At 43.0% G+C, this 137,294-nt stretch overlaps 1 protein-coding gene and 1 pseudogene across 4 annotated transcripts; one reads left to right on the plus strand and one right to left on the minus strand.

Annotated features, from left to right (window-relative positions):
- Window positions 1-39,828: 39,828 nt before the first annotated feature.
- On the minus strand, window positions 39,829-105,167 carry LOC133754363 (zinc finger protein 260-like). 4 transcript variants are annotated; one of them, XR_009865225.1, is made up of 6 exons: window positions 104,959-105,167; window positions 78,661-78,787; window positions 78,326-78,418; window positions 75,368-77,116; window positions 46,542-46,747; window positions 39,829-46,452 (listed from the first exon to the last, which is right to left on the minus strand). XR_009865225.1 is itself a non-coding variant. In XM_062184850.1 (6 exons), exons 2-5 carry the CDS (start codon window positions 78,782-78,784, stop codon window positions 46,713-46,715), a joined length of 2,001 nt encoding a protein of 666 aa, XP_062040834.1. In that variant the 5' UTR covers window positions 78,785-78,787; window positions 104,959-105,167; the 3' UTR covers window positions 39,830-46,452; window positions 46,665-46,712. The 4 variants fall into 4 exon arrangements, 3 of the variants coding, with proteins under 3 accessions (XP_062040834.1, XP_062040832.1, XP_062040835.1); XM_062184850.1 differs by having other exon boundaries at window positions 39,830-46,452; window positions 46,665-46,747; XM_062184848.1 differs by lacking the exons at window positions 39,829-46,452; window positions 46,542-46,747 and adding an exon at window positions 58,745-59,384.
- Window positions 83,538-85,497, plus strand: LOC133754362 (vasculin-like protein 1; annotated as a pseudogene).
- Window positions 105,168-137,294: the final 32,127 nt, after the last annotated feature.

Consider the following 137,294-nt stretch of genomic DNA (forward strand, 5'->3'; position numbering starts at 1 on the left):
ACTACTGGGGCTGGGCACTCAATTGAGATCTGACACATGGGTGGCAGAGACCCAACTAGTTGAGCCATTGTGTGCTGTCACAAGAAGCTAGAATCAAAGTAGAGATAAGACTGGAATCTAAGCATCGCCACATGGGATGTGTGTATCCCCCACAGTGTCCGAACTCCTGCTTCAAATCCTAGCAATAGAAAGCTTTTAATGACTTAGAGATCCACTGCTGCTTCATCCTGACTTAAAGACACAGAAGCATCTGATTTTGTAGCCAGCCTCTTTCCAAGAGTGGGATGGGGAGCTCAGGAAATGAGTGAGTCAGAACTTTAAAACCAGGCCATAGGGCAGAGGTTCCACCTGTTGCTGTGTCTCCTGTCACTGAAACTCCTTTAATAGCTCATTTTGTGACTCTAGTGTCCCTCTATATCTCTCCAGCTTGTCCTCTTCTATCTCTAGGGTAGCCAGGGGCTCCACAAGGGATTTGGATTTTATCCAGAGGCCATCTGCAGAACCAGTAATCCATCAGTCTTCTTCTGTTGAGGGGAGCTGAGCCCTTCCATCTGGGGACACCTTGGCCACTCCTCACCAGTGTCCTTCCTGCTTGCTGTAGGCACATGGACGAGGCTCTAACTTATCTGCTAATGTATGGATGAGTGCTTTGTGGTTTCAGGGTCACCCACCTGTGTCAGTGTCCCTCATCCTCTTGAGTTCCCTGGAATAGACTGGAGAGCAGTGAGCAAGCCAGCATCCTGCCTCCACATCTTTCTGTTCCCATGCTGATGTTCTCAATGTTATGACTCACAAAACACAGAAAGCAGTGTCTACCAATAAAGAGGATTAGCCTCAGGACTGATAGTGTTTAGGTTGTCTGGACACTCTGAGATAGGAAGCAGCTGTTAGAACCACCTGACTTTCCTGGGCATCAGGGTCCCAGGAAGCCTGCTGTCTCACACACCCTCGTAGCCTCTTTGGGATGTAGAGTCCACTGTAGAGTAACGGGAGTCAGGTAGGGGATGGTTTAAGTCCAGATTCCAGCTTGAAAAAGATACTCCCCCCGGGCAGGTGCACAAAACTGGTGAAACATGAAAGCCTCTAGGGACTGGGGGAGCAAGGAGAACAAAATCCCAGATTTACATCAAGTGGTGGGAAGGCGAACCCAACATCAGAGTCATCCATTGTGAACCATGAGATTCCCTCTCAATTTCTACCTATAAAAGGCAGGGGTCTCTAACCCCGAATAAAGTGGCCCCATGCTGTGAAGCAGGGAAGGTCAGACCCAGCAACACAGAGACTAGGCTCAGGGGTTTCTCAGACCTCTCGCTTTGCACTCCTCTGTCTTCCAGAGGAGAACCTGACACCAGCATTCTGACATCCTGAGAAAGGCTGTCCGTTTCTCTTCCACAATTCTGATCTGATGCTGAACTTCCAGTCCTGACAATCATGTTTAGAATACTTAAGACACTTATCAGAGCTGCCTAAATGACTCAGCCCTGATTCCTGTGAGATGCTGAACAAACAGGAGTGCAGGTGACCATGCACCTCTCAGCTCTCTGCATCAGTAGCTCAGCATGGGCAGGTCCTAAGCCACACCTGAGTGGCACAGGGTGGGGTAAGTGTCCCCAAGAGTAAGTGCTCATCGATGTGCTGCTGCCACCATTGCTCAGATCTTGGTGATGAACATCTTGACCCAGGATGCAGCAAGTGTTACCCACAAGCTGCTTGGCACTCTTTAATCTGACACTTCCACTTGCTTAACTCCCAGTTCCCAGAAACCCCAACCCCAGGCTAGGAACCATCCCATGTAGGTCACCACCGTCATTGCTGGAGTGTTGGCTATAGCTCAGCCTCAAGCAGAAGCAGCATAAAGAAGAGCATTACAAACTTGTGAGGAGTAAGAGAGAAATGGGGGAGGCAAAATCATCTCCCTGGGGCCTGCATTATGGAACAGCAGGTTAAGCCACCACCTGCAACTCCGGCATCCCATATCTCAGTGTAGGTTTGAGCCCTGGTTGCCCCACTTCCAACTGAGCTCCCTGCTCATACAACTGGGAAAGCAGTGGAAAACCATCCCCATGCATTGGCTCCTGCTACCCTTGGGAGAGATCCAGATGGAGTTCTGCCTAGCTCACTTTGGAATGACAGCCTTTTATGGGGGAGGGGTGAACCAGCAGCTGTAACACAATGCTATGTCCCTCTCTCTCTCTCTCCCTCTCTCTTTCACTCTTTCAGATAAACTTGAGAGAGAGAGAGAGAGAGCGCAGAAAGGACAACCATGGCCATGATAATCAGATTTCCTGTTCCACTACAGCCAGACCTATGGGAGTGGCTAAGATGTGGCAGGAGAGGCCAGGGAAGCCCCTCCTTTTCCTAGAACTCTAAGCATGTCCCATTCATTGTCCAGCCCTCCTTGGGATCTTCCACATCTAGGTGTTTGCATCATACAGGTGATGCCAGGCCTAGGGGTTCCTTGGCACTACCGAACTGATGTCATCCCTTGCAAGCAGATGCTAGAATGATCCCCAGAGACAAGAAGAGAGACTAAGAATGTCCAGACAGGAACAATGATCTGTGCAGGGTCAAACTTGTACAAGGACGAGAGAGCAGGTCTGAGCCCAGGTGTGGCACTGTCTGCCCCCAGGCCAGCCCTGTGGCAGGTGTTGTCTGTGTTGGTGCAACAGTGGACAGTGGGCACATGGCATGGGGTAGTGGAATAGGTAGTGCCCACTGAGAATTTGGGGATATTTTGTGTGAGGAGGGGGCTCAACTTAGGAGCCACAGGAAGTGACCTCACTATGTTGGTGATGACCTAGAGAACTGGTTGCCCCGGCAACCACCCCAACATTCCAGAGTTGAGTCTGAGCCAGCTCATTTGGATAGAGTCTCGTAGGAATATGTTCCTCTGTTGTATCCCTTGACGCCGAAGCCCAGGCCCCAAGAAACCCCTCTGTGGGCGCCTTGCCCAGTGGTGGGGATGCTGGGCCAGCCCTCACCCCTGACACACCTGGTGCTTCAAACAGAAAAAGGCCAGGGTAAGTCTGGTAGCCAGGGCAGGTCTCTGCCAGCCAGGACACCACTGGGACCCCACTGGGAGCCCATAGATCTCTGGGTGAGGGGGATAGGGGCCTCTTCACCCTTGGAGGAAGGAGGCTGGAGTTCAGAGGTGGGGGCAGCCTGAGGCCCAGAGCTGCTGGCTATGGAGGGATCTCTGGGACTACCTCTTTCCTGCCATTCTCTGCTCTTGTCTCCTAGGTCCAGGACAGGTCAGCTTCACCCCTGGCACAGCACAGTGGGCTGGGGATTGCCAGCAGCCTGGACATGTGTCAGCTGCCTAAAAGCGATGACCTGTGTGTGGAGGGGCAGTGGTCAAACATACCCACTATTATGAAGCTACCATCACGGGCATTCCCCAGCACGCACAAACCACGTGAGGTCCCCCTTAGTCACTTACTGTTAGTAACAGCCCAGATAGAGCCTAGGGGGTCCATAAATGCCCGTCTCCCAGTGGGGGCAGTGGGGCCTGACAATGGCTCTGCCTATACCAGAAGTGAAGCAAGGCCAGGGCCTGGGCTGGCACCTGACCTCACGGCTGGGATGGAGCAGATCACTGACCTTCAAGCAACACCCCCGTTGGAGCAGTGCTGGCCCTCCAAGGAGGAGCACTGGCACAAGGATGTGTGGGGGACAGCCATGTCCCCCCTGGGCACTGAGCAGGGCTCACCAGACACAGCACTGGCTTCAGCTTCAGCCACAGCTCCTGAAGTCCGATCTGCTTCAGCCCCAGTGCCCCACCTGTCCTTCCCCACGCCCATGATCCTGTATTTCTCTCTGAAGGACCCTTATGGGGGAGAGGGACAAGAAACTAGGCCTGGGCAGATATCAGGGGCTTCTTAAGAGGTTAGATGTTCCCCAGAGTCCAGCGGGCAGGACGTTCTCTGGGAAGGAAAAGTCAATCCCCTTCAGAGAACCTCTAGGCATGCCCAGAGCAGAGCTGCCACTCCCCTTCGGAGAGTCCCTCAGCATGTTCCCTCAGCACTCTCCCTCAGCACTCTCCCTCAGCACGCTCCCTCAGCACTCTCCCTCAGCATGCTCCCTCAGCACTCTCCCTCAGCACTCTCCCTCAGCATTCTCCGGTATGCTAATGGTCCCTCTGAACTGACCAATCCTACGCATGCGCATTAGGAATATGCTAATTCGTTGCCTATATAACCTGTGTGAAACTGCCGCTCAGGGCTCCTCACTGCCTGAGGTGGGGGCCCGTTTGCGCAAACGTTCAATAAAAACCTCGTGCTTTTTGCATCAACTGGTCTGGAGTCTGGATCTTTGGGCGTCCTCCCAAGCAAGTGGGCATCTCTGCAACTGAGAGGTCCAACATTTGGTGGCCCGTACGGGGCTTTTAGGTCGCCCTCAGACCCATTCCCTGTGAACCAGTTGGAGGTATGATTAAGTGTTTTCTGTTTGTTGTTCTTCGTCTTGAGTGTTCTGACTGGCCAGTACCTGACTCTGTGAGACCAGTGGGGGAGGCAGGCGTGCCCAGCAACCCCTGGTCCGTTCCCCAGAGGACGCTCCGGTTTGTGAGACCAGTAGGGGAAACCCTCGGTCCGTTCCCCCGGAAGACGCTCCCGGGGTGGTCTGGAGGTGGGTCGGAGACCAAGTCTCCCTCCTTCCCGGGGAGGGCTGGTCAGGCAGCCGCTCCCAAAAATAGCGCAATAGCGTTCGATTTGTCGTAGGTCTGTTGCTGCGCGGTTTTTGTTGGCTGTTCTTTTTGCTTGGTTTGACGTGCCTGGAATGGTCTGGAGGAAGGTCAGGGACCAAGTCTCCCTCCTTCCCGGGAAAAGCCTGGCCAAGCGGCTCTTCCCATCTGAGGTAGCATTGTCGATTTGTCCTAGAGCTGGTGCCGCGCGGTTTGTCTTGTTTACTGTATGTGTCTGTGTATTGGCTGTTCTTTTTGTTTGGGCTGAAATCTTTGCACCCATGGGTCAACAAATAACCACCCCTTTAAGTCTCACTCTAGATCACTGGAAGGACATTCGAGAACGCGCGTGCCACCTCTCAGTGGAGGTTAAAAGGAAACGATGGGCAAAATTCTGTTCCTCAGAGTGGCCGGCCTTCGAGGTCGGCTGGCCAAGGAACGGCACTTTTAACCTCGATATTATTTTACAGATTAAGGCGCGAGTCTTTCAGCCAGGATCCAATGGACACCCTGATCAGGTGCCCTACATTACCATGTGGGAGGATCTTTCACGTAACCCCCCTCCTCCTATCCCGGTTGTGCCAACCTCCTCCCTATACCCTCTGAAGGAGATTCGAGATCCAAAACCTGACAAGCCACCGGTTCTTCCAGCTGATCAGGACTTTCTGCTCTTTGACTCTCCCCCACCCTATCTTCCCGGCCAGCCTGCTCCCCCGCAGGAACCCCCACAACAACCAGAGCGGGATGTGCAACCTTCTGCACCATCCCCTGATTCCACGAGGGCAGGGGAAGAAGTCTCAGCGCCTTCCCCGCCCTCCAGCCGCCTGCGCCTCCGTCGGGGGCAGGCAGGGGGCTCGGGAAGCGTCTGGACTTCACAGGCCTTTCCTCTTCGTTCGGTGGCTGGCCAGATGCAGTACTGGCCATTTTCTGCTTCCGATCTTTACAATTGGAAAACCCATAACCCCTCTTTCTCTCAGGACCCCCAGGCTCTGACTGGGCTGATCGAGTCAATTTTATTGACTCATCAGCCCACCTGGGATGATTGTAGGCAGCTTCTGCATACCCTCCTCACTACTGAGGAAAAGCAGCGTGTCTACCTTGAGGCACGGAAAAACGTCCCTGGAGCAGATGGCCGACCGACCCTACTGCCAAACGAAATCGAGGAGGCGTTTCCCTTAACCCATCCTGATTGGGACTACACCACCGTTGCTGGTAGGGAGCGACTTCGTCTTTACCGCCAGATTCTCCTTGCGGGTCTCAGAGGGGCTGGAAAGCGCCCCACCAATTTGGCCAAGGTACGTGCAGTAGTGCAGGGGGCTGAGGAAATGCCGGCAGGATTCCTAGAAAGATTAATGGAAGCCTACCGTATGTACACCCCGTTTGACCCCCTGGCAGAGGACCGGCAGGGAGATGTAATCATGTCCTTTATAGGACAGTCAGTGCCGGACATCTGCAATAAATTGCAGCAGCTAGAGGGGCTTCAGGGGTATACTATACAAGATTTAATGAAGGAGGCAGAAAAGATTTACAACAAAAGGGAGACCCGAGAGGAGAAGGAGGAAAGGATCCACAAGGAGCAGGAGGAAAGGGAAGACAAAAGAGACAAAAGATGTAATCGAGAGCTTAGTAGAATTTTGGCCACCGTAGTGCAGGATACAGAAAGGAGTAGGCCAGGACAGAATAGGGACTTGGGAGACAAACGAAAGCCTCGGGTGGAAAGAGATCAATGTGCCTATTGTAAAGAAAAAGGACACTGGGTCAAAGACGACTTGACTCTTTAGTCCAGCAGGTGACTGAATCCTGTGTTCCGTGTGCCAAGGTAAATGCCAGACACCTCAAGCTCCCGGAGGGAGCTAGGTTAAGAGGAGACCGACCAGGGATCAACTGGGAGGTCGATTTCACTGAGATAAGGCCAGGCAGTTATGGGAATAAGTATCTTCTAGTTTTTGTAGACACCTTCTCCGGATGGACTGAGGCATTCCCCACAAAACGGGAAACCGCCCGGGTGGTCGTCAAGAAGATCATAGAGGAGATCTTCCCCCGGTTCGGCTTGCCTAAGGTAATCGGGTCCGACAACGGCCCAGCGTTTGTCTCCCAGGTAAGTCAGTTGGTGGCCAAAGCATTAGGCATAAATTGGAAATTGCACTGTGCCTATAGACCCCAAAGTTCAGGACAGGTAGAAAGAATGAACAGAACAATTAAAGAGACCTTGACCAAATTAGCGTTGGAGACTGGCATTAAAGACTGGGTCCAACTCCTCCCTATGGTGTTGTTCCGGGACCGAAACACGCCCTCTCATTGCGGGCTGACGCCATACGAAATCCTTTATGGAGGGCCCCCACCAGTAGCCGGCTTGCTTGACCTTGCCAGTGACTCCGTTGCCGATGCCCCTAAATTCTAAGACTCTAGAGCCCTGGTGGAACGGCCCCTTCACTGTGCTGTTGACAACTCCCACCGCTCTCAAGGTCGACGGAATCGCTGCTTGGGTCCACGCCTCACATGTGAAGCGAGCACCCCCCCCCCAGGGCCCCGAGGATCCAGATAGACCAGCCAAATGGAAGCTCCAGCGCACTCAGAACCCACTCAAGCTAAGACTTTCAAAAACTGTTTAATATTTGTGATGTTCCTGGCCTTTCCCCATTGTTTTTCCAATCCCCATGCTCCACAATTGTTAACGTGGAACCCAACCCAGTCCAGCAAGAACAGAGTTCCCTCCCTCCAGTGAGGCAGGCTCTCCCCAGGCCGGTCCAATAGATTTTAGGATTAAAATCTTTGCAAAAAGAAAAGGAGGGAATGAAGGACCCTTATGGGGGAGAGGGACAAGAAACTAGGCCTGGGCAGATATCAGGGGCTTCTTAAGAGGTTAGATGTTCCCCAGAGTCCAGCGGGCAGGACGTTCTCTGGGAAGGAAAAGTCAATCCCCTTCAGAGAACCTCTAGGCATGCCCAGAGCAGAGCTGCCACTCCCCTTCGGAGAGTCCCTCAGCATGTTCCCTCAGCACTCTCCCTCAGCACTCTCCCTCAGCACGCTCCCTCAGCACTCTCCCTCAGCACGCTCCCTCAGCACTCTCCCTCAGCACTCTCCCTCAGCACGTTCCCTCAGCACTCTCCCTCAGCACTCTCCCTCAGCATTCTCCGGTATGCTAATGGTCCCTCTGAACTGACCAATCCTACGCATGCGTATTAGGAATATGCTAATTCGTTGCCTATATAACCTGTGTGAAACTGCCGCTCAGGGCTCCTCACTGCCTGAGGTGGGGGCCCGTTTGCGCAAACGTTCAATAAAAACCTCGTGCTTTTTGCATCAACTGGTCTGGAGTCTGGATCTTTGGGCGTCCTCCCAAGCAAGTGGGCATCTCTGCAACTGAGAGGTCCAACATCTCTACTCCTCCCCATTGTGTTCCTTTTCTCCACCTTATTGTCCCTATACTATAACAAAATTTAATTCCTTATCCATTGTCTTACATACAATTCGCACTATGCAAACTCCTCAGGCCTCCTCTCCCCACTCTCACTGCACAATGGCCCCAATGTCAAGGACCTGGATCCTCTGGAGACAACACTGACACCTCCCCAGGGACAGAGCCAGGGTTGCCTTTTTGAAAAAAGAGCACCAAATGCTGGGAAGGCCAAGGTTCCATATGGGTATCTTCAGCGCTGCAACCAGCTGGGGCTCGCACAAGGCCCATGTGGGGCAGAGCAGGTGAGTGGGAGTGGGTAAGTGTGCATGTTCACCTTTGAGAGGGGTGGGAAGGAGTGGAGGCCAATGTCATCAGCCCGCTGCAGTACCTGACCTCTCCTAAACTTGTGGCAGGAATGCCTAGGCCAGCCCAGGGAGTGGCCTGTGGGAAGGTGCAGCAGGGCGCATCCCTGCGTGCACACCCTACCGCAGGTCTGCACACTGGGTGAGAGCACACTAGGCAGGTAAACAGGCCTAGGCTAGGTGCTACCAGGGAATCATCGTCCACAAAGATGCATGGGCACCTCCCAGCCAAATCAGCTTCTCATATAGCCTGGGTCTCCGATTTTCCTGGGGAACACACGGGTAGGAGGCATGGCTGGAGGGTGTCTTATCTCCCTGGGATTCGAGTCCACACATTTCTTACTGCTGTCACTGTTTTGCAGAGGCGCGGGGTTTTCAAACCTTGGAGAGCATCCAGCTCTCCTGTCAACCGCAGTGCAGCCCGTCATGCCCAGATCTCAGCCCAGGCCCTGCACCGCTTCCCCAACCCCTGAGTCCTCTGCCCTGTCCTGCCTCCAACTCAGCCCCTGCCAGCATGGAGACGTGGGTGGGCCAGAGCTCTTTCCAACAGCTGCACCTCTCAAGGGACTTGGACATCCCCTGAAAAACACTGCAGGAGGCTCGTCCATGTCTGGTATATTTTTTTGTAAGGCTTTCCCACTTCTTCCCTTTCTCCATTTCATGGAAAGCACAGCCACAATGGCTCTGAGGTTTTTTGTGCACCTGATTGCCTGGTGGTTCACCACCACCCATGGAGATGCTCCTGCCCCGAGGGAACGCAGGCCAACACCAGGCCCTGGGGTTAGGGAAGGTGCAGAATCCCAGGGTCCAGGTCAGTGAAGTGGCAGGACCATGCCCAGAAGGTGGGAAGAATGCCCTGTGACCTGCTAGTTGCACCTCCACCTCGCCCATGGCCCAAAAGCCCAGGGCTGGCCCTGGTGAGCAAACCCTTCTGTCCCATCCCTGGGCCCAGAAACACTATACCCGGGGCACCCCCTCATGGCTCCCAAACCACTTCTGCACTAGCTCCCGACTGCCCATGCAAACTCCTTTCCATGGCTCATGGTTTCTGCTGCCACCTTTGCCAGCACCGCCTGGCAGCGTTCTTGCAGCAACCCGGAGGCTAAGGAAGCCCTGGGATCTGGTTCCTGGGTGCACTGTCCTCCCGCGTCCCCTCTGTCCCCCTTGTTCCTGGATCTCACCCCGGACCTTGCACCCTCCTCCCTGGTCAGCCCTGAGCACTCCACTCGCCCTTTGCTAGCAAGGCCTTGGGGCACTTGGGTGCACCTGCTCTGAGCTTACAACCTTGGCCCACACTGGTACCCCCTCCAGCACCTGGTACCCTAGTCTCTCCATCTCCACCTGCCATGCACACGGCCACCCAGCCCAGCCGCCTCACAACTGAAGAGCAGGGGGACATCAAGGCTGCACCAGCCAGGAGCCAGGCAGCCACCCAGAGTTTCAGGATTTGACTTTCAGGCCATGACCAGCGGGTGAGGGTTGTTGCAGAGGGCACAACCCAGTGCTGGGCAGCAGCGCCCCCACCGCTGGTAGAGAAGTCAGCGAGGCGGCTGCTTCCCCTGCTTTCCTCAACCATTTGTCAGCGACGAGGCATGCAGACAGTGGTCGTCCTCAGGTTCCCAGAGGCAGGGAGATCACAGCTCCACCTGCAGGCTCAGCCCCCATCAGGCGCGGGGCTCTGCGCTCCCCCATGGGCAGGTGCAGTGCAGGTCTTTCACTGCTCTAGATGTGGCCATAACCACTGGGCTCAGGCCTGGGAGGGAGAGGAGACCCGCATCTGAGGAGAGCAGGGCCCTGCCCTGGAGGGCAAGGAGGGGAGGAGGGCCAGGCCTGGAAAGTGAGGAGGGAAGTGGGGCCTAGTCCTGGACGATGGCTAGGGCCACAACCAAGGGGAGCAGGGGCAGGCTCTGGAGGGCGAGATGGGGAGCAGGTGCCTGACCCTGAACGATGAGGAGGGGAACAGGGCCCAGCCCTGGAGGGCAAGGGGGGAGCAAAGCCCAGTTTGGAGGACAGCAAGTGGAGCTGGGCCTGGCCCTAGAGGTTGAGGAGAGGAGCTGGGCTTGGCCCTGGAGGGAAGCGAGGCCTCTGCCTCAGGAGAGCAGGACCCGGCCCTGGAGGTTGGTGAGGGGAGTGGGGCCCAGCCGTGGAAGGTGAGGAGGGGAGCAGGGCTGGGCTCCTGAAGGCAAGAAGGGGCGCTGGGCCCAGCCCTAGAGGTTGCCAAGTGCCATGCCCAAGGGAAGCAGTGCTGGAGAGCAAGAAGGGGAGCTGGTCTTGCCCTGGAGGGCAGCAAGGGGGGCAGGGCACAGCCCTGGAGGGAGAGTAGGGGAGCTGGACCCAGCCTTGGAGGATGGCGAGGGGAGTGGGGCCTGGCCCTGGAGGGTGATGGGGGAAGTGGGGACCAGCCATGGAGGGTGGCAAGGGCTATGCCGTAGGGGAGTGGGCCAGGCTCTGGAGGGCAAAGAGGGGAGCAGGGGCCCGGCCCTGGAGTGGGAGGAGGGGAGCAGGGCCTGCCCTGGAGGGTGAGGTGGGGAGTGAGGCTTGACCCTGGAGGGTGGCAAGGGCTGCGCCCTAGGGGAGCGGGGCTGGGCTTGGGGGCAAGGAGGGGAGCAGGGGCTGGCACTGGAGGGCAGCAAGGCCTGTGTTTGAGGAGAGCAGGGCCTGGCCCTGAAGGCTGAGAAAGGGAACAGGGCCTGGCCCTGGAGGGTGAGGAGGGGAGAAGTGCCTGGCCCTGGAGGGCAGTGAGGGGAGCGGGACTCAGCCCTGGAGGGCTGTGAGGGAAGCAAGGTCCAGTCCTGGAGGGCAAGGAGGGGAGCAGGGCCGGCCCTGGAGGGCAAGGACGGGAGTGGGACCCAGCTCTGCAGAATGGCATGGGCCACATCTGAGGGGAGCTTTGCCTGGCCCTGGAGGAGAGCCTGGGGGTGTGGCTAGCCATGGAGGGCAAGGAGGGGAGCAGGGCCCGGACCTGGAGGGTGGCATGGCCTTGGAGGGCAAGGAGGGGAACGAGTTGGGGGGGAGGGCAGTGAGGCCAGCACTTTGGGAGAGCAGGGGCCGGGCCTTGGAGAAGGTGAGGGGAGTGGAGCTCAGGCCCTGGAGGGCAAGTTGGGGGGGGCGGGGGCCAGGCCCTGGATGGTAGCAAGGACTGAGCCCTAGGGGAGTGGGGCCAGCTTTGGAGTGCAAGGAGGGGAGCAGGGCCGGCCCTGGAGGGCGAGAAGGGGAGTGAAGCCCAGCTCTGGAGGACAGCAATGGGATCAGGGCCTGGCCTGCAGGGTAGAAGGAGAGTTGGGGTGGGGGGGCCCTGGAGGTCAAGGATGGAAGCTGGGCCTGACCCTGGAGGGCAGAAGGGGAGTTGGGGGGGTGGCCCTAGAGGTCAAGGATGGAAGCTGGGCCTGACCCTGGAGGGCTAGGAGGGGAGCAGGGGCCAGGCCCTGGAGTGTGGCAAGGGCTATGCCCTAGGGGAGTGGGGCTGGGCCCTGGAGGGCAAGAAGGGGAGTAGGGCAGCCCTGGAGAGGGTGGAGAGGAGGAGGAGGTCCGGGCCCTGGAAGGCAAGGAAGAGAGCTGGCCTTGCCCTGGAGGGCAGTGAGGGCCACGCTGGAGTGGAGCTGGGCCCGTGCCTGGCCCTGGAGGGCGAGTAGAGGAGCCTGGCAGATCAAAGGGGAGAGCATGGCCTTGCCCTGGAAGGTGGCAAGAGCATTGCCTGAGAGGAGCATGGTCAGGCCCTGGAGGGCTAGGAGGGGAGCAGGACAGACCCTGGAGGGCAAGGAGGGGAGGGGCCCAGCCCTGGATGATGGCAAGGGCTGAGTCCTATGGGAGCGGGGTCCAGCTTTGGAAGGCGACTAGGGGAGCTGGGCCCAGCCCTGGAGGGCAAGGAGGGAAGCAGGGCAGGGCCCAACCCTGGAGGACGGCAAGGACCATGCCTGAGAGGAGCAGGGGCCGGCCTTGGAGGGCAAGGAGTGGAGCAGGGCCCAGCCATGGAGGGCTAGGAGGGGAGCAGGGCCGGACACTGGAGGGCGAGCAGGGGAGCAGGGTCTGCTCTGGAGGGCTGTGAGTGCAGCAGGGCCTGCCCTGGAGGGCAAGGAGGGGAGTAGGGCCTGCACTGGAGGGTGAGTAGTGGAGCAGGGCCCAGCCCTGGGGGGTGAGGAGGGGAGTGGGGCTCAGCCCTGGAGGGTGGCAAGGGCTGCAAACTAGGGGAGTGGGGCCGGGCTCTGGGGGGCAAGGAGGGGAGCAGGCCTGGCCCTGGAGGGCAGTAAGGAAGGCTGTGAGGGCTGCACTTGAGGGGAGATGGGCCTGGCCCTGGAGGGCAAGTAGAGGAGCCTGAGGGGGGCAGCCATGGAGGGCAAGGAGGGGGTGGGGCCTGGCCTTGGAGGGCGAGGAGGGGAGGAGGGCCAGGCCCTGGAAGGCAGTGATGCCAGCACCTCAGGAGAGTGGGGCCAGGCCCTGGAAGAAGGTGAGTGGAGAGGGGCTCCCGCCATGGCGGGCAAAGAGAAGACTGGGGGCCAGGCCCTGGAGGTTGAGGATGGGAGCAGGGCCAGCCCTGGAGGGTCAGCCGGGGAGGAGGGCCCTGCCCTGGATGCCTGTGAGTATAGCAGGGCCTGGCTCTGGAGGGCAAGTAGGGGAGTGGGGCTTGCCCTGGAGGGCTGTGAGTGGAGCAGGGCCTGGCACTGGAGGGCAAGGTGGGGAGCTGGCCTTGTCCTGGAGGGCAGCGAGGGCTGCGCTTGAGTGGAGCTGGGTCTGGTCCTGGAGGGCGAGTAGGGGGGCCTAGCGGGGGCAGCCATGGAGGGCAAGGAGAGGAACAGGGCCTTGTCCTGGAGGGTGGCAAGGGCATGCTTGAGGGGAGCAGGGGCCAGCCCTGGAGGGTGAGGAGTGGAGCGGGGGCCAGGCCCTGGAGGTGTCAAAGGCTGAATCCTAAGGCAGCGAGGCCCGTGCCTCAGGAGAGCTGGGTCTGGCCCTGGAGGACAAGAATGGGAGTGGGGCCTAGCCCTGGAGGGCGAGGAAGGGAGCTGCCCTTGCTCTGGAGGACAGCAAGGGCCACATCTGATAGGGGCTGGGCCTGGCCTTTGAGGGCTAGAAGAGGAGCAGGTCCCGGCCCTGATGGGCTAAGAGGGGAACCGGGCCGCGCTCTGGAGGGCAAGGAAGGGAGGCGGCCTGCCCTGGAGGGTGAGCACAGGAGCAGGGCCAGCCATGGAGGGCAAGGAGGGGAGCAGGGCCTGGTCCTGGAGGATAAGGAGGGGAGCAGTGGACCAGCCCTGGAAGATGGCAAGGGCCATGCCTGAGGGGAGCAGGAGCCTGGCCCTGGAAGGCAAGGAGGGGAACAGGACTGGCCATGGAGGGCAGCAAGGCCTGGGCCTGAGGAGAGCGGGGCCTGGCACTGGAGGTCGGGGGGGGTGAGGGAGGGTGGGCAGCACTGGAGGGCCAGGAGGGGAACAGGGTGTTGGGCAGCCCTGGAGGGGAAGGAGGAAAGTGGGGCTCAGCCCTGGAGGGCAAGGAAGGGTGCAGGGCAGGCCATGGAGGGCAGTAAGGCCCATGCCTGAGGGGAGCAGGGCCTGGCTCTGGAGGGTGGTGAGCAGAGTGGGGGCCTAGGCCCTGGAGGTCAAAGAGAGGAGCAGGGCCTGGCCCTACAGGGTGGCCAGAGCTGAGCCTAAGGGGAAACAGGAGGCTCCTGGCCTAGGAGGGCAAGAAGGGGAGCGGGGCCTGGCCTTGGAGGGTTAAGAGGTGAGCAGGGCTGGGCTCTGGAGGATAAGCAGAGGAATAGGGCTGGCCATGGAGGGCATGGAGGAAGTGGGGTGGCCCTGGAGGGTGAGGAGGGGAGGAGGGCCCAGCCCTGGAGGGCTGTGAGTGGAGCAGTGCCTGGCTCTGGAGGTCAAGGAGGGGAACTGTCCTTGCCCTGGAGGGCAGAGAGGGCTTCCCCTGAGGGGAGCTGGGCCTGGCCCTGGAAGGGGATAGGGTCACCTTGTCGGGGTGGCACTGGAGGTCAAAGAGGGGATCAGGGCCTTGACCTGGAGGGTGGTGAGGGCCCCACTGGAGGACAACAGGGCCCAGCCCTGGAGGGCAAGGGGGGAAGCAGGCTCTGGAGTGTGAGGAGGGCTGAGCTTGAGGGGAGTGGGGACAGGCTCTGTAGTATGGCCAGGGCTCTCCCCAGGGGAGCGGGGCTGGGCTCTGGAGAGCAAGGAGAGGAGCAAGGGCCTGGCCCTGGAGTGCAAGGAGGGGAGCAGACCTGACCCTGGAGGGCAGTAAGGCCTGCACCTCAGGAGAGCAGGGCCCGGCCCTGGAGGACAGTGAGGGGAGCAGGGCTCAGCACTGGAGGGTGAGAAGGGGAGTGGTGGCCAGGCCCTGGATGGTGGCAAGGGCTGCACCCTAGGGGAGTGGGGCTGGGCTCTAGAGGGCAAAGAGGGTACCAGGGCCTGGCCCTGGGGGAGCAGGCCTGGCCCTGGAGGGCAGTGAGGTCTGTGCCTGAGGGAAGCTGAATCTGGCCCTGGAGGGCAAGTAGGGGAGCCTGGGGGGTTGGCCATGAAGGGCAGGGAGGTGACTGGGGCCTGTCCCTGGAGGGGCCCATGGCAAGGGCCATGCCTGAGGGCAAGGAGGGGCCTGCCCTGGAGGGCAAGGAGGGGAGCCTGGTGAGGGGCCGGCCCTGGAGGTCATGTAAGACCCCTTTTAGGTGTCCCACACTTCTATCGACCCCAGAAACACGAATTCCACTCCAATCGCTGCAAAGGGCATGAGGAAGTTTATTACATCTGCGCAGATGGGCCAACTCTAAGCACAACAACACCCTCTGGTGCAGTGCGAGAAGAGAGGCCCCGATCATTAACCGCACAGAGTATTTAAGATTTAAAACAACAACATTAGCATATCTCCACAGCATTACAGAGGATCACAAGATAAACCACAGCATGACACATTATCACAAGATAAAGGGTTTTTCCAGGGTAAGGGACAAAAACCTTGAGCAAGCACAAACACGGGGTCATCGTGACCAAAAACTTAACATAGCTCCTAAAATAATTATCACATGCTCAATTATCTCATAATCATCACATGCTACAAGTCCAGCTAAAGTTCAACTAGCTCATGAAAGCATTTTGCAAGCCCAGCTATTTTGTACAAAAGCAGAACAATATGCAGTTAGCCAAGCGACTCCATTTTAACCCCTTCCTGCCTTATTTTCTCTCATTCCCCCCTTTTCTTTTTGTCAAATTTTAATCTTAAAATTTTAGGAATTACTTTTTAAATTTTGTAAAGGCCTAAAATAAGATTTTTTCGGAAAGAAATTAAAATTTCACAATGGTAACAATTAGAATTAAGAGGTAATTAAGTATACGCTTCCACCCGGTCCTTTGTTTTATAGGGGAGTCTGATCATAAAACAGGCCGGAGATGTCCCAGGTGTTTTTTTTTTTTTTTCCACGTGATTATTATTGGAATATGTGGGCTGCCCATTACCGGCGCCCAACAAATCCGCTGCCAGACACAGGTTTACAAGCACATCTCTGTGCCTTGCAGCCGACTTTATGAGCACAGAAGCAAATCTGCAAGGTAGGGGAAGCATGTCCCGCAGGATAGAAAAAATTACAAAAAGGCATCAAAATTTACAAACAGAAAATACAACAGAGACAAAAACAGAAAACACATCCCTGAAGAAGTCATACAAATTTGGGTTAATACCTGGTGCCTGTTCAGCTGAATTGACCCAAATACTTTTTGTGACTTTCACACACCCTCTTCGACTTACTTTAAACATTTTTACCATTTCCATTTCAGTCTAGAGTAAACTAGCCATCCGGATAAAGTCATTCTTACAAACTATGTCCTTTTCTTATATAAAAAGCTCTTTTTTCCTTTAGCCCTTCTTACCAACAATATTCTTTTCTTTTATGTCCTTCATTTTTAAACTTTGGCACTGCTGGGTCAGGACCAAGGCGTGGGTGATCTAACAATTTTACTTTTTTAGCAATGACAATATTACACAAATCTGTTTGGTAACTTCCAGAAAAATCTTTTAACCAGAATTATGTATAAAGCAGAGCCTCTTCCACTTCTTGCTGGATGGAAAAGGTGACGTTCTGCAGCACCCTGGACGTCTTGCGCAATCCCTGTCCAGGCTGTGGCATCTTCAGGATATACAGCAAATAGTCCTAAGCCAGCATATGTACATAGGCAAACTCGCAGTCACTCATCTTCTGCTGCTCAGAGAGCAGAGCCAAGGACTGCTTCTTCAAAAAGCCTTTAAAGCCTTAAAAGGCAGACATTTAAGCAAAGCCTGGCAAAATAGGGAAATTCCAAAAATGCAGCAGCATATAAAAGATATGTAGCGTTATAAAAATGTGTAGCAGCAATTTGACCCAGTCTCCAGTGCCAGTCCCCACCATTAATTATACGTTTTACCTAACTATATCCCCAGTACCTTGGCTACCGCTACCACCATCTGACTTACCCTATAAACACAATGCAACTTTCTATTTTTAACACCTGTGCCACCATCTGACTTACCCTGGAGACGAAAGCCGGCCCGGTGTCTGACCCCAGTACCTTTGGTAGTCCAAATCAGGGAAACATTGGCGCAATTCTTCTTCCTGGTCGATAAAGCCTCTGTCCATTTTGAGTTCCCCGTGGGTAGTGGCGAGAGCGTATCTGCTGTTCTTGTGCATTGCCACCCGCTCCCTTTTTTTAGCTGTACGGAGTGCATGGTCCATAGCGATCAGCCCTGCCTGCCGAGCAGAGTCCTCGGGGGGTTGAAGGTGGAAACCCAGACGTGTCCCAATGAGGGAGGAGCCGAGGGGCCGCTGTCGCCCAGTCTCACCACTCCGCTGCTGTCATTTTTTTTATCTTGTCGTCTTGCAGGGGCCGTTTCAGTCAGTTCAGTCTCGTGTGGCAGTCGTACACCACTTGACTCCCGTTGTTAGTCGAATCTTAAGCAGACTTGTCCTTTTGGGCACTTCTCTGTGCTTTTGTCGGTCTCCCGGGGTCCCTGCCTATCCTAATTTTCCCTTACTTTTGCTTTCTTTTAACTGTGGTGGCCAGGATCCTAGTTAGTTCCTCTTTCTTAGCCCATCTTAAACTTCCCCTTTTTTAACTAAATAACTTTAACCCCTTCAGCTAAACTCCTCAGGGGAGTCTGGCAGTAGAGACTGAGTCTTTTACAGAGTTCCATTCAAGTGTAGTAAAATTAATGTTAGTAAAACAGGCCCTGCAAGTCCTGTCAGGGCTTGTTTTCCCAGTTATATGGAGGAGGAGGACGGCCAGTTAGAACGGGCCGGGGGTCCTCCCTCCTCTGCTTCATCCTCCTCTGTTTTATCGGATTTTTCCTTTTTCATTTCTCTTCTGATTTCCAAAAAGGGCACCAATGTCAGGAGCATAAAAAAACAGTACCATTTCAATAAAAAGACATGTTGAGGCGCACACAGTCCAATTAACAAATGCGCTAACATTTTGCATTAACTATTTAATTATTACATTTTTGTAGGTTTGTACAATATTAACTATTTGTTTCCCTTTTGGCTAGACCTCCCGTTTGATCCACATTTGAACTAGCAATACATTTGAACTAGCAACGCCTGGTTGTTTAGCGTTAGCTGGACAGAGACTTCATCGGTCCCTCTTTAAAGGATCTGGCTTCTGAGCCAGAGACTGGAGCAGCTAGAAAAAAACATGTTTATAGCTGAAGTTTAGCATCATTTTACATCTTGGCACCACTTTTAATTTAAACAGCCGATTGGTTATTATCTCTGCAAGATGAGAGATCTCTTTTTGACATCTCCAGGGGCCCTCTGGGGGTGTCAAAAGTTCGGATAATTTAGAACTTGGATTTTTAGAAAGTCTGTTAAAGGTGCCAAGAGAACTTAGAGTATCTGGTCAAAATAAAATTCCTTAACATCCTGAAATGATAGCCATTTATTAGACAGGGTGATTTTTACACTTTTAAACCAGATTTGATCATAATACTTAACAATGCTTTTTATTAATTTGAACTTAACAGAGACAGTAGAGTACACAATAGATCACTTTGGTAGAACATGAATTTTATGTCTGTTGTTGAATAAACCAGAAATAAAAACCTTGAACATAAGGGTTTACATAATTTAAAACTACCTAACAGAGTCAAAAAAAGAGCTTATAGGACCTAACTCTAAAAATGGCAGAGTAACTGATTCAGCAGACACTGTTAAAATAGACATTACAATTTTTGCAAAAACAGATTTTAAGACTTAGACCATTTTTAGGTATTTACTAACATTAGTGTACATTTTTTTTTTAAAAAACCTCATTGTTGTAACAGAAGATCAGACTTTAACTTTAGGTCAATGTAATTTTGGCATTAGCACTTAACTTAAAGAAAACTCTGTAAACAATTTTAAAGTTGTAAACCTTTTAAAACTTTTTATGACTTGCTCACATTTTCTGAAACTTTATACCTGTAGTTACTTTTACATAGTCTTGAATTGTTATGTATAGACAATCTATGAGAATACATGTTAACAAACTCAAACAGTCTCTCTTATCGAATTTAAGATGTGAAAAATACAATACATTTTTTTACATTTTGCTTAGCATTGATGCCTAGATGGCTTAAGACACTGAGTTATTAATAAATATTACACCATTATCTGAATTAAAAGTCAAAATTACATTTCCATGCTTTTAAGTAACATAAGAATAACTCCTCCTGGACAGCAAACATGGACACAACTTTGAAAAGATCTTCATCATTAAGAGAAACATGTCTAAAGCATATCTAAGACATGTAAAACCCGAGTAAGTGAGCTACCAAGCAAACCAAAGGGCTTTAGCATTAACTTAATTCTCTGAACCAATGTTAACAACATAAAGGCTTGTATACACAGAATTTACTCTTATTTTTATAAGACCACTCTAGCTGAAAAGCAAAAACATAAATACAGCATAGGTCTGACACCATTTACAACATTTTAATATATTTTACATAATCTGAATTGACTCAAGCAGCGGTTACTTTAACAAATTTTAGAGTCTCATCCTTTGAGAGTTCCAGGGATCCGACTGGAAGCCCAAAGTTGGAAGACTCAGTTTAGAATTTAAGCTGTCAGAGTCAAGCGGTTTGGCCAACAATTAGTACACTTCTGATCAGTTGGGTAATCACTCAAACACTAAAAACAGATAAACAACATAAACAACTTCGCGTTGCAGTTTTCCCAATTAAGACTCATAAAGTAAGACTCAAAGGTGTAGTTAATTATTAAAACACAAAAAAAAACAATCACAAGACTTCACAAAGACACTGCACACAACAATGGAACTAGACCTGCGCGCCCTAATAAGACGAGACCTGCGCGCAACAAAACTGAAGCCAAAACTTCCGACGGGAGCAGCTGCTGCCACCAGCCCTCTCCCGGGGAAGAAAAACTTACACCGAAACCAAAGCTTCCCCACAAAACTGAAACCACCGACGGGAGCGGCTGCTGCCACCAGCCCTCTCCCGGGGAAGAAGAAACCAAAACTTCCCCACAAAACTGAAACCACCGACGGGAGCGGCTGCTGCCACCAGCCCTCTCCCAGGGAAGAAGACTTTTACCTGGTGGGAGAGCTGCCTGGCCAGCCTCCCCCGAAACACCGCCACTGGAGCGTCCTCCAGGGCCTGAGCCAGGGGTCTTGACACGTCTGTCTTGCCTACTACTGGCTCAATTTTTTTTCGGCGCCTAGCGCCCGGACGCCTAGCGCCCGTACAATTAAAACATAAACCTCCGGTACGTCAAGCGCCCCGGGAAAAAATAAAAAATAAAAAAATTAACAAAACACACAAAAACACTTAAAACAGCAAAAACTTACCTCCGATTGGAAAATGGAGCGTGGGTCTGGGGTCTCGAATCCCGGACGAGCCCCCAAGAATGTAAGACCCCTTTTAGGTGTCCCACACTTCTATCGACCCCAGAAACACGAATTCCACTCCAATCGCTGCAAAGGGCATGAGGAAGTTTATTACATCTGCGCAGATGGGCCAACTCTAAGCACAACAACACCCTCTGGTGCAGTGCGAGAAGAGAGGCCCCGATCATTAACCGCACAGAGTATTTAAGATTTAAAACAACAACATTAGCATATCTCCACAGCATTACAGAGGATCACAAGATAAACCACAGCATGACACATTATCACAAGATAAAGGGTTTTTCCAGGGTAAGGGACAAAAACCTTGAGCAAGCACAAACACGGGGTCATCGTGACCAAAAACTTAACATAGCTCCTAAAATAATTATCACATGCTCAATTATCTCATAATCATCACATGCTACAAGTCCAGCTAAAGTTCAACTAGCTCATGAAAGCATTTTGCAAGCCCAGCTATTTTGTACAAAAGCAGAACAATATGCAGTTAGCCAAGCGACTCCATTTTAACCCCTTCCTGCCTTATTTTCTCTCAGTCATAGCGGGAGCAGGGCCTTGCCCTGGAGGATGGCAAGTGCTGCGCTTAAGGGGAGCAGGGCTGGGCCTTGGAGGGAGAGGAGGGGAGCAGGGGACAGGCACTGGAGGGAGAGGAGGGGAGCAGGGCCTGGCCCTGGAGGGTGGCAAGGGCAATGCCTGAGGGGAGCAGTGGCTGGACTCTGGACAGCAAGGAGAGGAGTAGGGGGTGGCAGTGGCACTGGATGGTGAGGAGGGGAGCGAGGTGTGGGGTGGCCATGGAGGGTGAGAAGGGGAGGAAAGGCCAGGCCCTGGAGGGCAGCAATGCCAGCACCTCAGAAGAGTGGGGCCAGGCCCTGGAGGAAGGCAGGGGGAGTGGGTTTCAGTTCTGGAGAGCGAGGAGAGGAGTGGAGGCCAGGCCCTGGAGGGTGGCATGGGTCATGCCTGAGGGGAGCAGGGCCTGGCCCTGGAGGGCAAAGAGGGGAGGAGGAACTTGGCCTGGAGGGTGGCGTGGGTCATGCCTGAGGGGAGCAGGGCCTGGCCCTGGAGGGCAAAGAGGGGAGGAGGAACTTGGCCTGGAGGGTGGCAAGGGCTGCACCCTATGGGATTGGGTCTGGGCTCTGGAGGACAAGGAGGGGAGCACACGACTGGCCCAGGAGTCTGGTGAGCACTGCACCTGAGGGCAGCAGGCAAGAAGGGGAGCAGGGTTGGCCATGGTGGGCAGCAAGGCCTGTGCCTGAGAACAGGGCCTGGCCCTGGAGGTGGTGAGCAGAGTGGGGCCCAGGTCCTGGAGGGCAAGGAGGGGAGTGGTGCCCAACCTTGGAGGGCAGGGAAGGCCGTGCCTGAGGGGAGTGGGGCAGGACTCTGGCGGGTGGCTAAAGGAGCACCAGCCTGGCCCTGGAGGGTGGAAAGGGCCAAGCCTGAGGGGAGCAGGGCCTGGCCCTGGAGGATGCTGAGAGAAGTAGGGCTCAGGCCCTGGAGTGTGAGGAGACCTGTGCCTGAGGAGAGAGGGGCTTGGCCCTGGAGTGTTGGGAGGGGAGTGGGACCCAGGCCCTGGAGGGCAGGGTGGGGAGTGGGGCCTGGCCTCTGGAGTGCTGGGAGGGCAGCGTGCAAGTGGGGGAGAGGTGGCTGCTAGGGCATGGTACAGCCTTTGCTTATGACAGGTGAGCTGAGCTCCTGGTCCGGTGCCCCTCATGCCTCTGATGAGAGACTTGAGGAGAAGGAGCAGGCCAGGAGTGTTACTTTCTCATATTTCTGGTTTTATACCTGTGTAGTTCCACATTTCTGATGATACATGATCTTAATAAGTGTGTCTGAAAGTAAAGTAACTTTTGGCAATGTTGTATGTTACTAAACATCTACCTTTTTTTTTAAGTTGAAGTAAATGATAAAAAAACATAACACTACATTAAATGCATACTCTGTATTGGATTGCATGGACTGGTGAGAGTGTCACATGGCCAGCCACCCGCAGCCTGATGCAGGACACACAGCTCCCATGCCCGCACACATTCGACCTGGGACCCACAGCCCCACGTGGAAGACACAGCCCCTGTGCCTGCCCCCACTTGGCCTGACACCTACAGCCCCATGTGGGAGACTGGGCTAGGGCTAGGGCTAGCATTAGGTTTAGTGTTAGGGATAGGACAAGGGCTAAGTATAGGGCTAGGGCTCAGGTGAGGGCTTACAGCTATGTTTAGGGTTAGTATTATCTTTAGGGCTAGGTCTAGGGCAAGTGTTAAGGTTGATGTTAGGGTTAGGGTTAGTGTTAGGGGCAATGTTAGGGTTAGGTCTAGAGCTATGGCTAGGTTTAGGTTTAGGGTCAGGTCTAGGGCTAACTTTATGGTTAGGGTTAGGGTTAGGGCTAGGGACAGGGGATATGGTTAGGGTTCAGGCTAGGGCTTGGGTTAGAGCTAGGGCTAGGTTTAGGTTTATGGGTAGGGCTAACAGTAGGGCTAGGACAGGGTAGGGAGGCAGCAGGTAACAAATGAAAAGCTAAGTCAGGGACACCCACACGGGAGACCTAGATGGAGTTCCAGGCTCCTGGCTTTGCCAGACCCAAACACAGCTGTGGCAGCCATTTGCAGAATGAATCAATAAATAAGAGATCACATTCTGCCTGTGTCTGTCTCTCTGTTCCTCTGCCTTTCAAATACATAAAATTAAATATTTTTATAAAAGGGAATACTACAATTACTGCTGATAGCCACAGAGACAAGCCTGCCTTGTAGTAAATCTGTAATGCTTTGTTGGACAGTCATGTTGAAAAGAATGACATCCAGAGGACAAGTGATTGTGTCTTAGGACTTCTCATTGAGAAATAAGACTCTTCTTGTCTTGGAATTCTCAACTCTGACGGTGTATAGGAATCACCTGGGGACTTTTCGTAGGCTGGCAGTGTCCTGATGAAATGATGAAACACTTGGTATTTGCATCAAACTGCTGGGAACAATGGGAGCAGAGACAGGATGGCAGAAATGAGCTGGCATTTATCACGTGCTGATAAACACTGAACAGGCCGTGCACACGTCCCATACTCCGTTCTCCCATTTCATGCTACGATTTCCATGTATTGTCAAATTTAACAAATTGCAGCTCCACTCTAGATGAACTTAATTGTAATGCAAGGGGCTTCTGTATCTTTGGAAAGGGCCTGCCTGTATTACTTCAATGCTCACAAAGTTTGAGAGATACTGGTTTATGAAGAAGTCCTGATGCACAGAGAATATGAACTAACTGTCCTTAAGATCTGAAGAGATCAGAAAAAAGGAATCAATAGCAGAGTGATGGAAAACAGTATTTATTAAAAAAAACACTCATCAAGGAGTAGGCTGTTTAAGCCACTGCTGGTGACATTGGCATCCCATATCAGAGTGCAGGTTTCAGTTTCAACTGCTCTGCTTCTATCCAGCTTCCTGTTAATGCACCTGATGGTCCAAGTACCTGGGCTTCTGCTACCCATGTGGCAGACTAGAAAGGAATTCCTCGGCTGGCACCGTGGCTTAACAGGCTAATCCTCCACCTTGTGGTGCTGGCACACCAGGTTCTAGTCCCGGTTGGGGCGCCGGATTTTATCCCAGTTGCCCCTCTTCCAGGCCAACTCTCTGCTATGGCCTGGGAAGGCAGTGGAGGATGGCCCAAGTCCTTGGGCCCTGCACCCACATGGGAGACCAGGAGAAGCGCCTGGCTCCTGGCTTCGGATCAGCGCGGTGCGCTGGCCACAGCGGCCATTGGAGGGTGAACCAACTGCAAAAAGGAAGACCTTTCTCTCTCTCTCTCTCTCACTATCCACTCTGCCTGTCAAAAAAAAAGAAAGGAATTCCTGGCTCCTGGTGGCTGGCTTCTGCCTGGCCCAGCCCTGGATGCTTTGGGTATTTGGGAAGTGACCCAGTACATGCAAAACCTCTCTATGTCTTTCTTTTTCCTCTCTGTCACTCTGTCTTTCAAATTAGTAGATGAATAATCTTTTATAAAAAGAAATAAAAAGACTGACTGAAATGCATTGCCATGTGCATTATCTTAACTACCTTACAGAAAATAATGCTAACTGTGTTGCACAAGTAGATTTACCACCAACTTTCCTTTCCAGATCAAGTCAACATATTACTGTGTGTTATAGTAAAGAAATCCTATAAAATACCACTAGGGAAGAATAAAAACAGATGAAAATGCTCAGAAGACAATTAACTTAGGAGTTCTATGGGGAAGGGAATACATTAAATTTGAGAGACACTAAAGTGGCAATAGGAAAAAAATAAAGGATGATGTCAAACAGAGTGCATTTAGTCCATTCTGAGTAGGATAAAGCCATGGTACTGAGGACCGAATGTAAGTGTAGATGAAGAGTCACCAACAGAGATAATTAATGGGAAGACATTTCGAAAGCAAATGAAAATTAGTTGTATAAGCAGGCATTTTTATGTGTGTGTTTGAGATTAGAGTCATGATTAGACAAAAAATGTGGAATAATCAACCTTATTTTCCATACTTGATTTTGTTTTGAGAGTCTTGAAAAAACAAGGATCTGGAATAACCATGAGAGGTCAGAGTTAGGGTCTTTGCAGGGTTCAGTGATTTATTGGAGGAGGAAGGAACAGATGGGTGCACAGGTGATGGGAAGATGATGTGGACCAGAGAGGGGGAGAAAGAAGGAAAGCATGTTTGCTTAGTGCAAACAAAATGGCCAATCACAAATGTGCTTGAGCAGCTGCTGGACAAGATGACTGTTCAATTTAAGAAACCAGCAGTTATCTAAGAATGCAGAGAGAAGTTAAGTACTAGAGACAAGGAAGGGTTGCTTGGTATAATTGGAGTTATTTTATTTATTACTTTATCTGGACACAAAGACAAAACTATAGGTAGAATTCAACTTCACAAAATTGCCTTAAATTAAAAATTTTAGAACAGGAAATAGATTCTTTTTTTTTTGATAGGCAGAGTGAACAGTGAGAGAGAGACAGAGAGAAAGGTCTTGCTTTTGCTGTTGGTTCACCCTACAATGGCCGCCACGGCTAGCGCACCACTCTGATCCAAAAGCAGGATCCAGATGCTTCTCCTAGTCTCCCATGAGATGCAGGGCCCAAGCACTTGGGCCATCCTCCACTGCCTTCCCTGGCCACAGCCGAGAGCTGGCCTGGAAGAGGGGCAATCGGCACCCCAACCGGGACTAGAACCCGGTGTGCCAGCACCACAGGCAGAGGATTAGCCTATTGAGCCACGGCGCCGGCCGGCAATAGATTCTTCAATTCATCAATGATTATCCAAAATGTGATTCTATATATAAAAAATATCTCTAATAGATCCCATGTGTATATGACCAGATATGAAGCATTAAAAGGCTATGATATTTTTCAAGAGGTGTCAAAAATATTCAGGTACTTTGTTAGCAGCAGCTACATCACTTACATGTTAGAAAACTGAAGCGAAGAAATTTAATCAGCGCTTACTTTCATAAGATGAGGATCAAAATGACTTTGGTAATCATAAACTCTGATTCAGAGGATGGTATTTTACACCCAAGTAAAGTGTTTTGTCAAATTGCATTGTGTTCACTCAATGGCAGTAGCCAACATTTCAAATGGTGCTGAGATTTATTTTTGTTGGGAAGGCTAAAAACTTAAGGTTTCAATATGGGTATTGGTTTGAGTCCTGGCTGCTCGACTTCTGATCCAGCTCTCTGCTATGGCCTAGGAAAGCAGTAGAAGATGGCTCAAGTCCTTGGGCCCCTGCACCCACGGGGGAGACCTGGAGGAGGCTCCTGGCTCCTGGCTTATTGGCGCAGTTCCAGCCATTGCAGCCAGTTGGGGAGTAAACCATCGGGTGGAAGACCTCTCTCTCTCTCTCTCTCTCTCTCTCTCTCTCTCAGGTGGAAGACCTCTCTCTCTCTCTCTCTGTCTCTCTGCCTCTCCTCTCTCTGTGTAACTCTGTCAAATAAATAAATAAATCTGTAAAAAAATGGAAGCTTTCAAAATATTTTATGAGATTTTCCTTTTAAGGGCACTAGGTAGCAGTCAGGCTATGGCAGTTCAGTTGCCACTCCTTGGCAGAATGGGCAGACATTACTTCACTTCTCTGGGTACATTCCCTCATCCAGAAAATGCATTCATGGAAATGAGTAGTACCTGAGTCTCTTCTAGTAGCGGATACTTCTGAGTCTCAGGATTCGTCTGATTATAAGCTATACCTCATTAAGAAAATGATGACAGAGCAGATATATCCTGAAATCAGGGAGTTAATGAAATAGTGGATGTGGCTGAGTCTTACTAGTCACTTCTGCATACTACTGATCATTTCACATTCTGTTCTCCCCACTCCTTCCCTGTTCTTTCATTACCTAGAAGAAAAGTAACCATTGGCCCTTTCCATTTTCCTCATGCTAGGGCTCACATTGTTGTGACTCTGAGAAGTCCAAAAGAGTCAACTCTGTATTCCGGATTTTGGTATAGTATTTTATTAAATTACTTATTCAAAATCAACTGCTGATGACCATCACCTATAATAATTTAGAATTTCTCTGAAATAAATTTCCCAGTCCTCCGCATTGTATGGTGAATGTCTAGGAAGTGAACAGAGTCAGTTTCCCAGGACTGTTCCCCGGGAGTTTTAGTGTTCTCTGAGGCCTCAACCTGAGCAATGTTTCTTGAGAATTGGTTGAATACACATTGTCTTTGTAAAAAGTCACTTTCTCCAAATCGAAACATGTTTTTATTCATGTATTCAGGGATATAATACATTTTTTTTAACAGGCAGAGTGGATAGTGAGAGAGAGTCAGAGAGGAAGGTCTTCCTTTGCTGTTGGTTCACCCTCCAATGGCCGCTGTGGCTGGTGCGCTGCGGCCAGCGCACCGCGCTGATCCAATGGCAGGAGCCAGGTGCTTCTCCTGGTCTCCCATGCGGGTGCAGGACCCAAGCACTTGGGCCATCCTCCACTGCACTCCCTGGCCACAGCAGAGAGTTGGCCTAGAAGCAGGGCAACCGGGACAGAACTGGCACCCCGACTGGGACTAGAACCTGGTGTGCCAGTGCCGAAAGGTGGAGATTAGCCTTGTGAGCCATGGCGCCGGCCCAGGGATATAATACATTTTTATTCTTTACCTGTATTTGCATAGTTACCATTCATGAAAGTCTCCCATACAACTTCTAAAAATACCAATGACCTCCAGGATGTATATTTTCTCTGCAGTACACTTCATATCAGAGCAGGAAATGTCATGCCTGCCTTCCTGGTTAACAGCTAAAACAAACACATGAAATGTCATTGTCATCTTTGAGGCTTTAAGTTCTGTTCTTTTTGACTAATTGTCTCTCTGTACATTCCTTTCTTTATTAGACAGAATTTTATTCTTTATTTTATTCTACATATGCTCTCCCAGCAAAACAGATTTTGATGGAGAAGTGGCAAGAGACACTTTGAAGAGGAGCCTAGGGAATCCCCAAGCAAAAGAGGCTGAGAAGTGTAAGGGCAGAGAAGGCAACTTGAAGCTGTTATATAACTTGGCTAAAATTCACTCCACATTTTATGAAAATATCATGCAAATCATTAAATTCACAACTGGCTAAAATAATCAGTACAGGTTTTTTTTTTTCATATCCTTAGCAATAACGTAGGCAAGCAACACCTTACCAAAGTCTTTTAGCAAAACATCAAGAGGGACCATAAGACAATATTTTAAGACAGTGCAACTCAGAAGATCATTGCACTTCCACTGATCCATGGCAAAGATAGTCCCTGATCCTCCCTGACTCACAGGTTGTTCTAAGTGCTTTTTTATTTTTTTTGTTAACTATTATTTAATGAATATAAATTTCCAAAGTACAGCTTATGGATTACAATGGCTTTCCTCCCCCCAAACTTCCCTCCCACCCACAACCATCCCCTTTCCCGTTCCCTCTCCCCTTCCATTCACATCAAGATTTATTTTCAATTCTCTTTATATACAGAAGATCAGTTCAGTATATATTAAGCAATGATTTCAACAGTTTGCCCCCACATAGCAACACAAAGAGAAAAATACTGTTGGAGTACTAGTTATAGCATTAAATCACAATGTACAGCACATTAAGGACAGATTTCCTACATATTTTTAAAAAATTGATTAATTTTCTATGCCATTTCCAATTTAACACCAGGTTTTTTTTTCATTTCCAATTATCTTTATATACAGAAGATCGATTCAGTATATACTAAGTAGGGATTTCATCAATTTGCACCCACACATCACCACAAAGTGTAAAAATACTGTTTCAGTACTAGTTATAGCATCACTTCACATTGGACAACAAATTAAGGACAGATCCCACATGAGACGTAAGTACACAGTGACTCCTGTTGTTGACTTAACAATTTGACACTCTTGTTTATGGCGTCAGTAATCTCCCTAGGCTCTAGTCATGAGTTGCCAAGACTATGGAAGCCTTTAGGGTTCGCCAACTTCGATCTTATTCCGATAGGGTCATAGTCAAAATGGAAGTTCTCTCCTCCCTTCAGAGAAAGTTACCTCCTTCTTTGATGGCGCTGTTCTTTCCACTGGGATCTCACTTGCAGATCTTTCATTTAGGACTTTTTTTTTCCCCAGCGTATCTTGGCTTTCCATGCCTAAAATACTCTCATGGGCTCTTGAGCCAGATCTGAATGCCGTAAGGGCTGATTCTGAGGCCAGAGTGCTATTTAGGACATCTGCTATTCTATGGGTCTGCTGTGTATCCCGCTTCCCATGTTGGATTTTTCTCTCTCTTTTTGATTCTATCAGTTAGTATTAGCAGACACTAGTCTTGTTTGTGTGATCCCTTTGACTCTTAGACCTATCAGAGCCATCAATTGTGAGCTGAAATTGATCACTTGGACTAGTGAGATGGCATTGCTACATGCCACCTTGATGGGATTGTATTGGAATCCCTGGCACGTTTCTAACTCCACCATTTGGGGCAAGTCCGATTGAGCATGTCCCCTATTGTACATCTCCTCCCTCTCTTTTTCTCATTCTTATATTTAACAGGGATCACTTTTCAGTTAAAATTTAAACACCTAAGAATAATTGTGTGTTAATTACAGAGTTCAGCCACCAGTACTATAAAAAAAAATACTAAAATGGATAAAGTACTACATTGTACACCAACAGTCAGGACAGGAGCTGATCAAATTTCTCATAGTGTCCATTTCACTTCAATAGGTTTCCCCTTTGGTGCTCCGTTAGTTGTCACTGATCAGGAAAAAAAAACGATATTTGTCTCTTTGGGACTTAATTCACTCAGCATAATGTTTTCCAGATTGATCCATCTTGTTGCAAATGACCAGATTTCATTGTTTTTGACTGCTGTATAGTATTCTATAGAGTACATGTCCCATAATTTCTTTATCCAGTCTACTATTGATGGGCATTTGGGTTGGTTCCAGGTCTTAGCTATTGTGAATTGAGCTGCAATAAACATTAATGTGCAGATGGCTTTTTTGTTTGCCAGTTTAATTTCCTTTGGGTAAATTAAAGTAGTGGGATGGCTGGGTTGTATAGTAGGGTTATGTTCAGGTTTCTGAGGAATCTCCAGACTGACTTCCATAGTGGCTTAACCAGTTTGCATTCCCACCAACAGTGAGTGTCCCTTTTTCTCCACATCCTCTCCAGCATCTGTTGTTGGTAGATTTCTGAATGTGAGCCATTCTAACCGGGGTGACGTGAAACCTCATTGTGGTTTTGATTTGCATTTCACTGATGGCTAGTGATCTTAAACATGTTTTCATATGTCTGTTGGACATTTGGATTTCCTCTTTGGGAAAATGTCTATTGAGGTCCTTGGTCCATCTCTTAAGTGGGTTGTTTGTTTTGATGTTGTGGAGTTTTTTGATTACTTTGTAGATTATGGTTAACAACCCTTTATCTGTAGCATAGTTTGCAAATATTTTTCCCATTCTGTCAGTTGCCTCTTCACTTTCCTGACTGTTTCTTTTGAAGTACAGAAACTTCTCAATTTGATGCAATCCCAAATGTTAATTTTGGTTTGACTGCCTGTGCTGCTGGAGTATTTTCCCAGAAGTCTTTGCCAGTACCCATATCTTGCAGGGTTTCTCCAATGCTCTCTAATAATTTGATAGTGTCAGGTCATAGATTTAAGTTTTTAATCCATGTTGAGTGGATTTTTGTGTAAGGTGAAAGGTAGGGGTCTTGCTTCATGCTTCTGCATGTGGAAATCCAATTTTCCCAGCACCATTTATTGAATGGACTGGCCTTACTCTAGGGATTAGTTTTGGATCTTTGATCAAATATAAGTTGGCCCTAGATGTTTGGGTTGATTTCTGTTGTTTCCATTCTGTTCCATTGGTCCATCCATCTGTTTCTGTACCAGTACCATGTGTTTTAATAACAACTGCCCTGTAGTATGTCCTGACATCTGGTATTGTGATGCCTCCAGCTTTGTTTTTGTTGTACAAGGTTGCTGTGGCTATGCGAGGTCTCCTGTGTCTCCATATGAATTTCAGCATCATTTTTTCCAGATCTGAGAAGAATGTCTTTGGTATTTTGATTGGTATTGCATTGAATGTATAAATTGCTTTTTGGGAGAATGGACATTTTGATGATATTGATTCTTCCAATCCATGAGCATGGAAGATTTCTCCATTTTTTGGTACCCTATTTCTTTCTTTAAGGTTTATAATTTTCATCTTAGAGATTTTTAACGTCCTTGGTTAAGTTTATTCCAAGGTATTTGATTGGTTTTGTAGCTATTGTGAATGGGATTAATCTTAGAAGCTCTTCCTCAGCCATGGCATTGCCTGTGTATACAAAGGCTCTTGATTTTTGTGCATTGATTTTATATCCTGCGACTTTGCCAAACTCTTCGATGAGTTCCAGCAGTCTCTTAGTAGAGTTATTTGGGTCCCCTAAATACAGAATCATATCATCTGCAGAGAGGGATAGTTTGAGTTCTTCCTTCCCAATTTGTATCCCTTTAATTTCTTTTCTTGCTTAATAGCTCTGGCTAAAACCTCCAGAACCATATTGAATAGCAGTGGTGAGAGCGGGCATCCCTGTCTGGTACCAGATCTCAGTGGAAATGCTTCCAACTTTTCCCCATTCAATAGGATGTTGGCCATGGGTTTTTCATATATTGCTTTGATTGTATTAAGGAATGTTCCTTCCATACCCAGTTTGCTTAGAGTTTTCATCATGAAAGGGTGTTGTATTTTATCAAATGCTTTCTCTGCGTCTATTGAGAGAATCATATGGTTTTTCTTCTTCAGTCTGTTAATGTGGTGTATCACGTTGACTGTTTTGTGAACACTGAACCATCCCTGCATACCAGAGATAAATCCCACTTGGTCTGGGTGAATGATCTTTCTCATGTGTTGTTGCATTCTATTGGTCAGAATTTTATTGAGGATTTTTGCATTTGTGTTCATCAGGGATATTGGTCTGTAATTCTCTTTCAATGCTGCATCTTTTTCCAGCTTAGGAATTAAGGTGATGCTGGCTTCATAGAAAGAATTTGGGAGGATTCCCTCTTTTACGATTGTTCTGAATAGTTTGAGAAGAATTGCAGTTAGTTCTTCTCTAAGTGTCTGGTAGAATTTAGCATGAATCCATCTGGTCCTGGGCTTTTCTTTTGTTGGTAGGGCCTTTATTACTGTTTCAATTTCTGTCTCAGTTATGGGTCTGTTTAGGTTTTCTATGTCTTCCTGGTTCAATTTAGGTATGTTTTATGTGTCTAGGAATCTATCCATTTCTGATAGATTTCCCTGATTGATGGCATACAAGTCCTTGTAGTAATTTCTGATGATTTTCTTTATTTCTGTGGTGTCTGTTGTTACATTTCCTTTGTCATCTCTGATTTTATTGATTTGGGTCTTTTCTCTTCTTTTTTTAGTTAGTTGGGCCAATGGGGTGTCCATTTTATTTATTTTTTCAAAAAACCAGCTCCTCGTTTGGCCGATTTTTTGTAATTTTTTTTATTCAATCCTGTTGATTTCTTCTTTGATTTTAATTATTTCTCTTCTCCTACTAGCTTTGCGTCTGGTTTGCTGCTGATTTTCTAGATCCTCGAGATGACTTGAAAGCTCATCTATTTGGTGCCTTTCCAATTTCTTGATGTAGACACCTATTGATATAAACTTTCCTCTTAACACTGCTTTTGCTGTATCCCATAGGTTTTGCTATGATGTGCTGTTATCCTGATTACTTCCAGAAAATGTTTGATTTCTCTTTTAATTTCTTCTATGACCCATTGTTCATTCAGGAGCATGTTCAGTCTCCATGTGTTTGCATATGCTCTAGGGATTCCCGAGTTGCTAATTTCCAACTTTATTCCTTTGTGGTCTGAGAAGCTGCATGGTATGATTCTAATTCTTTTGAATTTGCTGAGACTTGCTTTATGGCCTAGTATGTGGTCAATCCTAGAGAAGGTTCCATGTACTGCTGAGAATGCAAATGCTTTATGTGTAGGATGGAAAGTTCTGTAGAGATCTGTTAGATCCATTTGGGCTATAGTGTCATTTAAATCTACTATCTCCTTGTTGATCTTCTGTCCTGTTGATCTGTCTATCTCTGAGAGTGGAGTGTTGAAGTCCTCCAGTACTATTGTATTGGTGTCTAAGTCTCCCTTTAAGTCGTTTAGCAAATATTTTAAATAAACTGGTGCCCTGTAATTAGGTGCATATACATTGAAAATCATTATATTTTCCTGTTGAATGGATCCATTAATCATTATATAGTGCCCCTCTTTGTCTCTCCTGACAGTTTTTGTGGTGAAGTTTATGTCGTCTGATATTAAGATGGCTACGCCTGCTCTTTTTTCATTTCTGTTGGCTTGGTATATCTTTTTCCAGCCTTTCACTTTCAGTCTGTATGCATCTTTGTTGGAAAGATGTGTTTCTTGTAAGCAGCAAATAGATGGGTTTTGTTCATTAATCCAATCAGCCAATCTTTGTCTTTTAACTGGACAGTTCAGGCCATTAACGTTCAAGGTGACTATTGCGAAGGACTAACTTTGCCCTGTCATTTGCCAAAGCTATTTTCTAATATATGGTTTGAGATTCCTGTGATCTTTTGCTGTGAGGTTTCCTTCCTTTACCTTCTTTCATATTGATGACCGTGTTTCTGTGTTTCTGTGTGTAACACATCTTTAAGCATCTTTTGCAGGGCTGGATGAGTGGCGACAAATTCTTTCAATTTCTGTTTGCTGTGAAAGGTCTTTATTTCACCTTCATTCATAAATGAGAGCTTTGCTGATATAATATTCTGGGCTGGCAATTTTTCTCTTAGTACCTCGGCTATATCTCGCATTCCCTCCTAGCTTGTAGGGTTTCTGATGAGAGGTCAGCTGTGAGTCTAATTGGAGATCCTCTGAGAGTAATCTGACGTTTCTCTCTTGCACATTTTAGGATCTTTTCTTTATGTTTCACTGTGGTGAGTTTAATTACGACGTGTCGTGATGAGGATGCATCCAGATCCATTTATATTTCAAATAAGAAAAAGAAAGCCCATGTAAACATAGTATATGCTTGGAAGAGATTTTGATGTTAAAGGAAGCAAACATATTCAAATCTGATTTTACAGTTGAAAAATATCAAATAAGGATAGATGTCACTCGATTTAAATTCACCCAGTTAATGGTAAAGCACTGTGCACATGGTCCTTGAATTGTGAAAGCTGTTTGCCAAATTACTGGTGTCTTACAAAATTAAAGCAAAGTTTTATCCATTCGGTTTCCACTAAGCATTTGAAAACACAATTCTATTTTCATGGACCACGTATTTCAGCTACCAAAATAAACCAGTGATGTGTGACTTTTACTTTGCAGTCATATCGACTTGATAAGTCACTGATCATTTTGTTATTTTTCTTCAATTAATAAGAATATGCCTCAGTTTTATTTGCTAGTTTTTCAGGTAGCTAAGAATAATACAAATGTTTGCTGAGCAGTCCAGTGTAAAAAGCTGCCTCTATGGATATTGAATACACTGCTGCATTCACAAATAACTACCAATTTTCAAAAGTACACTTTTATTTGGGTGTCATTTCTAGCAAAGCTTGAAGGCTGAATTTTAAAGAAGAAAACTACAAGGCTTCAAAATACAACTGGCCTCCACCAGCCTCGGCTGCACCCTCCTCTGGGTTTCAGCAGAGCCTCAGAGATGACTTAACCTATATCATTCTCATGCCCACACTCAAGGAAGATAACTGGATATGTTTTCTTGTAGAAAATGGAAGTCTCTTGAAGACTGTAGAAAGTAATGGCAAGAGAAAGAAAAAAAAACCAAAAAAAAAAAAAATAAAACCTACAGGGGACCTGGCAGGCTTGACTTTCATAACTGTCATTCATCCTCACTTCCAGCCTGCTCGATCTCTCCACACAGCTGTATATCATGCAAGCTTAATATTTTACTTTGTGATTGTAGCACTTAACATCATATTTCAGCATTTAATATAGTTACTCTAATTCAGACTTACTGTTATGAAGAAATTTAATTTGGATTTCCATTGACCTATTCAGGTACATATATGCAAATATTAAGATTGTCTATAAAGGAATTATTTTATGTATAGTGCCAGATGTTAATTAATTCAGTATCCTCATTGTTATCCTCTCTTTGCTACTGAACTTTACACCAAAATATGATAAAAACCAAACACCATAAAATAAACACTTTGTGTTGAGAATTTCAACCCCTATATGCTATGTGAGCATCAGAAAAGGTATGTATAGCCTATAAAAGCACACACACAAAATATTTAAATATATTTGAAATATTGGAACTTAATTGATTCTATGAAATTCTGAGGAGCCACAACTTGTGAATTTAAAGCTGCAATCAAAACCTGAAATTTGTACCACTGAGGTATTACATATTATTGTATATTTGCAATGAAAGTAAAAGTGTCAAGGAGGTAAAAAGTGAAGCCATCGATGCACACAAATATCTCAGATTCCTTGCTTTTGAATAAATGCTATTAAAAAAATAACACTACAATAATATCCTGTAAGTTGAAGAGCCAATTTAGTAGCTTTTAAATGTATATGATATGGAGAAAGCAAAGTGTATACTTTCAAATGTCTTCTTATTTTATACAAATGCTTTCCCCCAAAAATGAATAGTTACACTATAGATTTTATTTGATCATTTTATTCATATGCAGATATGAGACCCAAAAACATATTACAAAATGTAAAAACAAATAGTCTGAAACACAGTACTCAGCTTGAAAACAGTACTATGTATAAATTCAGAAATATTATATTGCTGTGGGAAACAACATTATAAATGAAAGTTTCATGAATAGTTGGATACTTTGTTATTGTGTATTTAAGATTTTAAGTATAGACAGAAATTATTAGCCCATTCAATCACACTTTAGACACCAAGTTATTTTCTGTAGATTTATACACTTATCAATTAATTCAGTAATGCACATGTCAAAAGATTTTTAAGTAGAAATATTTATTCTGAAACATAAAAACATTGCTGGGGCCAGTGTCGTGGCTCACTTGGTGAATCCTCTGCCTGCGGCACCGGCATCCCATATGGGTACCGGGTTCTAGTCCCTGCTGCTCCTCTTCTGGTCCAGCTCTCTGCTGTGGCCTGGGAAGGCAGTGGAGGATGGCCCAAGTGCTTGGGCATCTGCACCCACATGGGAGACCAGGAGAAAGCTCCTGGCTCCTGGCTTCGGATCAGTGCAGCACCTGCCATGGTGGCCATTTGAGGAGTGAACCAACAGATGAAAGACCTTTCTCTCTGTCTCTCTCTCTCACTGTCTATAACTCTACCTGTCAAACAAATAATTTAAAAAATGTAAAAACAATGTCTGGTATTTATACTCATCGATTTTACGGTATTTATATTAATGTTACTGATTATTTTCTATCAGAAAATATTACTTATCATCATTTTCTTACAGGGAAAATAACTTGTCTATACTCTGATAATGTATGTAAAACAGGAAGAACCACTTGGGTAAAGAGCATCCCATTTAGATTAATTCTGTGGCAAAACAGATAGTATCAACAAAAGCTGAGCTGTGAATGACCTTTACCCTAATACATTTCACTACATCAAAGCAATAAAGTAATCCATAAGTTTTTCCCCAGTTCAGTTTTGCACTTCATGATGTAGGAGTAGTGTGAAGAGTTTTGCAACTCATTTTTCTTTATGCTATTTCTGTTTCAATTGGAGGCCTCTGTTCAAGTAAAGCTATTTAAAGAAACAGTCCCAGCCAAACCAAATATAAAAAATTGAGTGCTTCATTATCTTTACAACCTTTGCAAAAGAAAAAAAGAAACCTCTGTATTATTCAATAAGCTGTGTTAACAGCTACAATACATGATATAGAGAAATAAATAGTGATGATAAAATGGGTCTTGTTGTAGAATTATGTTGTAGGAGAGACGTGTTGTACCTACCTCAATTTCTGTTTTGTGATTTGTCTTTGGTCTGTATTTTATCTTTGTTCCTTTTGATTTTTAACCACTGGAATTGGTCACAAATATAAGTCAAGAAATGCAATGTAGTTGGTAAATCAATAGCGGATCCTTCTTATTTTAGGATTACAGCTATGGGGGAAATGCTACTCTTGATCATCTCACTTCATGTACTAATATATCTTCCTCACAAAATGCTTCATTGTTATAAAAATCAGTGTGTAAAAATACAGAATATTTGGGAAAGATGGCTTATACACAGCTATGATCTCAACCAATGTTAATTAAATAATTTTGTAATACCTGTTTTCCAATTTTTTAATCTAAGTAGCATTTATTGATAATAGATTTTTGGAACCCTCAATACAATGCTTGTAAAAACAATAGGCTCTGAAATTTCAGAAATAAATTACTGAAGAGAGTGCAGTCTAAGGCTTAAATATGTTGTCATATAATATTGATTTTTCTCATTGGAAATGGAAATATAAACAGCACTCACATCTTTGCTCTGTATTTCATACTACCATTTTAAGACAACTAAATAAATAAAATTGTCCAACCAAGACTACATTACCAGACCAAAGAAATGCAATACATTTATATATAGGGAATTTACACACGATTCAGCTATTAGTTCATCTATAGGCTGACATCTTCAAATGAAAAAAGCACTAGTTCTTCCATTATCTTTGAAATTAGCCTCTCAAATTTCCATAAGTATAAGAGAGAGAATTGATCCTTTCTGGTGTTTTATTTATTATCATTTAAAACTAATTTCTTTGAATGATTAGGCCTTATAGCAAATATTATAAGTTGTGACTTCCAGCATTGTGATAAAGGCCAATGTTTTCAGGCACAGAGGGGAGAGGGGTAATGGAAAAAAACATGGTCTTTTTCAGTTTAAGAGTGGAAATCAGCTTACATCAACATAATGGCCTCCATTGACAGTTACTATTAAATAATGATTAAATGTTAAATATTTAGCAATTTCTAACCTGAGGGAAAGCTTATATGTTGTCATGTCTTACACTTAATCATCTTACTATTGAAATGTTATAAAGATTTGCACAGAACTAGAAATATTCCTATTTTATTTACATTCTTCCTTTAATTCATTAATGACTTTCTTTTTAAAAAGATTTTATTTTTTTGAAAGTCAGAGTTACACAGAGAGGAGAGGCAGAGAAAGAGAAGTCTTCCATCTGAAGATTCACTCCCCAGTTGGCTGCAATGACTGGAGCTGTGCTGATCTGAAGCCAGGAGCCAGGAGCTTCTTCTAGGTCTTCCACACAGGTGCAGGGGCCCAAGGAGTTGGGCTATCTTGTACTGCTTTCCCAGGCCATAACAGAGAGCTGGATGGGAAGTGGAACAGCCGGGTTTAGAACCAGTGCCCATATGGGATGCCAACACTTCAGGCCAGGGTGTTAACCCACTGTACCACAGCGCCAGCCCCTAATTCATTGATGACTTTCAACAACAAGGCATCTTCATTTCAATGAGTTCTTACCCAAAAATTAATCTACTACTCCAAGAAAAAGACTGAAAGTGGTGCATTCTATAGTTTTGAGACTTTTAAATTGTTCAACATTCTCCTTAATCTTTGAGATCCAATAGAGTGTTTTTTCTATTCTAAAGCTAATACTAAAAAAACACAACTCAGTAACAGAAATGAATAATAAAACACAGTGATAGAATATCTAGGAAAAATTACAATATGATGTACAATTTGTTTGAGATGTAACTTTAGGTTTAACTTCAGTTTATTAAATGCAGTGGGTACTTGTCTTTCTGTAATGCCAAGCATATGGACAAACACTATTCCATAACAAATGTTTTATGAATTGGTGGCTATAAATAAAATATTTGCCATTCTACAAGAATCTAATATAATGCAACATCTAATAAAATTCATGTCCCCAAATCATGCCCTGTTTTGGATTAAGTTCTGACTTTCAGGAATACTAATTTGAAAGAATATATTTACAATATATATATTGTATGTCTCCCACAAAAAAAACCTGACATTACACCGATTAATAACTTTTAGTTATTTTAACTGAAAGTGGGCAGTTTATACCCTGTTCCCACACTGCATAGAGACAATAAAATGTAATTGAAGCCAAGCAATTGACACTATTTATAGACATTGCTCAGGATCACCTGCTTTGTATTGTTTGAAGCACCATTGTAAACTTTCAATTTTTAGGAGTCCCTTTGAAGACGTAGCAGATGTTGGCTTGCTAATAATGCTAGAAAGCACAGCAAGTTCAAAATTATAAAAATGTTAACACTTATAAAATATATTAAACTTTGTTATTTTCAATTGTCAGTAAACTATAATGGAGGCCTAAAGTCCATAAATATTTGCTTCTAAACCCTTAAGCATCCATGATTTGCACTAGTGTGCGTTCATGTGTGATTGTGAAGGGGAAATGCATATAAATTCATACTGGGAAATGTTACATATTGTACTTTTAACATCATTGCTAAGGATATAGATGTGAGGTTTATAAATATTTGGGCTGCTTTTCAATATTTTGTAGTGATTCAAATCTGTTAGAATTTAGCATGGTCACAAACACTACATGTACAGTTTGATGTTAGATGCAGGAGTTCGGACTTGGCTGTGGTTGTATGCATCGTGTTCACTCTCCACTATAACTAGACAGTGATTATAAACTTTATGACCAATGAACATGATCTCCACAATGCATGATCTGCATTTCACTTAACACAATTTCAACTTTTCAGAGTTCAGAAATCAACTTCATTTTAGGTTTTAGAAATATTGCAATATTAAAACTGTGCTATAAAGCAAGAGTTATAATATTAACATGCATGATAAGAATAGACCAGGATAAGAAATATTTCTACTGTTGCTTCAGTTTCTGCTATGTCAAGAAGCCCTTATCACACTAAGGAGCATGATAAATTCTAACATAAATTATGGAAAACCAAATGCAATATAGGAGAAAGGTATCTTAAATTTATTTTTTTTAACTTTTATTTAATGAATATAAATTTCCAGTATACAACTTATGGATTACAATGGCTTCCCCTTCCCATAATTTCCCTCCCACCCGCAACCCTCCCCTCTCCCGCTCCCTCTCCCTTTCCATTCACATCAAGATTCATTTTCAATTCTATTTATATACAGAAGATCAATTTAGTATAAAGATTTCAACAGTTTGCACCCACATAGAAACACAAAGTGAAACATACTGTTTGAGTACTAGTTATAGCATTAAATCAAAATGTACAGTACATTAAGGACAGAGATCCCACATCAGGAGCAAGCGCACAGTGGCTCCTGTTGTTGACCCAACAAATTGACACTCTAGTTTATGGCACCAGTAACCACCCTAGGCTGTCGTCATAAGTTGCCAAGGCTATGGAAGCTTAAATTTAAATCTACCTAAATGTCTAGTCAATATTAACTCAGAGGCTAAAATCGGCAAATTAAGTTTAATTTCAATAATTGTACCATAAACAGATTGAGCCAGAAACTGTTGTGATGTTTCCTGGTAGTCGGATTCTACTAGAACGTACCATCCACCAAAACCCTCATCTAAAGTCCCCAGTGATTTCATCCTGGTGATGGCTGAGTGGATTTTCCACTCAGGTTGTAATCTATCAATATTTATGCAGATTACACAAACTTTTACTAGGCTTGCTTTTCAGGGACCTAAATATCAGCTTCAACATGTAAAATTGAATTTTCCTTTCTTATGTGGCTAATTTCCCATTCATGAGAGAGGAGCTAAGGAACATTAAAGGAGGCCAATTTTTTTTTTATTTTTAAGTTTCATTGAAACAATTCATGGGTATCAGTTTTGCATTCCACTTTTTCTGTCTGCCCCAGACAAAATCACACTTGCCCCTATGAAAGTCGGATTTGCCCTAAGACACTCATAGCAGGGCCTGTTTCGGGACACCTGAGGAGGGAGCCCACCACCCAGTTTCTGCCACAGAAAGTGAGAAGGGCCGCTCAGAGATTCTAGTTCCTGCAGGATTGTTCTCGTCAACCTGAACTGCCTGAACTGCCACCGCTTCCACACCAACACTGATATCCAGCACTCAGTCTATGCAAGGGCCATTGCAGTCTAACACTGGCCCTTGTTTGTTTATTTGGCTTTAAATAATGAAGATGGAAACCTTCTTGCAGGGATTAACCTTTCAGCTGGTCTTAAGAGAGTTTCATTTGTAGTTAGTAAAATCCATTAAAAATGAGTGACATCACTGGTAATTTTCTTAGATATCAACTAATTTGTGATGGGGCATTAATGGCTCACCCCTGACCCTGGAAAGTAAAAGTCGAAAGAAATCCAGCGCAAGCTAAACTGAAGAAAGATCGGTAGCATTGCTGCAAAGCAATACCAATGCACACTTCCATCTGTGATTGTTTCATACTTTACCAGAATTTTTAAATGCTACTATTTTCACATACCACTGACTGATGCTTTCACAATAAAACTTGCTGTATTTCTACATATACTATAAGAAATAAATGTGATACCTCTGAAATTTCAAGCAATATCCAACATACTTGTTTTTTTTTTTTTTCTAACTTCTAGCTCCTCCTGCATTTAGATTTATGGTTTCTTTCAGAAATTGGTGATTTTCTTCATTTTAATTCAGTGCCTTATAGTAAACAATACTGCATGAAATAGTAAATATAACTCTATGCCTAAAGCAATGAGACAAAACACAATGTGTCAAAATAATGCAAACTTTTTTTTGACAGGCAGAGTGGACAGTGAGAGAGAGAGAGACAGAGAGAAAGGTCTTCCTTTTCCATTAGTTCACCCCACAATGGCCACTGCGGCTGATGCCCCGCACTGATCCGAAGCCAGGAACCAGGTTCCTCTCCTGGTCTCCCATGCAGGTGAAGGGCCCAAGGACTTGGGCCTTCTTCCACTGCACTCCTGGGCCACAGCAGAGAGCAGCTGGACTGGAAGAGGAGCAACCGGAACAGAATCCAGCACCCCGACCAGGACTAAAAACCAATAATCTTCAGAAAACCAGCACGAAATAAAAATGATCACTGGTAAAATCAAATGTAAAAGATTTCACTGAACATTCGAAACATAGACAGTCCTCCGTACTTCCAATGCTTTCTACAAGCATTCATGCATTTCATCTTTTTCTTTCATTCGTTTTTTGTTCTTCTCTTAGTGGGCAGCAGTAACATAGGGAGGACAGTGACTGCCCTCAGATTTCTCAGACTTCTAAGTGCACTTCCTTCAGTCCACCTGTTTTAAATCCAGACTTAGTGCACAGTCAGCTCTTCATGGTGCAAATGGGAATAATTGCTTAGGATTCCTACATTTTAATTTGAATTCACCCCAGCTCTTCTTATTTTTATTGATACTTTTAGATATTTTCAAAATTCTGTAGTTGAAAATTGCCTCTTCTCTCTCTCTCTATAATAAAATGCCATGTATAGCTAAATAATACATTATAAATTCCACAAGTTCAAACTCATGACCATTCCATTTCTATCCACAATTTAAGGAAATTCTACATTTACTGCTCCCAGGTCATAAAAAGTAATGCGATCCTTTAAAATGGGTTGAATTTAGATCAAGTTAATAAATTTAGACAGCAAAAACTCGGTGGAAACTAAAGATGGGAATTACAGGTAAAACCTTAGTCCTCAAAGTTTTCCAACTTGAAGAACTGAGCCTGCCTGTTGTCATCTTAGTGCTTAGATCATTTTTTGTGTGTGTTTTTATTTTTCATACTTCATCCATTTGTTGTATGTTTCATTCTCAAATTAGCTTTACCCTTGTGAGTTTAGGTTTATTATTTGAATCGCTAAAGCCCTCCTGTGTAAGTTGTGTTAGTAAGTGCCTCCAAATATTTCCCTTCACCACTCTAATTTTATAGGAGCCAGACTCAGCAAGGAAAGGCCAGCTGCCTTTGATGTCAGCCTTCTTGTTTAGAGACACAAAAGAGGAAGTTCTGCATTTGCATAGCGTACAAAGTGGAAGTTATGGCCAAATACAGGATCTCTCATAAAAATATTTTTCAAAGTTTAATATTAGTACTTAATTTATAAAGCTTAGAGTTTTAAAGATTTTGAGAATTGCTATGGAATATTTTATACATGGCAAGGGCCCAGAGACATGGATGAAAACAAGGAGGAAAATGACTAAATCACAACTCTCAGCCTGTGTCTCCATTGACCTGAGAATTCAGAGATTATAGGAGGGGGCCGGTTGGAGCCCTGGCCTGAAGGGCTGGCATCCCATAAGGGTCTGGTTCTAGAGTGGCTGCTCCTCTTCAGATCCAGCTCTCTGCTGTGACCTAGGATGGCATTGGAGGATGGCCCAGGTCCTTGGGCCTCTGCACCCACACGGGAGACCAGGGAGGAGCTCCTAGCTCCTGCCTTTGGATCCGCACAGTTCAGACTATTGGGGTCATCTGAGGAGTGAGCCAGCGGATGGAGGACCTCTCCCTCTGCCTCTGCCTCTCTCTGCAACACTTCAAATAAATAAAATAAATCTTCAAAAAAAAAAGATTATAGGATATCAGATTAGGCCAAAGGAAACCAGAAAACAGTGTTTAGCAAGTGAAAAGGCAAAAAGAAAGATCAGTTGAAAGCTACAGGAAAAAAATATCTAATTTTTAAGACATTAGCTACATGCATATGTTAATAGTAAAAGATCTCAGGAACACATCTCAGTTAAAAAATTAAGTGATCAGGGGCTGGCACTGTGGCACAGTGTGTTAAAACCCTGGCCTGAAGCACCAGGATCTCATATGGGTGCCGGTTCTAGTCATGGCTGCTCCACTTCCCATCCAGCTCTCTGCTATGTCCTGGGAAAGCAGTAGAAGATGGCCCTAGCCGTGGGCCCCTGCACCAGCGTGGGAGACCCAGAAGAAGCTCCTGGCTCCTGGCTTTGGATCGGTGCAGCTCCAGCCATTGTGGCCAATTGGGGAGTGAGCCATCAGATGGAAGACCTCTCTCTCTCTCATTCATTCTCTCTGCCTCTCCTCTCTCTGTGTAACTCTTTCAAATAAATAGTAAGTCTTAAAAAAATTAAGTGATCAGAAATGGTCCTGCATTTAACCACAGAGTATACATATTTTGATTAAAATTTTAAATAATTACTCATGTCTAGTGGGAACCCTGGGTAAAGGCCTTGCTGATGCCTGGACAAGCACACACCACCTAAAGCCTAAAGGTCTGAATGATCCCTGCCTTTTTGTCTCACAGCTTGGTTACCTGAAACCCACTCTAGTTCAATGTATTTTTTTTTTCTAAATTGTATTTATTTTTAGGGCATGGCTTTTGCAAAGCTGAGATAAGAGCATATACATGTATTGGAAGGTTTTCAGCAACTGTCAGTGGCTGAGTTAAATTTTTCAAATGTTTTGTGCCAGCTTCACCCTACAGAACTTCAGGGAACAAGCAAGGGAATTCTGGTAGAACGCAGTGCTAAACAGAGCTCAGAGGGAATTCCAGCTCCAGTCCAGGGGCCCAGAAAATACAAGTGCTCCTATGGTCTGAGTCACTTTCACCCACAGGGGGACTTGTCTGAACCAAACAAAGCTCCCTGGGAACCACATAACATACAAATACTAAAGGAGACTCTTCCACCAGGGAGAGAGACAACAGAAGACCCATCCTCCCACAATACACTCATTTTATATGATCCCTGTCCTGTGGTCACCCCATGCTTTGGTCCCATTCCACATTTCCAACCACTGACTGCTGTGAGTATAAATGACCAGAGCACAGGACAGCAGCAGGGACTGAAAAAGTGAAAATTATCCTGAAATCATTCAAGATAAAAAATAATAAACTCGCAGCTGATGTCAAACATGGACTCAGGGGTGAGGAGAAACTGGACAGTCCTTTCCTGTCATTTAGGGCATCTGTACTGCTCTGTAGCAGCATTTTGGCAACAAAATTTATTAAACAGATTAAGTGTGCTGGTTATAGTGAGACGAACCTTTCTGTGAAGATATATACCCAAGGTCAAATTGAATAAATTGATCAATAATCAAACAGCATAATGCTGTTGATCACAAATAACTTTTAAGAATATTCTTCAGAAATGGTAAATATGAAGAAATAAAAGTACCATATTTATGACTTTCCAGCATAATTTGTTTTCATTTTTCCCTTCATAGTTATCATTCGTAAGGCAATAGCACCTGTCAATAGCTTAAGAGATGCTTGAATTCCTACAAGTTCTCTTCTTAGTCACCTCTTGTAGCCTTTGGATTTTTAAGATCAGATCTTCCAAAGTATGTGGCATAGCATAATTGGATGAATTCTGCCCAGGTAGATGGCTCAGGCCCAAGTGCTATCACTTGGCATTCTTTCAGAAGCAAAGATTAGCTCATAATTACAGAGTTCCTCAAAGCTCTTCCCTATTGTGTGTGTGGTGGCTCAGAGCTGAATGAGTATCTATAGAAGAGATATAAAGAAATCCATTAAAGCTTGCAAATATTATGCACTGTAAATTTAAGGCTGTTGAATTAGCTATGGGTGTTCTTTCTATAACAGTATTACAAACACACCAATCCGTGCATCCAGGCATCATTCTGTTACATAGATGCCTTTTTTACATAAGTAGTGCTCATCCAATAGTTGTCACCTGGCATTTGTGCCACATATAAAGGAGTCACAGTTAAAACAAAAATCGGGTTTAGTTCGTCATACTGTACTAGTAATTCCAATGATCAAAATTTGCTAAATTTCAATTTCTGTTGAACAAATGCTGTGACAGTGTCTCTCTCCTTCCCACTAGGGACAACTCCGTTGCTTGAGTCAGAAGTGGGAGGCCACCCTACAGAAACTGCTTTTTTTCCTCCCTCACACAGACACAATCAATCATCAAGAAGAGTATTCCCAAGTAGAGCTCTTTAATATTCATTAACTACAGCCTTCTCTCCATCACCAGTGTCATGATTTTATTTGAGGGTGTCACCCTTCTGGCTTGAATTACAGAGAAATCCCACGGTACTGGAGTAGCCCAGAGGGAGGGCAGAGAATTGGTTAGGATCTTAGCTCTGACACTTTCTAATTCTGGGAGTATACCCATTTGTTAACACAAAGTAGTATTCTAATAAATTAGACAATATTGCAATGTGGCTATCACAATTCTAATAAAGCTAAACAAACACTGAGTAAGTTTGTTACCTTCAATGCTGCACTGTTCAATAGACAAATGGTTTTAGTGCTATCTTAAAATTGGCTGTTCCAAATAGAGTTTCACTTTAAGATTAAACGCACATCTAACTTTAAAGAATTCACTGGAAATTAACAAATTTATATTGATTACAATGCAAATGGTTACAGTTGGAACACTGAGCTAAATAAAGTATATTGTTACTATTCATCGCATCCCTTTCATTTTCCTTCCTTAGTGAGTGGAAAATTGAAAATGACATATGTGGCTTGAATTATAATTCTCTTGGACAATGCTGTGCTAGAGAATGTCATTTACTTTTTTTCCCTCTTTCTTCCTTCCCTTGAAAATAGGTACCAAATTACACATATATCTGTCAAAATGATGTAGGGCCAGAATCCCTGTGTAAGTTGATCCCCTTGACCCTATGATGAGAAGCTTCACCATGTGGCACCACACCTGGAAACCTCCAGAGAAGAGCTCAAGGAAACACAGGAACTTCCTGGAGCAGCAAAACATCCTACTTGAAGCTGTTCAGTTATTCCTCTGGGCATCAGAGTTGAGCTGCTTGAAAGAGTTGGTCCAATAGTGGTCTCTGAGGAGAAAGGAGAGGGATGCACTGGAAAATGCTGTCACCATTGTTACACTCTACATCTTACTGGCTTAGAAAAATTCAGTTCTTACTCCTGCAGATTTTGATGCAAGCTGGCTGGCCCTCAGGGCAGCAGTTGGCCCCAGTGAATTCGTCATCTCAGTGTGTCTCCTGGATAGCACAGCAGGGGAAGACAGAGGTGGAGGGTCACATACCTGCTCTCCTATTCTTCGATGCCAAGGTAAAATGTGTCATTTCTGTGCTCACAACTCAGGGACCAGAACAAAGCTGTGTAGACCTGCAAGAGAATTTGAAAATATTCTGGATCACATAGCCATGTGGAGGGCATTAAACATTTCTGCCATGGCACTGCACATTTCCTGAGTTATTCCAGCATTCTTATGTTGCTTTATTCTAGTGTAATGTCTGACACAGACCAAACACTCAGTGCAAGTACACTCTGTGGAGCATGTAAGTCCACAAGGTGCACTGAATCATCACACTTTAGCTGCCAGGTGGCTGCTGCATCATCAGGAAATCCATCTGCAGCTACAACTACAACTCATCCAGCTTCCATTTTTTGAGTTTTTTTGTTTGTTTCTCATTTTTGGTCTTGTTTTTGTTTGCTTTGCTGTGGTTTTACTGTGGAGCAGAAGACCATTCCTAGTTTTCTTTGAAGCTAGAACAATGAATGTGTTCATTTGCAAGGGCAGAGGTTCAAATTCTAGGGGATTTCATGCACAAGAATCTGCATCTATGGTATAGCACCAATCTCTCTGGGTGCAAATCAGAGTCATTCCTTATCAGATATTCTATTTTGTTTGCTAAAAATATCATAAATTCTCTCATCGTTGACTCACAGTGTGGACTCTGAAGATAGTATCTTGAGTTGTCCTTTGTGTTTGTCACTTACTAGTACTTATTATCTTTGCATCTAGGTTTTCTCATCCCCAAAATTAAATCTGCTGTGGTGAATGTGTAGTGAGGCTGCTGTTTGAACTCCTGCTTAGGAAATATCCATCCGATATTGGAATGCTTGTGACTGAGTCACACTCTGCCTCCAGTTAAGCATTCTACTAATGTAGCAAATCATGGCCCAATATCTTGTGTTCCTTCTACCCACACGTTAGACCTGGACAAATTCCTGGTTCCTGACTTCTGCATGGTACAGCCCTGGCTATCTGCAGTGTGAGGGAAATGAAGGAAGATTCTCTCTCTCCCTCTCTCTCTCTCTCATTCCCTTTCTCTCTCTCTCTCTCTTTTTTACCTTAGAAATGAATACGTAAATAAATTTTTAAAAATAAAAGATGTTTATTTCTATAGCTTCATATTAACAATTAAATTACACTGTATATATGTAATTCTACTAGTGAATAAAATTATGTGGTTCTATAAATGTTAGATATTATTGTATTTAAATTTTTTAAGTTTTATTTAATGAATATAAATTTCCAAAGTACATCTTATGGATTACAATGGCTTCATCCCCATAACTTCCCTCCCACCCACAACCCTCACCTTTCCACTCCCTCTCCCCTTCCATTCACATCAAGATTCATTTTCAATTCTCTTTAAATAGATAAGATCAATTTAGTATATATTAAGTAAAGATTTCAACAGTTTGCCCCCACATAGCAACACAAAGTGAAAAATACTGTTGGAGTACTAGTTATAGCATTAAATCACAATGTACAACACATTAAGGACAGAGATTAAGGACATGATATTTTAAAAAAATTAATTAATTTTCCATGCAATTTCCAATTTAACACCAAGTTTTTTTTTCATTTTCAATTATCTTTATATACAGAAGATTTCCACCGTTTGCACCCGCACAGAAACACAAAGTGTAAAAATACTGTTTTAGTACTAGTTATAGCATTACTTCTCATTGGACAACACATTAAGGACAGATCCCACATGAGATGAAAGTACACAGTGACTCCTGTTGTTGATTTAACAATTTAACACTATTGTTTAAGGCGTCAGTAATCTCCCTAGGCTCAAGTCTTGAGTTGCCAAGACTATGGAAGCCTTTAGGGTCACCGACTTTGATCTTATTCTGACAGGGTCATAGTCAAAGTGGGAGTCCTCCCCTCCCTTCAGAGAAAGGTACCTCTTTCTTTGATGGCCCCGTTCTTTCCACTAGGATCTCACTCACAGAGATCTTTCATTTAGGTCTTTTTCTTTTTTCTTTTTTTTTTTTTTTGCCAGTGTCTTGGCTTTCCATGCCTAAAATACTCTCATGGGCTCTTGAGCCATATCTGAATGCCTTAAGGGCTGATTCTGAGGCCAGAGTGCTATTTAGGACATCTGCCATTCTATGAGTCTGCTGTGTATCCCACTTCCCATGTTGGATCGTTCCTTCCTTTTTTTGATTCTATCAGTTAGTATTAGCAGACACTAGTCTTGTTTGTGTGATCCCTTTGACTCTTAGACCCATCAGTGTGATCAACTGTGAAATGAAATTGATCACTTGGACTAGTGAGATGGCATTGGTACATGCCACCTTGATGGGATTGTATTGGAATCCCGTGGCACGTTTCTAACTCCACCATTTGGGGCAAGTCCGATTGAACATGTCCCAAATTGTACATCTCCTCCCTCTCTTATTCCCACTCTTATATTTAACAGGGATCACTTTTCAGTTAAAATTTAAACACCTAAGAATAACTGTGTGTTACACAGTTCAGCCACTAGTACTAGAACAACAACAACAACAACAACAACAACAAAACGAAAAAGGATAAAGTATTACATTTTACACCAACAGTCAGGAAGGAGATGATCATGTCACTGTTTCTTATAGTGTCCAATTCACCTAACAGGTTTCTCCTTTGGTGCTCCGTTAGTTGTCGCTGATCAGGAAGACAAATGATATTCGTCTCTTTGGGACTTGCTTAATTCACTCAGCACAATGTTTTCCAGATTGATCCATCTTGTTGCAAATGACAAATTTCATTATTTTTGACTGCTGTATAGTATTCTATAGAGTACATGTCCCATAATTTCTTTATCCAGTCTACTATTGATGGGCATTTGGGTTGGTTCCAGGTCTTAGCTATTGTGAATTGAGCTGCAATAAACATTAATGTGCAGATGGCTTTTTGTTTACCAGTTTAATTTCCTTTGGGTAAATTAAAGTAGTGGGATGGCTGGGTTGTATAGTAGGGTTATGTTCAGGTTTCTGAGGAATCTCCAGACTGACTTCCATAGTGGATTAACCAGTTTGCATTCCCACCAACAGTGCGTTAGTGTCCCTTTTTCCCCACATCCTCTCCAGCATCTATTGTTGGTAAATTTCTGAATGTGGGCCATTCTAACCGGGGTGAAGTGAAACATCATTCTGGTTTTGATTTGCATTTCCCTGATGGCTAGTGATTTTGAACATTTTTTCATGTGTCTGTTGGCCATTTGGCTTTCCTCTTTGGGAACATGTCTATTGAGGTCCTTGGTCCATCTCTTAAGTGGGTTGTTTGTTTTGATGTTGTGGAGTTTCTTGGTTTCTTTGTAGATTCTGGTTATCAACCCTTTATCTGTAGTATAGTTTGCAAATATTTTTCCCATTCTGTCATTGCCTCTTCACTTTCCTGACTGTTTCTTTTGAAGTACAGAAACTTCTCAATTTGATGCAATCCCAAATGGTTATTTTGGTTTTGACTGCCTGTGCTGCTGGAGTATTTTCCAAGAAGTCTTTGCCTGTACCTATATCTTGCAGGGTTTCTCCAATGCTCTCTAATAATTTGATAGTGTCAGGTCATAGATTTAAGTCTTTAATCCATGTTGAGTGGATTTTTGTGTAAGGTGAAAGGTAGGGGCCTTGCTTCATGATTCTGCATGTGGAAATCCAATTTTCCCAGCACCATTTATTGAATCGACTGTCCTTATTCCAGGGATTCGTTTTGGATCTTTGATCAAATATAAGTTGGCCCTAGATGTTTGGGTTGATTTCTGGTGTTTCCATTCTGTTCCATTAGCCCATTCATCTGTTTCTGTACCAGTACCATGCTGTTTTAATAACAACTGCCCTGTAGTATGTCCTGACATCTGGTATTGTGATGCCTCCGGCTTTGTTTTTGTTGTACAAGATTGCTTTGGCTATGCGAGGTCTCCTGTGTCTCCATATGAATTTCAGCATCATTTTTTTCCAGATCTGAGAAGAATGTCTTTGGTATCTTGATTGGTATTGCATTGAATGTATAAATTGCTTTTTGGGAGAATGGACATTTTGATGATATTGATTCTTCCAATCCATGAGCATGGAAGATTTCTCCATTTTTTGGTACCCTATTGCTTTCTTTAAGGTTTATAATTTTCATCTTAGAGATTTTTAATGTCCTTGGTTAAGTTTATTCCAAGGTATTTGATTGGTTTTGTAGCTATTGTGAATGGGATTAATCTTAGAAGTTCTTCCTCAGCCATGGCATTGCCTGTGTATACAAAGGCTCTTGATTTTTGTGCATTGATTTTATATCCTGCGACTTTGCCAAACTCTTCGATGAGTTCCAGCAGTCTCTTAGTAGAGTTCTTTGGGTCTCCTAAATACAGAATCATATCATCTGCAGAGAGGGATAGTTTGAGTTCTTCCTTCCTAATTTGTATCCCTTTAATTTCTTTTCTTGCTTAATAGCTCTGGCTAAAACTTCCAGAACTATATTGAAGAGCAGTGGTGAGAGTGGGCATCCCTGTCTGGTACCAGATATCAGTGGAAATGCTTCCAACTTTTCCCCATTCAATAGGATGTTGGCCATGGGTTTTTCATATATTGCTTTGATTGTATTGAGGAATGTTCCTTCCATACCCAGTTTGCTTAGAGTTTTCATCATGAAAGGGTGTTGTATTTTATCAAATGCTTTCTCTGCGTCTATTGAGAGAATCATATGGTTTTTCTTCTTCAGTCTGTTAATGTGGTGTATCACGTTGATTGTTTTGTGAACACTGTACCATCCCTGCATACCAGGGATAAATCCCACTTGGTCTGTGTGGATGATCTTTCTCAGGTGTTGTTGCATTCTATTGGTCAGAATTTTATTGAGGATTTTTGCATCTGTGTTCTTCAGGGATATAGGTCTGTAATTCTCTCTCTCTCTCTCTCTTTTTTGAAAGGCAGAGTGGACAGTGAAAGAGAGAGACAGAGAGAAAGGTCTTCCTTTTGCCATTGGTTCACCTTCCAATGGCTGCCATGGCCGGCGCGTTGCGGCCAGTGCACCGCGCTAATCCGAAGCGAGGAGCCAGGTGCTTCCCCTGGTCTCCCATGGTGTGCAGTGCCCAAGCACTGGGGCCATCCTCCACTGCACTCCTGGGCCACAGCAGAGAGCTGGCCTGGAAGAGGGGCAACAGGGACAGAATCCGGTGCCCTTGCCGGGAGTAGAACCCGATGTGGCAGCGCCGCATGGTGGAGGATTAGCCTGTTGAGCCTTGTGCCGGCATGTAATTCTCTTTCAATTCCGGCTTAGGAAATATGGTGATGCTGGCTTCATAGAAAGAATTTAGGAGGATTCCCTCTTTTTGATTGCTCTGAATAGTTTGAGAAGAATTGGAGTCAGTTCTTCTTTAAATGTGTTAGAATTCAGCCCTGAATCCATCTGGTCCTGGGCTTTCCTTGTTGGAAGGGCCTTTATTACTGTTTCAATTTCTGTGTCAGTTGTGGGTCTGTTTAGGTTTTATGTCTTCCTGGCTCAATTTAGGTAGGTTGTATGTGTCCAAGAATCTGTCCATTTCTGATAGATTTCCCTGTTTGCTGCCATACAAGTCCTTGTAGTAATTTCTGGTGATTCTTTCTATTTCTGTGGTGTCTGTTGTTACATTTCCTTTTTCATCTCTGATTTTATTGATTTGGGTCTTTTCTTTTTTTAGTTAGTTGGGCCAATGGGGTGCCAATTTTGTTTATTTTTTCAAAAAACCAGCTCCTCATTTGGCTGATTTTTTGTAATTTTTTTTTTTTTTATTCAATCCTGTTGATTTTTTCTCTGATTTTAATTATTTCTCTCTCCTACTAGCTTTGGGTCTGGTTTGCTGCAGATTTTCTAGATCCTCGAGATGAATTGAAAGCTCATCTATTTGGTGCCTTTCCAATTTCTTGATGTAGGCACCTATTGATATAAACTTCCCTCTTAACACTGCTTTTGTTGTATCCCATAGGTTTTGCTATTATGTGCTGTTATCCTCATTACTTCCAGAAAATGTTTGATTTCTCTTTTGATTTCTTCTATGACCCATTGTTCATTCAGGAGCATGTTCAGTCTGCATGTGTTTGCATATGCTCTAGTGATTCCCGAGTTGCTAATTTCCAACTTCATTCCTTTGTGGTCTGAGAAGCTGCATGGTATGATTCTAATTCTTTTGAATTTGCTGAGACTTGCTTTATGGCCTAGTATGTGGTCAATCCCAGAGAAGGTTCCATGTACTGCTGAGAATGCAAATGCTTTATGTGTAGGATGAAAAGTTCTGTAGAGATCTGTTAGATCCATTTGGGCTATAGTGTCCTTTAAATCTGCTGTCTCCTTGTTGATCTTCTGTCCTGTTGATCTGTCTATCTCTGAGAGTGGAGTGTTGAAGTCCTCCAGTACTATTGTATTGGTGTCTAAGTCTCCCTTTAAGTCGTTTAACAAATATTTTAAATAAACTGGTGCCCTGTAATTAGGTGCATATACATTGAAAATCATTATATTTTCCTGTTGAATGGATCCATTAATCATTAAATAGTGCCCCTCTTTGTCTCTCCTAACAGTTTTTGTGGTGAAGTTTATGTTGTCCGATATTAAGATGGCTACGCCCGCTCTTTTTTCATTTCTGTTGGCTTGGTATATCTTTTTCCAGCCTTTCACTTTCAGTCTGTATGCATCTTTGTTGGAAAGATGTGTTTCTTGTAAGCAACAAATAGATGGGTTTTGTTCATTAATCCAATCAGCCAATCTTTGTCTTTTAACTGGACAGTTCAGGCCATTAACGTTCAAGGTGACTATTGCGAAGGACTAACTTTGCCCTGTCATTTGCCAAAGCTATTTTCTAATATATGGTTTGAGATTCCTGTGATCTTTTGCTGTGAGGTTTCCTTCCTTTACCTTCTTTCATATTGATGACCGTGTTTCTGTTTCTGTGTGTAACACATCTTTAAGCATCTTTTGCAGGGCTGGACGAGTGGCAACAAATTCTTTCAATTTCTGTTTGCTGTGAAAGGTCTTTATTTCACCTTCATTCATAAATGAGAGCTTTGCAGGATATAATATTCTGGGCTTGCAGTTTTTCTCTTAGTACCTCGGCTATATCTCACATTCCCTCCTAGCTTGTAGGGTTTCTGATGAGAGGTCAGCTGTGAGTCTAATTGGAGATCCTCTGAGAGTAATCTGATGTTTCTCTCTTGCACATTTTAGGACCTTTTCTTTATGTTTCACTGTAGTGAGTTTGATTACGACGTGTCATGGTTAGGATCTCTTTTGGTCATGTTTATTAGGGGTTCTATGAGCTTCCTGTACTAGGATGTCTCTGTCCTCCTCCAAACCTGGGAAATTTTCTGCTAATATCTCACTAAAAAGGCCTTCTAGTTCTTTCTCCCTCTCCATGCCTTCAGGAACTCCTAGAACACGAATGCTGGGTTTTTTAATAGTATCCTGTAGATTCCCGACAATATTTTTTAGATTTCTGATTTGCTCTTCTTTTCTTTGATTTGACTGTTTCCTTTCCTGTTCTCTGTCTTCTGATATTCTCTCATCTGCTTCACCCATTCTGTTTTTAAGGCTCTCTAATATGTTTGTCATTTGATCTATTGAGTTCTTCATCTCATTATGGTTTCTTGTCACTACCACAGTTTCATGTTCTACTAGTTGTTTCATTTCATTTTGATTGCTCCTTAATGTTTCATGTTCACTGAGAGATTTTCTATCTTGTCCATTAAGGATTTCTGTAACTCAAGAATTTGTTTTTGAGAACTTCTTAATGTTCTTATCAACTTTTTGAGATCCGCTTTTTGCATTTCCTCTATCTCTTCATCTTTATAATCTTGAATTGTGGTGTCTTGTTCATTTGGGTGCATCATAGTGTCTTCCTTGCTCTTGTTACCTCGGTTTCTGCATTTTCTGTTTGGCATATTGGAGATATTCTTTGGTTTCTTTGCTGTGGTGTTTTTTTCTCATTATACTATGACTCTAGATTAAGTGGGCTGTCTGCTTTGATAGATCCTTAGAGGCTGTGATGGGTATGGCCAGAGAGCTCTGTTTGATTCTTCAGGGTTAAGGGTGTGCCAAAGGTGACTCACTCAGATTGTTCTCTCCATCACTCGCTCTTTTTTTTTTTTTTTTTTTTTTTTGACTGAGTTGGGAAGTAATTCTGCATAGCTGAGTGGAATTGAGGGTAGTTGAAATCTGGCCTCTGTGGGTATTTGTTTGATCTACCCCTAGGACCACACAAAGAGTTTATGCAGCCCTCAGTGTGTTCTCAAATTTCTCCACAGTCTCTCACTGGGTTGCCAAGGTTACTGAGTTTGTGTACTCGGTGAGTTCTCTTGCCCCCCACCCCCCTTTGATTTTCACAGTCACAGATCATTAACTACACCTATTTTCACCAGATTCTAACCTCCTGTTATTTCTCCCAACCAGAGTCAAGTTTTTCTGCTTGGCTGCTGGTGGTTGCCACTTTACATATGTAAAATGGCGCCTGCTCTTTGTCTTGCTTGGTTTAGTAAGGTGAGAGGAGAGAGAGGCTAGTGTCTGTGCTGGTTCCCCTCATTTATTCATTTTTTTCTCTCCTCCAGTCAGCCTGGCAAACTTTCCCCAGTGGGGCCTCAGGCCTCATTCTGCCTTTCCCCACCAATGTCTCAGGTTTCTGAGGTTTTTGTCTTACCTCCCCTTCCAGTGCTGGCACACAGATTCTGTGGCTTGGCTCCCATGGCTCGGCTTCCACACGGTGGGCAACCTTGCTCTCCCCATAGGTCCTCTGTGTCACATCCACTAGATCTGAAAGAGTTCCCTCTGCAGTTTTTTCCTGAGACTTTTCCTGAGGCTACAGTAATTCCACTTTTATTAAACTATCTTTTCACGGACTATTGGTGCACGCCCTCACTATCTGCCATCTTGGCCTGTATTTAAATTTTTTAATTTTTATTTATTTGACAGGTAGAGTTATAGACAGAGAGAGGCAGAGAAAGGTCTTCCTTCTGTTGGTTCACTCCCCAAATGTTCACCACAGGGATCTGAAGCTAGGAGCCAGGTGCTTCTTCCTGGTCTCCCGTGTGGAGTTAAATTTGGGATTTAACTTCTATTTACATAATATATGCACTTGGGCCATTCTCCACTGCCCTCCTGGGCCACAGTAGAGAGCTGGCCTGGAAGAGGAGCAACCAGGATTAGAACCCAGTGCCCACATGGGATACTGGTGCCACAGGCGAAGGATTCTCCAAGTGAGCCAAGGTGCCAGCCTCAGATGTTATTGTTATCATAACTTATATTATAATCAATATCATTAGTTCCATTGTTCTTGTTCTGTATAAAAAGAGCCATAGTTTGTCTAAAGGTGTAAAATAAGTTTTGAATTTTTACTTATATCTAATGATCCATTCCATCTTCTCTCAATTAGTATACAATACTTTTAAAAAATTTTTTTTATTGTATTTATTTATTTATTTTTTTGACAGGCAGAGTGGACAGTGAGAGAGACAGAGAGAAAGGTCTTCCTTTGCCATTGGTTCACCCTCCAATGGCTGCCGCGGTTGCCACACTGCGGCCGGCGCACCGCGCTGATCCGATGGCAGGAGCCAGGTGCCTATCCTGGTCTCCCATGGGATGCAGGGCCCAAGCTCTTGAGCCATCCTCCACTGCACTCCCTGGCCACAGCAGAGAGCTGGCCTGGAAGAGGGGCAGCCGGGACAGAACCAGTGCCCCGACGGGGACTAGAACCCAGTGTGCTGTCGCTGCAAGGCGGAGGATTAGCCTAGTGAGCCGCGGCGCCGGCCGATTGTACAATACTTTGAGACATACTGGCTAGGACAAAATTAATTCTAAAATTTTGAGGGAGTAAATAATGCACTCATGAAAAAATAACTTAAATTATCCCAACACTTTTAATGTAATTACCATACATTTAGATTGTGCATGTTTCATTTTATTTTTATATTTGTTTCAAAATAAGATTAAAACAAAAGTTCTCAGCATATAGAATCTTGGGTTTGAGATGACTGACAATATGCTCCATGTGGCCAAAAGTTATACTGTTCCCAAGTTATTTGACTTCCTTGTAATGGAAAATAATAAGAGGCCAATGTGCAACTCAGACAAGGTTTAATGGGAGCTTATGTATGAACACACAAGCAGTCTTTTACAGAAAGGTTCTGGACAGTGCTTGCTTCTGATGGGTCTGGAGCTGGCAATGCATCCAGGTCAGGTCAGGAAGGGCTAGATTGAGTGAATCCTGCTTCTAACCCATCTCAAAAGGACTATTAGATTCCCAGGAAGAAGACACACTGTTGCAAGCCTATAGCACTTTGGAATGACTTTTCAGTGCTATTTGACTCTTGTGATTGTAGGTTTTACTGGACCTAGCCTTTGGCTATCAGATGATGAACAGTATGCTGACAAAAGAGATTTAGTGAGACAGACAAATTGTATGTTCATTTTCAATGTCATATTCAACTCCCTTAAGTCCAAAAAATCAGGCATACTAACAATAAAATAAAAAGCCCCTTAAACAACACAGAATTTGGGATTTAACATATATTTACATAATATATGCTTGATTTATACAGCGAACTTATATAAGCTGCTCATACTAATTACTACTGACTAAAGTACATACTAATTTATAACTGAACCTTCCTAGTTCTAGAAAGGTTCATGATAAAATATACTAGAAGAAAGTAATTTAAAATGAACACAGGAGAAGTTCTAAAGTTGTTTCCAAGCCTTGGTTATAAGAAGATCTGTTTTTGCCACTTGAATTTGTGATGGAATCCAGCTGTGACAAAGACTGTGGGATGCACAGCTGCTGCAGAAGACGCAGTAAAAGGGTCCCCGAGTTCTTTTGCAGTGGTTTCCCTTCTTCACACCTATTACAGGTTCATGTCTAGCAACTACAAGGAAGATAATGAATCTGGATGCAACTTGAAAACTACTCATCTCTCCAATGCCCACAGAAAAGTCATAGCTAGGTTTTCAAGGTCCATTACTCCACTTGAATATGAATTAAGAGTCAAATAAGAAATACATATCTGGATGGACTTTTGCCATGGCAGCAAGACACTAGTTAAGAAGCCCACATCCTGCACCTGATCATGTGGGCTTAATTCCCGGCTCTGGCTCTTGATTCCAGCTTCCTGACAATGCAGACTGTGGGAGGCAGACAGAATACCTGAAGTGGTTGGATACCTGCCACTTACACGGGAGATCTGGATTGAGTTCTTGGCTACTGGTTTAGAGTTTGGCTCAGTTCGTCATTGCAGGAATCTGGAGAGTGAACCAGCGGAATGGAACGCTTCTCTCCCTTTCTCTCTTTCCCATGGAAATAACTAAATAATTTTTTCAAAGTCTATGTGTAGAACAGCTCTATAAAGTCTGAACAATAAAATATTATTCAGTAGTTCTAAGCAAACTGAATCCCATGGTATTCACTGCCAGTAAATCAGAGTGACTATTGGAAAAGGAGGTGAAGGACAGGAATCCCTTATTTAGTGAAGAAATATAAACAATGAGCAGAAGAAAACTATTGCAGCCTCACTCGCAGTGGTATAACAAGTCAAACGGATAGTGCTTACCAGTTACTAATCTGACAAAGTCAAACCACAATAGGTGGTAGTAGCAGAGGCTTAGGAAAATTATAAATCACATTCACTACTAGTGAGATAATATGTAAAATGCATCTCCAAGAGGAATTAGCAGCACATCAAATTCTACTAATTCCAGATGAATCAATATATTAAATGTAAATGATCAAACATATTGAAATAATTCTCTGTGTATCTGAAGTATTATCATATTAATATGTGTCAAACAGTAAAAATTGATTAAACACAGCAAGGTAAATTATTATAAATGCACTGCAAGTCCTAAAAATCACATCTAAAATAAGGAAGAATATGAAAAGTTGGTCATCACATGAAGCCAAGAGTAGGTTTCAAGCCTATGTATAAAATAATTGAAGTGCATTCACATTATGTGTTTTTATATATAATTTAAATAGATATTTGACATCAAATATACACTCAAAAGGACAACAATTAAATCCCATAACTGGTTGATGGGATTAGTGAATATTCATGTATTATATCCTAAAATGTTTCATAATTTTCTTATAATTTTTATAATTAGACTATGAGTTATAATGAACATATATTTATGTACTTTATCACCAAGAAAATAACCATGTTATCTGTAAACAATTAAACAGTTGAGTAAGATTTTCAGATGCTAACAATGTGCAGACAGCTTTTTTGTTTGCCAATTTAAAGCCCTTTGGGTAAATTCCAAGGAGTGGGATGGCTGAGTTGTATGGTAGGGTTATGTTCAGGTTCCTGAGGAATCTCCAGACTGACTTCCATAGTGGCTTAAACAGTTTGCATTCCCACCAACAGTGGGTTAGTGTCCCTTTCTACCCACATCCTCTCCAGCATCTATTGTTGGTAGATTTCTGAATGTGAGCCATTCTAACCTGGGTAGGTGAAACCTCATTGTGGTTTTGATTTGCATTTCCCTGATTGCTAGTGATCTTGAACGTTTTTTAATGTGTCTGTTGGCCATTTGGATTTCCTCGTTTGAAAAATGTCTATTGAGGTCCTTGGCCCATCTCTTAGGTGGGTTGTTTGTTTTGTTGTTGTAGAGTTTCTTGATTTCTTTGTAGATTCTGGTTATCAACCCTTTATCTGTTGCATAGTTTGCAAATCTTTTTTCCCATTCTATCAGTTGCCTCTTCACTTTCCTGAAATCTGGTCATTTGCAACAAGATGGAGGAATCTGGAAAACATTATGCTGAGTGAATTAAGCAAGTCCCAAAGAGACAAACATCATATGTTCTCCCTGATCGGCGACAACTAACTGAGCACCAAAGGGGAAACCTGTTGAAGTGAAATGGACACTATGAGAAACAGTGACTTGATCAGCCCTTGTTCTGACTGTTGATGTACAATGTAATACTTTATTCCTTTTAGTATTTTTTTGTTCTAGTACTATTGGTTGAACTCTGTAATTAAAACAAAATTATTCTTAGGTGTTTAAATTTTAATGGAAACGTGATCCCTGTTAAATATAAGAGCAGGAAAAAAGAGAGGAGATGTACAATTTGGGACATGTTCAATCGGACTTGCCCCAAATGGTGGAGTTAGAAACATGCCACGGGATTCCAATACAATCCTATCAAGGTGGCATGTACCAATGCCATCTCACTAGTCCAAGTGATCAATTTCAGTTCACAATTGATCACACTGATAAGTTTAAGAGTCAAAGGGATCACACAAACAAGACTAGTGTCTGCTAATACTAACTGATAGAATAAAAAAGGGAGAGAATGATCCAACATGGAAAGTGGGATACACAGCAGCCTCATAGAAAGGCAGACCTAAATAGCACTCTGGCCTCAGAATCAGCCCTTAAGGCAATTGGATCTGGCTGAAGAGCCCATGAGAGTATTTTAGGCATGGAAAGCCAAGACACTGGCAAAAAAACAAAAAAACAAAAATAAAACAAAACAAAAAACACCTAAATGAAATCTCTCTGCAAGTGAGATCCCTGTAGAAAGAATGAGCCATCAAAGGAGGTACCTTTCTCTGAAGGGAGGGGAGGACTTCCACTTTGACTATGACCTTGTCTAAATAAGATCAATGTCCATGAACTCAAGAGGCTTCCAAACCCTTGGAAACTCATGACTAGAGCCTAGGGAGATTTCTGACACTATAAACAAGAGTGTCAAATTGTTAAGTCAACAACAGGAGTCACTGTGTACTTACTTCTCATGTGGGATCTGTCCTAAATGTGTTGTCCAATGTGAAGTAATGCTATAACTAGTACTGAAACAGTATTTTGCACTTTGTGTTTCTGTGTGAGTGCAAACTGATGAAATCTTTACTTAATATATACTAAATTGATCTTCTATATATAAAGATAATTGAAAATGAATCTTTTTTTTTTTTTTTTGACAGGCAGAGTGGACAGTGAGAGAGAGAGACAGAGAGAAAGGTCTTCCTTTTGCCGTTGGTTCACCCTCCAATGGCCGCCGCGGCTGGCGCGCTGCGGCCGGCGCACCGCGCTGATCCGATGGCAGGAGCCAGGTGTTTATCCTGGTCTCCCATGGGGTGCAGGGCCCAAGCACTTGGGCCATCCTCCACTGCACTCCCTGGCCACAGCAGAGAGCTGGCCTGGAAGAGGGGCAACCGGGACAGGATCGGTGCCCCGACCGGGACTAGAACCTGGTGTGCCGGCGCCGCTAGGCGGAGGATTAGCCTATTGAGCCGCGGCGCCGGCAAAAATGAATCTTGATGTGAATGGAATGGGAGAGGGAGTGGGCAATGGGAGGGGAGCGAGTGAGAGGGAAGTTATGGGGGGGCATTTTATTCCATAAACTGTACTTTGGAAATGTATATTTAGTAAATAAAAGTTAAAAAAAAAAGATAAAAAAGAAAAGATGCCCCCATTCCGTACTGGACTCCTAGCTCTACTTCCAACTCCAGCTTCCTGTCAATATGCACCCTAGAAGGCAACAGGTCATGGATCAAGTACCTGAGTCCCTGCCACCCACATGGGAGACTAGATGCAGTAACCAGCTCATGGCTTCAGCCTGTCCCTGTCCCAGTTGTTGCTGGTCTTTAAGGAGTGAATCAATTAGCAGATGATCTCTTTATCTCTCTCTCATTCCCTCTCCTCTCCCTCTTTTTTGCTATCAAATAATAGGTAAATTTAATACTTTCCAAAATGCTAATTTTAACATTTATGTCTCCTAGTTGGAGAAAAGTTAAATAAAACATAGTTTGTGTTTAATTCCAGATTTAATTACACAATTTAGTTGTTAATGATTTCACCTCAGCTAATATATGTTTAAATCTTGAAATAACTGAGTACTGAGAAAAATGGAATTTCCTCATCCATATCAGCAAGTCTTTGTGAATGATCACTATTTCACTGGCTTGTTAGCCTTTTAAAATATTATTCTTTCATTTTATATAGGCAAGGTTAACCATAACTACTTTCCATAAAAGTCTGCTTTTATATTTGTGTGTGTTACTAAAGCACCGCTAGAACTTACATCTAAGGAAAGGGAGTAGTAAATACCTTCCACTGCCTACCAATTATTATATTATCTCAAATTCCCATTGTCAACTAAAGCATCACCATTCTTACACTTTAAAAATAATTTTCAGGGGCTGGCACTGTGGTGTAATGGGTAAAGCCACTGCCTGCAGTTGCATCATCCCATATGGGTGCTGGTTTAAGTCCCAGCTGCTATACTTCTGATCTAGCTCTCTACAAATAGCCAGGGAAAGCTGCAGAATATGCCCCAAGCTCCTGGAGCCTTGCATCCCCATTGGAGACTTGCATGAAGCTCCTGGATTCTAGCTTTGTACAGACCCAGCTCTGGCCATTGCAGCAATTTGGGAAATGAAACAGCAGATTGAAGTCCCCCCCCCCCCCAACTCTGCCTTTCAAATAAACAAATAAGTCTTTTATATATAAAAATAATTCATGCCAAAGAAGCCATGCACAAAGACAAGTTTTCACATACTAGGAGGACCTTGATCCATGATGTCCACTAGATATATATTTTTCCTTATAAAATGATGAGGAAAGCTAAAAGGTTTTTGGGAAAGACAGTGATCAAGAGGAGAGATTCAAGTTTCCATAGATAGAAAAGTTGGCTGCCCACTTGGTGCTCTGTCTCAAAGGCCCATCATGAACTGGGTGCCATCTGACACAGCAAGCCACTGGGTGTGCACAGCAACATGCTCTCATCAAGCTGAATACTCCTCATCCACTCTGAGCAGACCCTGGAGACACAAGCAAGTTACAGGGAGAACTGGCCCAAATGCCCCTGGTCCCCACTGCTGCCACTCTGTCTTCCCTGCTCCAGACTCTGCCTGTGGTCACTTGAGAAGTTCGCTGTGATCAACAGAGGATGAGATGTCTCGGGGCTGGTTTGAAGGACATTCTGCATTATATTTGGGCACTTCCTGAAGGAGGACACTGGCCATATGAATGCAACAAAGAGACACACATAGGGCATTCTTCTTATCCTGCCCCTACAACTCAGCCTTTGCACACAGACCACAACCTACACACTGATGTTCCCCTGATTCTTTGAACTTGGACTGGTGACTCCACCAGAATTGGCCATTCTTCAGCTTTCAGAGGATGACTTCTTTATTATTTTTATTATTTTATTATACATTTCTTTTTTACTGTTAATAAAATGTTTTAATGTTTACATAAAAACTTATACAATAATTCTCCCTGAGATTTTGTTTTACATGTTTTTTTAGAAAGCTTTTATTTAATGAATACAAATTTCATAGGTAAAGTTTTAGGAAAACATAGCAGTTCTTCCTCCCATAGCCATACTCCCACCCTCAACTCCTGTCCCACCTCCTAAACCCTCTCCCATCCCACTATTCATTAAGATTCATTTTTAATTATCTTTATATACAAAGACCAACTCTAAGTAAAGATCTCAACAGTTTGCACTCCCCCCACACACAATATAAAATATTCTTTGGAAACAAGTGTTACCATTAATTCTCATATTACAACTCATTAAGGACAGAAGGCCTACATGGGGAGTAAGTGTACAGTGACTCCTGTTGTTGATTTAAGAATTGATGCACTTACTCATGACATCAGTGATCACCCAAGACTCTTGTCATGAGCTGCCAAGGCCATGGAAGCCCTTTGAGTCTACAAACTCTGTCAGTGCATAGACAGAGTCATAAATAAAGTGAAAGTTCTCTCCTCTCTTCAGAAAAAAGTACCTCCTTCTTTGATGGCCACTTCTTTCCACTGGGATCTCATTCACAGATCTTTCACGTGATCATTTTTTTGCAACAGTTTCTTGGCTTCCCACGCCTGAAATGCTCTCATGGGCGTTTCCGCCAGATCCAAATGCCTGAAGGGCTGATTCTGAGGTCAGACTGCTGCTAAGTGCGTTTGTCATTCTGAGTCGGCTGTGTAGCCTACTTCCTGTGTTGGATAATTCTCTCCTCTTTAATTCTATCTATCATAATTTGATTTCTATAACTCCTTATAGATTTTCAGGTTAAAAATTAACAATATGCATTGGAATAACAATCTATTTCTAGACATTGCAAATTACAGATAAATGCTAAAAGGCAGTAAAATATACACAAGGGGTGCCGGCGGTCCGCCTGTGGTGCTGGCATCCCATATGAGTGCTGGTTCTAGTCCCGGTTGTCCTCTTCCAGTCCGGCTCTCTGCTGTGCCCCAGGAGGGCAGTGGAGGATGGCCCAAGTGCTTGGGCCCCTGCACCTGCATGGGAGACCAGGAGAAATTGCCTGGCTCCTGGCTTTGGATTCGCGCAGTGCCAGCCACAGTGGCCATTTGGGGAGTGAACCAATGGAAGAAAGAACTTTCTCTCTCTCTCTCTCTAACTCTACCTGTCAAATAAATTTTTAAAACATAAAATACACATAAATTATTTTTTGAAATTTTAGTCAACATGTACTGGAAGGCCTAGCTAAAGAAATTGGGCAAGAAAAATAACAGACCTCCAAATTGGAAAGGAGAAGTCAAATCATCACTGTTGGCAAATGACGTGATCTTAGAAAACCCCTAAGGTTCAACCAAAAACCTGATAGAACTAAGACATTGTGCAAAGCTGCAAAAAGGTCGATGTACAAAACCAGTAGCACTGTTATACACTGATAGTGAATCATCTGGAAAAGAAACCTAGAGAGCAATTCCATGCTGAATAGCTACAATAAAGAAAAAGAATGCCCAAGAATAAATGTAACCAAGGAGACAAAAGATCTCTAAAACAAAGCTTAAAACTCATAGATTTAAGAAATTGAAGAATATTTTTAAATTTGGGAGTAGCATGCAATACTTGTAGACTTAAGGGCCAAAGTACACTATTCTAACACATACCCAGCACAATGTGATCCTACCAGACAATCAGCCTTCCCAGAGATCTTTCTTTATGGCTTTGGCTTCCAGTCTGGGTTCCTGCTGTACAACCACAAAGATCCCTTTTATGCAGAGCAGATCTAGTGGTGAAACTCCGTATCCCTGCAAACTTCATGATCGAACTTCAAGGTCCATGCTACAGTATACAGAGGTGGGGAACACAGGACTAGGGCTCCAATCTCTTTTACAGGATGAATGAGTTTCTGTTTTCTAAAAAAAAAAAAAAAAAAAAAAGACATTTATTTATTTGAAAGTCACAGTTATAGAGAGTGAAGGCAGGAGACAGAGAGAAAAGGTGGCAAGACTGAGGGAAGAAGAGGGAGAGATAGCTTCCAACTGCTGGTTCACTCCCCAAATAGTCACAATTGCCACCTCTGGGTCAGGCCAAAGCCAGGAGACTAGAACTCCATCCAGGTCTCCCCATGGGCCATCTTCTGTTGCTTACCCTGGGAATATAGTAGAGAGCTGGTTTGGAAGTGGAGCCAGGCCTCCCCCAGTGCCACATGGGATGCTGATGTAGCAGGGTTTAATCTGGATCCCAGTGTAGGCCACAGGCTACCTGTCTGTCTAAAGGGCTAGATGGGGTGAGGTCTGTGCTTTCAAAATCTGAAGACACCCCATGAAGACAGGCCAGCAGCAGATTGAGTTCCTTCCAGACATCAAGTCTGCTGGAGCTCTGACCTTCATCTTCCAGCCTCCAGAACAAACACTGAGGAAAGAATTTCAGTTCTTTTTCAATGTCTCAGTTCAAGACACTTTGTTAGAGTAGCCTAGGAACCCTGAGACATCAGGAAATGCCTCAATTTCTCCCTCCGATTCTAAGGACAATTTGGAGGCTGCAGCTCTCTCAGTTGACACTTGGATGGCCTTCCACAACTGGACTATACCAACCCAGCTACCTTCTGGTCCCCTAGGGTTTCTAATAAATCTGTTGAGGATCTTAGTGGAAAAGGATGATAAAAGATCCCTTCCTCTCAGCTCTGCCCATGTGAATAATGTGCCTGGTGGTGTCATGGGTAACAGAACACTTTGTCAAGGTTATCCTGATGCCAGAAAAGTTGTAACATTATTCTGAGACCTATCATTCAAAGGTTCAAGAAAATGGGATGTGTCTCTTCATGTAGACAATCAGAGGTCTTAAAGACCCAACAATTGTTATCACTCATTATACTAGAAATGAAAAGGCCATAGGTACATCCTACGTGTTTAATGTTCAAATTATGAACATCAGTCTGTATCACCAATCTGAGCAAAAGCTCTTGGGGTCTTTGATATTAAGAGGAAGCCCCAAGGATTAGCTGTGGCTGATCGGTCCCTGCCCATCTCTGACTTCATAAGGACCAACTCCCGTAAAATAGAAATTCATGCAAGTCCCCGCCAGACTGCCATTGGTCCATTTCTCAATCTGACTTCATAAGGAGCCCTATGACAACAGAATTCCACATGCCTACCTAAGTGGCTGCAAGACCCAGGTTTTTGTCTGCTTTACCAGGGAGTTATTTCGGTGACCTATATGACTTGGACCCATCTTTCTTTGTGCTTGTGCCCAGCCTTGGAGGAGCTCCTGAGCTGGCTGCTCAGCCCGGACCCCTGCAGCAGGCCTACACCAGAAATCTCCAACCAGTAATGGTGGTTTAACCCCTTATAAGCAGGAGCTGAGGTCAAGGAGGTGACCGTAGTGCAGCCCCTGGGGGTTCCCGAGGACCCAGAGGCCCAGGAGTACGTGGTGGGCATGGGTCTGCTGCCAGACGCTGGAGCCTCAGAGCCATCTGGCCCTGGAGGATCCAGCTGGATGTCCCTGCCATTGGAACGGTGGAGCCTGTAGCAGGTACAGCCCTGTTGGCAGAGCGTGGTTCTGGCAGTGGTCTTTCCGCACAGCCTCATCATTTTGTGGGCATGAGGGAGGTACAGAGTGCACCTGTCCTTATCACCTACTCTCCCCTGTCACCTCAGAAACAGAGAGAGCACAAGCCTGAGCTGGAGTCAGAGTCAGATTCAGATTCAGAGCTGGAGTCCGTGTAGCATCTTGAATAAGAGCCAGAGTTGGAGTCACTACCAGAGCTGGAGCCGAAGGCTGCTGTTGCTGCCCCAGTGGTTGTATTTTCCTTCCCTAGACAGGTGCAGGAGAGGAGCCTGGGCACAAGCCCAAGCCCTGAGCCCATCCCTGTGGCTGCCCTCTCCACCCCCAGACCCAGCCCAGGAGCAGTTTACACCTGGTGGTACCAGAATTCCCAGCAGCTGAGTCTGGGACATCAGCATTGGCCTCTGTCCTGAGCAAGGGCTGGCAGGGGCTGGGCAGGAGGATCCTCAGATTCCTCCTGTGTGGTTGCTGTCTGTCAGCCCAGTCAGTAGCCCTGGCCCCCGCAGCTGAATTGTGGTCCTCAGGTAGCCTACCTCAGTGTGTAAGCTGAGATGCCTGAGCACTTTCATTGCTTGAGACTTTTTTTATCTTCTCATCAAAAAAATCTTATCTGTATACATGGAACTGGTCCTGTGTGGTGTTTGGGTCCGGTGTTCACCTTGGCATGGTTGGATGGAGTTGACTACCAGATGGATCTCACCTGAACAAGTACAGACCCCTCTCGTTGCTCTGGGGCTAACACAAAGGCTGACCTCCTGGCCCTGAGATGAGAGCAATGGTTCCCAGAAGCTGGCTGGGGGGGGGGGGGGGCTGATGGGGGCTAGTGGTGGGTGGGGGATTGGGTGTGAGGTTTGGGGCAAGGTGGGAGTGTGGAGTGTCTGGGGTGTGGGATTTTAAGGGGTTAGAGGTGATCATGGTGAGGCTTGTGAGGGGGAGGGAGTCAATGATGGTAGGGAGAGGCTCAAACCTGCTCAGTTGCTCCTGCACAGGAAGGAGGGTCCATGCAACTGTGACACAGCAGGGAGGTCCTGCCATTAGTGATGTGCATTGAGGCAGAGCTGAGAGTGTCTATTCCCAAAGTCCACCTGCATTGCCAATGGAGAACAAGACCCCACCTCTGAAGGCCAAAGTTCATCATATCACAGTGTACAGGAATGGCCAGGCTGGGCAGGAATTCTAACTGTGGCCTGGGTTTAGCAAAGAACATGGCAGGCCCTGTACTGGGGTTTTCTCTGCAAATGTCAGGACAATGGGGCACCTGGCCACACCCTGGCCTTCAAAAAGTACCTTTGAAACAGGAGGGAGCAGAAAGGAAAGCTGGGGGCTGCCTGTAGAGAGGGCCCCTCGGGTTCCACCCAGGGAAGCTCTCCACACCCATTTACATGTCTTAACTCCATGTTTCTGGGGGACTTCAGATTATTCTTAGATCATGATCATTTCTTTCAAATCTGAAGGTAACATGGATGCTCCACCAAGATGGATCACAGCCCTTTTGGTGTTCAGCCTCTTTCCAGGACAGAATCAGGACTGTGAGTGCTTCAGCTTGAGCAGTGGTCAGGCTATTCTTGGAGGAGCTCTGGGAAGTTACAGTAGAAAATGATTTCAGAGAAATCTCAAGGTCACCTCCAAGAGTGATAAATGGTTCATGGTGATCATGATGTTTAAGGCTGTGAGCCACATGCAGGGCAGACACACAGATTTTCTGTGTGAGTTCCCAGCACACATGTGATCTGGCTACTGATGTCAGAGGTGCAATGGGAACACAGGTCCTGCTGGCATGCATGCACCTGCCCTAAGTCCACAACACCATGACAAGTCCCCCAAGAAGCGGCTGCAGTTGAGTGTCACAGAGGTGGCCTAGGTTGGGCCTGCAGTGGGCTTGGTTCTCCTGATCTTGCTTCTCATTCCATAACTGGTCATGTCCAGTATCACAGCCCCTTCCCTAAGACGTGTTCTCCCCAATCTGTGGCCTTGAACAAATCTGTGAGTCTTTGCCACTTACCACTCAGGTTCCCTGGACCCTGGGTGCCAGAAGGGAGATTGATACTTAAACACAGCAGCCCTGAGGGGCTAGTGGGCAGGTGCTTTTGCTAAGTCAGGTTTCAAATCCCAGTCACCTGTATTTCCATGAGAGGCAGTGAATGTGTGGTTGGGAAAGTGCCTCTGGAACTTTCTCTGGGCAAGTCTTTCCTTTGCATTGACCTACAGCTGTCATTGGCCAGGTATAGACCTGGGTTCTCCTCATTCAGGTGATTGTCCTTCACCTGGGGGCAGGGCTGAGGAAGCAAGCAGGCAGGGGATGAGGTGGCAGACTTGTTGCCCCCATCTGCTCCCTGGTGTGGATTTTCTTTATGCCCAGCAGCCCAAAGTGTGGACTCCCAGCATTGCTGTCCTTAAAACCCATACCAGGCTCTGTCCCCTTCAGGGCAGGACTCAGCTCCTCTCCTCACATTGGAGACCTTCACTCACCTGCCCTCCTGCCCATCTATCCCTCTGCACACATTGGATGCCCTTGTTAGACACAGATATTGAGCCACCTCTGGGCCTTTGCATGTGCTCTTTCCTCCCTGAGAAGTGAGCAGGCCCGAGTCACAAAACCAGTATCTCAAACTGAATCGGGGTCTCCCATATTGGGTGTCAGGGACCCAAGGACTTGGGTGCTCACCTGCTCCCTTTCTAGAATGTGTGGGAGTAGGAATGTGAAATCAAATGCAGTGCCAGATGGGGACACAGACACCTAGCAGGGTGTGTGTGCATTCCTAGTTGGGTCTTAACCCTTGCCCCAGACACATGCACCTCTTGGGTTTTATTTAAACTCTAAAGAACTCTATCTGAATGCTGCTATAGAGACAAGAGCATTTCTGGTTTTGAATCTTTAAAGATGCACTGCATGGCTCTTCTCTCTCTCTCTTGCTCTCTCTTCTCTATGCTATTGGCTCTCCTCTCCTCTCCCCCTTTCATCTCACTACTTTCTGCTCACTCTCTTCTCTTCTCGCTAGAATTTGGACTTTATCTTAGAACCAGGACTGGTCCTAGATCCAGGCCTGGTCCAAAGTCTACTCTCTCTGTCTTAACAGTTTGGGAATGATTGTCTCCATGCTTTCACTCTCCAGCCCTTGTCCTCCAACTGTCCTTGTGTCCCTCTCTCTCTTGTTGCAGTTTTACCATAAGAATAGCAAGGGAGTAGTAATCCCATCCTTTTGGGCTCCCTGCTTACTGTGAAACAAATTAGGTATCCCACCCTTCTGATGGCTCTTTTGTTTTATCATGAGCAAGCCAGACAGGAAAATCACGTCTTCTGAATTCCACTTCTTATTTTTGGTGCATCGACCTCTGGCCCACTGTCACCTTTGGGAACTGACTTGATGCAGTCCCAAGTGGCTGACTATGATGTCCTGGGCCTAAGGTGTTCTTAAGTAAAAGGCAAATAACTAGACACTGAGTTTGAAGGAATTTCTCTTTGAATCTAGGACGATCACTACCTTTAAAAATATTGCTTGTAACTTACTGCACTTATTTTTGCAATTTATTTTAACAGGTTTCTGGGTAATCAGCAATGGGTAATTAGTACTTGTTTTAGATTAATGCAATTTTAATTTTAATCAAATTCAGATAGATATATAATAACAGCATCCTAAGTCATTTAGGTGTAACTACTAATTTAAATGGGGTAAAGGTAAATGAAATAAATGCATCTAAATGTAAACTTTTGTATACTCAGCATGTTATATTGTATAAAAAAACTATTTGGGTTAATTTATACACTGTCTATGAAAATAGTTCAACATTGCTTAGAGTAACTTAGGCTGAAATGTGCTGTGTTACCTTAATCTTAATCTGGAGATTTTTAACAGGTTATTTCAAAATGTACATCAAGGACATTGGCAGATGGAAAACATCACAAGTACACTAATCTATTTCTCTTTGACATAGAATTAAAATCTGATTCTCTTAAACCAATGAGTGAAAGAAATCTATTATCTTCTTTTGATGTCTCTGTTAAATTCTAATTGTTTGAAAACAGCTGAGTTTTTATGAAGATCTATGGGTTATTTAAATACGTGCTTATTTTCAAACATTTGAATAATCACCTTTTAACAATGTCAGATTTGGTCTCTATTATGTCATGTAAAGAAATCTTATTTAAACCACATATTTTGGATTTTGAGCCTTCTTGGCATCCTTGACAGACATGCAAAAAATCAAAAATCACAGTTCCAAAGAATTTGGATTGAAATTTCGAGTAAATTTTGGACTTCAGTTTTTCCAGTTTGGGCTGAAGTGGAAAAAAAATCAAAGGACATACATGTCTCTCATCTTGTAGAGACACCAACTAATCAGGCTATTTGGACTATATTAGAAGTACTGTCAAGATGTGAAGTGGTGCTAAATTTTAAGTTTCTATAAAATAAAATGGTCTGATTAAAAAGTCTAATGACCTTGTGTTACTAGATGCGACGGTTATTTTAATGAGAAAGCCCCAGAGGCCTAAAAGAGTTAAATGCTTTGTAAAATCCTACAGGTGCTTTAAAAAATACTGTGTGAAGTAAGCAAGTGCCTCTTGTTGGTTAATGTAATTATAATTTTAATCATGATTATTTAAGGTCTTGTCATCCACAGTTTTATATATCAGATTTCTTGTTGGTTCTGTGTTTAGCTGTCCTCCTCCTATAGGTCCTGATGGACTTTTTCCAGCCACTTTTGTTGTATTCAGTAATTTGGAATTGCTCTGTAGACAGATGAAGCCAATAATGTATTACAGGTACCAACTGACAGAAAGTATGGTTAACTAAGTTTACTAAGAGCAGAAAGTAATTTGAGTCAACTGGCAATTTACAAAAAGGAGTTAAAGATTTTTTTAAAAAGCTATTCTGAAAACGCTTTATTGTTCTATCTTGTAGGTTATATGTGTACACATATTGCATGTATACATGGAAAAATTCATTTTTATTTTAATTGACTTATAGGTAAAAGAGTGCCCATGAATTTAAACAGCTGAAATGAATCAAAGATGCATTTTGATTCATGTGACTTGAATCTCTGTATCATGTTTTAAAAGTGTTGGTAGAAAGAAACTAGAAACATTTTATATGCTTCTGCTTGAATTTGCTGGTTAAACCAGTTACACCACATTAAATATATAAGAGATGTTTCCAAATACATGTATTCTTAACATTTACAGAAGGCATTGGACCTTCTGGTAAATGTTTTCCTACGTTGTTATCTAATGGTTGAAATCACTTGCTAAGTTTTCATTTGATATTGTTATTGTCAGTAGGCAATCTAGGACTTACTCCCTCATTTCTCTATTCTAAGCCTGACTTGTTTTCTCATTTATCTGTTCTCTTCAAGGTAGGAAACTGGCTACGTGGAAGGACTCTCTAGGATGCACAAAGAAATCTTTAGACCTTATAAAAGAGATGGTTAACATTCTTATGTAATAGCAAAGCCAAAATGAGAACTTTAATTATAATTTCATAGCTAGATTTACTTCACCATCAGCAAAGTAAACAGTAAACAGGGAAAACCTCCCTTTCAGACCAAAGGGAAAGAAAGTTTTAAAGTAAGAACATAGTTTTCCTTATGGGCATTGTCTACCTCAGAAAAACCACTGCAGAACATGCCTGTGACTGTAGGCTTCTAGTTTAGGCCACAAAGATTAGAGATGGGACTTGAGCACTCCCTTGATTACATCCTCTGGTCTGTTTTAACAAAAATTAGGAGGAAATGAAAACTAGGCATCAGAAATGTAAAGATAGGTGGCAGACCTCAAGGAGACCCAACAAGCCAGTCCACCCTCCTTCTCTCTCCTTTTCCTTCTTCAGCCCTTCCCTCTGGTCTGCTGGGTTTTTCCCAATAAACCCTTTCCCTTGGGGGGGGGAAAAAAAACTTATGGAATATAGCCAAAGAAGTGTTAAGAGAAAAGCTTATAGCAAAAGTTGCCTACATCAAGAAATTCGAAAAGCACCAAATAAATGAACTATCAATGAATTTCAAAGATCTAGAAAAATTAGAGCAAACCAAACACAAAGCTAGTAGAAGAGAAATCATTAAAATTAGAGAAGAAATCAACAAAATTGAACCCAAAACAGCATTACAAGTGATTGGCAAAATGAAGAGCTGTTTTTTTGAAAAAATAAGCAAAATTTACACACCATTGGCCCAACAAACCAAAAAGAGTAGAAAAAGACCAAATAAATACAATTAGAAATGAAAAAGGGAATGTAACAACAGACACCACAGAAATAAAAAAAGTCATCAGTAACTACTACAAAGGGTTGTATGCTAACAAACTGGGAAATCTAGCCGAAATGGCCTAGATTCCTGGACACATATAACCTACCTAAATTGAACCATGAAGACATAGAAAACCTAAACAGACCCATAATCAGTAATAAAGGCTCTCCCAACAAAGTAAAGCCCAGGACTGGATGGATTCAGTGCTGAATTCTATCAGACATTTAAAGAACTAACTCATATTATTCTCAAACTATTCAAAACAATTGAAAGAGAGGAAATCCTCCCAAATTCTTTCTACAAAGCCAGCATCACCTTAATCCCTAAACCTGGAAAAGATGCAGCAGAGAAAGAGAATTATAGACCAGTTTCCCTGATGAACATAGATGCAAAAATCCTAATAAAATTCTAGCCAATAGAATTCAACAACACACTAGAAAGGTAATCCACCCAGACAAATTGGGATTTACCCCTGATATGCAGGGATGGTTCAACATTGGTAAATTTTTTTTTTTTTGACAGGCAGAGTGGATAGTGAGAGAGACAGAAACGTCTTCCTTTGCCATTGATTCACCCTCCAAAGGCTGCCACAGTTGGCGCGCTGCGGCCGGCGCACCGCGCTGATCTGATGGCAGGAGCCAGGTGTTTATCCTGGTCTCCCATGGGGTGCAGGGCCCAAGTACTTGGGCCATCCTCCACTGCACTCCCGGGCCACAGCAGAGAGCTGGCCTGGAAGAGGGGCAACCGGGACAGAATCCGGCGCCCCGACCAGGACTAGAACCTGGTGTGCCGGCGCCGCAGGCGGAGGATTAGCCTAGTGAGCCGCGGCGCCGGCCTCAACATTGGTAAATTTATCAATGAGATACACCACCTCAACAAACTGCAGAAGAAAAATCATATGATTATCTCAATAGATGTGGAGAAAATATTTGATACAATACAACACCCTTTCATGATGAAAACTATAAAGAAATTGGGTATAGAAGGAACATTCCTCAACAGAATCAAGGCAACTTATGACAAATGCACAGCCAGCGTCAAATTCAATGAGAAAAAGTTGGATGCATTCCCACTGAGATCCGGCACCAGAGAGGGATGCCCACTCTCATCATTGCTATTCAATATAGTACTGGAAGTTTTAGCCATAGCCATTAGTCAAGAAAAATAAATCAAAGGGATACAAACTGGGAAGGAAGAAATCAAACTATTCCTATAGATTTTGGTAAAGTAGCAAGATACAAAATCAGGGGTCAGCACTGCTGTGCAGTGGGTTAATGACCTGGCCTGAAGTGCCGACATCCCAAAATCTGAACCTAAAATCTGAACCTAAAAACTACTTCAGTGAAAACACAGATTTGGAAGCTATAAGTTGTCTGTATGTTTGTCATAAAGATCTAACAATTTTTGCTAGCTTGAAAAAAGTCAAGTATATTCAACTGAAGACATAGAGGTAACCAAGGAGGCTTTCAGAACCAAGGTGGATATAGTGGTGGAGGAGATGACCACCTAGGAGTTCTCCAATTCAGTGAAGGTAATAAATACATCCAAAACTGCTGGGTTTATAGCCAATAGCCAGCGTAACAAGAACTCAGAAATTGAGGCTGTTACAACTTGGAAATGGTCAATATCATGGCAGTTGCAGCTACCACCCAGGCATAGCCCTACTCAGACACCCTCAGGGGCAGCAGCAACAGCAGCAAGAACAGCAGCATCCCTGGCTGTAGTGCCAATACCAGCTATCCTGCCACCAGCAGCCACAGCTTTCCAAAAACATTACAGCCAGACATCCTACAATCTATATGAATTTCATGATGTGCAATGCGGGTTGAATTATGGCTTTCTAAGTAATTACAGCCCATAAAATTTCTCCTCATGTAAATTTTCTTAGGTTTAAAGAGGTATGATTTACAGCAAAAGGGTTTTCTACACTTGTTCTATTCATAAGGTTCTCCCTTTTGTGACTGTGAGGGAAATTGCTTGTGAATTCTCTGATGTCTTAGGTGCTAAAATTGATAGCAAAACACTTTCCCACAATCATTACATTCATGAGGTTTTCCCCTTTGTGGTGGAATGAGAAGATGGTCGCTGGCAAGCCAGCGTCAGGTACTCAGGAATGGCTTTGAAACCCACCTGGCAATGGAGCTGGCCTGGCAACAGGCTGTGATTGGTTGGGGCATACAGCGCCCATTGACAGGACAGGCTGGTCTTGGCTATATAAGCTGTTGTACAAACTGAAATAAATGAGTCTGTGGGCTGCTTGCCTCAAGCCTGCTTTCATCTGATGCCCGGGGTCTGTGTGGTGACCCCACACCTCTTGCCCCCACCACGCACCTCCTCTCAGAAATGAATCTACTGCAACATTGTTGAGAAATCAACTGCAACAACCCATGTATGAATTCTGTGATGAAGAATTCTGACTTACAGTCAACGGGTTTCACATAGTCATTACATATAGAAGAATACTCCCCTATCTGAATATTCAGATGCATTATGAGGTTTGATTTCTGGCCAAAGGCTGATTTTTCACAATCATCTCATTCATAAGGTTTCTCCCCTGGGGGAATTCTCCAATGCATTATGAGTTGTGACTTCTAGCCAAAGGCTTTCCCACAGGAATTACATTTATAAGGTTTATCCCCTGTGTGAATTCTCTAATGCATTCTAAGTTTTGTTTTCTGGCCAAGGCTTTTCCAGTCATATTCATAAGGTTTCTCACCTGTGTGAATTCTCTGATGTTTGATGAGGTCCGACTTAGCTGCAAAGCCTTTTCCACAGTCATGACATTCATAAGGATTTTCCTCTGTGTGAATTCTCTGATGTGTTCTGAGGTCTGATTTATGGCCATATGCTTTTCCACAGTCATTACATTCATACGGTTTCTCCCCTGTGTGGATTCTCTGATGCCTGATGAGGTGTGACTTATTAGCAAAGGCTTTTCCACAGTCATTACATTCATAAGGTTTCTCCCCTGTGTGGATTCTCTGATGTCTGATGACGTGTGACTTCTGGACAAAGGCTTTTCCACAGTCATTGCATTCATACGGTTTCTCACCTGTGTGAATTCTCTGATGACTGATGACTTGTGACTTACTAGCAAAGGCTTTTCCACACTCATTACATTCATACGATTTCTCCTTTGTGTGAATTCTCTGATGTCTGATGACTTGTGACTTCTGGACAAAGGCTTTTCCACAGTCATTACATTCATAAGGTTTCTCCCCTGTGTGGATTCTCTGATGTCTGATGACTTGTGACTTCTGGACAAAGGCTTTTCCACACTCATTACATTCATACGGTTTCTCCCCTGTGTGAATTCTCTGATGTCTGAAGAGTTGTGTCTTACTAGCAAAGGCTTTTCCACAGTCATTACATTCATACGGTTTCTCCCCTGTGTGGATTCTCTGATGATTGATGACTTGTGACTTCCGCACAAAGGCTTTTCCACAGTCCTTGCATTCATACGGTTTCTCCCTTGTGTGAATTCTCTGATGTATGAAGAGTTGTGACTTATTAGCAAAGGCTTTTCCACAGTCATTACATTCATAAGGTTTCTCCCCTTTGTGGATTCTCTGATGACTGATGACTTGTGACTTCTGGACAAAGGCTTTTCCACAGTCATTACATTCATAAGGTTTCTCCCCTGTGTGGATTCTCTGATGTCTGATGACTTGTGACTTCTGGACAAAGGCTTTTCCACAGTCATTACATTCATACGGTTTCTCCCCTGTGTGAATTCTCTGATGTCTGAAGAGTTGTGACTTACTAGCAAAGGCTTTTCCACAGTCATTACATTCATAAGGTTTCTCCCCTGTGTGGATTCTCTGATGATTGATGACTTGTGACTTCTGGACAAAGGCTTTTCCACAGTCATTACATTCATAAGGTTTCTCCCCTGTGTGAATTCTCTGATGATTGATGACTTGTGACTTCTGGACAAAGGCTTTTCCACACTCATTACATTCATAAGGTTTCTCCCCTGTGTGAATTCTCTGATGTCTGAAGAGTTGTGACTTACTAGCAAAGGCTTTTCCACAGTCATTACATTCATACGGTTTCTCCCCTGTGTGAATTCTCTGATGCATTATGAGGTTTGTCTTCCGGCTAAAGGCTTTTCCACAGTCATTACATTCATAAGGTTTCTCCCCTGTGTGGATTCTCTGATGACTGATGACTTGTGACTTACTATAAAAGGCTTTTCCACAGTCATCACATTTATGAGGTTTAACCTCTGTGTGAATTTTCTGATGCATGATGAGGTATGATTTACGGAACGTAGCTTTTCCATGCTCACTATTTCTCTTTTCAATAATCAGTTTTGGAATATGGCTTGAACTTAAATTAAGTGTTTTTCTTAATTCAGCTCTCTTGGGAGTTGATGTCTTATTATTTTTCATTACATTCTGATTCAGATTTTTGTCCTGACTTTCCTGGTTGATCCTAGGCAGGTCACCCCTTTTCATGGAAACTGTAAGAATAAAATATAACTATGTCACTGAATCACATATAACTGTTTCTTCTAGCATATTCATGTAAAGGAAATGAAGTTACTTGTTATCCAAGTAGCATAAGATTTTTACAATATTAGTTCAAGATACTAATTCATGACAATTATATTGTTTTTACTCCCTAATACATGGATATTTTAATTTGTTCCAATATATAACCCAAAGTTCAACATAATCTTGTTTACTAACTGAATTTTTTTTCAAGTATGGCAGAATGGGTTTTGTGGCAACATGTGTTAAGTCACTGCTTAGGATGCCTGCAACCAAAAACAGTGCGAGTTTCAGCCCTGGCTACTCTGCTTCCAATACATCTGCTTATGTAAACTGGAAGGCAGTAAATGATGGTTCATGTGCTTGATCCCCTATAGTACGTCAGAAAGAACGTGACCTTGATACTCAGAATCTCACGACTGTCTTAATGAGTCTAGAATCACTTATTTGCATGCTTAGCTTCATGCTTTTCATGCTTAATTCCATGATTTATGACATCACAGCATAGAGGCTTACTCCTGACCATCATGTGCCCTTTACTTACTTATTTACTCACTTGAGAATCAGAGAGACAGAGAATGAGACACAAAAAGAGAATGAAACAGGGGGTTGTCAGCCTCTGGCTCACTTCTCAAATGTTTCCAACAACCTATCATTTTCTTATTTATCTGAGTCACAGAGAGAGAAAAAAATTAAAAGAGACAAAGAAAGAGAAAGTATTTACTGCTTCAGTCCTGAGATGCTAAAATAGCAAGTTTCCTGTCCAGGAAAACATGATTGGAACTCAATCTGAGTGATGAGTAACAAATTTCTATAAGTTACCCAGTTAATGAGCACCAAAGGAATTAATAGCTTAATGAAGGAAAAGTTATGAAAGTGTATAGAAGGACAAATTAGCATTTGTGGAATGTATCTAAACTAGAAAAGTGCATTAGTAACATCAGAGGAGGACTGGAAGGGTTTTGTTTGTCTTTTTGAAATCAAAGAACATCTTCATCCAAGAATAAAAGAGTTGGAGAAATACTGGTAGCCATAGATATTCTGTGTCTGAGTGTCTGGTGCACAAAACCAGCTGTCATCAGGAGTAAGACTTGGTAATAATTCATGGAAAGAGCACCAGTCAAGACCTGTTGCACTCTTTCTGCCTTGGCCCCCCTGCCCATTATGAGCAAACTGACCTGGAAGGCTCTGATTTAGACATTCTTCCATCATCCATGGCTCTGCACCTTGCTCCAACTTGAAGATCAAGTCAGGTTTGCTAATGCATTTTCCTATTAATGGAAACAATGTAAGACTTTGTGAAATCTATTTTGGGTTAACTAGAGGAGTACAGCTTGGTCTAGGAGCTATGCAGCAGATGTTCCAATGTGAATCCTTTCCTCGATGGCAGGTTTTCAGATTATTCATGGACTTAAATTCTATACCTGCGCATTATTAAATTTTATGAAGTGTTCACTTATTTGTCAAATAGCAAGAAAATATTGCCATTCAGCTTGTGATGGATGTCACTCACCCAAGGAGAACAGACTGCTGTAAGTTTCTAGCATCACATCCTTGTACAGGATTTTCTGAGCTTTGTTCATATTCTGCCATTCTTCCCAGGTAAAGTACACAGCGAGGTCTTCAAATGTTATCATCACCTGTGATAGAACACTTTTGGTCAACATATCAATTCTGTCACATAACAACACTCACAGTTGTGTATTTTCTACATGGGTATGAAGGAGGAATTAAGGATATTTCTTTTTTCTTTTTCTTTTTAAAGTCAGAGTTATACAGAGAGAGAAGAAGAGGCAGAGAGAGAGGGAGGAGAGTTCTTCTATCCACTGGTTCACTCCTCAGGTGACCGCAATGGCCAGAGCTGCACCGATCCAAACCCAGAAGCAAGGAGTTTCTTCTGAGTCTCCCACAAGGGTGCAGGGGCCCAAGCACTTGGGCCATCTTCTACTGCTTTGCCAGGCCATAGCAAAGAGCTGGATCAGAAGTGGAACCACTGTGTCTCATACCGACACCCATTTTGGATGCTAGCACTGCAGGTGGCGGCTTTACACTCTATGCCACAGCACCGGCCCCAAGGATCTGGTTTCTTTTTAGACTTATTGAGCATTGGGCAGCCACACAAAAGCATTCAACAGGGAGTCAAACTATGTTCTAAAGACTGTAAAAAATACCCACTTCAAGGAACAGGAGTTTCAGGTCACAAATGGCCAGAATCTGTCAAGGGGGATTGCAGGGCAGGCTGAAAGAGGGACAATATTGACCCATAAATGAGCAATGTTAAGGAGAAGAATGTAGAAGTGTTCAGCGGGAAAGACTAGAAACCTTATGTGACACTATGAGGGGAATGAACAATGCTGACAACCCATATGTGTGCAAGTTTGTGTATTAGTTGCTCCACTTCTGAGCCAGCTCCCTGCCACTGCTCCTGGGAAAGCAGCAAAAGATGGCACAAGTGTGTGCACCTCTGCCACCCACACGGCAGACCCAGACACACCTCTTAGATTCAGCCTGGCCCACCTCTGGCCATAGTAGCTATTTTGGGGAGAGAATCAATGGATGGAAGATCTCATAACTATTTATTTCAATTACATAAATATTCTTTAAAAGTTACTTATTTGAATGGCAGATTTCAAGAGAGAGAGAGAAATAAGGATCATTCATGTGCTTGTTCACAGCCCATATAGCTGCCATGTGGAGCTGGGACAATCTGAAGCCCGCAGCCAGGGGTTTCTTCTGCATCTCCTACATGGGTGAATAAGCTAAAGGACTTGGGACCTATTTTCCCAGACACTTTACCATGGAGCTGGATTGGAAATGATGAGCTGGGACATGAATCACTACCCATATGGGATGCTGCCACCACAGGTGGAGGCTTTAACTGCAGCACCACAGCACTGGCCCCAATAAATCTTTTTAAAAGTCTAGATAAATCAGAAAAATGAAAAAGGTATAAACTACACTTGTATATATGTATATATTTCTAAAAAGTGTATAATTTGATGTATTTGGAAATCTAAAATTTATTTTTAAATGGTATAATTAAAAAAGATAACAAAGATGCTGATTCTTATTCTTGACAGCATGAAATATACATCAACTTTCTCTGGTTCTGCATGCACTTATTCACAAAGTTTCAAAGGTATAATCAGTAGTGTATACAATAGTCTTACCCTAGGATCCTACTGAATTTAAACAGGGTACTCAATATAAATTTTTCATAAGTTCTAAAATGTGCATCAGAAGAAAAATAGTTTACTTGGTATATCTCACTTTAACTATAGTATTGCCTAATTTTTAATAGTTAAGTGTAGTAAAACAATCTGACAGCTGGAAGAGATAGTTTAAAGGAGAGAGTAATAAAATATAGCTCTTAAGTCAGAACTTGTCTAGAGAAAATAGGAATTCATAGATTCCCAAAATAAATTACCTAAATGGCCTGATAAATGGAAACTCAATGTCTTCAGGTATTAAATTTTATTACATTAAAAATCCACCCAAAATGGATGTAAATCTATGACTGGATACCATCAAATAATCACATAACATTGGGGAAACCCTGCAAAACATTGGCATGGGAAACATTTCTACTCAGCAAAGTGAAGAGGCAACCAACAGAATGAGAAATATTATTTGCAAACTATGAAACTGATAAAGGATTAATTACCAGAATATATAAAGAGATCAAGAAACTTAACAACAACAAAACAAACAATCCAGTTAAGAAATGAGGTAAGGACTTAAGCAGGCATCTTTCTCTTTTTTGAAAAAAAAAAAATTATTATATTATTTTATTTGAAAGAGTTCAAGAGAGGCAGAGAGAGAGAGAGAGGATTTCCATTCATTGGTTCATTCCCCAGATGGCTAAAACAGCCAGAGCTTTGCAGATCCAAATCCAGAAGCCAGTAGATTCTTCCAGGTCTCCCACCCACATGGGTGCAGGGACCCACGGACTTGGGCCATCTTCTACTATTTTCCAGGCCATAGCAGAGAGCTGGATTGGAAGTGTAGCAATCGGGATTCAAACTGGTGCCCATATGGGATGCAAGCACTGCAGGCAGCAGCCTTACCCACTCTGCCACAGTGTCAGCACCCAAATTGGCATTTTTCAAAAGAGGAAATCCAAATGACCAAGAGACCATGAAAAAATGCCCAGAATCATTAGCTGCCAGGGAAATGCAAATAAAAACCACAAGGAGGTTTCATCTCATCTCCATTACAATGGCTTTCATACAGAAAGCAACAAACAAATGCTGACAAGGATGTGGGAAAAAAGGTACCCTAATTCACTTTGGGTGGGAATGTAAACTGGTAAAGCCACTATGGATGACAGTTTGGAGATACCTCAGAAATCTGAATATAGACCAATCATATGACAGAAGCATTCTATTTCTGGGAATTTACTCAAAGGAAATGAAATCAGCATATAAAAGAGTTATCTGTATTCCCATGTTTATTGAAGCTAGCTGAATTAACAATAAGTAAGACATAGAAGCAACCCAAGTGTCATTCAAATGAAGACTGGATAAAGAAGTTATGGAATATTGACACTATGGAGTACTACACAGAGTTAAAAAACAAAAAACAAAACAAAATAAACAAAAAAACTTAGTCATTTGTAGCAAATGGAGGAAGCTGGAAATCATACTGAGTGAAATAAGCCAGTCCCAAAAGGTCAAATACCATACGTTCTGCCTGACCTTTGATAACAAATAGAGCACCAAAATTGTAATCTATAGAAGACAAAGTGACACTTTGAGAAGTAGTGAATTTGAAAAGCCCTTTTCTCAACTACTTAGGAACAATTAATTTTTTCCATACTATATTTTGAGCTCTTATATTATGTGTATGAAGTTAATTTAAAAATAGATATTAGTGGCTGGCGCCGTGGCTCAATAGGCTAATCCTCCACCTGTGGTGCCAGCACCCCAGGTTCTAGTCCCAGTCAGGGCACTGAATTCTGTCCCGGTTGCTCCTCTTCCAGTCCAGCTCTCTGCTGTGGCTGGGGAGTGCAGTGGAGGATGGCCCAGGTCCTTGGGCTCTGCACCTGCATGAGAGACCAGGAGAAGCACCTGGCTCCTGGCTGTGGATCAGTGTGGTGCGCCGGCTGCAGCAGTCATTCGGGGGTGAACCAACAGAAAAGGAAGACATTTCTCTTTGTCTCTCACTGTCCACTCTGCCGGCCCCCCCCCCCAAAAAAAAATCAGACTTGGAAGAGGAGAGGGAGGAGGAGGAGCAGTGGGAGAGTGGGTGGGATGGTGGGTACAGTGGGAAGAATCAACATGATCCTAAAGTTCTAATTATTAAATATATAAAATTTGTATTCCTTAAATAAAAGTTTTCTGGGGAAAAAGTACTACATTAGACTTAATTAATAAGAAGGTTTTTATTCCGGGGGTTGGTTGGGGAGGGGGACCCAGGCTGGTCGTTGCTCCTCCTCCTCCAGCCGCTCTACCCCTCCTGAGCCTTGTGGGCCGGGCAGCCATTTTGGGAAGAGCTTTGTTATGGTTGTGGGCTAGTCACCTCTGGCAGGTCGAGAGGCTGGGGCCCCTGTCTTCAGACGCCACGTCTCATCCCTGTTGTAGCCCTGCCACTGCCCGAGTGGTGAATTTGTGTGGCCTTTTTAATGACTGAAATGGATCCAAAATAATAAGTGATTTCTCTACTGAAGCATTGAAGATTCTTTGAATCACCTTCCAGGAGCTGGATACAGTTTAGGGGAAGGAGCAGAGCAAGTAAAATAAAGAAACCAGAAGAGAAGCAAACCTCATTTTGGAACTGTCTTTCTCCTTGTCTATCCTTTACTCCTCTCTTTTTACTTATTTGAATTTTGCTCTGAATTTATGAAGAACAAAGAAATAGAATATACATTTAGGAGCTTTATACCAAGAAATTTGCCTTGAAAGCTGCTATTCCTTAGAGGGAAAAGTATATCAAGTTCCTGATTTTTTTAAAACTTTATAAACAAAATTTCTCCTATCCTTAGATTTTGAAGGTTAAGACAAGTATAAATATATATCTGCACACTTTTTAGTAGTTGTGTGAGAATAATGAGATTTATGTTTTAAGGGCTTTGTCATGTGGATATTTTGCCACTGGAGTTGACTACTCAGAAGATCTTTTATAGTGCTTTAATATTTTATTTTTCATTTATCACCTTAATGACAGTGTTTGCCCACATATGAGCTTACCTGTCTCTCTAGCTATGACCTTGTTATGAACAGTGTTTGCACTCACTGTTCAAATGCCCATGTATTACCCATTTAAGCAACATCATAGTGCCATTACTCAAGGAAGTTGAATGAGGTGAATGTAGACATAGCTCTTTCCCCTTCCCCCCTTTTTTAAATGTAGCAAATACTTTTTATGGCCCCCTTCCTCCTTCCTCTTCCCCCTTCCCCCCATTTGGAAACGTGTCAGAAACTAGATAGTTTAAGATGAACAATTGAAGGGACTGAGAGAGATCCACGCGGAGCCTGGCATTTTCTGTGCTTCATCACAAGGCATGCTGCTGGCCAGGCTACTTAAGCACCCTTTTCACAAGAAAATCTCGTGGGAGATCCAGCTGGCAGACTCAAGGAGTTCAAGAACAGGACCACAGAGGTTACACTCTGGGATCCTGGCCATGAGGTTGGATGCCTCACCTTGCTAAAAAGAGACTCTGGACCTAAATGGCGCAGCATGACTTTGTTCCTGCTTGGCCAAATTTCTCAACACCACAGTCAGCTAAGTCACCTACAGCCACCTTTGAAAAACACAGAGAACATCTTCCCTGAGGAGAAGGTAGATTTGGAGTAAGCTGCCATTGACACAATTCCTCTGATGGTTTTTTTAACAATGGACCCCTATGAACTACAGATTCCTGGCACCAGCCCTCCCTGTTCCACCATGATTCTGTGGACTCTGGTGTCTCTAAAGGAGCATATGCTGGAATCACAGGGAACACATCTGGTTGGCATGGCTCTTCGCGAGGTCAGCACGATGGTGTGAGCCAGCGGAGTGGAGGTGGAGCAGGAAACCAGACACTGGAATAGCAGCTTGCATATCCGGAAAGGCTGTGCCTTTCAGGAAAAGCCTCCAACAGAGATTAGGGAAGAAAAGAAAGAAGACAAGGTGGAAAAACTACAATTTGAAGAGGAAGATTTTCCTTCGTTGAATCCAGAAGCTGGCACACAGAATCAGCCATGCAGACCTATTGGGACCCTTTCTGGATTGTGGGAAAACCCACCTAGTGCCAAGCAACTTTCCAAGATGTTAGTCATCAAAAAAATTTCCCAAAAGGATCCTGCTGCTGCCTTCTCTGCTGCATTCACCTCACCAGGATCTCAGCATGCAAGTGGGAACAAAGCATCAACCATCACTCCAAGTGTCTATAAGAACTTGGTTGCTAAGCATGCACCACCTCCTTCCAAGCCCAATGCATGGAAAGCTAACAGATTGGAACACAAATCAGGATCCCTTTCCTCTAGCCGGGAGTCTGCTTTTACCAGTCCAATCTCTGTTACTAAGCCAGTGGCACTGGCTGGTGCTGCAGTTCTAAACTCTCCCAAAGAGAGTCCCTCCAGCACCACCCCTCCAATTGAGATCAGATCCTCTCATCTGACCAAGTTGAGCCGCCGAACCACTGACAGGAAGAGTGAGTTCCTGAAGACTCTGAAGGATGACCGAAATGGAGACTTCTCAGAGAGCAGAGACTGTGACAAACCTGAGGATTTGGAGGACAACAGCACACCTGAACCAAAGGAAAATGGAGAGGAAGGCTGTCATCAGAATGGTCTTTCTCTCCCTGTAGTGGAAGAAGGAGAGGTCCTCTCACATTCCCTGGAAGCAGAGCACAGGTTACTGAAAGCAATGGGATGGCAGGAATACCCTGAAAATGATGAGAATTGCCTTCCCCTCACAGAAGATGAGCTCAAAGAGTTCCACAGGAAGACAGAGCAGCTGAGAAGAAATGGCTTCAGGAAAAATGGCTTCTTGCAGAGCCGCAGTTCCGGCCTGTTCTCCCCTGGAGAAGCACTGGTAAAGCAGAGTTTGAGGAGGACTCAGACACAGAAACCAGTAGCAGTGAAACATCAGATGATGATGCCTGGAAGTAGACATAAAAATGCTCACAGTCATTTCTGACCCAGCAAACTCGGCCTGTGTGTTTAGGGAGTGTACGAGAGAAATCGTTCTTTTCCTTTCCTTATGTTTTCATTGACTTCTTCATGCACAAGGGAAATAATTGTAACCCAAAGAGAAAGCGATTGGCTTGTTTAGCTTTTGTCATTGTTCTTCCATGTTATCTGCTTAATAGAAAGAAGTTTGTGTGGAGGAAAGATTTTTAAAGTATATGTGTACATACACCCAGTGTACACGGTGGGAGCTGGCAGTGCAGAGATGTAGAGGAGACACTGGTCTGCAGCAACAGCTTCTACTACCAGCCCTGGGGCATGCAACCCTGTGCTCAAGCAATCATTGTCAATGACAAAGTAACTATTGAAGTTATAATTGTATTAAATTAATGCTAATAATTTGGATATTTTATTTTATTTTTGGCTGCTTGGGTAACTTTAGCCCTTAACCAAGCATATGTGGTTTTTTGTTTTTCTTTTTGGGTACAGCTGTAAAATATTTGGATATAGGAAATGTGTTATTCTTGCAGCCTTGATATACAGGGTGGATTGTAAAATATAAATTTTTGTGAGATTTCAAAGATTAGGATTATTTTGATAACATTATTTACAGATTTAAAAGATGTGGTTATCACAGGTCTGTTGAGGGGGAAAACTACTGCATAAAATAACTTACTTGGAATATTTTGCATCAGTTTGGAAAAAAGAAAAAATAAGGTTTTTCTTCCAAAATTCACGATTTGGCAAACTAATTTACCACTTAAATCTGGAAAAAAATATATGGCACCTCATGGTAGGTGACTAAAATCTTAATGTTATATGGCATCCATTATGTCTACAATGCCTTATATCTAATATTAACATACCTGATGCCTCTCAATAAATAAATGACATGTCTTGGCTATTACAAGCATGGCAATTGTGTTTTGTTCACTTTCCCAAAAGCCCCTCAGGCTCAGTTTGCTTTCACCTTGAAAAGACATTTCTTCTAGGGTATACATGGGCACCTCATTGAGTTTGGCATCAGACTCAATTTTTGCAAAGAATTTAACTGCACCCAACTTTTATTAGGAGCACAAGATACATGCTTGCTGAAGAAGACTATTTGACACACTTGTGAAGAACATACAAGGCTAATATCTTACAATGCTTCTTGGGTTCTGGTGCAATGAATGCCTCATTTCAAAACTTAATTGTCACTAATACTACAAATTAGCCCTACTTTTATGGAACCCTCTCCAATGAAAGGTACTAAAACCAATCCAAATAAATTCTATAGGTGCTATCCTTAGTGCTCTCTGTGTCTTCTTCATTCTAGGGGCTCACATGCCTTTTAAATTACCTGGAACATAGGCGAAGTCCACTAGTTCTCAAGGCCCACCCACAAAAGGGACTTTGTACCAGATGGGTTCTATATCCTTGAACTACAAGGATAGTATCATAACATTAATGCTTCAAACTGATTCAGCTCACTGCTAATGTGTTTAGGAAGGCAGCATAGAATGGGCCAAATGCTTGGGCCACTGAACCCCTGTGAGAGACATGAAAGAAGCTCCAGTCTCCTGACTTCAGGTCTCCTTGATGAGACCTGTATTACCTCCATTCCCAAATTAGAAAAAAAATATACAATACAGAAAGATAAATAAAGAACAATACCACTGATGAACACAGATGCAAAAATCCTCTTCAAAGTTCTTGCTTATTGAATCCAGCAACACATAAGAAAGATCATTCACACAGACCAAGAAGGACTTATCACTGGTATGAGGGAATATAGCTCAATATAAGCAAAACAATAAATGTGATACATCACATTAACAAACTGAATGAAAACCATATAATGATTTCAATAGAGGCATAAAAAGCATTTTATAAAACACAAAATTCTTTCATTATAAAAACTGTAAACATATTGGGTGTAGAAAGAACATTCCTTAACAAAATCAAGGCCATATACGGCAAATCTTCAACAGTATCATATTTAATGAGAAAAATTGGAAGCATCTCCACTGAAAACTGGAACCAGATGAAGTTGCTCACTCTCACCACTGCTATTCAATACAACTGTGAAAGTTTTAACCAGAGCAAAAATAAAAAACATAAAGGAAATCAAAGAAACACAAATTAGAATGGAGAAACTAAAATTTTCCCTGTTTGCAGATAACATAGCCTTATATATAGGGAAACCAAAAGGCTCCACAAAGAGACTATTAGAATACATGCATAAATTTAAAAAGAATAAACAAAATCAAAACCAATAAAAGAACACAAAAAATCAGTGAAATGAGAAGTTGATTTTTTTTTTTTTTTTGACAGGCAGAGTGGACAGTGAGAGAGAGAGACAGAGAGAAAGGTCTTCCTTTTGCCGTTGGTTCACCCTCCAATGGCCGCCGCGGTAGCGCGCTGCGGCCGGCGCACCGCACTGTTCCGATGGCAGGAGCCAGGTGCTTCTTCTGGTCTCCCATGGGGTGCAGGACCCAAGGACTTGGGCCATCCTCCACTGCACTCCCTAGCCACAGCAGAGAGCTGGCCTGGAAGAGGGGCAACCGGGACAGGATAGGTGCCCCGACCGGGACTAGAACCCGGTGTGCCGGCGCCGCAAGGCGGAGGATTAGCCTAGTGAGCCGCGGCGCCGGCTGAGAAGTTGATTTTTTAAAAACAAATAAAATTGATACATCATGGTGCAACTAACAAAAAAAGAACCAAATCAATAAAATCAGAGATGAAAGAGTAAATTTAACAACAGTTATAAACAGAATCATGAGAAATTATTACAAAGAGTATATGCCAACAAACTAGGAAACCTAGAGGAAATGGGTAGAGTCCTAGAAAAATACAATCTACCAAAATTAGTCATGAAGATATAGAAAATCTAAATGGACCAGTAACCAAGATAGAGACTGAATTAGTAATAAAGACCCTCCTAACAAAGAAAAGCCCAGGGCCAGATGGCTTCACTGCTGAATTCTACCAAACATTTAAAGAAGACTTTTGAAACTCAAAATAGTGGTGAAGTGGCAGGATATAAAACTAACACAGAAATTCAATACATACACAACGCCATGCATGAGAAAGAACTTATAAGATCAGTACCATTCACAATAGCTCCAAAGAAAATCAAATATCTTGGAATAAATTTAAGCAACCAGGTGAAAGATCTCTACAATGAAAATTGCAAAACATTAAAGAAATAGAAGAAGACATAAAAAATAAACTTCATACTAGAAAAAGAAAACCTGAAATCAGATTTTTCTGATTCATCACTATTAAAAGTATTAGTCTTCACTCATGTCTGACCATACTTAGTTTTATATTTACTTATTTTATAATTACATTCTTTAAAAAGACAGATACATTTTATGTCACCATTCCTAACAAGGCCATCCAGAGTCATTCTTTTAGAACCACCTTCTACTACTCTATTAATTTCTCATGAATTAATATTCAGATTTTCCATAAAAGATGCAATGTATCCTAGGAAAGGGAAGCCATATTTTACATGGATTTTACTTATGTGTAAATATCACCACTCTCAACAACAGAACATTGTTGTCCATCCTGAAGCAAATTTGAAAGTGGGCATTTGACCAAGTTTTTAAGATGCTGCTATGGACACTCACATTCCACAATGCACAGATTTGAGTGCCAACTCCACTCCAGATACAATTCCAGTTTTCTGTGAAAGCACACCCTGAAGAACACAATCTGGGAATCAAGGGATCAAGTAGGTGGGAGCTTTAGAGACATGTTGGAGACTGGGGTATATTTATTTTTCTAAATAAAATTACTTATTTGAAAGAGAGAGAGAGAGAGAGAGAGAGAGAGAGAGAGAGAGAGAGAGAGAGAGAGAATCTTCCCTATCCCCATGTCTTCCAGTCTAAAGTTACTAAAAATGTGATGTTTCTGTAGATATGCTTATTTTGAATATGACATGTAATGGAAGATGGGATCTATGTGTTATCTTACCAAACAAAGAGATTCCATAATTCAGATAGGACAAGACCCTACCTCTCAGCCACATTCACCCAGAGCATATTATTGGCAACAGATAACTGGAGAGAGAGCAAATGAGGATAGATTGCCCCCAAATGGGCAGCAGACAGGAGAGGGGTCCTGGTGTTTCCATTTCACTGTGTCAGGATACGGGAGAAATAAGCAGACCTGTGTTCAGAGAGCACCAAGTCTCTTATTCTTATTGAATCTTACATTTTCTGTGGTATTTCTTTGCTTCTTATACATCTTTGGGACTTTACTAGCTTATTGTTTAGATTTTAAGTAATTCTCACAAATTTTACTAACAAGTGTCCCTACTGTTACTCACTGGCATGCCTACATTCTATGAATCATTCAATTTTAATACTTACATGCTTAGCTAATTATTAATTATGTTTGTAATTACAGTATACTAATGACAAAATAGCTGAATTAGCTAATGACAATCAAATGTCAGTCTTAAAACTGATTCATGTTATTATTTAGTTGTTTTGGAGACTATGAAGATGTTGACTACATGTATCATTAAAATGTAATTTTTAAAAATCCTGTAATGTTCACTAAACTGGTAAAATCCAATGCATGTGTTAAAAAACATGCATAGTGATAAATTTAGAAAAGCTGTTAAGTAGTATGAGTGGCTGCCAAAGAGCTGAAAAACCCACAATGACTAACTATGTCATTAATTTAGAATACAATGTTGAGAAAATCAAAAGTATTTGTTAAAATTTCTGCTACAATGAACTAGATTTATGATTTTCAGAATGTATCTTTCCTATGTGTACTGTAGTCCTGTGTAAATTTTTCGTGCCAGAAATTATAAGATGTGAAAGGTTTTCTCTTTTGCTTTTTAAAGATTTATTTATTAATTGGAGAGGCAGAGTTACAGACACAGAGATGAAGAGACAGAGAACAGAGGTCTTCTACCCACTGATTCACTCCCCAAATGGCCACAACAGCTGGAGGTGGGCTGATCTGAAGCCAGGAGCTAGGAGGTTCCTCTGGGTCTCCCACATGGATGCAGGAGCCCAGGCACTTTGGCCATATTCCACTTCTTTCCCAGACCATTAGCAAAGAGCTGGATCAGAAGTGCAATGGCAGGGACATGAATTGGCGCCCATGTGACACCAGTGCTACAGGTGGAGGCTTAACTTAGCTCACAGCATTGGCCTAGGAAAAGGTTTTAGGGAGACATCCTTCACGTAGACTAGTGTGTAACAATGTAAGATAGATTTAGGTTTTATGTCCCACATGTTATTATTTATTCTTTAACAACTATAAACACTGAATATTATACATATATATATATATGTATATATTATGGAACTGTAGATTTTGTTGTCATTCCTTCTAATTTGCTTTTTAATGTCTGCCAATAAGATAATCTTATGGATTATTGTATTGATGCTACCTGTACACAGCCATCAGGCATTTCCTCTGTAGTATGTGTTCATGTATACAAGTATTTTTGTGTTTGTATATGTACATGCAAGTACAACTTTTGATGAGATAGTATTGAAAGTAATATTATGAGAAATCCTAACACCCACTTCAAATTTTCTGTCCCCTCCAGAGATGGCTGTCTATGAAGTAAAACATAGGGCCCTTTTATGGTCATGAACTGAAATGTGCCTCCATAAAAACTCATACCTTGAAGTGCTAACAACTAATGCAACATCATACACAGCATCATATGTGTGAAGCCCATCGGGAACATGGCATATGGAAAAATCAAGCCTCTTGTGAATTTGATCTTACATTTGCAACCTCCACAGCACTGAGAAGTAATTTTCCATGACTTAAATCATATCCTCTGTGGTAGTTTATTAGTAAATCAATACGTCCTCATTGCTTCCACCATGTCCTGCAGTCATATAGGTCTAATTATCAGAGAAATGTAGAAACTAAAATGTAGAAACTACAAACTACAACTTCAAATGGCTAAAACTTCTAGAAACCCAAGAAAGAAACCAGATAAGCAACTATTATCCTTCTCTAAGACCCAGAAAAAAACAAGAATGAGTCAAATCGAAGGGCAGTAGAGAAAAGTGAATAATAATTATCACAGCAGAAGTAAACAAGGAAGAATCTTAAGCATATTAAAACTGATGAAAATGAAGAGCTGATTCTTTGAAAAGAAAAAATAATTCTCTGGCTAGACTAACAAAAATAGGAAATGATTCAAATGAATGAAATCAGAGAAGAACAGTACCTATTCAAACAGGAAAATAAGAATTCAAATTTATATTTCTGGTTGTAGGTAACATAGGTCTATTAGGAAAATGGAGAACTGGAACTGATAAATGAATTCAGTAAAATTGGCAATACAATATAAAAACAAAATCAGTAGGACTTTTGTACATAACAGGGAACTCATTGGGAAAAATTATAAGAATATATTTACAATTGTGACAAGAACATAAAATATCTTACAATCAATTCAACTAAGGATTTGAAAGCCTCCTACAACAAAATCACAAAGCAATGATGAAAGAAATTAAATATGTAACAATTGGAAAGATGTCTCACATTCCAATACTGAAAAAACTGTATCTTTGAAATTTTTATACTGTCCAATATAATGTACACATTTGATGCAATTATCATCAAAGCATCAATGAAATCCTTCATAGAGGGCTTAACACTTTGACACAATGTGTTAAGCTGCCACTTGCAATGCCAGTATCCCATATCAGAACAAGTGTTCAAGTCTTGACAGCTATACTTTTGATCCGACACCCTGTTAATGTGCTTGGAAAAGCAGCAAAAGATGACCCAACTTCCTGGATCCCTGCCAACAATGTGAGAAACCTAGGTGGAGCTCCAGATGCTGGATTTGACCTGGCTCAACCCCAGCAATGGTTGCTATTTGGGAAGTGTACTAGCAGATTCAAGAACTCATTTACTATATCTCTCTGTCACTCTGCCTTTGAAATAAATAAATCTTCTTAAAAAGAAAATAAATTCTTCAAATTTTCCTTCCTGCTTTTTAGCTCTAAAAGCAAACTAAAAATTCATTTGAAACAAGAAAACCCTCAAATGGTCCAAGCAATCTTTAAAAACATAATAAATCTGAAGGAATTACAGTATCTGATTTCAAGACATATTACAGAAACATGAAAGCACTGGCATAAAAACACATAGGCCGGTACCACAGCTCACTAAGATAATCCTCTGCCTGTGGGACCAGCACCCAGGTTCTAGTCCCAGTTGGGGTGCTGGATTCTGTCCTGGTTGTTCCTCTTCCAGTCCAGCTCTCTGCTGTGGCCTGGGAAGGAAGTGGAGGATGGCCCAAGTGCTTGAGCCCTGCACCCGCATAGGAGACCAGGAAGAAGCACCTGGCTCTTGGCTTTGGATCAGCGCAGCACACTGGCCGTGATAGCCATTTGGGGCGTGAACCAACAGAAGGAATACCTTTCTCTCTGTCTCTCTCTCTCACTGTCTAACTCTGCCTGCCAAAAAAAAAAAAAAAAAAAAAGACACATAGTTCAGTGTAACAGAATACAGAATAGACAGCGCAGAAATAAACCCACATTTCCAAAGGCAACTCATCTTTAACAAAGGAACCAAAATGCTTGGAAAAAGAAGAATTTCTTTAGCAAGTAGTAAAGAAAGTGACTAACCATATACTGAAGGCTGAAAATATACTCCCACACCTCTTACATTATAGAAAAGTCAACTCATGGTGAGTTAAAAATCTAAAGATAATACCATGAGATTCCAAGATGGCAGAATAGGTAGGGAGCTTAGTGCTCTAGTCTAGGGGAAGAAAGTTTAAGAAAAGTATAAAGAGTGCAATCTCAGGGAGGAGTTAAGAAGAAAACTGCAACAGCTTGTATCCACAAGCCCAGCAACTAGCTGAGAGGAGGCATCTGAGTCTGGTTGGTAGGACTGACAGGGGATTGCACACCCATGTAAGACTGTGAGGTGCCCCAAGACTCCAAGGACATCACTGGCTCCAGGGCTTAGGCTGACTGGGCATTCAACAACCCCCCCCCCCAAAAAAAAAAAAAAAAAGAAAAGAAAGATGGATAGAAAGAGAAAGAGAAAGAGAGAGACAGAGAGAGAGGAAGGAAGGAAGGAAGGAAGGAAGGGAGGGAGAGAGAGAGAGAGAGAGATTAAAAAACAGGATGGCAATTTATGGAATAATATTAAATGACCAAAGATATGGGTCTTAGGAGTTCCTGAAGGTGTGGAATGACAAAATGGATGACATTTTAGTGAAATAATGGTCATCATTGTGAAAGAATGTACAGGCAGAAACTCTCCTGGTAAAATTGTAAGGGAAATCCAAAGGAAACAATGGAAATATTTATGAAAAATTGCAGGGCTAAGTCATCACTTATCAATAGTACCCTTGAATATAAGTGGTCTCTACTCTCCAAAAGAGGCAGACAGACCAAATGGATTAAAAAACAAGATCCATCTATTTGCTGCCTACAAGAAACACATCTCACCAAGAAACCCACAGTCAGAAAGTGAAAGGATGGAAAAGGTATACATGCTTATGGAAACCAAAAATGAGTAAGTGTAATCACCCTAATTTCAGACAAAATAGACTTTATCACAAAAACCATTAAAAGGGGAAAAAAAGGGCACTAAGATTAAGGGGTCAATTCAACAGGAAGATGTAACTATAATAAATATACATACACCCAATTACAGGACACCTGACAATTTAAGAGATGTTAATGGATCTAAAGGAAGACATTATAAAAATGATGTATGAGGGCAGAATGGTGATTCTGCAGGTTAAGCTGTTGCTTGCAACGCCAGCATCCCATAACAGAAAGCCTGATATCAGTCTTGGCTACTCTTCTGTTCCAGCTTCCTGGTAACCCAGCTTCCTGATAATGCACCTGAGAAGGCAGCAGAAGATGGCCCAAGTGCTTGGATCCCCACAACCTATGTTGGAGACCCAGATAGGGTTTCTTGTCCCTGGCTTCATCCTGGGCTACCCTAGATGTCACAACCATTTGGGGGAATAAACCAATAATTGGAGATTTCTCTCTCCCTCTCTCTATCATAAAAAAATACATGTTTAGCAATAATGCACATACTAGCTATTAAATACTGCAGAAGAGCCTAAAATAAAAACATTACCCCTTCTTTCTATACTATATTTCCCAGAACACATTACTCTTTTTTTTTTTTTTTTTAAAGATTTATTTACCTGAAAGTCAGAGTTACACAAAGAGAGGCAGAGAGAGAGAGAGAAGTCTTCCATTTGCTGGTTTACTCCCCAATTGACCGCAATGACCAGAGCTGCACCAATCTGAAGCCAGGAGACAGGAGCTTCTTCCGTGTCTCCCATGTGGGTACAGGGCCCAAGGACTTGAGCCATCCTCCACGGCTTTCCCAGGCCACAGCAGAGAGCTGGATTGGAAGAGGAGCAGCTGGGACTAGAACTGGTGCCCTTTTGGGATGCCGGCACTTCAGACCAGGGCTTTAACATGCTGCACCAGAGCGCCAGCCCCCCAGAACATATTTCTCTTAAAAGTATCCTATATTATCTTCGGAGACATCTATACACATGTAAACAAGGGTACTTTATAGTGTCATTAAAAAGTCTGTCTTGCTGTAATAAATTTTGGAAGGTTTTAAAAACATTTATGTACTATGTGTTATAAAAAAGAATGAATTTCAATATTCACACCAAAATAATGTCATCTTTTAGCTCCATTTTCCATGATCCTTTTGAAGTGCATTCGTAATAGACATATTTAGGGAGCTGGTATTGTGGCAAAATACCTTCTTTGATGCTGGCATTCCTTATGGGCACTGGTTTGTGTCTGGCTGTTCCACTTCTGATCCAACTCCCTGCTAATGTGCCTGGCAAAGCAGTGAAAGATGGCTGAAATCCTTGGTTACTGTACCCATGTGGAAGACCCAGTTAAAGCTCCTGGCTCCTGGCTTGGCCTGTCCAAGTCCCAACAATTGCATTCATTTGGGGAGTGAACTAGCAGGCAGAAATCTCTTCCAGCCTGTCTCTCTGCTTTATGAATAAAATGAAAATAATTAAATAATATTTTTTCACAGGCAGAGTTAAACAATGAGGGAGAGAGAGACAGAGAGAAAGGTCTTCCTTTTCCGTTGGTTCACCCCCCCCACCAAATGGCAGCTACAGTCGACACACTGCGCCAATCTGAAGCCAAGAGCCAGGTGCTTCCTCCTGGTCTCTCATGTGGGTGCAGTGCCCAAGCACTTGGGCCATTCTCCACTGCCTTCCTGGGCCACAGCAGAGAGCTGGACTGGAAGAGGAGCAACTTGGACTAGTACTGATGCGCCAACTGGGATAGAACCTGGGGTGCTGGCACCACAGGCGGAGGATTAGCCAAGTGAGCCACAGCACCGGCCAGTAAATAAAATTTAAAATGAGATATATACCCATGTGTCTTTTTTTCTTTAGAAGGGGGCATTTTTTCTGTACCTTGTATTACATAAGCAATCTGTCTTTAAATCATTTTTCAGAACAATTACATATTTAACATTGGGTTGTATGGGTTTATCAATTCCCAATCAATATACATTTAGGTTGTTTCTGTTTTAATCCCATCATGAACAGTATTACAAACAACTTACAGTCTTTATGCATTTGACCAAATTTATGTAAGGTGAGTTTCTACAACTGAATCATACTAAGGGACATTTGCATTTCAAGTATTTTGTAGAGAGATCTCCCAAATTATCCTCCAAAGAGACTCTACTGCATTACATTCCTACCAATATGAATGCAAGAGCCTGTGTCCCCACACCTTCAACAAGTCTGTGTGATCAGGGTCAGAATTCCTTCAGATGCTTCCAATTTCCCATTTCTTCTGATCTCTATCTTCAAATTTCCCTTCCTGCTTTTTAGCTCTCAGATCACACTTGGCTTTCTTACCAAACTTCTCTCTGAATGTGGCCTTGCGCTTATTTCCTCTATATTTACCCTCTATGCTGCCTTGTTTCACACCTCCAACCTCAGTTTTCCTGCTCACAAACTTCCTGAATAGCCTCCCTGAAGCTCAGCACAAGTAAACACAAAATAGGTACTCTTTCCCTGGTCTCCCAACCTGCCAGCCTCCTCAACCAACAGAGAATGTTAATCAGAGAACATGGAAATAATTCATCAGGGTCACATTATAACAAGAAATGAATTCCTATTGGTGTAGCCATGGGGAAAAGTCATCTAGAAGAATTCTGTATTGTCTTTTGTTAAAATGGAATCTGGAGCTGACACTGTGGCTTAGCAAGTAAAGCTGCCACCTGCAGTGCTGGATTCCATATGGGTGCCTACTTCACTTCTAATCCAGTCCTGGCTAATGAGCCTCAGAAAGAAGCAGAGGATGGCCTAGGTGCTCGGGTCCCTCTTTCCATATGGGAGACGTGGATGTAATCCTAGCTCCTGGCATCAGTTTAGGCCTGCCTGATCATTGTGGTCATTTGGGGCAGTGAATGACCAGAGGAAAGATCTCTTTCTGCCTCTGCCTCTGCCTCTCCTTTTCTGTAACTCTGCCTTTCAAATAAACAAATAAACTTTTAAAAAAGAAAAAGAAATTACAAGTAACTTAAAAATCAATGCAGGGGCCGGTGCTGTGGCTCAGTAGGCTAATCCTCAGCCTGCGGCGCTGGCACACCAGGTTCTAGTCCTGGTTGGGGCACCGGTTCTGTCCTGGTTGCTCCTCTTCCACCCTGGGAAGGCAGTGGAGGATGGCCCAAGTGCTTGGGCCCTGCACCTGTGTGGGAGACCAGGGGGAAGCACCTGGCTCTGGCTTCAGATCAGCACAGTGCACCGGTCATTTGGGGGATGAACCAGTGGAAGGAAGACCTTTCTCTCTGTCTCTCTCTCTCACTAACTCTGCCTGTCCAAAAACAAAACAAAACAAAAAAATCAATGCGTGGGTCAGTTCTGTGACATAGTTCTGTGACTGCAGTGCCAGCAACCCCTGTGGGCACTGTTTGGAGTCCCAGCTGCTCCACAACCGATCCAGCTCTCTGCTATGGCCTGGGAAAACAATGAAAGATGGCCTAAGTGGTTGGGCCCCTGCACCCATGTGGGAGATCTAAAAGCTCCAGGTTCCTAGCTTCAGATCAGCACATCTCTGGCCATTGCAACCAACTGGGGAGTGAATCATCAGATGGAAGACCTATCTCTTTCTCTCTGCCTCTCCTCCTCTCTCTGTGTAACTCTTTCAAATAAATAAATAAATCGTTTAAAAAATTGAATCTTTTTTTTCCATATTGCATACTAGATAGTATTCCTGTATTTGAATCAATAGTTCATGATAATTATTCATTATTCCTTCTGTGGAACTGGGAGTAATCAAAAATACAGAGGAAAGAAAGGAAAAATCTAAACATCTAAAGTACTAGATTGAAAGAAGGAACAAATGGACAGGAAGGCTAGAGTTGAGATTGTAAACATTAGGTTAAGAATAAAAGCCAACTTTGTAAATCCTTAAAAACAGAAAGGAAGAAGGGGGAAATAGGTAAGGAAGTATGGTTATGTTCTTAGAATTGTATCCATGAAAAATATGGAATCTGTTCTCTTTATATTAATAAAAATAAAACTGTTTAAAAATTAAAAGTTTTTTTTGTCTTTTACTGTGTCACTACTGCCTCATCCCAGCACTCTAAAAACAGAATCCCAAGGCAGGCATCAGTTGCAGGTTGGGGCACAGTGGAAGGGCCAGTGACAGCCCTATTTCTCTAACAGCAACCTCTGCATCCCAACTTCAGATCCAGCCAAGGTCTACCAACTACCCAGAATCAACTTCATAAAATAAACCTGTGACGGGGAACACTTGGAGAAAAATCAATGACCTCACTGTCTCCTTGCCCATGACACATCTTAGGAATTAGCATGCTGCTAAAGAAAGTGAGATTATGGCCAAGCTATGTATAAAGAACACAAGAATGAAAAGTTGGGAGGCATTTTTGTGGTTTATGAGCACTCACATTGAACTACAGATGATGGAAGGAGATGGATCCCAGAATGGGAGCTAAAGTAGCCAGCCCAGACAGAAGTGGTCAAGCAGCCTTTAAGTTGAGATTTATGAATATTTGCAAACTGTAAAATGAGTTCTACATACAGTAAATGTAATTTTTCCCCCTTAGGACACAAAGAACAACATTTTCCCCCCAATTTTATCCATTTATTTTTTCATTTCATTTGATAGGCAGGGAGAGAAGGAGAGGGAGAAGGAGAGAGATTTCCGTTGCTGGTACATCCCAAATGCGCACAACAGCCGGGAATGCACCAGCCTGAAGCCAGGACTCTGGAACTCCATCCAGGCCTGGGTGAGTTCAACTGATCCTGAAGACACACAGTCCTCAGTGATACCTACTTTTATATAGATACATCTTAGTATAAAATAACACCCCTTCTTGAATGGTTTTGAGATCTCATCACAGATGAGAAGACATTGTTCCAAAGGCTGATGTGAATCAACAGGTTTCCTGCCTACCTAAGAATCAGCCTGGTCACTAGGGAGACCAAGGAAAGAGGCCCAAGCAAAGCCACTTGGGACCTGTGCAGAGTCCATCTCTGGAGTGAGCAAGGAGGCAACGCCAGTCATGGGCAGTTCTGGGCCCCCTTGACCCTGGAGTGGGTACAAAAACTAGCCAACTCACATTTAGGCTGAGGGAACAGACCAGCATCCTGGCCAAAGATTGTGTCACCCATTCAGGAATCTGGACACAGGAGTGGCCTAAAAAGAACCACCACAAAGAGATGCACAAAACAGGAGTTAGCCAGAGTGCTAAGGGGGTAATAAAGGCACAGATTTTAGCCCAAGATAGCAGACCATGCCAACCTTCTCTTTTGTTGTAAAGTTCCCTTCTTTTATTTTAAAGGCTTTGGAAAACATATTTGTTAACACTTTGTCTGTAAAACATACATGGACTACTCATAACTGGACTATAAATATTATTTCTCTGAGCAATGACCATCAGGAACTACCTCAAGAAGGGACAATCAAAGGTGATTATTTCAGTCCCATTCATAGAGAGTTATGCATCCCCAAGGAACCTCTTTTTACAAGCAACTTCTCTTATACACTTAACCCAAATTGCTGTATTTCACTCTACACACACACACACAAAATGAAAACTGAAATAAAGAACTCCAGGCTATCAATCCGCTAGTTTAAGCAAAGGGCACATGTGCATTATTCCAGGTCTGCACCCCCTTTGACTGTGCTCACAGGTGGACTATTTGCACAGGAATGTGGAGTGTGAGTCAGGAGTAACTGCAGCAGTGAAAGTGGTCAGTGTTTCCATAAAACTGATTTCAATGACCTCAGATGCAATCATCAAACTTCTGCTCCTAGCAAAGGACACACACACAGCCATATTCAACCCTTTCCCTACAAAATTCTGTTGCATGCTGTTTATTTAGGATTGTCTTTTCACATTTAATTACACCAGTTCTCTACTGCTTATAGAAATAGCAATGTAAGAATATTGAAAAGTGAGTCAACTATATCAAACTATTTTAGAAATTAACTCTAAATTAAAAAAAAAAAAAAAAAAAAACTAAAAGCCTAAAAGATAGAAGTTTAATTTTGGTAATCTGCACAAATGACCTATGTCTTATCTGTGCTTTTGAATACTTCCCGATCTCCCTTCTGGCCTTCCCCTCACCTCCTTTCTGCATCACTGCCCCACATGGCCCTGAAGCCACTCCCTTTGGAGCAGTCTACAGGACTGCTGCAGAAATGTTACTTATTTCAAAATGGCTCAGAAAGACAGGGCTGAATGCCATCTAATGGCAATACACAGGCCTTCTAATATCCCTTAAATATGTTGCCAGCATATGTGGGGCCAGCATTGTGGAATCTTAGGTAAAGCCACTGCCTGTGACACTGGATTCAACATGGGCTGTGGTTCATGTCCTAGTTACCCTACTTCTAATCCAGCTCCCTAGTCATGAGCCTGGAAAAGCACCAGAGAATAGCCCAAGTACTTGTATCCCTGCTCCTTCAAGGGAAACTTGAATGAATCCTCAGCACTTAGTACTGTGGTCACTGAAGAAGTGAACCAGTGGATGGAAGAAGATTGATCTCTCTCTCTCTCTCTCTGAGTGTGTGTGTGTGGAGGAGAGTGTCTTTCCCTCTCTTCAATTCTGCCTTTCAAATAAATAAGCTTTTTTAAAAAACCACTTTTAGGGCCATCCATGGATCATGCATCACATAAAAGACATGGATGGAGTCCTAGGATCCAGGCTATTAACGTGCCCAGCCCTGTTCACTGTGGCCATTTGAGGAGTGAAGCAGCAGATGCAAGATCCTCAGCCTTCTGTCTTTCTCTGTAAATCTGCCTTTAAAGTACAAATTTAAAGTAAAAATTTTAAAACGTACTAAAAAAAAGGGGGGGGGGTGAAAAAGAAGCCACATCCAAACAACAGAGCCAGGCTACAGTTGTGCTGTCCCTCAGCAGCCTTCTGCTCCAAGTGGGAAGTCTCCAGCTTACAGACATTGACATAAAAGACACACTCACAGCATATTTCAAAATAACAGAGGAGAGGTTTTCAAGGCAGGTTGATTTTAGGATGCCTTTTAGTGAAAAATTATGCTGAGTGTAAGCAGAAGCTTTTTGGTGCAGCCAAGTTATCCCAGTGCCTAATTCAAGGAGTCAGCCTGTGCTGACAGGGGAGAGAGCTGAATCGTCTCCATTGCTCATCTCAGCATCATAAAGAGAAGGAAAAAAGTGTACTCATGTCTGTGGTTATAAACATGATGGAAGCACAAGAATTTCAGAAGGGGGAGAGCAAAGCTCAGATATAGTTTTCTTAAGAAAATAAAATGAAGTAAGTCTCAGAACATAATGTGGGTTGGAAAACACCATCAGTTCATCAGCTCTCACCAGGATCCAGGAAAGCTGCCTTGCTTACCCTCAGACCAAATATTTTAAAACACATTTTATGATTAAATGTGTGCAGAAGATCACTACACTCAGCAATCTGAGTCTCCAAGTGCCAAAAAAATGTCCTTAAGTTTCCACTATGGGAAGAGGTAGCCCAACCAGGCACTGAGAACATGAGAAAAGCTTTTCCACAACAAAGAATGTGAAATATGAAGCAGTCACACAGGCAAACAGTTTCAGGTGCTAAATGTGAGCCCCAGGATAAGCACACAGCAAACCTGTTAGGTCCCAAGAGAAGTCAGCTTGTTAGTCCTGCAGTCACAAGGAAAACACAACTACTTAAAATGCTTCATGGTGACTGAAAACACTTTGCCCTTCTCTGAAGAATAGCCTGATGTCGACAAGGGCTGAGAGTTAGGAAAATAGAATCACATGCAGTCTACTGGATGTGAATTAATGGAAAAACCTGAAAATGATCCCAAGACTAGAGAAGTATAACAAGAAAAGCAATGAAATGAGGGATGGATGAGTGTCTTCAGCCCCTTTCCTCCATCAAATTCCTTAGAAACCTACATTTGCTAATGTAGTGTCATTCACTCCACTGCCAAAGGGTTGGAATGAACGCATGACAAGTTGTCCACCTTGAAGGTGACCAATCAGTCTCTTTCAATGCCCACTGTCACACAATAAATAGTCTTCCTAAGAAGGCAGGCCAAGTAGCATGTTAGATCAAGGCAATGACTATTGCTGGGGAATCATCCCCTTTGCAGACCAGCAGAAACAGCAAAGAGAAAGAGGGGGAAGAAAGTCCAGAGAAAAATATGGAAACTCCACGTGGTACAGACTCCATCTTTCTGGCTTACAGATGCTCAGCCAAGAGCCACCACAGGCTTTAAGAACCACTCGGCAGCAGCAACACTCCATGGTCACTCAGAAAAGTCAGACAGCTTCTTGTTGTCTATACATAGCTGACTTGGGTCTGTACACATTCTGGGTGAAATGCACCCAAGTTAAGCAAAGAAACAGACTTATAAAACCTTCAAATATAATATTTCATGGCAAATGAACTTTGCAAAGCCAAGTCACCCAATAGAGTAGGTGGAGGAATCTATATTTTAAAGCAGCACCACTCATGGCAGGCCTCATACACATACAAAGAACAGTTTTGAGCTATGCAATTTCTTCACATGTGCATTGTCTCTTCTTTCTACATAATGTGCATACAGAAAAGAACATCTGTACGTACGAGTTGGTATAAATTGTATACATGGATACCTCATGCACACTGCATGCACAAACATGCATCTCCATATGCAACCTAACACTGTTTCCAGAAACATATTCTATATGAGCTAATGACAGCAACATTATTTTTTATGCACATGCCTATCTCATCACACAGGATTCCCACTTCTGTTTTCTAAGAAGGAATAAAGCCATGTCAACAACATGCCTGGCATCTCTGGCAGTGTGTAGAAACATAACCGATGTCTGGAATGTGTTGTCTAGAAGTGTCTGTCTTTCACAGGATTGGTAATTATAGCTATTCATTCACTCTTAAACAGATTTGTAAGTTGCCTTGGATTTGCCATTAACATTTTGCAGGGGTGGGAATGTTTTTTCTGCCAAGGCCATTTGGAGATTTATAACATCATTCATGGACTATACAAAATTACTGAATTAAAAATTAGCATGCTGTAGAGTGATTATCCAATCTAACATGCAGTTGCCTTGGCAGGTCCAGAACAAATGATTTCATGGACCCTAAATGGCCCACAGGCTGGATGTTCCCCATCCCTGATTTAGAGTAAAACTAAGGTTCTGACTTCTTACTCTTCACTTACTGGCCCCGTCAGAGCTGATGTGCAATAAAGGCCCCTGGAACCAACTGCAGTTAGAAGAAACTTCTTTCCACTTCCCTTGTAACTTTAGGTTGTGCATTTTCATAGCCACTGATTCCACCCAAAATGTCTATTGATGGGCTAGTATTGTAATGCAATGTGTTAAGCTACCTCCCACAATGCCAACATCTCATATGAGCACCAGTTCAAGCCTCAGCTGCTCCACTTCCAATAGAGTTCCCTACTAATATGCCTGGGAAAGGCAGAAGATAGCCCAAAACTTGGGTCCCTGCCACCCACATGGGAGTCCCAAACAGTGTTTGAGGCTCTACTTACGAGTCACTTTCTAGTTTTACTTCCCAGATGGCTGCATTATTCTAAATGAGTTTCATAAATTAGTAATCTGGTGACAACACCATTCTAATAGAACATTTGAATCACTCAAAATTATTTATGTGAAAACTCCATTACACTAAAAGTCAGTCAGCAATAGTTTTCAAGGCCACATCTTCTACTCCATTATGTGGGCAATCTCTGGGGGGAAAGGGACACTTTTGTTTTTCCTCTTCTTAGCCTCCTCACATTAGTGACTTCCATGGATATTTCCAGAGAACACAGTGATTATGAAAATGTGGAACTAGTATCCTCCCATGTCAAAAGTGTCATGGGCTTAAACACAGAACCCAAAGTAAGACAAGGCCCTCTTTTTTTTTTTTTTTTTTTTTGACAGGCAGAGTGCACAGTGAGAGAGACAGAGAGAAAGGTCTTCCTTTGCCGTTGGTTCGCCCTCCAATGGCCACCGCGGCCGGCGCGCAGCAGCCGGCGCACCACGCTGATCTGATGGCAGGAGCCAGGTGCTTCTCCTGGTCTCCCATGGGGTGCAGGACCCAAGTACTTGGGCCATCCTCCACTGCACTCCCGGGCCACAGCAGAGAGCTGGCCTGGAAGAGGGGCAACCGGGACAGAATCCGGCGCCCCGACATGGACTACAACCCGGTGTGCCGGCGCCGCTAGGCGGAGGATTAGCCTATTGAGCTGTGGCGCCGGCCAACAAGGCCCTCTTAATTAAAACTATATGGACTTAAGATAGCTTGGCAAGGTGACTGTAAAGAACGGGGCAGAGTTATTTTTTTGCATGTATGCTTTTTATAGTTCTCCACTTTATGCAAATCCAGATTAAACTAACTCCACGTTATTGACACACACAGATCTGCATTAACTTCAGTTCACTTCTGATTTTGCAAAGGGATCAGTGGCAGATAACAGTTGACATCCTTGCTAACAGGAGAACAAAGAAAGGCTGAAGACAGAAATCATAAAGCAGCCAAATAAATCATCAACTATGCTTCCATGGCCTCAAACTCCAGACTGAAAAAAGTCTGTTAACTTAAGGAAGAGGGATCAATCCACAAAGCTACTGCACGCCCTTCACGCTGCTCCCATCGGGAAAAAGCCAAACACACAGGACCACAGCTGCCAGATGCATTCGCCAGGGACCCCACAGGGCCAATCAATAAGAAGCAGGATGGGGTCCCTGGAGTAGATCCTAGCCTGACCCTCCTTCCCCAGCCCCCTGCTGCCCCAGGCTCCAGGCTTTAGGCTTCCAAGCCCCGCCCCGCCAGAAGCACCCCGGGGACACAGCCAGAGGCTCAGCCTGAAGGCATTCAGCGACCCACCCTAAGTGGGAACTGAGCTTATTTAAATGTAGAGAACTGGAATGTCTGCCTTCCTTCGCTGTCCTCTCGCCGGCCCTGCTTGTGCAATTTCCCCCACCGGTGCCTTCTCTTGTAACCACTAAATAAAGCACATTCAGGAAAATTGGAGCAAAGTAGCCGGCCGGACGGGCTGGGCGCTGGGGGCTGGGAAGCGGCAGTGGGAGACAGGGCAGCCAGGGCCCCAGCCCCAGCCTTGCCAGGAAAAGCTGCCAGGATCGCTAAGAAACCAGGGAGCCCGGTCTGGGAGCCGCCAGCCACCTCACACCAAACCCCTGCCCCGCAAACACATTCCCTCCATACTTGCCGTGCAAAGCCCCGGAGCAGGTCACACGTGGAGTGAAGCGGCGTGTGGGGGCAGGAAAAGGCCCCGGCACGTGGGACCCACAGGCGGCAGAAGCTGAAGCACAGACGCAGCGGGTGGCAGGCTGGGGCTTTGTGCGCTCAAACTGCCCGGTTGGTGACTGCCGGCACGAGACGCAGCGAACGCCGCAGAAGCAGCAGCGCGGCCATGTAGAGCTGACTCAGCGCGCCGAACGCACTTCCGGGCGCCCAAACTTGGAGCATGCGCACTCGGAGCACGTAGTACGTCAGCTCACCTAGCACTCTGGGAAATGGAGTCCAGGCCGGGGCTTTCCCAAACAGACCAGATGGGCCTCCCCAAGGGCTTCTGTCTGCAGCAGATGGAGACAGACAGGAGAACAGGGCATCTGCTTTTGTTTACATCCCTCCTTCCCTTCCTTCCCACCCCAAAAATCTCAAAGATCAGTTGGCGCTCCGTCTTTCCTGAACCAAAATCTTAAACAGTGACACCCACCGCTGCTAACTGACACCCAAATCCTTGCTCCTTCAGAAACTCTGTCTCCTTCCAGAAAAATCTTACTTGCTGCTGGTTCATGGAAACGACTCTTAAGTAATAAATGACTATGAATACAGTTTAACTTTTAGCAGAGGTGCAGAGGGCATAGTTTAACATCCAGATTTGAGAAAATAATTTTAATTTGTGTTTTATTGATACTTATAGTTCCTTGCAAATCATTTCACAGTATTCTTAAGTCACCAAATACAGAAATAAACAGGGGGATTGGATACAGAACTAACATTACTGAGTACCTTCTGAGATTTCCTTACATTGTATTATTTATACCTTAGATTAATCCCGGAGACAGTATTATCAGGAGTTCACAAAGACAAAACTGAGGTAGAAAAAGTTTAGTATTTGCCCATGGCAATATCGTTAAAAGTCTATGTAAACAGAAGTCACTGTGCACTTACTCCCCATGTAGGACCTCTGTCCTCAATGGGTTGTACTATGAGAATTAACTGCAAAACATATCCTCAAACAGTATTTCTTACATCGCTGACAGGTATGTGGCAAACTGTTGAAATCTTTACTTAGTATAGAGTTGGTCTTCTATATATAAAGTTAATTAAAAATGAATCTTAAAGAAGAATGGGATGGGGGAGTAAGAGGTGGGATAAGAGTGAGAGAGGGAGGGTGGGTATGGGGGGAAAATCACTATATTCCCAAAGTTGTACCTATGAAAACTGTATTCATTAAATAAAAGCTTTAGCAAAAAAAGTCTAGGTTAAAGGCCAACTGAAACCTAATACTGGTTTAAGAAATCTTCCTTTTCCTTGAGGCTCTGTTTTTAAATCATAGATTTCTCATTCAGAAAAAAACAGTGAGAGAGAGGAAGAGTACCTACAACAGTAATCTACACTGTAGAGAATCACACAGAATTATAACTTATCTTAAAAAAGATAGGATATGCAAACTTGCTATTATTCCATAGTCATTTTTTCTTATGCTTAACATCAAGATAACATATAAATATTATGCATTCTTAGATATATGTGTGTTCTTTCTTTTTTTTTTTTTGAAAGTCAGAGTTACACAGAGAGAGCAGAGGCAGAGAGAGAGAGAGAGAGAGAGAGAGAGAGAGATCCACTGGTTTATTACTCAGTAGGCCACAACAACCAGAGCTGTGCTGATCCAAAACCAGGAGCAAGGAGCTTCCTCTGGTTCTCCCACATGGATGCAGGGGCCCAAACACTTGGGCCATCTTCTACCACCTTCTCAGGCCATAGCAGAGAGCTGGATTGGAAGTGGAGCAGCTGGGACTTGAACCAGAGCCAAATGAGATGCCGGCACTGGAGGCAGTGTCTTTACCCACTATGCCACAGCATCAGCCCCCAGAATGCTTAACTCTACCCATTGACTTTGTACTAGTATTTCCTATATCAGTTAGTATTCTTTGTGTAGATTGTTGTTTCTTGACAGCTTGAAAACTTCATGAGGCAAGAAGCTTGTTTGCTTGAACATTAAAACTCAGCATCTTGAGTCAGTCCCTTAGTTGAATACATAAATGAGGATAAAAAATAAAAAAGATTTTGACCCCCAAGAACTTCCAAGTAGAGGAGACAAGGAAATGGAAATCTATTTAATGACTGTCACAATTGGGTGAATATATAATTTGTTGTTTTGAGACAAATTTGATCATAAAAGGAATGTAATAATGACTACACAGGGTTGAAGTGCATAAACAGGAACTATTCAGGGCCAATCAGATTAAATGTTCACCCTGGCTATGTAAGGCATTTGATTCATTTATTTATTAATCATTTATTGAGCAATCTTTTGTGTGATGTGTGAAAAGAACTAGCAGCCATTTGATTTCCCCAGAAATTGTAGTAAGAGACACTGAGCAATCAAATATAGGCAGGGAGAGTGGACTGAATCACAAAAGGTTTTGGACACCAAGGTAAGGAAGACAAAAGGCAGGGAGGTCAAATAATGGGTCTATAACAGGAAATTTAATAGGTACTGTGGCAGTGGGAACAAAGAAGAAGTAAAGCATTACAGTGGGATCTACAAGGTAGAATGAACAGGATTTCAACACAGCTCAGAATGCGCAACTACCCATCTCCTGAGTACTTGCTCCTGGAAAATGACAAATCCCCTAAGACCAGAGTCTGGCAGTCACTCTCTTAATATTATAGAAAGCATTTGACTTTCCATGCCTAAAATACTCTCATGGGCTCTTCAGCCATATCTGAATGCCTTAAGGGCTTATTTTAGGCATGGAAAGCCAAGACACTCTGGAAAAAAAAAAAGAAGACGTAAATGAAAGATCTCTGCAAGTGAGATCCCAGTGGAAAGAATGGGGCCATCAAAGAAGGAGGTACCTTTCTTTGAAGGGAGGAGAGAACTTCCACTTTGACTATGACCCTATCGGAATAAGATTTAAGTCGGTGAACTCAAAAGGTTTCCATAGCCTTGGCAACTCATGACTAGAGCCTAGGGAGATTACCCATGCCATAAACAAGAGTGTCAAATTGTTAAGTCAACAGCAGGAGTCACTGTGTACTTACTTCTCATGTGGGATCTGTCCTTAATGTGTTGTCCAATGTGAAGTAATGCTATAACTAGTACTGAAGCAGGATTTTACACTTTGTGTTTCTGTATATAAAGATAATTGAAAATGAATCTTGATGTGAATGGAATGGGAGAGGGAGCTGGAGATGGGAGGGGTGCGAGTGGGAGGGAATTTATTGGGGGGGAAAGCCATTGTAATTTATAAACTGTATTTTGGAAATTTATATTTACTAAATAAAAAAAAGAAAGAAAGAAAGCATTTGAGGAGAAAAAGCCCTGCCCCTCCAGAGTCCACTGGTCAAAAGATTCAGTGGACGCCTCAGAGACCAGAGTCATCATACACTTGCCACATGGTAGGCCAGGCACAGAGGCTGTGAAGTTGTGTTATGGGCTCACGGTGCTGGCTGCAGCTGTTGACACACTAGGAAGGGGTGGTATATGCCGTGGTTTGAGTTAGCCCTGCCTCTGTCCAGCACTGCAGTATGCATGGACCAAGTCTGCACCTGCTGAGGCCAAGGGATTTATAGGGATCTACAGTCCAAAGAAGTCTGATGCACTGGCCTTAAGGCTGGAGGGTCACCATAGAGATGGCATTTTCATGAGGTGAAGTAGCAGGGACAGCTCTGGGAAGGGGACTGGCCTCCTTACCCCATGTCCTTTCCCTTATACACCTCTGAACTTAGATGAGCCTGGTTTGAGCATAACAACCTATGTGAGTGATGCTGAGAAGCCACCAGATGACATTCTGGTTAATGTACGCAGGTTATGGGTCATAGTGTCAACAGTATACGCAATGTTGGGTGCTGACCCATGTACTCACCCACACAGCTACTCTGAGGGTCGGACAGAGGGAGAGTGGGGCATGGGATTTGCAAGACAGACTGGAGAGCAAGTGAAGCAGACTACTTCGTACCTGGGACTACAAGAGAAGGGGAGGAGAAGAGTACAGGCTAGAAATGGAGCAAAGAGATAGCAGACAGTACATCTCCTTTGCCCCTTCATTAGGATGCACACCAAAGGTTATCAGCTGACCTCTTCTTAAACCTGAGTTGGTGATAGTAGTGATGTTGGAAGTTGTGAATGAAGTGCCTAATGTGGCTAACTTTCTGCTTGTCTTTCCACCAAAAGGTCCAGCAAATGATATTTCCTTAAGACAAAAATAGGAATACATGTAGCTTGAGGCTTGACTGAGAGTTCTTGTAAAATCTAAGTAGTCCTTGCTGACTTGAAAGATGCTATCTATGTGGCCCTCATTGGGGATTTGGAGTTCTGTCATTAGGGCTGGCTTTTGCTACTGTTGGTGCACATCATTGTCTCTACCAGAGTGTCTGGCCACTCCCAGGGCATTCACCTTTATTAGACATTTCCTCAGGTTCCCAGTTGAAAGGCACCAAACATGAATCCTATCAGCTAAAGTGTTAAATCTATCTGAACTGCAATAGAGTCTGATTGGCCAAATTTTCATTATAGGGTTTCTACCAGAAATTACCTTCATCAAAGTCTGCTTTATTCTGATATTATCATACACAATGATGGAGCAAGGACAAAAAGTCTTAGATCCAATATTGACCCCTCACCTACATAACAACAAACAAGCTCTTCTTTCTTTGCCATGTTAATATAGCCCCACCCTGCCTTTACACAGCACTATCTGAAGACCCCTGCTGTCAGCCTCAGATCTCTCAAGCTGTTTCCCCATCTCAGCAGCTCAGCCTCAGAGTACAGCCTCAGCCTGAATCTGTCTCAGCAACTCAGCTTTAGCTCAGACCTTCAAGCCCCGTCCAGCCAGTTTGTACTATATAAATAAGCCAGGTTATTCATGTGAAAACATCACACTAAAAATAAGGCAGTCATATTTTTCAAGGCCACATTTCTTTTTTTTAAAAGATTTATTTATTTACTTGAAAGTCAGAGCTGCACACAAAGAGAAGGAGAGAGAGAGAGAGAGAGAGAGAGAGAGAGGTCTTTTATTTGCTAGTTCACTCCCCAGTTGACTGCAACTGCTGGAGCTGTGCTGATCCAAAGCCAGGAGCCAGGAGTTTCATCCAGGTCTCCCATGTGGGTTCAAGGGCCCAAGGACTTGGGCCATCTTCTACTGCTTTCCCAGGCCATAGCAGAGAGCTGGATCAGAAGTGGAGCAGCCAGGTGCCCATATGGGATGCCAGCACTACCGGTGATGGCCTTCCCCGCTAAGTCACCATGCCGGTCCCTCAAGGCCACATTTCTTTTTACTGTATTTTGTGGGCAGCTCCATGGGGAAAGGGAGGAATTTTTGTTCCTGTTTCCTTCTCAGTCCACTCCTTCACAGGGATAACTAGTACAGAGCCTTCAGGAGATGAGAGTTGTCAGGAGAGTAAAGCCTGGGAGAGGTTCAGTCTCAGGTGAACACATGGCAGAGACTTGCCAGTGAACACGTGACAGAGAGTCCCTTCCCTTACAGACTTGTGGTTTATATTGTTCAAAGTGGCAGGAGAATGCTTGGGTGTGTGAACTAAAGCTGGGTGGCCAACATAGAGGGAGAACTTGGACTAATTCTAAAGGTCCTGTCATGTTACAGTGTGAGCTGGGAGGGGTTTGTGCTGAGGCTGAGCTGGTGAGTTGGGGACAGAAAGCTTGGGAGGAGTGGGGAGAGCTCAGGCTGACAGCTGGACTCTTCCCATAGTGTTATTTCCAGCAGTCTAGGCAGAGTGGAGCTGGACAAGGCACGGTGGGGCTGTATTAGCAGGGCAGAGAAGTGGAGGCCTGCTTGTTGTAACCTAGGTGAGATCAACAAGGACCTAAGGCTTTTTGTCCTTGTTCTATCAACCATCATAGGTTACTGATGTCAAAAACTCATGGGCTTAAACACGGAATACAAAATAAAACTGACCCTCTTAATTAAAAATGATAGATTGTATGATAACCTGCTGGGTGGAGTTTTGGGCAAAGGGAAAGTGTGATTTTTCTGCCTGGGTGTTTTTGTAGCTTAGCACTTCATGCAAATCCAGATGAAAACAGCTCCACTTATTGAGCCAACTAGTCGAGTGCATTAACTTCAGTTAATCTCACTTTACAAAGGGATCAGTAGAAGTAAAAACAGTTGACAAGGCCGCAACTCACTAGGCTAATCCTCCACCTGTGGTGCCGGCACCCTGGGTTCTAGTCCTGGTTGGGGTGCCAAATTCTGTCCTGGTTGCTCCTCTGTCCAGCTCTCTGCTGTGGCAGTGGGAAGGCAGTGGAGGATGGTACAAGTGCTTGGGCCCTGCATAGGCATGGGAGACCAAGAGGAAGCACCTGGCTCCTGGCTTTGGATCGGCGCAGCATGCCAGCTGTAATGGCTATTTGGGGGGTGAACCAATGGAAGGAAGATCTTTCACTCTGTCTCTGTCCTCTCTCTCACTATCTAAATCTGTCTGTCAAAACAACAACAACAACAACAACAACAACAACAACAACACAGTTGACATCCCTGAGAAAAGAAGAAAGAAAGGCTGAAAACAGAAATTGGAAAGCAGCCAAACCGATCATCAGCTACTTTTCCACAGCCTCACTCAATATTAAGAAAAACAACAACAACAATCAGCAAGGAGGAGGCATCAATCCACAAAGCCACAGCACACCCTGCCCTTAACTCCCATTGAGAAAGTCCTCGGAGTACTCAGCTAATCACTTCCTCACATCCTCATCTCTTCCTTCCCCATCCTGCTGACCACCTTGGGCGCCCTGCTGAGGGCCTCCAAGCCCTGCAAGAAACACCATGGAATACACCCGGAAGTTGGGCCAGAGAGCATTCTTGCTACAGATCCACAATGGCAATGGAGTTAATAAAAATATGGAGAACATGTGTCCCATCACCTGCCTTCTCCATCTTCTGGCCTGCCCTCTTGTCAAGTTCCCCTGTCAGGTCCCTCTCCCTTTGAAATCAGACATGACCTACTAAAATCTGCACTGACATGTGGCCCTTTAAAGTTCCCCAGAAGTGCTATCTGGGGTGTCACATGTGCTACCAGAATTTGGGGTGCTATATGATTTCACCGTGGGATTATTACTAAATCTCCAATATTAATTAGCCCAAGAGGGTTCTTGCCTAATATTTAGAGAAGAATTCTAAATACTGGCACGGATAAACGAGGCAGCATGGTACATTTTAAGCTTTTATTTAGTGTGAGAGGTATCTAGGAAAGTGAGGGTATTAGTTCAGGTTGGAGAGAGGAAAGTCTGGGAAATAAGGTAGCATCCGTACCAGAGAGCAGGCCAAAAGCCACGTGCAGCAAGCACCTTGAACTTCTATCCACTTCTTATCACTGGCAGCAAAGCAGAGGCAGAGTGCTTTATTTAAGAGAGAGAGGTAAATATGGGTTCATATCGAGTACCAGGAACCAGCCACGTGGAGGAGTATCTGGGCCAGGAAGCCTAGGGTGTGTGGCCTTTGGGGAAGAACATGTGTCCTCCATGAGAACATGGAGGCACAGGGCTGCAGCAAGCCTCCTCCTGGCAAGAGGCCAGGGAAAAGAGAAAGCCCAGGACATACCGTGTCCCAGGCTTTTAACCCATTTCCAAAGGGGAGTGGTTAATTAACCTGATTGGCTGGTGGGCACCCAGGTGTGGCTGGTAGGGGATGAGGTCACACAAGGGTGTGGTGAAGGTATCAGGTAGGGCGTGAGGTCACACAGGGGCAGTGGCGAAGGAGTGGCCTTCCAGCTCACAAACCTAATCAATTTTAACTTGTATGCCTGCCTACTTCACATTAAAAAAAAAAAAAAAACAAAAAACTTTTATTTAATGAAAATAAATTTCCAAAGTACAGTTTATGGATTACAATGGCTTTTTCCTCCTCATAACTTCCCTCCCAACCGCAACCCTCCCCTCTCCTGCTCCTTCTCCCCTTCCATTCACATCAAGATTCATTTTCAATTATCTTTATATACAGAAGATCTATTAGCATATATTAAGTAAAGCTTTCAACAGTTTACACCCACACAGAAACACAAAGTGTAAAATACTGTTTGAGTATTAGTTATAGCATTAAATCACAATGTACAGTACATTAAGGACAGAGATCCTACATGAGAAGTAAGTACACAGTGACTCCTGTTGTTGACTTAACAAATTGACACTCTTGTTTATGGCGTCAGTAATCTCCCTAGGCTCTAGTCATGAGTTGCTAAGGCTATGGAGGCCTTTTGAGTTCACTGACTCTGATCTTATTTAGACAAGGTCACAGTCAAAGTGGAAGTTCTTTCCTCCCTTCAAAGAAAGGTACCTCCTTCTTTGATGGCCCGTTCTTTCCACAGGGATCTCACTTGCAGAGATCTTTCATTTAGGTTTTTTTTTTTTTTTTGCCAGAGTGCCTTGGCTTTCCATGCCTGAAATACCCTTATGGGCTCTTCAGCCAGATCTGAATGCCTTAAGGGCTGATTCTGAGGCCAGAGTGCTGTTTAGGACATCTGCCATTCTATGAGTCTGCTGTGTATCCCACTTCCCATGTTGGATCGTTCTCTCCCTTTTTTATTCTATCAGTTAGTATTTTCAGACACTAGTCTTGTTTATGTGATCCCTTTGACTCTTAATCCTATGATTATGATCAATTGTGAACAGAAATTGATCACTTGGACTATTGAGATGGCATTGGTACAAACCACCTTGATGGGGTTGAATTGGAATCCCCTGGCAGGTTTCTAACTACCATTTGGGGCAAGTCCGATTGAGCATGTCCCAAATTGTACATCTCCTACCTCTCTTTTCTCTACTCTTATATTTAACAGGGATCACTTTTCAGTTAAGTTTCAACACTTAAGAATAATTGTGTATTAATTACAGAGTCCAACCTACTTCACCTTGAGCCTCCACAAATAAAACACATGAAGGAAAGTTTGAGTGTCTTAGCACACAAGATGCACCTCTCTCCCTTGCACTCACACGTCTTGTCTTTCAATCACCTGCAATCTGCATTCTTTCCTGGTATTCTTATTTGTCATGGAAATACCTGGGGAGCTGGCTGCTCTCTTCAGGACAGGCTGGGAGCAAGGTAGGTTATGAAATGTCCCTGGTGCCTGGAGCTGGCAGAAGCTACAGAGGCAGTAGCAGAGGAAGTGGAAGAGGCAGGGAGCCAGCCAGGGGTTTGCTTGCAAATTTGGGATTAGGAGCAGCACTGCCTCTGAAGGCTGGCTGTCATCAGTGATTGAACTTCCACTGTCTCGGGAACTCAGAGCCACAAGTAAGCACATGTGTCCTCCCACATTCACACACACATAGACATACACACACACATATTCTCTCTCTCTCTCTCCCTCTGAGCTTGGAATGTGTTAGGACACCTAAGAACTCTGAGAAATGGAGTCTATGAGCATTTCCTAGAGACCTGACCTATGGGCCTTCCCTAAGAGTTTCAAATCCTCCAGCAGGTGGAGACAGAATGGAAACTAGAAAGGATTTTGTTGTATTAACACCCATCCTTCCATCCCATTCATCAACAAAAATCTGATTGGATTGGTTGGTGCTCTTTTTCCTGATTTGAACCAAAGTCTTTAAGAGTGACACCACTGCTGCTAAATGCCAGCCAAATCCTGGTCTCTCCATAAACTATGTCTTCTTCTGGAAAAATCATACTTTTATTCCTGGATTTTTTTTTCAAATTATTTTACACCATCTTCAGGGGAACTGAATAGAGACCATAACTCAGTATCTTCTAGAAGCCAGATTAAGGGAGTAAATGCTAAATACCATCTCATCCAATCCTTAGATTAATTCTGGGGCACTATTATCACAAGTTTACAAAAAGAAAAATGAAGTAAAAATGGTTTTTCACAGTTTGTCCACTGGAATATGGTTAGAAAGGATAGAAGAGAGGCTAAGCAAAATCTAATAGTGGTTTAAGAAATCATCCGTTTGTCTTTTGGCTCAATTTCTAAACTTTGAGATTTCTCAGCTGGGGAAAAACGGTGAGAGAAAGGAAGACTAGCTGAAATGATAACCAAACATAACCACATAGGATTAAAGTTATTTCAAAAAGGAATGAGACTCAAAAATCTCATCCTTGGTTTATTATATGTGGTCATTTTTTATTATGTTTAAATTCAAGGGACTGTCTAAATACTATCAAATCTTAGATATATGTGTGTTGTTTATATCTTAAAATTTTATTTAGGGGGCCAACGCTATGGCATAGCTAGTAAAGTCATGGACTGTGGTGCCAGCATCCTCAGTCCTCACCATGATGCCAGGCAGGGTATGCCTTTCCCATATTGGAGCTTCAGAGAAATGACAGGTGGAGAGGCTCTGACTTGCCCAAGGTTACACACCTAGAAAGTGATGTAGGATAAAAATTTGGCTCCATTCCAACCCTGAGGCTGAGTCAAGCCTCAGGCAGTATGGCTATATGAATGTGAGGTGCCAGGGGTCAGGCAGGACCCAGACCATGGGGTGTTGGCCACAGGCTGGGCTTTATCCCCTCCATGGGTGGGTGGGCAGGTGGGCTGGTGGGCAGATGGACTGCCCCCAGTCAGCTGCATTCTCCTGAGTCTCACAGAAGGCTGTGCTAGTGTTAGCCCAGCTGTCAGGGTGCTTTAAAATAGAAGCAATGCTGGAAAGCTGGGCTGCCCCTAAGAGACTGTTGCAGGAAGGAGGAGGGGGGAGAGCTGTTTTGCAAACACAGACCTGCTGCCAGAGCACAGGGCCGTGGTCTTTACCAGCATCCTGGGGATGGAACCAGGGACTGTTTCCCTGGATGGCCCCCTCCCTGTGAGAAGGTGTGGCTGTGTGCGTCTGTGAGGGTGAGCCAGCCTTGGCTCCTGCTGGGGAAGTTGCCTTTCCTTCTGCTCTAACCCCTGGCTGGTCTGATGCCCCTTCTGCAGACTGGCCAACACACTAGAATGAGGTTGGAGAAACAGCAGTGCCAAAGGCTTTTCCAATCCGATTTAACAGTTGCTGTGTGCATGGACAAGGCATGTCATCCATATTCCAGGGCCAGCCCAGCCCTCACCTCTGGAGTCTGCAGATTCAAGAACTCACCATGGGGAAGTCTGAGTCACTGGACAATCAGTTCCGTCAGGATCCAGCAGTTCCACCTCTCCCTTCTCAGACACCTGACTCTAAGCACTCCGCCTTTCTTGCTTCTCAAGTGTCCGGCTTCCTCTTTGCATGGGGAGAAAGATGCGCCACCACACGGACACTTTGACCAGTGCAGCCTGGAAGGGACAGTGACGTGATGATCTCGCGAGATTACATGGTTTCCCCTCCCTCGAGGTGTGCCTGGTTGGACAGTTTGCAAAGGGGGGTGGGGATGGGCATGGATGACGTCATAAAGCCATAGCCAATCAGTATGCTCCCTGGCATAGTGGGGGACTGTTGCCAGGTGAGGAGAGCTGCGGCTGGGGTCTGAAGCCGCCTCCTCTACTACTGGACTCCCCAGAGGTGGACGCCATCACTTCAGTGTCCCTGGCACAGCTCTTGTGATATAAAACCGCATTCAGGTAAGATACAATTTCCGGACCTACTGGTATTTTATTGACTTCTGGGTCTTTGCTTCTCTCCATGTTCTGGAGTTATTTCTCTGTTGTGTCGTTTGTGTGTGTGCCTGTGTGTTTAATATGCATTTCAATAATGTTTAAACATATTACATAATTTAAATTTCTCTTGTAGATATGTGTTCGCTAGTTTGCCTTTTGTCCTTTAATATTGCCTGTCTGTTTCTTGCTATGACTTATAATGATTGTCTACCTGGTAGTCTTGCTAAATTCACTAACCGGTTGTATTTGGCTTGGGGTTAGATGGAATTATCTCTCCATGTAATGGTGTCACCCTCATATATTGAGTTTTATTGCTTAAAAGGTGATATTTAAACTTTGTTTCTTTGTTGTTGATTTCCCTGACCACTCCTCCAGTATAGTGTTGAAGAGCGATGGGGAGGAAGCCAGTTATGTCCTGGTCTGTTCCCAGGAAGAAGGCTTTCACTGCCCTGTATTAAGCAGCGCGCTGTGGTCCATTTTATACTATCTTGATCACATGAAGGAAGTCACTGTGTTTTCCTATTCTGCTACAAGTTGATTTATTTTCTGGTTGGATATTGAATTTTATTAAATGTTTTTTAATATTTAATCTAAATGATCGTGTAATTTCATCATATTTTTCACCTATCTGGATGATTTATAGGGTTTGTTTGAGAATGCTAAAAATCTTTACTTTTTAGTGTAGCTCACTTGTTATTGATCTGGTATGCTTTCCTATGTGATTGAATTCATATAATCATATTTTGCTTAGAATATATGTACCTCAGTTTAGGAAAGACATGCTTTTTGATTTCATTTTCATTGCATATCCTGGTCTCATTTGCACATTGGCTTCCCAAAACAGATTCAAAAACATTCTGTGTATGTCCACTTAGAACAAGTCAGGGAAATTCAGTGTTTTTTCTCTTAGAAGTGTATAATGTTCCAAAAGTCTGGACCCAGGTTTTTGCTCGTGGAACATTTTTTTTGATTGGTTGGTTTGGATTTCCAAATATTGATTCAACTTATTAAATTATATAGGAATTTTCCTATTTCATCTTATATTTGTGCTTTTGGAAATTGGATTTCAAAATGTAGCAGATTTTGGAATCTGAAGTCAATTTTTAAATAATTTTCTACTTATATAAGGTGAATAAATTTCATATGTACAGATTTAGGATCATAGTGCTAATTTCCACCCTACCCTCCCTCCCATTCATGCTGCCATCCTCCCTCCTGATTCCTGTCATATTCTTTCATTTAATTTTTACAGTGACACATTTTCAGTTTATTTTATATTCATAAACTTACCCTAACACTAAGTAAAGAATTCAACAGTAAGAAAAAAATCCAATTCCTCAACAGTAGAGATAAGGGTTGTAGACAATAATCAGATATCAAAACATCAGTTTCATTCATATATATTACATTTTTTGTTCTCTTTATTATTACAGATCAGGGAAAACATAATATATTTGTATTTTAGGGACTGGCTTTTTTCATTAAGTACAATGACTTCCAGTTGCATCATTTTACTGCAAAGGAGAGAATTTCATTATTTTTTATAGCTGAGTAGTAGTTCATAGTGTATATATAACACATTTTCTTTATCCAGTCAGTAGTTGATGTACAACTAGGTTGATTCCATATCTTAGTTATTGTGAATTGAGCTGCAGTAAACATGGAGGTACAGATAACTTTCACAAGCTGATTTTATTTCATTTGGGTAAATTCCCAGGAGTAGGATGGCTGGGTCATATAGTAGATCTATGTTCAGATTTCTGAAGAATCTCCATACTGTTTTCCACAACAGCTGTCCTAGTTTACATTCCAAGAAGAGTGTATTTTCCCCCCACATCCCTACTAGCATTTATTGTTTCTTTGCTATATGAAGCTGTTCAAACTGTGGTGAGGTAAAACCTCATTGTGGTTTTTATTTTCAGTTCCTTGATGGCTAGTGATCATAAGCATTTTTTTTGACAGGCAGAATGGATAGTGAGAGAGAGAGACAGAGAGAAAGGTCTTCCTTTTTGCCATTGGTTCACCCTCCAATGGCTGCTGCGGCCGGCACATCGCGCTGATCCGAAGCCAGGAGCCAGGTGCTTCTCCTGGTCTCCCATGTGGGTGCAGGGCCCAAGCACTTGGGCCATAGCAGAGAGCTGGCCTGGAAGGAAGGCAACCGGGATAGAATCCGGCACCCCAACTGGGACTAGAACCTGGTGTGCCGGCACCGCAAGGCGGAGGATTAGCCTGTTAAGCCATAGCGCTGGCCTATAATCATTTTTTCATGTGCCTATTGGCTATTTGAAAAAATATCTGTTCAAGTCCTTTGAACCATTTCTTAACTGGATTGTTTGCTTTGTTGTTGTTGTTGAGTTTATCAGTTACATAGTTTGGAAATATTTTCTCCCATTCTGTAAGTTGTCTCTTTGGAGTCAAATTTTTACTCATAAGAATTTAACAGAATCTTAATATCTTGGTGAGTTCTATAAGCTCTGTAAGGAACAGCACTGTTTTAATTTCTTTTTCTTTGTTTTTAAAGATGTATTTTATTTATTTGAAAGACAGTTACAGCAAGAGGTAGAGCTAGAGAATGAGAGAGGTCTTCCATCCACTGATTCACTCCCCAAACAACTGCAATGGCCAGAGCTGAGTTGATCCAAAGCAAGGCGCAAGGAGTGTTTTCTGGGTCTCCCATGTGGGAGAAGGGGCCCAAGCACTTGGCCCCTTTCCCAGGACATAGCAGAGTGCTGGATCAGAAGTGGAGCAACTGGGACTTGAACCAGCGCCCATATGGGATGCCAGTGCTGCAGGCCCAGCTTTAACTCACTGCACCACAGCACCGGCCTCCATGTTTTAATCTCTCTCTCTCTCTCTCTCTCTCTTTTTTTTACAGGTAGAGTTATAGACAGTGAGAGAGAGAGAGAGAAAGGTCTTCCATCCAATGGTTCACTCCCCAAATGGTCGCTCTTGCTGGTGCTGTGCCAATCCGAAGCCAGAAGCCTGGTGCTTCCTCCTGGTCTCCCATGTGGGTGCAGGGCCCAAGCACTTGGGCCATCCTCCACTGCCTTCCCAGACCACAGCAGAGAGCTGGACTGGAAGAGGAGCAACTGGGACTAGAACCCGGTGCCCATATGGGATACCAGTGCCGCAGGTGGAGGATTAACCAAGTGAGCCACTACATCGGCCTGATGTTTTAATCTTAAAATTGGTTGATGGCTTATTAATTTTCTTAATTTTTTCTTTTTTATTTAATAAATGTGAATTTACAAAGTGCAATTTTTGTATTATTGTGGCTTTCCCCCCCAACCTCCCTCCCTCCCATGGCCCTCTCCTCTCCCACCCCCTCTCCCATCCCACCCTTCATCGAGTTTCATTTTCAATTATCTTTATATACAGAAGATCAACTTAGTATATACTAAGCAAAGATTTCAACAGACTGCACTCACACAACCAATTTTCTTAATATTTTTAAAAATGTTTTTCCTTGCTTATATGTTTCTGTAGTACTTTTGTGAAACCAGCATTTTATTGATGGTTGCTATTACCTTTTCCTTGACTTTATTTAAATATTCTTCAAATATTTTTCTTTTTTATTTCTTAAGAAGGAAGCTGGGATGATTTGTGTGTCCTAATACATTCACTTAAGGATGCGGATTTTCTCTCAGCACTGATTTTTCTGCAATCCCTTAATTTTCTCACATTTCCAAACCCTGTATGTGCAGATCCTGTCTGCCCAACTATCTCCATCCCCACTGTGCCTGCAGCCATATCAGTCTCCATATGTCTCCAGTCCTATGTCTGAAACCCATGTATTTTCTCCAGTGTCTATCTCTTATTTAACTGTGACCACTATTCACCCTTGGTATGTTGCCATTTATAAAATCTCTGACTTTCATGTCAGCTTTCAACATTCCCTAGTTCTTGTGCCTGCAGCATATGCCAACTGCATGAGTCTCCATTCCCTGCATCTCCAGCACATCTTTCCTTGAGTGTCTCCCTGTACCATGCAAATCATCATGTCCTTCAGCTCCTCTTACATGAAGCCAAGATCTTCCCTCAACTGTCTGCTTTCCTTCTCCGGAGTAATCTTTCTACTACCCTGGAGTAACTTCATTGCCTGTGCTTCCAGCTCATTGTAACCTTTATGCACCTCTCTGCTCTTTGCTTGAACCCCTGTCATGCTTAGGCTTCTGGAATGCCTCTGATTGCAGCCAGGTTTTTCTCTATGTCCCCACACCCAATAACCATAACTTAAGCATCCCATATGTCTGTATCTCCTGCTTTTCTCCCAGGGTCTCTACCCACTTTGAATATTTGGTTTTCTGGTTAACTACTGAAGAACAAATTGATTCTATATGAGTTTTAGCCATTGTGAATAAAGTTGCTATATATTATTTCCCATCAGTTTTTATTTTTTTAAAGATTTATTTTATTTATTTGAAAGACAGAGTTACAGAGAGAGGTAGAGGTAAAGAAAGAGAAAGAGGTATTCCACCCACTGGTTCACTCCCCAGATGGCTGCAAAGGATGGAGCTGAGCTGATCCAAAGTCAGGAGACAGAAAGTTTTTATGGGTCTCCCACACGGATGCAGAGGCCCAAGGACTTGGGCCATCTTCTACTGTTTTCCCAGGCCACAGCAGAGAGCTGGATCAAAGAGGAGCAGCTGGGACTAGAACTGGCATCCATATGGGATGCTGGCACTTCAGGCCAGGACTTGTTGCAGCACTGGCCCCTCACATCAGTTTTTATCTACTCATTTTAAAGATATTGGAACCTGTATGCTGTATGATATGGTGACACTATGGTTGGATTTCTAATAACACATCAAGATGTCTGATAAAATGGCTGTCCCACTATGCATTCTCACCAGTAATGAATGAGCTATACTGCTATTCTATATTCTTGCAAAAATTTTGTTATCATGTTGACTTTTTAAATAAAACCATCCTAATACATGATGTGTCCATCTTATTGCTATTCAAATATGCTTGTCCTTAATGTACAGTGCATTTAACTTTCTAATAATTCTCTTAATATTCAGAATGCTTTATTTGCTTATTTTTAATATGTGTATACATCTAAACATATATATGTTTAAAGTGTCTGTGTATTCTATCAGTATTTAAATTGGGGAATTTCCTTCTTTTATTGAATTTTACAAGCTCTTTGTAAAATTTGCATGCAATTCCTTAAAAAGATTTATTTATATGAAAGGCAGAGTTAAAAAAGAGAGAAAGAGAGAAATCTTCCATTTTCTGGTTCATTTCCTACATGGTCCCTGTAGTCAGGCTGAAGCCAGAGCCTGGACATCCAACAAGATCCCACATGGGTGGCAGGAGCCCAAGAACTTGGACAATATGTTGCTGCTTTCCAAGGCAAAATAGCATGGAGCTGGATGGAAAGTAGACCAGTTGGGACTTGAACTGGTGCTCATATGGTGTTGCAGTTGATTTCTCCACAATGTTGCAGTGGGTTCATTTCTGAGAGGAGCAGCGTGGTGGGGGCAAGAGGCGCGGAGTCAACACACAGACCCCGGGAGTCAGGTGAAAGCAGGCTCGAGGCGAGCAGCCAGCAGACTCGTTTATTACAGTTGGTACAACAGCTTATATAGCCAAGACCAGCCAATCTGGTCAAGGGCGGTCTATACCCCAACCAATCACAGCCTGTTGCCAGGCAGTTTCCATAGCCATCCAATCACAGCCTGTCGCCAGGCAGTTTCAGATCCATCCAATCACAGCCTGTCGCCAGGCAGTTTCCAGAGCCATCCAATCACAGCCTGTCGCCAGGCAGTTTCCAAAGCCAGGTGGGTTTCAAAGCCATTCCTGAGTAACTGATGCTCGCTTGCCAGTGGCCACCTTCGCATGGCCTTCTCATTCCGCTACAATATGGAATGCTGGTGTCACAGGTCATGGCTTAACCTGCAGTGCCACAACATCAGCCCCTGTTTCATCTTCTTTTTAATTGTTTAATTTTAATTTTTAGTTAGCTTTTAACACATTCAATGATTCATAGACACAATTCTAATAACAAAAAGATATTCTCTTCCTTTCTACCTCCTTTCATCCCTCTCACCATTCTTTCTACCACCTTCCTTCACCACCTTTTTTTTAGTTTTTGAGATAACATATTTTAAACTTTACAATAAAAAGGCTTAATACTTCACCAATATGAAATTTAACAAGTAAAAAGCAAAAAGACCCTAACTTAATGGTAATATAGACAATGGCTATAAATAATACTTGAACAGAAAAATGACCATTTCACCCATATACAGTAAAGCTTAAAGTAATCACAGATCCTTAAGACTACAGTAGTATAACATTCCTAACCATTGGTTTGACAAAGGTATAGGACAAAGTTTTAGAAAACTATATTTGCTGCAATACTGGTAACACATAGAAATTTCTTTTTAAAAAAATTTTAGCTCCCACATGTAAGGCAGAACATCTGGAATTTTGTCTTTCTAGGTCCAGCTTATTTCACTCAATATGATATCCTAGAAAATGTTTGATTTCCAAATATTGTGAGTGTTCTATTGTTTCTTTCTGGTCTTATTCCTTTATTGTCTATCAACATATATTATTACACTGGAATGTATCACTCCCTTTAGATCTAATGGTATTTTTCATATATATATGGATGGTCTTGTGTCAGGTATATATATATATATATATATATATATATATATGATATGTTTTCTTGCTGAATTGAGCCTTTAATCAAAATATAATGTCCTTCTTTATTTATTTTTTGATTTAAAGTATGTTTTACCTGATGCCAGGATAGCTAAACAAGCTCGCTTTTGATTTCCATTTGCCTAGTATATCTTTTTCCAACCCTTCACTTTCAGTCTGTGTGTATCTTTGTGAAGTGATTTTCTTGTAGGCAGCATATAGTGGGGTTGTGGTTTTTATCTGTTTAACCAAACTAAGTCTTTTGTTGGTGAATTTAATTTAACATTTACATTCCAAGTTAGTATTGATAAATAAGAACTAATAGCTGTTATTTGTTGATTAGATAATTATTTTATCTGCTCTGTTGGTGAATTAGGTGGTGTCATGTGTTTACATGGTTACTTCTAAGGCAAGGGCACCCTTCAGAATTTCTTGTAAGTCAGGTCTGGGGTGGTGAATTCTCTGTTTTTGCTTATCTGGAAAATACTTTATTTCTCCTTCACTTTTAAAGTATAGCTTCACTGGATATAATATTCTTGGGTTGAAATGTTTTCTTTCTTTTAAGACTTTGAATAAATCATATCACTCTCTTCTGGCCTGTAGGGTTTCTGCTGAGGAGTTTGATGTCAATCTAATGCATTTTCCTTTATCTGTAATGATGCTTTTCTCTTACTGTCTTTAGAACTTTCTCCTGTCTTTAGCTTTTGACAGTTTGGTAACAATATGCTGTGGAGAAGACCTTTATTGTTTGTATCTGCTTGGGGTTCTTTGAGCTTCTTATAACTGGAGGTCCATGTCTATTTCAAGACATGAAAAATCTTCAACTATTTCATTTAGAAGGTTCTCAACACCTTTTTTCTTTGCTCCTACTTCAGGAATACATATAATATGAATATTTAGTCATTTATGCGATCCCATATTTCACATAGACTTCATTCTTTTTATTTCTTTTCTGTTTATTTTTGTCTGATTTCATTGTTTCAAAATTCTTGTCCTCAAGTTCAAAAATTCTTTCTTCCACTTGGCCTATTCTGTTAAAGTTCTCAATCAGGAGCCAGTGTTGTATTCACATGGGTTAAACTACATCTGCAGTGCCAGCATCTCATATGGGCAACAGTGGGAATCCTGGCTGCTCCACATCTGATCTAGCTCTTTACTAATGTGCCTGGGAAAAGAGCAGGAGATGATACCAGTCCTTGTGCCCTTGAACCCACACAGGAGACCTGAATGAAGCTTCAGGCTCCTGGCTATGGCCCAGCCCAGCACCGGAAATTGCAGCCCTTTGGAGAGTGAACTAACAGGTGGAAGATTCTCTCTCCCTTTCTTTCTCTCTCTCTTTCTGCAATTCTAATTTTCAAATACATTTTTAAAAAAATGCTCTCCTTCATTTTTTATTTCACTGATTGACAATTTCATCTCCAATATTTCTATTTTGTTCTTTTTTTAAAAGTATTTATTTATTTGAAAGGCAGAAACACAGAGTGACAGAGAATTACAGATAGAAGGAGGGGGAGAGAGGGGTAGGGAGGGAAAGGGGGAGGGGAGAGGAAGGAGGAAAGGGAAGGGAGAGGAAGGAGGAGTGGAGTGGGAAGGGCACAAAGAGAGAGAGAGGCATCTTCCATGCACTGGCTCATTCCCCAAATAGCCTCAATGGCCAAGGCTGGACCAAGTTGAAGCAAAGAGCCAGGAACTTCTTCTGGATCTCCATCATTGGTGCTGTGGCCCATGTATTTGAGAAATCCTACACTGATTTCCAAGGTGCATTAGCAGGAACCTGAATTGAGAGTGGAGCAACCAGGACTCAAACTCATGCCCATATGGGGTGCCATCGCCAAAGACAGTGGCTTTACCTGCTGAGCCCTATTACTGAGGCCATATTTGGTTCTTCTTAGAGTTCTAGCTCCTTAGTAATATTTCCATGCTTGTCACTCATTAATTTTCTCATTTCTTTAATGTATCTGTATGCTCTTACATCCCACTGAGTTTTCTTACAATCATTATTTTGAATTCTATATCTGTCATTTCATAGATTTCCTTCAGTTCAGGATCTCCTGGAGGGTTATTTGTTCTTTTGGAGGCATCATGCTACCTTGCTTCTTTATGTCTCTAGGTCCCTACATTGGTGTCTGCCTTTCAGGTAAAATAATCCCTTCTTCTTTATGAAGTAGATTTTATTAAAGAGTTTATAGTTTGGCTAGCACTTGCTTTGTGGCTTTGGCTTTGGTTCCAGAGAAGATCAGGAGTGTACTCTCTGGGTGATTTCTTTTGTCTTCATCAAAGTCAGCTGTGTCTATAAATGACCCTGTTTTGTAATCTGCTGCAGTTTGTAGGCATAGAACTGTGGATTTAAGATGAATAAGGGCTTATCTTTGATCCACAGAGTCCCTTGTAAGTCTCCCTGGTGAATGTGACAGACAGGGCCTCATTCTTGGTGCTAAGGGAGACAAGGGTTGCTGCTTCCTTATCCTACTTGCCAGTCTGAGGATGCCAGGGCTTGTTGCACCAATTTCTATGGCTCAGAGACAGTGATATGGATGGATACTTCCTCTGGTCCTGCTGGGAGAGTCTAACTGGTTCTGTGGATTGTAATACAAACAGCTCTAGTCTTAGGACTAGAATATGTGAGTTGAACCTTGTTCCAGTCCTACAGAGTGTCTACAATGCTTACATGATATTTTACTCTGGAGGGTATGAGTCCAGAGAGGTGGAATGCAGGCATGTTTTTCCCTGTGTTCATCAGGTAGATTCCAGTGGCATTAAGAAATTTTGAATGAACTGTTACAGTCTTGTTTTTGCAGTGTATAATGGGATCATTACCCAGATCTTCCAGAGTGAGAGTGGTTTTGTCTTTGCAGGCTGCTTTGGTTGTTAGTCTCCAGTAGCTAAGGTGAATCCCCTGTAGCTCATGTAGAGTTCATGAGTTAGCTCTGGGTCTAATGCCCAAAAATTCCCACCATTGAAGGATGTAGGAGATCTGTCCTTTGACCCACATATTTCCTTGACTCTGACTGTGGTGCTGGTAGGAGCAGAACAGAGGCCTGCTGCACTACTTTCCACCGCAGAGTGTTATGTTCTGTGGGAGTGAGGGAGGGGAAGGAAGCAAGGCAGTTTCTATGCTCCAAGGCCAGCAGGTTCTCAGACATCAGTCAGCTCTCCAGGTAAATAAAACTCAGTGAGTGACTGTGGAATTCCTTGTCAGCTAGAACTGAGAGTAGTGGGGCTCACAGCAATTTCTTCCTACTTTCACATAGTAAGATGGGGGCTCACAGCCAGCAGATGTCTGTGTCATGTGGTTGGCTGCAGTGGTCTCTCTGTCTTCTCTCCTCTTGTCTCATGGAGTCTTTGTCTTTTTTTTTTTTACTTCTTCACTGAAAATTTTCCATCAGTCAGACCCTGGAAACCTAGTCTTTCCTTTATTCTTTTCATATCCCAGAGGAGTTTAAATTACTGTGGCTGCACCCTATTCAGCCATCTTGGATAAAATCTGTGTTATACTTTTGATAATAGGCATGCTAACTGAAGTAACTTAGTATCTAACTGTGGTTTTGAATTGCATTTCTTTGTTGATTGGTGACGCTGAGCATTTTTTTCCTGTACTTGCTGACCATTTTATTGACTTTCATTGACAAATGTGTTTAGGTCCATTGCTTATCTAAAAATTATGTGACTTGTTCATTTGTTGCTGAATTTTTGAAATTTCTTATATATTCTGATTATTAGCCCTTTATTAGATGTATGGATTGCAAATATTTTCTCCAATTCCACAGGTTGTCTATTTGCTGAACTGATTATTTTACTTGCTGTGCAGAAGCTTATTAATTTGATTAAATTCTACTTGACTATTAGATTTTTAAAAATTATTATGTACTGGTGTCTTATCCCAAAAATGCTTGCCTGTTACAGTGTCCTGGAGTGTTTTCCTATGTTTTTTCCTTGTAGTTTTAAGTCTTACATTGAGGTCTTTAATCCAATTTGAACTGATTTAAAAATTATTTAATTGAGAACAGAAACACACAAAAAGAGCTACAGAGGGCTCTCATTTATTGATTGACCCTACAAATGCTCACAAAGGATGAGTCTGGAGTCACTTTTTGCACAGCCTTAAACCTGAAGAATCAAGCAGAGCTCTCTGGCCACACCCATCACAGCCTCTAAGGATCCATCAAAGCAGAGAGCCCACTTAGAGGAATAGTATAATGAGAAAAAAATCACCACAGCAAAAAAAAACCCCATAAATTATCTCCAACATGCCAAACAACAAACGCAAAAACCAAGCTAACAAGAACAAGGAAGACACTATGATGCCCCCAAATGAACAAGACACCCCAATCCAAGATTATGAAGATGAAGAGATAGAAGAAATGCAAGAAGTGGATCTCAAAAAACTGATAAGAACATTAAGAAGTTCTCAAAAACAAATTCTTGAACTACAGAAATCCTTAATGGACAAGATAGAAAATCTCTCTCGTGAAAATGAAATATTAAGGAGGAATCAAAATGAAATGAAACAACTAGTAGAATATGAAACTGTGATAGTGACAAGGAACCATAATGAAATGAAGAATTCAGTAGATCAAATGACAAACACATTAGAAAGCCTTAAAAACAGAATGGGTGAAGCAGAAGAGAGAATATCGGACTTAGAAGACAGAGAACAGGAAAGGAAACAGTCAAATCAAAGAAAAGAAGAAGAAATCCGAAATCTAAAAAATACTGTCAGGAATCTACAGGATACTCTTAAAAAAACCAACATTCGGGTTCTAGGAGTTCCTGAAGGCATGGAGAGAGAGAAAGGATTAGAAGGCCTTTTTAGTGAGATACTAGCAGAAAATTTCCCAGGTTTGGAGAAGGACAGAGACATCCTAGTACAGGAAGCTCATAGAACCCCTAATAAACATGACCAAAAGAGAACCTCACCACGACACGTCGTAATCAAACTCACCATAGTGAAACACAAAGAAAAGATCCTAAAATGTGCAAGAGAGAAACGCCAGATTACTCTCAGAGGCTCTCCAATTAGACTCACAGCTGACTTCTCATCAGAAACCCTACAAGCTAGGAGAGAATGGTGAGATATAGCCCAGGTGCTAAGAGAGAAAAACTGCCAGCCCAGAATATTATATCCTGCAAAGCTCTCATTTGTGAATGAAGGTGAAATAAAGCCCTTTCACAGCAAACAGAAATTGAAAGAATTTGTCACCACTCGTCCAGCCCTGCAAAAGATGCTTAAAGATGTGTTACCTACAGAAACACAGAAACACGGTCACCAATATGAAAGAAGATAAAGGAAGGAAACCTCACAGCAAAAGATCACAGGAATCTCAAACCGTATATTAGAAAAAATCTTTGGCAAATGGCAGGGCAAAGTTACTCCTTCTTAATAGTCACATTGAATGTTAATGGCTTGAACTTTCCAGTTAAAAGACACCGATTGGCTGATTGGGTTAAGGAACAAAACCCATCTTTTTGCTGCTTACAAGAAACTCATCTTTCCAACAATGATGCATACAGGCTGAAAGTGAAAGGCTGGAAAAAGATATACCATGCCAACAGAAATGAAAAAAGAGCGGGCGTAGCCATCTTAATATCGGACAACATAAACTTTACCACAAAAACTGTTAGGAGAGACAAAGAGGGGCACTATTTAATGATTAAGGGATCCATTCAACAGGAAGATATAACGATTATCAATGTATATGCACCTAATTACAGGGCACCAGCTTATTTAAAAGACTTGTTAAGGGACTTAAAGGGAGACTTAGACACCAATACAATAGTACTGGGGGACTTTAATACTCCACTCTCAGAGATAGACAGATCAACAGGACAGAAGATCAACAAGGAGACAGTAGATTTAAATGACACTATAGCCCAAATGGATCTAACAGATATCTACAGAACATTTCATCCTCCATCTAAAGACTTTACATTCTTCTCAGCAGTACATGGAACCTTCTCTAGGATTGACCACATACTAGGCCATAAAGCAAGTCTCAGCAAATTCAAAAGAATTAGAATCATACCATGCATCTTCTCAGACCACAAAGGAATGAAATTGGAAATTAGCAACTCAGGAATCCCTAGAGCACGTGCAAACACATGGAGATTGAACAACATGCTCCTGAATGAACAATGGGTCATAGAAGAAATGAAAAGAGAAATCAAAAATTTTTTTGGAAGTAAATGAGGATAACAGCACAACATACCAAAACCTATGGGATACAACAAAAGAAGTGTTAAGAGGAAAGTTTGTATCAATAGGTGCCTACATCAAGAAATTGGAAAGGCACCAAATAGATGAGCTTTCAAGTCATCTCAAGGATCTAGAAAATCTGCAGCAAACCAAACCCAAACCCAGTAGGGGAAGGGAAATAATTAAAATCAAAGAAGAAATCAACAGGATTGAATCCAAAAAACATTACAAAAAATTCGGCCTAACGAGGAGCTTGTTTTTTGAAAAAATAAACAAAATGGACACCCCATTGGCCCAACTAACTAAAAAAAGGAGAGAAAAGTCCCAAATCAATAGGATCAGAGGTGAAAATGGAAACGTAACAACAGACACCACAAAAGTAAAAAGAATCATCAGAAATTACTACAAGGACTTGTTTACCAGCAAACAGGGAAATCTATCAGAAATGGTTAGATTCTTGGACACATATACTACCTAAATTGAGCCAGGAAGACATAGAAAACCTAAACAGACCCATAACTGACACAGAAATTGAAACTGTAATAAAGGCCCTCGCCACAAAGAAAAGTCCAGGGCCAGATGGATTCACTGCTGAGTTCTACCAGACATTTAGAGAAGAACTAACTCGAATTCTTCTCAAACTATTCAGAAAAATCGAAAAAAAAGGGAATCCTCCCAAATTCTTTCTATGAAGCCAGCATCACCTTAATTCCTACGCCAGAGAAAGATGCAGCATTGAAAGAGAATTACAGACCAATATCCCTGATGAACATAGATGCAAAAATACTCAATAAAATTCTGGCCAATAGAATTCAACAACACATCAGAAAGATCATCCACCCAGACCAAGTGGGATTTATCCCCGGTATGCAGGGATGGTTCAACATTCGCAAAACAATCAACGTGATACTCTACATTAACATACTGAAGAAGAAAAACCATATGATTCTCTCAATAGATGCAGAGAAAGCATTTGATAAAATACAACACCCTTTCATGATGAAAACTCTAAGCAAACTGGGTATGGAAGGAACATTCCTCAATACAATCAAAGCAATATATGAAAAACGCATGGCCAACATCATATTGAATGGGGAAAAGTTGGAAGCATTTCCGCTGAGATCTGGTACCAGACAGGGATGCCCGCTCTCACCACTGCTATTCAATACAGTTCTCGAAGTTTTAGCCAGAGCTATTAGGCAAGAAAAAGAAATTAAAGGGATACAAATTGGGAAGGAAGAACTCAAACTATCCCTCTTTGCAGATGATATGATTCTTTATTTAGGGGATCCAAAGAATTCTACTAAGAGACTACGGGAACTCATCGAAGAGTTTGGCAGTCGCAGGATATAAAATCAATGCACAAAAATCAAGAGCCTTTGTATACACAGGCAATGCCATGGCTGAGAAAGAACTTCTAAGATCAATCCCATTCACAATAGCCACAAAACAATCAAATACCTTGGAATAAACTTAACAAAGGACGTTAAAGATCTCTGCGATGAAAATTACAAAACCTTAGAGAAAGAAATGGAAGAGGATACCAAAAAATGGAGAAATCTTCCATGCTCATGGATTGGAAGAATCAATATCATCAAAATGTCTATTCTCCCAAAAGCAATTTACACATTCAATGCAATACCAATCAAGATGCCAAAGACATTCTTCTGTGATCTGGAAAAAAATTATGCTGAAATTCATATGGAGACACAGAAGACCTCCAATAGCCAAAGCAATCTTGTACAACAAAAACAAAGCCGGTGGCATCACAATACCAGATTTCAGGACATACTACAGGGCAGTTGTTATAAAAACAGCATGGTACTGGTACAGAAACAGATGGATAGACCAATGGAACAGAATAGAAACACCAGAAATCAATCCAAACATCTACAGCCAACTTATATTTGACCAAAGATCCAAATCTAATCCCTGGAATAAGGACAGTCTATTCAATAAATGGTGCTGGGAAAATTGGATTTCCACTTGCAGAAGCTTGAAGCAAGACCCATACCTTTCACCTTACACAAAAATTCACTCAACATGGATTAAAGACTTAAATCTATGACCCAAAACCATCAAATTATTAGAGAGCATTGGAGAAACCCTGCAAGATATAGGTACAGGCAAAGACTTCTTGGAAAATACTCCAGCAGCACAGGCAGTCAAACCAAAATTAACATTTGGGATTGCATCAAATTGAGAAGTTTCTGTACTTCAAAAGAAACAGTCAGGAAAGTGAAGAGGCAACCGACGGAATGGGAAAAAATATTTGCAAACTATACTACAGATAAAGTGTTGATAACCAGAATCTATAAAGAAATCAAGAAAATCCACAACAACAGAACAACCAACCCACTTAAGAGATGGACCAAGGACCTCAATAGACATTTTTTGAAAGAGGTTATTGAAATGGCCTACAGACACATGATAAAATGTTCAAGATCACTAGCAATCAAGAAATGCAAATCAAAACCACAATGAGGTTCCATCTAACCCCGGTGAGAATGGCTCACATTCAGAAATCTTCCAACAGCAGATGCTGGAGAAGATGTGGGGAAAAAGGGACACTAACCCACTGTTGGTGGGAATGCAAACTGGTTAAGCCACTATGGAAGTCAGTCTGGAGATTCCTCAGAAACCTGAACATAACCCTACCATACAACCCAGCCATCCCACTCCTTGGAATTTACCCAAAGGAAATTAATTTGGCAAATAAAAAAGCCATCTGCACATTAATGTTTACTGCAGCTCAATTCACAATAGCTAAGACCTGGAACCAACCCAAATGCCCATCAACAGTAGACTGGATAAAGAAATTATGGGACATGTACTCCATAGAATACTATACAGCAGTAAGAAACAACGAAACCCGGTCATTTGCAACAAGATGGAGGAATCTGGAAAACATCATGATGAGTGAATTAAGCCAGTCCCAAAGAGACAAATATCATTTGTTTTCCCTGATCGGTGACAACTGAGCACCAAAGGGAAAACCTGTTGAAGTGAAATGGACACTATAAGAAACAATGATCTGATCAGCTCTTGTCCTGACTCTAGATGTACAATGTAATACTTTATCCTTTTTAGTACTTGTTGCTGTTGTTCTAGTACTAGTGGTTGAACTCTGTAATTAACACACAATTATTCTTAGGTGTTTAAATTGTAACTGAAAAGTGATCCCTGTTAAATTTAAGAGTGGAAAAAGAGAGGGAGGAGATATGCAATTTGGGACATGCTCAATCGCACTTGCTGCAAGTGGTGGAGTTAGAAATGTGCCAGGGGATTCCAACACAATCCCATCAAGGTGGCATGTAGCAATGCCATCTCACTAGTCCAAGTGATCAATTTCAGTCACAATTGATGGCTCTGATAGGTCTAAAAGTCAAAGGGATCACACAAACAAGACAACTGTCTGCTAATACTAACTGATAGAATCAAAAAGGGAAAGAACGATCCAACATGGGAAGTGGGATACACAGCAGACTCATAGAATGGCAGATGTCCTAAACAGCACTCTGGCCTCAGAATCAGCCCTTAAGGCATTCGGATCTGGCTGAAGAGCCCATGAGAGTATTGTAGGCATGGAAAGCCAAGGTAACATGGAAAAAAAAAGACCTAAAGGAAAGATCTCTGTGAGTGAGATCCCAGTGGAAAGAACGGGGCCATCAAAGAAGGAGGTACCTTTCTCCGAAGGGAGGAGAGAACTTCCACTTTGACTATGACCCTATTGGAATAAGATCAAAGTCAGTGAACTCTAAAGGCTTCCATAGCCCTGGCAACTCATGACTAGAGCCTAGGGAGAATATTGACGCCATAAACAAGAGTGTCAAATTGTTAAGTCAGCAACAGGAGTCACTGTGTACTTACACCCCATGTGGGATCTGTCCTTAATGTGTTGTCTAATGTGAAGTGATGCTATAACTAGTACTGAAACAGTATTTTTATACTTTGTGTTTCTGTGTGGGTACAAACTGATGAGGTCTTTACTAATTATATACTGAATTGATCTTCGGTATATAAAGATAATTGGAAATGAAAAAAAAAACCTGGTGTTAAATTGGAAATGGCATAGAAAATTAATTAATGTTAAAAAATATTATGTAGGATCTCTGTCTTTAATATGCTGTACACTGTTATTTAATGCTATAACTAGTACTCCAACGGTAGTTTTTTCACTTTGTGTTGCTATATGGGGGCAAACTGTTGAAATCTTTACCTAATATATACTAAACTGATCTTCTGTATATAAAGAGAATTGAAAATGAATCTTGATGTGAATGGAATGGGAGAGGGAGCGGGAAAGGGGAGGGTTGTGGGCGGAAGGGAAATTATGGGAGGGGGGAAGCCATTGTAACCCATAAGCTGTACTTTGGAAAGTTATATTCATTAAATAAAAGTTTAATAAATGAAAAAAAAATTTATAAGTGAAGTACAGGAATATGGCAAAAGGTAATTGGCTGGCCACTAAGCTGAGGGGAAGCAGGTCTCTCTCTAGAAATCAGGGTTCCAGGCTGAAAAAAAAAACAAACAAAGGATGAGTCTGGGCTAGATCAAAGCTAGTAGTGGGGAATTAAATCCAGCTCTCCTAACTGGATGGAAGGAACTCAGTACTATCACCACTCCCTCTCAGCATCTGTATTGACAAGAAATATGAGTCAGCAGTCAGACCTGCGTATCCAATTGAGGTTTTTAAAAGACCTAGAAACATTTTATTTAAGATATACAAACTTCATGTACTTCATATTAACAAACTTACGTACATAGTAATTCTTCCCACCCCATCCTCTTTTCCTCTTGCACTTCCATTCTTCTTTCTCCTTCCTCTCCTATTCACATTCTTATTTTTGCAATGATGTATTTTCTTTCTTTTTTCTTAAAGATTTTTTTAAATTTATTCATTTGAGAGGTAGAGTTACAGACAGTGAGAGGGAGAGACAGAGAGAAAGGTCTTCTATCTGCTGGTTCACTCCCCAGTTGGCCACAATGGCTTGAGCTGTGCTGATCCAAAGCCAGGAGCCAGCAGCTTCTTCTGGGTCTTCCGTGTTGGTGCAGGGGCCCAATGACTTGGGCCATCTTGTACTGCTATTCCAGGCCATAGCAGAGAGCTGTATGGGAAGAGGAGCAGCTGGGACTAGAACTGGCACCCATATGGGATGCTGGTGCTGCAGGCAAAGGATTAACCTGCACCATTGTGCTGGCCGTGCAAAGATCTATTTTCAATTAACTTTATACTCACAAGATTAACTGTACACTAATTAAAAAGCTAAACAAATAGTATAAAAAACTGTTTCTCAACAACCAAGACAAGCGTTGTTAAAAATCATTGCATCTCAAAGTGTCAATATCACTTCTTTAGATTACTTCTTAGGTACTCTGTGAGTTACCACAGATCAGGGCGAATATATGGTGTTTGTCTTTTGGGTACTGGTGTATTTCATTAAGTATAATTGTTTACAGTTGCATCCATTTTGTTGCAAATGACAGTATTTCATTTTTTACTACTTTTTAGGATTTTATTGTGTACATATCCCATAATTTCTTTATCCGGTCTTCAGTTGATGGACATCTGAATTGATTCCATATCTTAGCTATTGTGAACTGAGCTGCAATAAATATGGGGGTACATATTATTCTTTCACATCCTGATTTCATTTCCTCTGAGTAAATTCTCTGGCCTATATTCAGATTTCTGAGGTATCTCCATAATGTCTTCCACAGTGGCTGTGTTAGTTTACATTCCTGCCAGCAGTGGATTAGGGTACCTTTTTCACTACATCCTCACCAGCATTTGTTACTTTTTAATTTCTATATGAAAGCTATTCTAACTGGGTTGAGGTGGAACATCTGAGGTACTCTCATATGAAGTACCAGCATCTTAATCGCTAGGATAAATAAATATCCCTGAGTTATTTTTTTTTTGTACACAGTGAGAAGTAAGGTCTAGTTTCATTCTTCTACATGTGGATATTCAATATTCCAAGCACTGTTTTTTGAGAAGACACTCCTTTCTGCAATGCATATTCTTAGCACTTTTGTTGAAAGTCAGTTAGCTAGAGATGTTTGAATTTACCTTTAGGCCCTCTATTCTGTTCCTAAGGTGTATGAGATAATTTCAAAAAGTTTATGGAAATGGAATTAAAAGATAATGTTAGGGATGGACATTGTGCCAAAGCAATTAGGACATCACTATGACTCCCATATCTCATATTGGAGTGCCTAGATTTGAGTCCTGCCTTTGTTTCCAACCCCTCTTCCTGTTAATGCACATCCTGGGAGGCAGCAGGTGATAGCCCAAGTAGATGGTTCCTTGCCACCAACATGGGAGACCCAGATACAGTTCCTGGCTCTTGGTTATGGCCAAGCCCAGTCTCAGCTGTTTTGAGCATTTGGGGGTGTGAACCAGTAAATAGAAGATCTCTGTCTCTCCTTCCTTCTTTCCCTCCCTCTTCCCTACTCCCTCTACCTCTGTCTTTCAAATAAAAAAGCCTAAATTTAAAGTTTTAGCACAAATTTTTTTGAAAATCTTTGCAGTTGATTGTAATGTATTTTCTGGGGCGAGCGCCATGGCTTACTTGGTTAATCCTCTGCCTGTGGTGCTGGCATCCCATATGGGCACTGGGTTCTAGTCCTGGCTGCTGCTCTTCCAGTCCAGCTCTCTGCTATGGCCCGGGAAGTCAGTGGAGGATGGCCCAGGTGCTTGGGTGCCTGCACCCACATGGGAGACCAGGAAAGGCACCTGGCTCCTGGCTTCGTATTGGTGCAGCTCCCAGGTGCTTCTCCTGGTCTCCCACGTGGGTGCAGGGCCCAAGGGCTTGGGCCATCCTCCACTGCACTTCCGGGCCACAGCAGAGAGCTGGACTGGAAGAGGAGCAACCAGGACAGAATCTGGTGCCCCAACCGGGACTAGAACCTGATGTGCCAGAGCCGAAGGTGGAGGATTAGCCAAGTGAGCCATGCACTGGCCAGATCATCATTTTTAAGCATCCATATATGAGGCAGAATGTATTTTATTTGCCTTCTGTGTCTGACTTATTTCACATAATCTAATGACCTCCAGTTCTATACATTTGCTACACATATCAGGATTTCTTTCTTTTTTCTATATATGACAGAGTTAGTGAGAGAGGGAGACAGAGCAGAGAGAAAGGTCTTCCTTCCATTGGTTAAGCCCCCAAATGGCCGCTATGGCTGGAGCTATGCTGATCCGAAGCCAGGAGCCAGGTGCTTCTTCCTGGTCTCCCATGTGGGTACAGGGGCCCACGTACTTGGGCCATCCTCCACTGCCTTCATGGGCCAGAGCAGAAAGCTGGACTGGAAGAGGTGCAACTGGGACTAGAACCTGGCACCCATATGGGATGCCAGCACCGCAGGCGGAGGATTAACCAAGTGAGCCATGGTGCTGGCCCCCATGAATTTCTTTCATATCTGTAGCTGAACAAAACTCTATTGTGTGTATATACCACATTACCTAGTCATCCACTGATGGACCCCTAGATTGATTTCAAATCTTGGCTGTTGCTAATAGTGCTATAGTGAATATGGGAGTGCACATGTCTTTTCCAAATCCTGAATTCATTACCTCTAGATTACATATAAAGACAAGCAGGATAGCTGGGTCACATAATAGATTTGTTTTTTGTTTCTTTGAGGAACCTCCATACCATCCTCCTAATGTCTGTACAAATTTGCAATCAAACCTACAATGTATAAAGGTTCATTGTTCTCTACATCTTCACTAGACTTTGTTTTGTCTTGTTGGTATTGTCCATTTTAGCTGATGTAAAATGTCCCATTGTACTTTTGACTTGAATTTTGTTGATGGATAATGATAGAGAGTTTTATACATATTTTCATCACTTATATTTATTATTTTGAGACATGCATATTCATATCCTTTTCTCATTCCTTAATTTTTAAAAAAAATT

The sequence above is a fragment of the Lepus europaeus genome (genome assembly GCF_033115175.1).
Source record: "Lepus europaeus isolate LE1 chromosome 23 unlocalized genomic scaffold, mLepTim1.pri SUPER_23_unloc_1, whole genome shotgun sequence".
Classification (NCBI taxonomy): Eukaryota; Metazoa; Chordata; class Mammalia; order Lagomorpha; family Leporidae; genus Lepus; species Lepus europaeus.

Excerpts from the sequence above, each read along its gene's own strand:
- LOC133754363 (XM_062184848.1), bottom strand. The coding sequence starts at position 78,784 with ATGATAACATTTGAAGACCTCGCTGTGTACTTTACCTGGGAAGAATGG. Across the intron at positions 78,419-78,660 it reads CAGCAGTCTGTTCTCCTTGG|GAAAATGCATTAGCAAACCT; the intron begins GTGAGTGACATC and ends TTCCATTAATAG. Across the intron at positions 77,117-78,325 it reads TCTAAATCAGAGCCTTCCAG|TTTCCATGAAAAGGGGTGAC; the intron begins GTCAGTTTGCTC and ends TTATTCTTACAG.